Source organism: Cetorhinus maximus, chromosome 17 (assembly GCF_964194155.1).
Source record: "Cetorhinus maximus chromosome 17, sCetMax3.hap1.1, whole genome shotgun sequence".
In the NCBI taxonomy this organism is placed as follows: domain Eukaryota; kingdom Metazoa; phylum Chordata; class Chondrichthyes; order Lamniformes; family Cetorhinidae; genus Cetorhinus; species Cetorhinus maximus.
This window is the reverse complement of record NC_135895.1, coordinates 15,350,672-15,494,850: the sequence shown is the minus strand read 5'-3', so window position 1 is coordinate 15,494,850 and position 144,179 is coordinate 15,350,672. Positions and strand designations below refer to the sequence as shown.

General features: G+C 44.9%; 2 protein-coding genes across 6 annotated transcripts in view; both read left to right on the top strand.

Moving 5' to 3' along the window:
- The first annotated feature begins 35,423 nt into the window (after positions 1–35,423).
- Positions 35,424–99,365, top strand: kyat3.1 (kynurenine aminotransferase 3, tandem duplicate 1). Of its 5 annotated transcripts, XM_078560759.1 has the most exons (13): positions 35,424–35,508; positions 39,001–39,059; positions 43,126–43,276; positions 51,023–51,172; positions 54,914–55,000; positions 64,837–64,968; positions 65,797–65,917; positions 67,782–67,858; positions 68,645–68,734; positions 83,161–83,347; positions 84,322–84,395; positions 98,276–98,362; positions 98,519–99,365. In XM_078560759.1, the coding sequence occupies exons 2-13, from the start codon at positions 39,001–39,003 to the stop codon at positions 98,567–98,569; spliced, it is 1,266 nt and encodes a 421-aa protein (XP_078416885.1). In that variant the 5' UTR covers positions 35,424–35,508; the 3' UTR covers positions 98,570–99,365. The 5 variants fall into 5 exon arrangements, with proteins under 5 accessions (XP_078416885.1, XP_078416887.1, XP_078416884.1 ...); XM_078560758.1 differs by lacking the exons at positions 35,424–35,508; positions 39,001–39,059 and adding an exon at positions 41,028–41,124; XM_078560762.1 differs by lacking the exons at positions 35,424–35,508; positions 39,001–39,059 and adding an exon at positions 43,706–43,842 and having other exon boundaries at positions 43,159–43,276.
- Positions 99,366–135,462: 36,097 nt separating this feature from the next.
- gtf2b (general transcription factor IIB) overlaps positions 135,463–144,179 on the top strand; it is a 25,931-nt gene continuing 17,214 nt past the window's right edge. The window contains exon 1 of the mRNA XM_078560763.1: positions 135,463–135,833. Within this exon, the coding sequence (XP_078416889.1) occupies positions 135,817–135,833 (17 nt within the window). The 5' untranslated portion in view covers positions 135,463–135,816. The remainder of the gene's footprint in view (positions 135,834–144,179) is intronic.

Sequence of the window (144,179 nt, the reverse complement as noted above, 5' to 3'; positions counted from 1 at the left end):
AGGTGATCTACTGGAATTCTTGTACATGCTTTAAACTTGGCATTGAAAGCCCGAGCTTCGCTAATACAAAAAAAAAGTGAATTATACCCAGGGGACAGGAGATCTGTAGATGCTTGTAGAGTCTCCTCAAAGGCAAATTATAATGTGCAGCCTGCAGTATAATTCAAGTCTTGTTGGCTGTGCTATAGCTGCCAATCTCAGACCAGTTGGACAGCGTGATTTCAATCTAGTTTCCAGACAGAGAAAAGAAACCCTTAAACCATAAGTCATGTAGTGGTTATATGGTACTGGATTACAAACCCAGTGTTGTGAGTTGAAAACCCACCAAGGCATCTAATGGGATACTCCATGTCCAATGGGAGCGGTGTGGCAGTCTTCCATCACATCTAGCCAATTCTCCTGGTGGAGAGTTATGAATCATCTTGTAGAAAGGAACTTCGTATTGGAGGCAAACTGTGTAAGTAAGTTTAATAAATCTGATAATTTGTGGGTTGGCACCAGAAAAAGAAATAACCATGAGAAGCCCAAATGGTTCACAAATGCCTTTAAAAGAAGAGAACCTCCCACCCCTGCTGGTCTAGCCTTCATGTGGTTGAATGTCTATGGTTGACCCTTTATGCCCTCTGAAGTGGCCTGACAAACAGTTGCTAGAAGGCTGACTCCCAGAGTCTAAGAATGTGCAATAAATATCGTTGCTGTCCAAATTCTGAGAACAAATTAATTTTAAAAAGCTTACTCAGTTTGTTGATTCTATAGCTACTGACAAATGTCCAACTGGGTTTTAAGCTGTTTCAACTGTAATATTTTGACAGTGGACATGAAATCATTTCAAAGAAAATCAAAGATACTTCTCCCAGTGCCAAGGGGGAAGGTACTTCTACTTCCGCTGTTGAACAGTCCATTTTCATATGGATATTCTGCATTGTTTTTCTGCACTTTGATTATGTCTTTATTTCATTAGACAAGCCTCTATTCCTTTTACAATTAGACATGGAAATCGGCCTTGTCTGTGGCAAAAATAATTACTTTTATTCAACCACAACTTGTATTTATATGGTGCCTTTTAAAAAGTCCCAAGGCACTTCACTGGGGCATTATAAAACAAATATGAGACTGAGCCACATTGGGCAGATGACCAACTAGGTAAGCAAGTGGTGGAGAGGTGTAGGGAGGAAATTCCAGAGCTTGGCCAGGGTCCAAGGATGACCACCGATGGTGAAGCGATTAAAATCAGGGGTGCTCAAGAGGCCAGAATTAGAGGAGTGCAGATATCTCGGAGGATTGTGGGGCTGGAGTTGCTTACAGAGATAGTGAGGGGCCAGCCATGGAGGGATTGGCAAAACAAGGATGAAGTACGGGTTTCAGTGAGGCCAGCGAGAGCAACATTAATGAATAAGCAAACAGTTCCATCAGGTTAAGGGTGGCTTTTTACAGCAAAGACCAAAAATCATAAAACTTTAAAAAATTTATATTAGGTTGCATCTTTACTTCTTACTCATCCGCTTTATTTGTATGTCTGTGCACCAATGCTCAGTTTCAACAAAACAAAGTTCTGCTTGTATTACATACTTAACTTAAAACAGTTTATTGAGAGGCCACCTCCCAAACTTTGAATGAAGCTAAACTAAGAATTTCTGTTCTTTAGGTTAAGCCTTTCATTGCCATTCTTATTTTCTTTTCACTCTTGGATGTTTTCCTTCTTCTTCTCTTCCAGCCCCAGTGGCACAGGAGACAACCCATTTCTTCCACTGCTTTTACATCCAGCAGACAGTGCTTTGTGTTGTCTCCATTATGAGGTTCCTTTTTACATGCACAGGTTGTCAAGATGATTCATAACTCTCCGCCAAGAGAACTGACTAGATGCGTTGGGGGATTGCCACACCGCTCCCATTGGATATGAGTATCCTGTGGGATGTCAATCCGACATTCAGAGACTGAAGTCCTCATCTCTGCTCACCAGGAGACAGATACCATAAATACAAGCAAATAAAAATATAGCCATGCAGACCAGTCAGGACACATGACACAAACAAACGTGAAACAATGCTTTTACATTTGAAGTGTAAACTTTCACTTGTCATGCTGGGGTGCTGCCTACAGAGCAGGTAACCTTTTGAGATCTCATCAAACATCTTTTTTATGTGGAGCTTTCCTCTGGAAATGTGGTAGCATGGAATTGCCGCTATTAACGTGATCATGACCTTTATAATTGGACTTGATTTGTCTTCCATTTTAGGGGAGACGGTGAGGTAGTGGTAATGTCGCTGGACTAGTAATCCAGAGACCCAGGCAAATGTTCTGGTGATCTGGGTTCAAATCCCACCAAGGCAGCTGGTGGAATTTGACTTCAGTTAATGAATCTTCTATATAAAGCTAGTCTCAGTAATGGTGACTATGAAACTATCACTGATTGTCGTAAAAAATTCATCTGGTTCACTAAGGTCCTTTGGAGAAGGAAATTTGCCATCCTTATCCATTCGGTTTGGCCTACATGTGACTCCCGACCCACAGCAATGTGGTTGACTCTTAACTGCTCTAAGAAGTGGCCTAGCAAGCCATTCAGTTCAAGGGCAATTAGGGATGAGTAACAAATACTGGCCTTGCCAGCGACATCCATATCCCATTAAAGAATAAAGAAAAAAAAAGTAGTGATTGAGCTGGGAGAGCTGACTGATTGCTTTCTTTATCCAGGAGTGCTGGGGCTATTTGTATTGCCTTTCACTCCCTCAGTTGAAATAAGATAACCTGGCACAGACAGGGTACACTGGAGACTTCCGTCAACATTGGAACAGATGTTTAGTTACACTTAGGATTACATAGGATATGTGGCACAGAAACAGGCCATTTGGCCCACCCAGTCCATGCCATGCTGGTTTATACTTAACTTTGTTGGCGTCTTTTGCTAAACCATAAAATTTCAACTTGATGGAGCTTTGTTCATCAAGTATCCTCTTGTGAAAGGAGGTTGCTATAAGTGTTCAACCTCACTAATTATCCATCCAAACAAAGTCGTACCACCCCTTAGGGTCCACTCAGGGACTGTTCAGCTTTTAAACACCTTGATCTCATTAGTATTGTGTGTTGATTAGGGTTTGAATTTTTATACAGAGCTACCCATAAAACAATTTCACAGGTTATGCTTTGTTCGTGTAATTTAGAACCAAGCTAAGATTCAGAGTGAAGGGAAGCAGTGATAAATATTTTTTTGAGGAGTTATACTGGGACTATTGTTTATTTTAGTCTCTCTTCAATGTATCATTTGTTGATGTTGCTGTTACCAAGCTGTCGTCATGACTTGGCACAGATCAATCTTTCTGACTGCAGCACTGTCACTGGTGACGCCTGAACATTCAAATTAGAAATCCAGTGATTTATGGGTCTCTTCATCTTGCAAACAAGTTTATGTTCATGGTATGTTAATTATATTCTTAAGATATACAAGTGAAGAAAATGGTTTAATTAAGTACAGAGAGCACTTATAAAGAGAGATTGCTGGGACACTGGATTAGTGGGTAGGAAGCAGACATATGTAATACTGCATTCTGTGAATATACTTATTATCAGGAAAAGTATTAGTCTCTAGCTTCATATTTCACCAACTGGCTTGGGAACAGATTAGTAGTTCAGTGTTAGCAAAAAAAATTCTGTAAAAGTAGTTTTTGTTCTTTTAAGCCTCAGCTGAGTGTGGATTGTCCAGTCAGAAGATCTAATGATACTGCATTTTGCATCAAGCTTATTGACAAAGGGACTCTGTGTGCATGTTGCATGGTATTGGATAAGCTGTCGGTACTTAAAGTTGATAAGGCACCGGAACCAGATGAGGTACATCCAAGAATATTGAAAGAAGTGAGAGTGGAAAATTGCAGAGGCACTGGCAATAATCTTTCAATGTTCCCTGGATTCGGGGGAGGTGCTGGAGGACTGGAGAATTGCAAACATTACGCTCTTGTTCAAAAAAGGTTGTAAAGGTCTGCCCTGCAATTACAGACCAGCCAGTTTAACGTCAGTGGTGGGAAACTTCTAGAAACAATTATTCGGGATAGAATTAAGTCACCTGGAAAAATGTGGGTTGATTTGGAAGCGTCAGCATGGATTTGTTAAAGGAAAGTTGTGTCTAACTAACTTACTGGAGTTTTTTGAAGAGGTAACAGAGATGGTTGATGAGGGCAAGGCCATTGACGTGGTGTATATGGACTTCCAAAATGAAGTTTGATACAGTACCACACAACAGACTTGTGAGGAAAGTTACAGGTCATGGAATAAAAAGGACAGTAGCAACGTGGATACAAAATTGGCTGAGGGATGGGAAACAGAGTAATGGTTAATGGGTATCTTTCAGGCTGTAAGAAGGTTTGTAGTGCAGTTCCCCAGGGGTCGGTATTGGGCGGCTTTTCCTGATATAAATAATCTACATCTTTATGTGCAGGGGACAATTTCAAAGTTTTCGGTTGTCACAAACTTGGGAGAATTGTTAACTGTGAGGAGGACAGTGTAGAATTTCAAAAGGACATTGACACATTGGTGGGGTGGGCAGATAGGCGACAGGTGAAGTTCAATGCATACACTTTGGTACAAAGAATATGGAGAGATAGTATAAAATACAGGATACTATTCTAAAGGGTGTGCAGGAGCAGAGAGACCTAGGTGTATATGTACATAAGTCATTAAAGGTGGCAGGACAGGTAGAGAGGGTAATTGGTATTCTAGGCTTCATTAATAGGGGCATAGAGTACAAGAGCAGGGAGGTTATGATGAACTGATATAAGACATTGGTTAGACATCAGCTGGAGTATTGTGTACAGTTCCGGGTGCTACACTATAGGAAGGATGTGAACACATTGGAGAGAGTGTAGAAGAGGTTTACGAGAATGGTTCCAGGGATGAGACACTTCAGTTATGAGGAAAGATTTGAGAAGTTGGGACTGTTTTCCTTGGAGAGGAGAAGGCTAAGAAGAGACTTGATAGAAGTTTTCAAAATCATGAGGGGTCTTGACAGAGTAGATAGGGAGAAACTGTTCCTGCTCGTAACCGGATTGAGATTGAGATTGAGGGCACAGTTTTAAAGTGTTTTGCAAAAGAAGCAAATGCGAGGTGAGAAAAAACTTTTTCACACAGCGAATAGTTAGGGTTTGGAATGCACTGTCTGGAAGTGTGGTGGAGGCAGCTTCAACTGTGGCATTCAAGAGGACATTGAATGATGATTTAAATAGAAACAACGTGCAGCATTATGGGGAAAAGGCAGGAGATCAGCACTAAATTAAAATGCTCAGAGAGCTGGTGCAGACATGATGGGCCAAATGGCCTCCTTCTACACCGTAACTATTCTGTGATTCTGTGACATGTGTTTTTATACCCCTGAAGGGGCTAATGTTTAACAATGAAGAGAGAGCAAATAAGAATGTCTGGTTTTCTTGATGTTAAGATTGAAAAATAAGTTTATGAAGTTCTCCGAACACTTTCAACATCCAAGCATCATGGACCACCTACAACTTTGCTTACCTTAATGTGCTCAGAAGTCAAAAGTCTGAAAGCCTTTTCCTGCTTCTAAAAATTCTCAGAATATAGTGAAATTCATGTACAGATACTTAAACCATTCATACTATATCTTTGCCAATATTATTAGACATTAATAAAAATTTCTCTTTCGAAGAAAATTGGATATTTACTTCGAAAGGAAAGATTTGCGGGGCTATGGGGAAAAAGTGGGGAATTAGTTACTGCTTTCAAAGAGCATGTGCAGGAACAATGGACTGAATGGCTTCCTTCCATGTTCTATAATTCTATGATTAACCATGCCTAGGTAAAAATGTTATGTCAAATTAACACACGTGGAAATGTAGCACAGTCACATTAATCAACCAAATGTGAGTTTTGCTGAGCAGAGGTCTTTTAGTTGGCAAGTCTTCTATCCTGGGGTTAAAACCAATAAAAAATGATGGGGTAGCTATTTTAACAGCCTGCACATTGGCAACAATTGGCCTTAGAAAAAATAAATTAGCTTCTTGACAAAGCATATACTTTGAACGAGTCCATAAATTATAGAATCTTACAGCACAAAAGGAGACTGTTCATTCAGCCTGTCACACCTGCATCAGCTCTCGAAACAAATCAGCTCTTTTTTCCACTTCCCTTGTAAAAGCTAGTAATGAATTTTATTTTCCCTGCCAGTGCATTCCACATGTTTAACAATTCTCTGTGTAAAAAGAAAATTCTCCTAACCCGAAAAGTTGAAATTTCGTCAGTGAAGAATGTATTACACATAAACGGCTACAAGGTCTAGGATGTAGTGATATGTGGGGGCTGAGGCTTTACTGACAGACATGGAGCTACTGCAGAGAGTGTGTGTTCTCATCAGTAGCAAAATGCAGAATGAATTTTGGGTGTGAGGGGTGAAGCAGTTAATGAAAGCCAATTCATGTTGCTACCATGTCACAACAGTTATAAGTTGCTGTCACAAATATGTAGCTGTGATATTATAGATTTTGTTAAAAAAAGAAGCTTTTCTTCCTTTTTAAGTGGACACAAGGAGCCTTAGAGATGGCTGCCAAAAGTCACCTGACCTTTTCCACTGCAATGTGGAAAGCTCCAAGTGGATTTCAGGTAGACCTATCCAAACGTGTGAAGACATTTGAAATTCAATTCATATTTCCACAAGGGATAAACAGAAATTCAATGTGGCTTCACTGGAGGTGGTGATTAGCTCTCTCCTATCTCCTCAAACCTGGGAGAATGGGAACCATTCAAGTTAATGGCTGATATATTTAAAAGGTTAATTAGCTCGTCTAAAAAGATAGTGGGTGGGACTATGCCCCCCCCCCCACCTCAAACTAACCCAATACCTAATTTGGAAGTATGATTTGCAGTTTGGGAAAACAGCCATTTTAAGTTTTGGAACTGTGTAAGGTCTGGTTGTGAACAGCCACTTTGTGTGCAAAACCACCATGAACATCACGAGAGGGACATCTTGAAACAGAAACTGCTTCTTAACAGGGAGAGACCGAGGAAGGTTTCCAGAAACAGCTATCGGATTGCTGTACAGGCCATCGAGGGCCTGCACCACCTGCAGTACGTAATAATGAAAACAGGAGCCCCAGAGCCTGTTCTTCGAGTCCACCTACAAGGGCAAAGTCCAACTGCAGAAGCCATCGCAGCTACTAGACCGAACCTCAAGTTTCAACCCCTTCACTTCTGAAGGAAGAAACCCAAGCAACAAGACTGCAATGATATTTCAAAGACTGACTTGAAATTTCATCTTTAAGTATCTTTTCATCTTTATCTGTTTTTAATCTTTATATCTATATTTTAGTTAATAATTTTTTATCACTTTTACCTAAAGTAACTTTCAGCAGTACTTTTTATAATAAACTAACCTTTATCTAGTTTAAGAATAAAGCTTGTCTGCTGGATTATTTTTAAACTGAACCACTCAGAAATGAAACACAAACACAAAATCTTAGCTCACGGACTACTCTAAGGAAGTACCTTTTACATGGTCATGACTGTTGCTGTGACTCAATAAACACTAGTTGTGATTAATGTATCACCTTATTTGGGTTTGAAAATGTAATTTTTTTCTGGCATGAGGTCACAGTTCCAGTGCATTATTTGGTTTAAAGGAATGACGTGGATTGAACTTCAGTTGTCTAAGTGTGGTAGCACGTGTTACATTTGTTTAAATCTCACTTTTTGCCCTCTTATGGTTTGTTAGATACTTTACAGATAGATGCTTGTCCCAGTCGTTTTTGGGTTGGCTAGATCATGAATGGAATAATTATGTTCCCATGTTCTATCTGATATCAGCTCGTTGGGGATGCATTAAAACAGAGATTGATGGATCATTAAAAACTATAGAGTTCTGTTAGAAGCCTTTTTTAGACCCCCTAATGATAGACTGGGTTCCAATTCCCTCTTTGCTATTTGGGGATTTGTCTGAATGTGTAGGATTAATAAATTACATTCCACTTGCGAGGTCAAGAATTTATGGGCCAGAAATTTCCCCCCGTTGGGGGAGGGGTTGTGCAGGAGTGGGCCGGGGTGGGCGTGAACCCGACTGGTGCCCCCTTAAGGTTGGACGGGCAGGTCAGTTAATTACTTTAATTATTTTTTAACAGGCCTTAATAGGCCTTTGACAGTTCGGCGTGCACGCAGCCGCCGAACTGAATATCTGAATGACATGAGGTGATGTCAGTGCTCCCGCCCGACGTCAACTGCGCGTCATTTTATGCGTCGGCCAGCGGGCCCCACCCCCCGCTCACCGATGGGAAAATGCTGCCCATGGCTTCAAACTCTGCACCAGTACTAGAATTCATCCACTCTGTGGATCACCACCATGATGGGGTGGAGGGGCTTGTGTGCTCTGACAATACTTTGAGCGTTCCCTTCAGGAGCTCCTTGCGTCTGATCGGGCCACCTATGGCGGCGAGGTCGGGAGGAGGTGCCAGACAAAGTACGGTCCAAAATGCCCTCAGAGGTAGAACGGACGAAGAGAGACTGTGTGTCCCATCACCTGTGAAGGTGGAAGATGGCTGCAACCTGGAAGATGGTCCTGGTTATTGTGATTCAACAAGTCACCAAAACCTGACCACCAACCTGTCAATGTTGTGTGGACAATGAAAGTGCGCCAAGGTCCCCACGTTGAACAAAGTCACGTTCGGGTTAAACAAGGTGTCATTTACCAAGTCCTGTGGCAAATGAGAATTGGCGATGGGGACAGGGCTGTGAACTTGGGAGTTCCTAGTCAAGAATCTGCACACAGGAGACAGACGGGGGAAGGTTGTTGGACACCTGTGTTGGGACAGAGGTTGGGCAGCAGCATCTGTGACTGAGCAATCCTCTTCAGGATACCCTCTACTCACCCCAAATGGGGAACAGGTTAGAAAAGGTGCCCTAAAAATAGGCTGTCCCACTTTCTCCTGGTTGGGAACCCACACTCTGCAGGATCACCACCTTCATGGTCAAAGGAAGAAAACTTTAAATTTTGCAACTTGGAACGTTAGAGCGTTCATGGATAATCTCAGGGTGACCACATGGAAAGAAGAACTGCAGTTGTATCACAGGAACTATTAAGACTCCAAATTGACATCACTGCCCTCAGTGAGATCTGCCTTCCTGGGAAGGGGCAGCTGAAGGTACAAGCAGGAACAAGTACCTTCTACTGGAAAAGAAAGGCTGACAGCGACCTTCTGTTGAAGGGTCATGAGGACTTGAAACGTCAACTCTTTTCTTCTCCGCCGATGCTGCCAGACCTGCTGAGTTTTTCCAGGTAATTCTGTTTTTGTTCAAGTGCATGGAGTTGGTTTTGCAATCTGGAATAGGATCTTAGATGCACTGCCAGAACTCCCCAATTGTATTAATGAAAGGTTCATGACACTTCACCTACAGCTCAGCTGTAATCAATATGCCACCACCATCAATGTTTATGTCCCAATCCTTGACTCCGATAAAGATGTTAAAGAAATGTTCTACTCTGACCCTGATGAAGTCCTCAAAGATCATTCTTCTGGAAGACTTTAATGTTAAATTGATCCAAGCCAGATGGTGAATTACTAAATAGCCAGGGCACTGATCTTTTCCTTGTTGGTAGGTTTATTCACAGGATGCAGCATTAAAGTTCTCTGACCCCCAAATACCAACCCAGTGTCCCAGTACAAAGCCCCTCTTTATACCCTTTTGCTTAAACTAAGATCAAATAAACAAATTAACTAGTTGACAGCCCCTTAAAGAGGCATTATAACAAAAAACAAAACTTTAAAGGAAACTCAGCAAATGAAATAATGTTCCTGGGGCTGATGATACACTCCCAGCCCCTGCGGTTCCCACCAGTTGTGGAAAGCCTCCAGCATAGCAGCGGACACCGCGTGCTCCCTCTCTAAGGACACCCGGGCGTGGATGTAACCACAGACATATCGAGCAACCCTCTCAACCGCCCATTGTCTGGATCTGTTAATGGCCATCTTGGCCAGGCCCAGGAGCAGACTAATGAGGAGGACCTCACATCTGCCCACCCACCTACCACCTCCACACCAATGCCCACCTCCTTTGTATCTTAAAGAACTTAATCAAACCATTAACTGACTCCCCTTTCTATAAACAAAATTGTTTTAACATACTTAAATATCTATAATGCAATTAAAAAAGATTGCTTTTCCATATTTCTTACAACTCATCATATCAAAAGATATCCCTCTTCTAGGACCTCCAACAATTTCTTGGAACACGCATTCCTCTTTGTAAAACAATCTGATAATTGGGACTTGCATCAACCCATTTTATTTTAGAGATCTCCTTTCTCTCCAACATTTACTTTACACTAGTGTCACCCTCAAGCATATTACGAACTTTCAGATAATACTTCTAAAATTTTTGAACACAATGGCACTAAGTGAATTGCTCCTTCTGCACTGTGACAATTCTGTGAATCTGTGAAACAGCCTTTTAAAATGGCGACTGCAAACACTATGTGACCTTTGGCATTCTGAGCCAGACAGTCCAGAATCTCAAGCAAATACCTAATTAAGAATGGACATTCACAGCCAGCCAGGAAACTCACACATCCATTCGTTTAAGGGTGGGACTGTCAACAACATAATTATAGCATTCCAGCAACTCATTTTTCTGTTTCACCATGGGCAAAAGAAACATCAAAATTCAAGTATGTGTTAGACGAATGCAAAAGGGATCCCATCAACCCTCCATTGTATTATAATGGTTTCCCTCATCCAGTCTAGACAGAATGAATTTCAAAGAGTCAAACAACAACACAGGATGTGAATCAATACACCACCTTTCTTTGGACAAAGAAACTTTGAGCTTGTAGAAATCATATGATGAGCACAGCCATGTTTTTTGTCAGCTTCTAAGAAGAAAAGTTGCATGCAGAGACAGAGTTCCATCCGAGTCCATCAGAAAAGCCATCAAACTGGCTACAAGTCAACTACACAGCCAGGCTAATAAACAGCATTACCTTGAAAGTGGGAAAAGGACTTTCTCCAATCTGTCCCACTTCATGTTTGCCTGGGAACCAACCTGTTGGAAATTCAACTATAAGAAGCCTTGCAGCTTGTTGAAACTCCTCTACTTATAAAACATTCACTTCAACTATAAACGTCAACTTGTATAAGAAATTAGAGGCTTGCCACAAAAGAGACAGAATTGATTACATCTTGTAATCAATTTTTTTTTCAAATGTATCTAATCATTGTGTGAGCGATAGTGTGTGTTCAGTGAGTGAGTGAGATGTTGCATTTTAAACACTCTGGGGCAAGTGTGGGATGATAAATATCTTCTTTATTTTAAAACTCACAAAGAAGTTTGCTGCTGGGATTTTTTAATTGAATTGTGACAACCTCTCTAAAGGTAAGAAAATACACACACCGCCTACAAAACACATTGATCATGGTCATTAAAAAAACACAAACCTTGTCTGTGATACTAGCAAGGCCAATCCTCAACCTTTTCTCAGTGACACTCCTTGTCAAATGAACATTATCCCAAAGGGAATGATTATCCACATAGCATTCAATGGACATTTTTTCTCAGAATGTCCCTTGTACAGGATTTCTTTGAGAACGTTACATAAGCATAATGACATATCTATCACTTCTACTAGCACCAGTGTTTCTGCAGCTAGGGTACTTTTAACCACCCTTTTTATTTCCTTCGTTTCCCATGCTAAAGGGGACTTTCCTTTTTCCCAACCAAGAATGTGATAAACCCAGCTATACTCAAATATCTGTTTGGGAGATTGACATGGGAAGCATCACTATAAAGGACTAACTTCACATCTTCTGGATCACTCATGGCTGGAAACTTGAGTGTTCATTTCTCTGAATTTAATTTCTTTAATGTTTTATTTGCCCTCATAACTTCTTCAGCTGTAGTGTGTTTCATCATAGTAGTAAGTTCCGATATGCCACAACTGGCATTGGGTCTTGTCTGAGTGTATGGTCAATTTAACTATCCAATCAAGCATCTTAACTGCTCTGTTTCTTTTTTGGATGCAAGATCATCATTATGTGAGAACCTAGCCCAATTTATTGGGATACAGTTAACACTTTCTAGGTATGATTGTTGATTCAAGGTTATTCCCAACCTATTCTACTTAATGTCTAACCTAAATTTCCCTTTTATCTTACCCATAACAAATTGCTCAAATTTTGCAGAACCTCCCCATAGGAAATCATTGATGTGCATCATAAAATACCTGCGAGTTTCTCTGTGATGCCAGTAAAACGTTGCTAGGCCTGCTTTCAGCTAAATACAGCCTACTTTCACCATGACTGACCTAACCATGAAAGACCATACCCTCAACACATCACTTAACCCATAAACACGTTTGTTTAATTTCCACAGTTCCCCTTCTACATCAATCACTTCTTTAGATGCTTTTAAAAACACTTTGAAATTTTTCACCGTGCATAAGTGTGGCTTTTATATCAATCAATTTACATTCCCAAGAATAAGCTAACATGCTAACAAGGCTGTTATGGCACAGCTGATGGTAAATGCTGAGCTGCCCAAGTCCCAAAGTGAAACTTGAAACAACTGCCAAAATGGTTTTTGCAATTTGTATAGTATGAGGAGAGGTTCTGAAATCAGGAAATAATGTCCATGACTACTTGTGATGATTTTATAGTAGAGTAAATGTTTATTAAAACAATAAAGCAAAAAAAACTAATTACACTTAAACACAAGAATGGCTTCACACAGTAAACAGTACTTTAAAACAGCTCCACAAGAACTTAACTACCCTCAGATCTAACCTTCCCCTTTTCTGTTCAGCGACTATCCTTATAGATTTTCAAAATCTATAAAACCCAGTAATTTTTACCACACAACGCATTTTTTCCTCGGGGTGTCCTCTGAGGCTGACAACAACTGGTTCTCCAGGCCTGGTCTTGTTCACACTGTCTTTTGGGAGCTCTGACCAGCTATCCTACTTTCTTCTGGGAGATCTAAACAGCTACCCCCTCACATAGGCTTCAGTATTTCCTTAAATGCATTCCTTTCCCTTTGATCTGTCCAGTGTCTCAACCAGTCTCTTTAGAAATGCTTTCTTCCCAGACTTGATTAGATTCTCCTTTACTTTAGCTCTTAGGTTTCTAAAAAAAAGTAAACCTACCTATCTTTACCTTATTTACTTACACCTTTTGACAACCCTTTGAACTGAAACAACTCAATTCAAAAACTACTCCTGTTATTGTTTTATGTAAGACTCTGATTGAAGTCCCTCTTGGTTCATAAACACATTAAAACCATTTCTTATGGTTGGCTTTAGACTCTTGCAGTCACTCTGGCTCTTGGTCAAATTACCACATATACACCCCAACAGCCTGTCTTCCATTACATAAGAAATATAACAGGGTTATTTACAGAATAGAAATATTACAATTTCTTGACAAGGCTAAGAGAGGTAAGAAAATCTTCAAGGTCACTTTTCCTGTCATGGAGGAATCCACTCTAATATCTTGATCACCAAGGGGAGAATATTCTCCCTGTCGGGGGGCGGTGGAGGGGGGGGTGGTTCGGCAGGAATGGATGCGGGCATGCAGGAGGTGAGTTACTCATTGCAGGATTCCTAGCCTCTGACCTGCTCTTGTAGCCACAGTATTTATATGGCTAGTCCAGTTCAGTTTCTGGTCAATGGTAACCCTGAGGATGTTGATAGTGGGGGATTCAGTGATGGTAATGCCATTGAACATCAAGAGGCAATGGTTAGATTCTCTCTTGTTGGAGTTGGTCATTGCCTGACACTTGCGTGGTGTGAATGTTACTTGCCACTTGTCAGCCCAAGCCTGGATATTGTCCACGTCTTCTTGCTTTTGGACATAGACTGCTTCAGAACCTGAGGCGTCGCGAATGGTGCCGAACATTGTGCAGTAATCAGCGAACATCCCCTACTTCTGACCTTATGATGGAAGGAAGGTCATTGATGAAGCAGCTGAAGATAGTTGGGCTGAGGACACTACCCTGAGGGACTCCTGCAGTGATATCCTGGAGCTGAGATGACTGACCTCCAACAACCACAACCATCTTCCTTTGTGCTAGGTATGACTCCAACCAGCAGAGAGTTTTCCCCCTGAATCCCATTGACTCCAGTTTTGCTAGGGCTCCTTGATTCCACACTCTGTCAAATGTGGCCTTGATGTCAAGGGCAGTCACTCTCGTCTCACCTCTGGAGTTCGGCTCTTTTGTTCATGTTTGAACCAAGGCTGTAATGAGGCCAGGAACTGAGTGGCCTTGGCGGAACTCAAACTGAGCATCAGTCAGAAGGTAATTGCTAAGCAACTGCCACTTGATTGCACTGTTGATGACCCCTTCCATTACTTTACTGGTGATCGAGAGTAGATTCCCGGGCGGTAATTGGCCGGGTTGGTTCTGCCCTGCCTTTTGTGTACAATTTTCCACATAACTGGGTAAATGCTAGTGTTGTAGCTGTACTGGAACAGCTTGGCTAGGGGTGCAGCAAGTTCTAGAGCACAAGTCTTCAGTACTATTGCTGGAATATTGTCAGGGCCCGTAACCTTGGCACTATCCAGTGCCTTCAGCTGTTTCTTGATATCATGTGGAGTGAATCGGATTGGCTGAAGACTGGCATCTGTGATGGTGGGGATCTCCAGAGGAGGCTGAGATGAATCATCCACTTGGCACTTCTGGCTGAAGATTGTAACAAATGCTTCTTTTTTTGCACTGCTATGCTGGGCTCCTCCATCACTGAGGACGGGGATATTTGTTGAGCTTCCTCCTCCCGTGAGTTGTTTAATTGTGCACCACCATTCACTACTGGATGTGGCAGGACTTCAGAGCTTAGATCTGATCCGTTGGTTGTGGGATCGCTTAGCCCTGTCTATCACTTGCTGCTTATGCTGTTTGGCACGCAAGTAGTCCTGTGTTATAGCTTTACCAGGATGACACCTTATTTTTAGGTATGCCTGGTGCTGCTCCTGGCATGCCCTCCTGCACTCATCATTGAACGAGGGTTGATCCCCTGGCTTGATGATAATTGTAGAGTGGTGGATATGCCGGGCCATGAGGTTACAGATTATGCTCGAGTACAATTCTGCTGCTGCTGATGGCCCACAGCGCCTCATGGATGCCCAGTCTTGAGTTGCTAGATCTATTCGAAATCTATCCCATTTAGCACGGCAGTGGTGCCACACAACACGGTGCACGGTATCCTCCATGTGAAGGCCAGACTTCGTCTCCACAATGACGGTGCAGTGGTCACTGCTACCATCCTGTCATGGACAGATGCATCTGCGGCAGGCAGGTTGGTGAGGATGAGGTCAAGTATGTTTTTCCCTCTTGTTGGTTCCCTCACCACCTGCCACAGACCCAGTCTAGCAGCTAGGTCCTTTAGGACTCAGCCAGCTCGGTCAGTAGTGGTGCTACCGAGCCAATCTTAGTGATAGACATTGAAGATCCATTCTGGGCCCTTGCCACCCTTAATGCTTCCTCCAAGTGGAGTTCAACATGGAGGAGCACTGGTTCATCAGCTGAGGGAGGGCAGTACATGGTAATCAGCCCATGTTTGACCTGATGCCATGAGACTTCATGGGATCCAGAGTCGACATTGAGGACTCCCAGGGCAACTCCCCCCTGACTGTATACCACTGCGCTGCCACCTCTGCTGGGTCTGTCCTGCCAGTGGGCAGCTTATACCCAGGAATGGTGATGGTGGTGTCTGGGACATTATCTGTAAGACATGATTCCATGAGGATGACTATGTCAGGCTGTGAGACAACTCTCCCAATTTTGGCACTAGCCCCCACATGTTAGTAAGGGGGACAGGGATGAGATTGCCATTGTCGTTTCCAGTGCCTAGGTCGATCATCCAGTTTCATTCCTAGTGGTTTGTTACAACTGAGTAGCTTGCTAAGCCATTTCAGAGGGACTCATTGCTGTAGGTCTGGAGTCACGTGTGGGCCAGACCAGGTAAGGATAACAGATTTCCTTCCCTAAAGGACATTAATGAACCAGATGGGTTTTTACAACAATCAACAATGGGTTCGTGGTCATCATTAGACTCTTAATTCCAGATTTGTGGGATTTGAACCCAGGTCCCCAGAGCATTACCCTGGGTCTCTGGATTACTGGTCCAGTGACAATACCACTATGTCATAGCCTCGTTCATGACCTCTACATGACCTCTCCCTCTCATGATCAGAGGCTCTGAACTTCCAGGTGGTGGTGTTCCCATATGTCTCCTACCCTTGATGGTAGTGGTCGTGGGTTTGGAAGGTGCTGTCGAAGGAGCCTTGGTGAATTCCTACAGTGCATCTTGTAGGTGGTACACACTGATGGTACTGTGCATCGGTGGTGGAGGGAGTGAATGTTTGTGAAAGGGGTGCCAATCAAGCGGGCTGCATTGTCCTGGATGGTCTCAAGCTTCTTGAGTGTTGTTGGAGCTGCACTCATCCAGGCAAGTGGAGAGTATTCCATCATATTCCCACCTTGTGCCTTGTAGATGGTGGACAGGCTTTGGAGAGTCAGGAGGTGAGCTACTCGCTGCAGGATTCAATGGTGGGCGGCCTCCAATTCTCCTGCCATGCTGTCACCTTGCCGCTTTCTCACGCCGGGCGCCATGTTTAAAGTGTAGCCACGTGCACACCTCTCAGTGCTTCCAGCTTGGGACTGATGCAAAGAAGACATAGCCCCAAAAGGCAAGAAGACTTCAGCCCCCCCCCCCCCGGTTTAGTTACGCATCCCTCGAACACCCTTTGGATGCCGTGGAGGCCCACCCTGATGTCTTCTACCCCATCTCAGGCCGCAGGAGGGGGTAGCAACATCATCAATCCAGAATGGGAGGTGGTGGAAGCAATGGTCAGTGCCAATGCCTTGCAAAAGAGGACAGCCACCCAGTACCAAAACAGGATGAATGATCTCCTCCGTTCCACTAGGGTAAGTCACTCTTCTCATCACTCTCAACTCACATTCCTGCAAACTCATCACATATCCCCAGGGATCTCACAAACTTCCCAAACAAGGGACATCACCATTCACTCGCTCACACACACGTTCATTGTCCTCATCCCATCCATGGGACCACTCACCACTCATACACGCCAGGCATACTTATCATCTAGCCTGGCAGGCATCCTGCTTACACTCTCTCCATCTCTATTCATGCAGGACAAGCTGGCACACAACAAGAGGGGAGGTCACAGGCTGGTGGAAGAATACCTGAAATCAAGGTCTTCACAGACTTTGAAAATAGAGTCATACAGCTGGCCAGTGAAGACCTGGGCCATTCCTGTGCTGACAGTGAGGTCAGTGGTGCTCTACCAAGTGAGGATCCAGCAGTGCAACATCCACCAGACAACCATGCTGTGAGTGATGTGTCCTCTTTCACAGGCCACTGCCATGCACTAATTATCTCTCCTTGCTTTTGCAGGCACATCTGAGAAACAACCGAGGGAGTCCATGACCCAGGGCCTCCAATCAAGCCCTGAAGACACATCGGAAGAAGAATCTGAAGGCAACCTCACTGAAGACCCATCACAGCGCTCACCCACACCCTTCACCATCACAGTGACACACACCTCAGTGAGACCTAGCTTTAGAATCGCCTCGGGATCACAACCTGGTAAGCACATCTCACTGTATGATCCACAGCAGGGACTTCCCAGGTGTCCGGCACTTGGAGGACTACTGGAGGTCAGAAATCCGCTAAGTCCAAGTCAGATGACGAGCCTCTGGACTCGGTCATGTCACAGTTGCTGGAGCTGCAAAGGCAAGCTCGGGAACATCAGGAAGGGATGTCTGCTGCACTCCTCAGATTACAAAGCACGATGGAGGAGTCCGTCCGCCTTCAGCCTGAGGTGATGGTGCCAGCATGCCAATGCATGGAGGTTGGCACTGCTAGGGTGGCGGTCACCATGGAGACCTTGTCCCAAGATATCGGTCCTGCACTGCTGCGTGGGCTGCACTGCATCGCATTAACACCCAAGCCCAGGCTGTACAACTACATCTTCTTAATCTTCCTAACCCTGCTACTATGTTGATGACGGCGAAGTTGGCCTCCAGCAGTGTCAAAGGCAGAGGGGTGCTGGGCAACTCGATCTCACTGCAGCTTCCCCTTCTCCTCAAGGAGTTAGCCAGAGGCTCTCGGGCACCCATAGGGAGGAGGATCAGCAGGCTCACACCACAGAGCCATCCATCCAGGTGACTCCGGGATGTCCAGCACATCTGAATCCCTCTTCCTGTGGCCCCAGCAGCTCCAGCTCCACAGGCCAAGGAGGGTGCCACTGACGGACAGCAGGACCCCAAAAGCAGGCTGGGGCCCCCCAAGTCTTGGCCCTCCAGTGGATGCCCTCCAAGGGCATCACAGACAGTAGCAGTCAGTAGACTGCCTCCACCTGCATTGTGGATGTCGGAGGAGCACCAAGACACAGCGGCAGGGTTAGGAAGATTAAGAAGATGTAGTTTCACAGCCTGGGCTTGGGTGTTAATCACTTGTACATAATGTTCATTATTGTAAATAAACTCCCAAGAATGTCTCCCTGCCTATGGCTCCTTGTTCTGATGAACAGTGTTCGTGTCACTCAGATGTGAAACTTGGTTCCTGGACAAGATAATGGCAGGTGTCTCAGGCCAGGGCCTCTTCTCTGCGCAGTGTATAACCTTCAGACCAAAGTGATGGTCCGGCCTCACACTCCCTGGGCACATTACTAATGCTTGCACCTCAATAGTGCTTGTCATTCCTGTCAGGATGTTGTGGTCAGGCGTCGCAGAGTTCCACCATTCTCTTTCTGTGCTCTCAGCACCTTTTGAGGTGGGGATGGCCCCCATCTTGTCAGCATCTGTGACCGGAGATGCTGTGCTCCTGAAGGGGTCTGGTGCTGAAGGCGGACAAAGGGTCAGATGCATTTAAAGTTTCATGGCTGAGTCTCGATGATATGACCCTGATCACAGAGCGCAAGCGAGCTTGTTATGCCACAGTGGATGGTAAATGCCGAGCTGCTCAAATCCCAGAGGGAAACTTGAAACAGCTGCCTCAACTGTTTTGCAATTTGTATTTTAGTTAGAGATGCGTGCCTTGAATTCAATAGTAATAAGTCCACCGAGTCTTCGAGGTTTTTCACAAAACTAAATTAAAACAGCACGAGAGTGGCGGAGCAGATAAAACAGCGCAAGATGAGGGAGCAGATAAAATAGCGTGTGAGGAGGGAGCAGATAAAATAGCGTGTGAGGAGGGAGCAGATAAAATAGCGTGTGAGGAGGGAGCAGATAAAATAGCGTGTGAGGAGGGAGCAGATAAAACAGCTGGTGGTCCCCCTGAGTGGGACAGGGAGGCAGTGCGAGAGGAGTGGTGGCCTAGGTAAGATTTAAAAGGAGCAGCAGCTGAGAGTGCGAGCAAGGATTTAAAAAGAGTGGGAGCTGAGAGTGCGAGCAGGGATTTAAAAAGAGTGGGAGCTGAGAGTGCGAGCAGGGACTTAAAAAGAGTGGGAGCTGGATTCGGGGCTGAAAGTGTCGCAAGGACAGAGCAAGAGTTCTGGGGAGACTCAGGGCTGAAAGTGGCGCAAGGACATCATGATTCAAACAGTCACGTGATGCAGGAGAGGCAGCTGGTTGGTAAGTAGGGTCAGGTGAATACTTCTACTTTTTCTACTAATTAAACTGCTGCAGTCCATTAGCTTAAACAAAATAAGGTGAGGACTTTGGACTAAAGTGGGAGTGTTTGGAGTGGAATAAGGCCCCTAGCATAATTAGTATTCTTTAAAGGGAGTAACTAACGAGCTTAATCTTAAGGGAAGCCATGGCAGCAGAGCTTGCACCCGTGATATGCTCCTCCTGCACTATGCGGGAAGTCATGGACACTTCCAATATCCCTGGCGACCATGTGTGCAGGAAGTGCACTTCCTGCACACATGGTTGCCAGGGATACTGTAAGTATCCAGTTGCAGCTACTGGCTAACCGCATTTTGGAGCTAGAGCTGTGAGTGGATTCACTGTGGAACATCCGTGATGCTGAGATTATCGTGGATAGCATGTTCAGTGAGGTGGTCACACCGCAGGTAAAGACTGAACAGGCAGAAAGGGGATAGGTGACCACCATGCAAAGTACAGGAAGGCAGGAAGTACAGGAGTCCCCTGTACCACTTTCTAACAGATATACCGAACAGGTATCACCGTTTTGGATATTGTTGGGGGATACGACCTCTCAAGGGAAAGCAGCAGGAGCCAAGTCCATGACACCACGGGTGGCTCTGCTGCGCAAGAGGGGAGGAAGAAGAGTGGCAGGGCTATATATATAGTGATAGGGGGTTCAATAGTAAAGGGAACAGACAGGTGTTTCTGCGGCCGCAAAAGAGACTCCAGGATGGCATGTTGCCTCCCTGGTGCCAGGGTCAAGGGTGTCTCGGAGAGGTTGCAGGGCATTCTGAAGGGAGAGGGTGAACAGCCAGTGGTCATGGTACATATTGGTACCAACGACATAAGTAAAAAAAGGGATGATGTCCTACAAGCTGAATATGGGGAGTTAGGATGTAAATTAAAAAGTAGGACCTCGAAGGTAGTAATCTCAGGATTACTACCAGTGATACGTGCTGGCGAGAGTAGAAATAACAGGATATATCAGAAGAATATGCGGCTGAAGAAATGGTGTAGGGGGGAGGGAGTCAGATTCCTGGGACATTGGGACCGGTTCTGGGGAAGGTGGGACCAGTACAAACAGGACGGGTTGCATCTGGGCAGGACGGGATCAATGTCCTTGGGGTGGTGTTTGCTAGTGCAGTCAGGGAGGGTTTAAACTAGAATGGCAGGGGGATGGGAACCTGAGCAGGGAGAAAGAGGAGGGGAAACAAGGATAGAAACAAAAGACAGAAAAGTAAGAAGAAAGTGTGGAAGGCAGAAAAAACAAGGGAGAAAGACAAATGGGGTCATAGTGCAAAATAAAGGTACAATGACTAACAAGGTTAAAAAGCCAAGTCTAAATGCATTGTATCTTAATGCTTGGAGCATTCGCAATAAGGTAAATGAATTAACAGCACAAATAGATATAAACGGTTATGATATAGTTGCCACTACGGAGACATGACTGCAGGATGACCAAAGATGGGAACTAAAAATCCAGGGTTATTCAATATTTAGGAAGGACAGATAAATATGGAAAGGAGGTGCGGTACCATTATTAGTAAAGGAGGAAATCAATGCAATAGTGAGGAAGGATATTGGCTTGGAAAATCATGATGTGGAATCTGTTTGGGTGGAGATAGGAAATACCAAGGGGCAGAAAACATTGGTGGAGGTTTTCCAAAGGCCCCCAAACAGTAATGGAGATGTAAGGGAAGGCATTAAGCAGGAAATTAGAGATGCATACAATAATCATGGGTGACTTTAATCTACATATAGATTGGACAAACCAAACTAGCAATAATGCTGTGGAGGAGGATTTCCTGGAGGGTGTACGTGATGGTTTTTTAGACCAATACGTTGAGGAACTAACTAGTGGGCAGGCTATCCTAGACTGGGTATTGTGCAATGAGAAAGGATTAATTAACAATCTTGTTAATTAACAAGAGGTCCCTTGGGGAAGAGTGACCATAAATGATAGAATTGTTCATTAGGATGGAGAGTGAAGAAGTTGAATCCAAAACTAGGGTACTGAATCTAAATAAAGGGAACTACGAGGTATGAGGCACGAGTTGGCAATGAATCGATTGGGGAACCTTACTAAAAGCATTGACAGTGGATAGGCAATGGCTAATATTTAAGGAATGTATGCATGAATTACAACAATTATTCATTCCTGTCTGGTGCAAAAGTAAAACAGGAAAGGTGGCTCAACTTTGGCTTACTAAAGAAATTACAGATAGTATTAGATCCAAAGAGGAGGCATATAAAATTGCCTGAAAAAGCAGCAAACCTGAGGATTGGGAGCAGTTTAGAATTCAGAAAAAGTGGACAAAAAGATTGATCAAGAAGGGGAAAATGGAACATGAGAGTAAACTTGCAAGGAAAATAAAAACTGACTGTAAAAGCTTCTATAAATATGTGAAGAGAAAAAGATTAGCAAAGACAAAGGTAGGTCCCTTACAGTGAGAAACGGGAAATTATAATGGGGAACAAAGAAGTGGCAGAAGAATTGAACACATATTTTGGCTCTGTCTTCACAAAAGAGGACACAAATAGTTTCCCAGGAATGTTAGGGAACCAAGTCTAGTGAGAGGGAGGAATTGAAGAAAATCAGTATTAGTAAAAAAATGGTGTTAGAGAAATTAATGGGGTTAAAGGCTGAAAAATCCCCAGGGCCTGATAATCTACACCCCGGAGTACTAAAGGAAGTGGCCCTGGAAATATTGGATGCATTGGTGGTCATCTTCCAAAATTCTATAGACTCTGGAGTAGTTCCTACAGATTGGAGGGTGGCAAATGTAACCCCACTATTTAAAAAAGGAGAGAAAAACAGAGAATTACAGACCAGTTAGCCTAACATCAGTAGTGTGGAAAATGTTAGAGTCTATTATAAAAGACGTGGCAACAGAACACTTGGAAAGCATTAACAGGATTAGACAAAGTCAGCATGGGTTTATGAAAGGGAAATCATGCTTTAACTAACCTACGAGTTTTTAAGGCTGTGACGAGTAGAATAAATAAGGGAGAACCAGTGGATGTGGTGTATTTGGATTTCAAGAAGGCTTTTGATAAGGTCCCACATAAGAGGCTAGTGGGCAAAATTAAAGAACAGGGTTTGGTGGTAATATACTGGCATGTATTGAGAATTGGTTGACAGACCAGAAACAGAGTGGAAATAAATGGGTCTTTTTCCAGGTGGCAGGCGGTGAGTTGTGGTGTACCGCAGGGATCAGTGCTATTCACAATACATATATATATATATATATATAAATGGCTTGGATGAGGGAACCAAATGCAATATTTCCAAGTTTGCTGGTGACACAAAACTGGGTGGGGTTGTGATTGTCAGGAGGATGCAAGGAGGCTACAGAGCAATTTAGACAAGTTGTGTGTGTGGGAAAACACATGGCAGATGCAGCATAATGTGGATAAATGTGAAGTTATATGCTTTGGTGTGAAAAACAGAAAGGCAGAGTATTATTTAAATGCTGATACATTGGGAAATGTGGATGTACAAAGGGATCTGGGTGTCCTTATACACCAGCCAATGAAAGTAAACAAGCAGATGCAGCATGCAATTAGGAAGGCAAATGGTATGTTGGCCTTCATTGCAAGAGGATTTGAGTTCAGAAGTAAGGATGTCTTACTACAGTTATACAAGGCCTCGGTGAGGCCACACCTTGAGTATTGCGTACAGTTTTGGTCTCCCTACCTAAGAAAGAATGTACTTGCCATAGAGGGAGTGCAGCAAAGGTTCACTAGACTGATACGGGGGATGGCAGGATAGTCATATGAGGAGAGATTGGTTCGACTGGGCCTGTGTTCACTAGAGTTTAGAAGAATGAGAGGGAATCGGATTGAAACATATAAAATTCTAACAGGGCTAGACAGACTGGATGCAGGGAGGATGTTTCTCCTGGTTGGGGAGTCTAGACTCAGGGGCCACAGTCTCAGGATATGGGGCAAGTCATTTAGGACTGAGATGAGGAAAGGTTTCTTCACTCAGAGGGTGGTCAACCTGTGGAATTCTCTACCACAGAAGGCTGTGGAGGGCAGGTCACTGAGTATAATCAAGAAAGAAATTGATAAATTTTTGGATATTAGGGGCATCCTGGGGTAGCGAGAGAAAGCGGGAATATGGCGTTGAGATAGAGGATCAGCCATGTTCATATTGAATGGCGGAGCTGGCTCAAAGGGCTGAATGGCCTGCTCCTGCTCCTAATTTCTATGTTTCTAAACATTTATTAATAGAAGAAGAGATTTTAAGCACATACATAGATCTGCAAATTACTACTATAATAACTCCTAAATCCCCTAATTAATCTGACTCCCAGTTACACCTCCATTAAGGCAACAGTAAAAAGTCAATAGACCCAGGCAAAGCACACAATATCCTGGACAGTGATAAAAACAAAAAACTACTGCGGATGCTGGAAATAGCCCCCCCACCCCCACCCCCCCACCCCACCTTAAACCAGCTTATATTTCACCCCTCTCCTAACTTTACTCAGTTCTGCTGAAGGGTCATGAGGACTCGAAACGTCAACTCTTTTCTTCTCCGCCGATGCTGCCAGACCTGCTGAGTTTTTCCAGGTAATTCTGTTTTTGTTTTGGATTTCCAGCATCCGCAGTAGTTTTTTGTTTTTATCTCTGTATTTAATTGACTGCCACTCCTCTTCATGAAATGCCTACCTTGAAGAAGTATTGCTTTGCTCTCCGACAGGATTTCCGTCTGTCTCTTCTGCCTTGTTCACCTTCATTGCTTTCCATTTCTCTCCTGGTGTTTGACAAGGTGTTTACTAAAACCCGCTTTCACAGCCATATTTCCTTTCTCAGTGACTGTCTCCATCTCCGACTCACCCCACGTGGATTTCAACTGAAATTCCATCCCTCTTGTTTCGAACCCACCCAGGATTACAGGTAAGTCCGGGACATAAAACGTTTCTCGGACTGCTGTTCCCGTCGCATTCTGAGATCCACACTCAGTGCCATGCACTGTCATATGAACACACTCGACCTCCCCCTCCAGCAGCACCGCCGCACCCTTTTTCAAAGCTGCGCATGCCCCCAGTTTCATTTTATTCTTTGTCTCATCCGACGCCTCAACAAGAAATTTTTTCTCTTTCTCTCAAGTGCTAAGGAACGCAAGCTCCAACAACTCATCGACACCAACACCCATCTGGGACCCTCCACCCCTGCTTGTCCCTCCGTCCCCACCCCATCTTCCAATCCCAGCCCCAGCCGCGTATTCACTATACCCCCTGACCTTCCCCTCTCCGATGCTGAACATTCAGTGCTCAGCAAAGGACTGTTTCATACCCTTACGCCCTCATCTCAATGAATTTCGGGCTCGGCACGATGCTGAACTCTTCTTCCGCCGTCTTCGTCTCCATGCTCACTTCTTTGGGCAGGAGTCCTCTCCCCGTTCAACGGATCCTTTTACCCACCTCCAATATTCTCCCTTCACCTGGACCCCTCCTTCTGGATTCTTACCTTCTCTTGATCTTTTCATTAAGAACTGTCGGCGTGACATTAGTCGTCTCAATTTCTCTGCTCCTCTCACCCATTCGAATCTGTCTCTCTCTGAACTTACTGCACTCCGTTCTCTCAGGTCCAACCCCAACATTGTCATCAAACCCACTGACAAGGGTGGTGCTGTTGTTGTCTGGCGCACTGACCTCTACCTCGCGGAGGCTGAGCGTCAACTCGCAGACACTTCCTCCTACCTCTCCCTGGACCATGACCCCACCACTGAACATCAAGCCATTGTTTCCAGGACTGTCACTGACCTCATCTCCTCTGGAGATCTTCCTCCCACAGCTTCCAACCTGATAGTGGCCCAACCTCGGACGGCCCGCTTCTACCTCCTACCCAAAATCGACAACAGAACTGTCCTGGCAGACCGATCGTGTCAGCCTGTTCCTGCCCCACGGAACTCATTTCTCATTATCTTGACTCCCTTCTCTCTCCCCTTGTCCAGTCCCTTCCCACCTACATCCGTGATTCCTCTGACACCTTACGTCACATCAACAATTTCCAGTTCCTTGGCCCCAACCGCTTCCTCTTCACCATGGACGTCCAATTCCTCTACACCTCCATCCCCCACCAGGATGGTCTGAGGGCCCTTAGTTTCTTCCTTGAACAGAGGCCCGAACAATCCCCTTCCACCACTACTCTCCTCCGTCTGGCTGAACTTGTTCTCACATTGAACAATTTCTCATTTAACTCCTCTCACTTCCTCCAAATAAAAGGTGTGGCTATGGGTACCCGCATGGGCCCCAGCTATGCCTGTCTCTTTATGGGATATGTGGAACATTCTTTGTTTCAGTCCTACTCCGGCCCCCTCCCACAACTCTTTCTCCGGTACATCGATGATTACTTCGGTGAGGCTTCACGCTCTCGTCGGGACCTGGAAAAATTTATTAATTTTGCTTCCAATCTCCACCTCTCCATCATTTTCACATGGTCCGTCTCTGACACTTCCCTTCCCTTCCTTGACCTCTCTGTCTCAATTTCTGATGATAGACTGTCCACCAATATCCATTACAAGCCTACCGACTCCCACAGCTACCTCGACTACAGCTCCTCACACCCCGCTTCCTGTAAGGACTCCATCCCATTCTCTCAGTTCCTGCGCCTCCGTCACATCTGTTCTGATGATGCTACCTTCAAAAACAGTTCCTCTGACATATCCTTCTTCTTCCTTAACCGAGGTTTTCCACCCACGGTCGTTGACAGGGCCCTCAACCGTGTCCGGCCCATCTCCCGCGCATCCGCCCTCATGCCTTCTCCTCCCTCCCAAAAACATGATAGGGTCCCCCTTGTCCTCACTTATCACCCCACCAGCCTCCGCATTCAAAGGATCATCCTCCGCCATTTCCGCCAACTCCAGCATGATGCCACCACCAAACACATCTTCCCTTCAGCCCCCCTGGTGGCATTCCGTAGGGATCGTTGCCTCCGGGACACCCTGGTCCACTCCTCCATCACCCCCTACTCCTCAACCCCCACCTATGGCACCTCCCCATGCCCACGCAGAAGATGCACCACCTGCCCCTTCACTTCCTCTCTCCTCACCGTCCAAGGGCCCAAACACTCCTTTCAAGTGAAGCAGCATTTCACTTGCATTTCCCCTAACTTAGTCTACTGCATTCGTTGCTCCCAATGTGGTCTCCTCTACATTGGAGAGACCAAACGCAAACTGGGCGATCGCTTTGTAGAACACCTGCGGTCTGTCCACAAGAAAGACCCAAACCTCCCTGTCGCTTGCCATTTTAACACTCCACCCTGCTCTCTTGCCCACATGTCTGTCCTTGGCTTGCTGCATTGTTCCAGTGAAGCCCAACGCAAACTGGAGGAACAGCACCTCATCTTCCGACTAGGCACTTTACAGCCTTCCGGGCTGAATATTGAATTCAACAACTTTAGATCTTAAACTCCCTCCCCCATCCCCACCCCCTTTTTGTTTCTTCCCCCTCCCTTTTGTTTTTTCCAATAATTTATATAGATTTTTCTTTTCCCACCTACTTCCATTATTTTTAAATCTATAACTGTAATACCCTGTCAGTCTTTCCACCCCACCCCCACTAGAGCTGTACCTTGAGTGTCCTGCCATCCATTCTTAATTATCACATTCTCTTAGATAATATCACCACCGTCAACACCTCTTTGTTCCTTTTGTCTGTGACATCTTTTGATTATCTGCTCCTATCACTGCTTGCTTGTTCCTACAACCACACACGCCCCCCTCAACTTCTATCTCCCCCCGCCCACCTTAAACCAGCTTATATTTCACCCCTCTCCTAACTTTACTCAGTTCTGCTGAAGGGTCATGAGGACTCAAAACATCAACTCTTTTCTTCTCCGCCGATGCTGCCAGACCTGATGAGTTTTTCCAGGTAATTCTGTTTTTATCCTGGACAGTGATCTTCACAGTGAATTTTCTCAGCTTCGGTTCCTGTAGACAGCAACTTGATGCACAGAGGCTGGAGGCTTTTCACACTTGCATTAGATCGTAGGATGCCTCCTCCCTCATAACCTCATCTCCTTTATATATGTTTCTCCCTTTTTGATGTAAATTCCATTGTTTCAATATGTCTTTCCATCTTTACTTTTCTCATAATATAAATCTTTCATAGTATTCATATTATCAATAACTTTTGGGAAAAATAAACACACTGCTGGGCTTAGTTTCTTATGGCTGGGTGTAACACTTTACCATCTTTTGAAATTCAAACAAACTTAATTTATCTAAAAATGCAAATGCTCCTCACACCTTACATTCTAAAACTTCAGCCATGTTTACGTATTTAGCATTTCAAACCTAGCTTCCCTTCTGATAATTCAAAAGCTCCAGACTAGCTCTCTGCAATTCAATTAAATCCCCCCCATACACACACATCCACACAGAGAAACTAATCCAAACCCCACGATTAACCTACCTTTACAATAAATGGAGTGCAAAGGGACTTGGGAGTCCTAGTCCAGGATTCCCTTAAGGTTAACTTGGAGGTTGAGTCGGTAGTTAGGAAGGCAAATGCAATGTTGGCATTTATTTCGAGAGGACTAGAATATAAAAGCAGGGGTGTGCTGCTGAGGCTTTATAAGGCTCTGGTCAGACCACATTTAGAATATTGTGAGCAATTTTGGGCCCCGTATCTCAGGAAGGATCTGCTGGCCCTGGAGAGGGTCCAGAGGAGGTTCACAAGAATGATCCCAGGAATGAAAGGCTTAACATATGAGGAACGTTTGAGGACTCTGGGTCTATACTCCATGGAGTTTAGAAGGATGAGGGGGGGATCTGATTGAAAGTTACAGAATACTGAAAGGCCTGGATAGAGTGGACGTGGGGAAGATGCTTCCATTAGTAGGAGAGAGTAGGACCCGAGGTGGGAGAATGGGGTTAAGAAACTTATCAGATATGATTGAATGGAGGAGCAGACTCGATGGGCCGAATGGCCTAATTTCTGCTCCTATGTCTTATGGTCTAAATCACAACAATATTATGAAAATTATTATACTTTCATGACCATGCTGCCCTCAGCCAGACAGGAGTCAGATATTCACGGAGGTTATGTGAAGACCTATGGAGTGTCTGCACTACATGTCATCATCATCCTCCTGGAATCGAGCGACTATTAAGGCCTCCAGTGTGTCTCCATGACAGGAGCCTTATCACAAAGGGTATGTGTGCTGCCATTAGCCAGACTGGAGTCAAACATTCACAGATGCAATGTGAGGATCTATGCTGTCTCCTCACTGCATGTCGTCATCATCCTCACGAATCTAGCAGCTACGAGGGCTGACTGAGCATGCCTGCCTCATCTGGCCAGTGCAATGGCCTCTTCGCCGTCATTCCCGCCTTCGACGACCTCCTCACCCTCATACCCATCGATGTCCTCCTCATTGGAGAAGGTATCCAGCTCCTCCATCTCCTCCTCAGCCAGCTCCTCGCCCCGTTGCAGCGCCAGGTTGTAAAGGGCGCATCAGGCGATGACAATGCTTGACACACTCTGTGGCCTATATTGCAGGGCTCCACCAGGCTAGTCCAGGCACCAGAATCTTCAGCATCCTGATGGTTATTCCACCAAGGAGCAAGTTGCAGCGTGAGCCTCGTTGTACCTTCGCTCTGCTGCAGTCTGAGGCCGCCACACGGGTGTCATCAGCCATGGCCTTTGAAGGTAATCCACGTCCGTGATGAGCGACCCCTGCAGCCTCTGTGGACCCTCGAAATCATCAGGGATCTGAGACTGACTGAGAATGTAGGAACTCCCTGGGAACCGTGTGCAGACCTGTAGGATGCATTTGTGGTGGTCGCACACCAGCTGAATATTCAGCGAGTGGAAGCCATTTCAGTTGATGTAATTGACCGCTTATTGCCATGGAGATCTGAGTGCCACATGAGTGCAGTCGCTGGCAATCTGCATCTGTGGGAAACCTGAGATCTCGGCAAGTCTCAGCGCTCTTGCATCCTGACTTTCCTGGTCCTGGGCGAAATGCACAAAGTTGTTTGCCTTTGTGAAGATGGCATCTGTCACCTCATGGATGCATTTGTGGGTGAAGGCTTATGATATCCTACATAGGTCACCCCGGAGCCCTGAGAGGAGCCACTGCCATAAAAAATCGAGTGCCTCAGTCACTTTCATGGCCACGAGAAGTGGATGCCCTCCATGTCCATGTGGTGTCAAATCCTGCAGCAGGTGGCAAATGTGACCAACCAGTTCCCTAGACATGCGCTGTCTTCTTCAACACTAGTTCTCGGTCATCTGCAGGAATGAAAGGTGGCGTCTATAGACCCTGGGTCTGGTTAGGCGCTGACCAGCGACAGTTCGCTGGGGCTCTTCATTGGTGTGTGCGGGAGCCCCAGCCTCCGCTTCTTACTGAGGGTGCTGCTCCTCCCTCTGCCCAGCCAGGCGCCTCTTTCGCTCTCTCCTCTCCTTTGTCTCCGCTCTCTGTAAGCCCTGAGGCTTGGATGGCCAGAGATTGGTGCGCTGCATAGCTGCCTGAAACCCCACCCTCCTCTGCCCCACTCCACCTGGCAGCTTTGCCCACTGAACTGCATGCTGTGCTCTCAGCTCAGGTGTGTATCCGTAAGCAGACGTGTTTTTGAATTATTTTTAAAGTAGGTTGTGGCATGTTTCCCCAAACACTGAGTTTGTGTGGTCCAATTCTCACACACACACATGCATGCACGCACACACACACACAGCACACACACACACACATGCATGCACGCACGCACACACAAACACACACAGGCAAACTGCTTAGACCGCTTAGCAGGCGATGATCAGAGAATTTTAAAATCAAACAGACTTTGAGGTTTTGCGAGATGGTGGCCGGGTACTTGGTCAGCCAGAGGGTCTACTGGAACTCTTTCCAGTTGATATTCAATCAGTAGACTGAGCTGTGAGGCTCGAAATATAATATGAAAATGGTCCAAAAGGCTAGAAGCATGGGGTCATGTGACTTGGCGCATTAATGAGCTAATTGCAGCCTCGCAAGCAGTTTCTGTGCTTCTGGGCAAAATCTAATATTTTCCTTTGGAGAAAAATGGTAGCTGTTAACACCTCTTTAGGTATAACGAGTTTCAATGTCGGTGTCTTTGTTATCATCCTGGCTGGGGGGAGTCATCCAGTTTCATAATTATAATGTGGGCTTTCAATGGGTTGTGAGATTTCACAAGGATGAGAGTGGAACTGTTTTATTCTTGTAATCTCTGTTGGAAGCTTTACAACAGATGGCCTATCTTGAGAGTCATGAGACCTATAGCAGCCATCTTGTGGTTCAGCAAAAGTCCATCTTAAAAATAGCAAAAAAGAATAACTTTTGATATACATAGTTTTGATTTCTTTTCATGTCTTATTGACATGACAACACAAAAAAAAATGCATGTAAGGTTTTTGGACAGTACAAAGTAGGTTTTAATGAAAGTATTACATGGAAGATGCAGCAATAGTGAAAAGTCAAGTTTTGGAAGGTTGTGAGATCAAGCTTTATTTCAAGGGCTTGAGCATGTAATCCATGCTGAGACTCCAGTGTAGTACTGAAGGAGTGCAGCCTGTAGGTGGTGCCATCTTTCAGAGGTGATATTAAACCAAGGCCCCTTTGGCTGATGTTAAAAAATTCCATGCCGCTTTCCAACGAACCAGGGAAGTTCTTCCAGGGTCTTGACTGATAATGATCCCTCAACCAACATAACTAAAAAAGATTGCTTTGTTATCTTCTCATTGCTTTTTGTGGGACCTTGCTGTACACACTTAGCTGTCACATCTCCCAACATTACAACAATGAATAAAGATGGAAGAGACAAAAACCTGCATTTATATAGCACCTTTCCTTTTTACTTTCATGGGATGTGGGCATCTCTGACAAGGCCAGCATTCCTAATTACCCTTGAACTGAGTGGCTTGTTAGCCCATTTCAGAGGGCAGTTAAGAGTCAACCACATTGCTCTGGATCTGGACTCGTATGTTGGTTAGGCCAGACAAGATAAGGACAGCAGATTTCCTTCCCTAAATGACATTAGTGAACCAGATGGGTTTTTAAGATCGCTCTTACTGAGGCTAGCTTTCAATTCTAGATTTATCAATTGAATTTAAATTCCACCATCTGCCATGGTGGGACTTGAACCAATGTCCCCAAAGTTTATGCTGGACCTTTGGATTACCGGTCCCGTGACATGCCCACTATGTCATCATCTACACTGCTCCCCCCCCCCACTCCTCCCCCCTCCCCCCCCACCCCCCCATTGGCATCCACATCCTCAGGACCAAAAGGCTTTACAGCCAAGTACTTTTGAAGCATATAGGTGTGGTGTGGAGTCCTCCAACCTGTGCAGTTGAGCCAGACAGGGCTCCTAACCCAAGAACATCCACTAAAAGTTCACCCACATCCATATGGGACATTGTTAAGCTGCAATACCAAGTTTGAGAGGGGACCTGATGGAAGTGTATAAGATTGTGAGGGGCATAGATAGGGTGGATAGGAAGGCACTTGTTCCATTAGTAGAGGGGTCAATAACCAGGGGGCATAGATTTAAGATGAGGTAGAAGGCTAAGAGGGGAGTTGAGGAGAAATTCTTTCACCCAGAGGGTGGTGGGAGCCTGGAACTCACTGCCTGAAAGGGTGGGTTGAGTCAGAAACTCTCATAACATTTAAGAAGTATTTAGATATTCACTTGCGTTGCCATAGCCTCCAGGGCTATGGGCCAAGGGCTGGAAAATGGGATGAGTATAGTCAGATCTCTGTTGACTGGCGTGGACACAATGGGCCGAATGGCCTCCTTCTGTGCTGTAAATGTCTACGAGTCTATAATGCAGCACTGAGCAATCTGGGAGGGGTTATTTACTGTTTCTGCTGCTGCATGATTCTATTGTGTTCAATAAACTTCCTGTTGTTAAAAAAATAATTTTCCTCTAAATAAAACAGAATGAGAGCCACAGTGCTCGGTGCCGGTGTAAGGGAGCCTCTGGGTCTACAGGTGAGCCTCTGGGTCTTCAGGGGAGCCTCTGGGTCTTCAGGTGAGCCTCTGGGTCTTCAGGTGAGCCTCTGGGTCTTCAGGTGAGCCTCTGGGTTTTCAGGGGAGCCTCTGGGTCTTCAGGGGAGCCTCTGGGTCTTCAGGTGAGCCTCTGGGTCTTCAGGTGAGCCTCTGGGTCTTCAGGGGAGCCTCTGGGTCTACAGGTGAGCCTCTGGGTCTACAGGTGAGCCTCTGGGTCTTCAGGGGAGCCTCTGGTTTTCAGGTGAGCCTCTGGGTCGTCAGGTGAGCCTCTGGGTTTTCAGGGGAGCCTCTGGGTCTACAGGTGAGCCTCTGGTTTTCAGGTGAGCCTCTGGGTCGTCAGGTGAGCCTCTGGGTTTTCAGGGGAGCCTCTGGGTCTACAGGTGAGCCTCTGGTTTTCAGGTGAGCCTCTGGGTCGTCAGGTGAGCCTCTGGGTTTTCAGGGGAGCCTCTGGGTCTACAGGTGAGCCTCTGGGTTTTCAGGGGAGCCTCTGGGTCTACAGGTGAGCCTCTGGGTTTTCAGGTGAGCCTGCAGCTGGCTTTCACCTTCCAGATGCCGGTACTTCGCTGCCAATGAGATTTAGGGATCTTGTCTCTGGTGTTCCATAAAAATGAAAGGGGTGGAATCAAGTGGGCGAGAGAGGTCCGGATAGGGAGGGAGAGGGTGAGAAAGTGAAAAGGAGTACTCCTGAGGCCGGGGTTTTCATCCTGGGACCAGGACAGTTAAAGTGCGAATGAGTGCGAAGTGTGAGCAGACACCCAGTGTCGGATTCTTCCGGTCCCATTCTGTTTAAACAGGAAGGCGCTGCTGGAGAGGACAGGTGAGTGGCAGCGATCCCTTGTCCCGGGGCTCAGCCTGAACAGTGTCTAACCACAGGGGGGCCAGTCCCCCGGTGCGAGTGGGTAACGCACGGTAAATAAACCCGGCACAAGCCCAGCAGCTACCGGTCTATATGTTACTGGGACTAATAGCTTGTTTATTACCGCCAGTACTGGCAGCACTAACACTGCTGTGTGTGTGTCAGCTGGTAACAGGATCCACCCACTTCCTGTAGCTATTTCTTCATGTGTTGGGGGTGGTGCCTGTCGCTGTTAACCGACGTGGTTTGACCTCTCGAGTGAATCCGTGTGTCGTCAGCCGTCCAGATAACCCACCCACTGTAATCCTCACAAGGTAAGACATTCTGAACTGTGGGTAGATCAGGTCGAGATTCTGGGGAGCTCTCAAAGTGTCCTGCATGCAGTTCCAATCCTTTGTCTTCTGCTCTGCTCCTTTTAAACGTGTTTCTTTATAATAATCTATTATGAGTTCCTCGGCTACTGTTTTTGGAGGGCATTCTCTGTACTAACGGTCCTCTACACCGAGAAGAATGTTCTAATCTCTCCCTTGGTTCTCCTGCCGATGATCTTTACTGCCTCTGGTTACTGATTTACCAACAGTAGGAATAGTTTCTCCCCTCCCTCTTTAACTTATTCAAGTTAAATTAATAACTTGATCATCGTTCATCGTTCTGGACTCTGCATTTCCCCCAGCCCAGGGCTCGTGTAATTCCCAACTTCCTTTGCCCTATCATTGGCAAGGCGTCCTCAGCTGTCTGAGCCCTAAGCTCTTGAACACCTTCCTCAAAGTCTTACCTCTCCCTCCTTTAATAGCCGCCCCTATAAACCTTCACACTTAAGCAAGCTTTCAGTCATCCAATATCCCCTCCCTTGGGCTAAGTAACAATTTTTTGCCTGATTACATTCCTGAGATGTTTTGCTACATTGGAGGCTCATAGAGTCATAGGGATCTGCAGCACAGGAAAAGGCCCTTCGGCCCATCGAGTCTGCATGGATCCAACAAGCACCTAACTATTCTGTTGAAGGGTCATGTGGACTCGAAACGTCGACTCTTTTCTTCTCCACCGATGCTGCCAGACCTGCTGAGTTTTTTCAGGTAATTCTGTTTTTGTTTTGTATTTCCAGCATCCGCAGTAGTTTTTTGTTTTTAACTATTCTAATCCCATTTTCCAGCACTAGGCCCATTACCTTGTATGCCAAGGCATCATAAGTGCACATTCAAATACTTCTTAAATGTTATGAGGGTTTCTGCTTCTACCACCCTTTCAGGCAGTGAGTTCCAGATTCCCACCACCCTCTGGGTGAAAAAATTCTTCCTCACATCCCCTCTAAACCTCCTGCCCCTTACCTTAACGCTATGCCCCCTGGTTATTGATCCCTCCACCAAGGGGAAAAGTTCCTTCCTGTCTACTCTATCGATGCCCTTCATAATTTTATACACCTCAGTCATGTCCCCCCTCAATCCCCTCTGCTCCAAGGAAAATAACCCCAGTCTATCTAATCTCTCCTCATAACTAAAACTCTCCAGCTCAGGCAACATCCTGGTAAATCTCCCCTGCACTCTCTCTAGTGCAATCACATCCTCCTTATAATGCAGATTCCAGAACTGCACGCAATACTCTAGCTGTGGCCTAACCAGCATTTTATACAGTTCCAGCATAACCTCCCTGCTCTTATATTCTATGCCTCGGCTAATAAAGGCAAGCATCTTAACCACCTGTCCCGCTACCTTAAGGGACCAGTGGACATGCACGCCAAGGTCCCTCTGATCCTCGGTACTTCCCAGGGTCCTACCATTCATCGTGTATTCCTGTGCCTTGTTGTCCTGCCCAAGTGCATCACCTCACACTTATCTGTGTGTGTACCTACACCACATGGACTGCAGTGGTTCAAGAAGGTAGCTCACCACCATCTTCTCAAGGGCAATTAGGGATGGGCAATAAATGCTGGCCTAGTTAGCAACGCTCACATCCCATGAATGAATAAAAAAAAATGTTTCATATTGCAGGCATGCAGCTCGCTTGTCGGCTTAGTTGTATCAAAACCACACAGAATCTTCTTCGTTCTTCAAGCACACAAAAGTTTTCCACCTCAGTGGTAAGCAGTCTTTTGTTTTTGGACAACTGTTGCTCCATGTAATTTTGAAATTCTGCAGGCTGGCTGCAATTTGCTTCTTTAAGGCTCTTCCTGGGGATCTTACACCACTCCAGGAATCACAATGTGGGATAACATCTTTGGCTCTGGCCTTTGATTCAGTAGATGCTATCTCAGCTCAAAAAGCTGAGCAGGGCATCTAGGCCGACACTGAGCAGGGCGTCTAGGCCGACACTGAGCAGGGCGTCTAGGCCGACACTGAGCAAGGAGTCTAGACTGACGCTTCAGGAATGCTGGGATGAGATGGTAAATGGAAGCTCTTTGTACCTAAGATAAAAGCAAAAAACTGCGGATGCTGGAAATTCGAAACAAAAACAAAAATACCTGGAAAAACTCAGCAGGTCTGACAGCATCTGCGGAGAGGAACCCAGTTAACGTTTCGAGTCCGTATGACTCTTCATCAGAACTAAGGAAAAAGAGTTCCTTCTGAGTTTTTAATACTGCTACTTTAGCATAACTGCAAATTGGAAACTGCTTCATACATTGATGCCAAGGTTGCAATCACTTTAGCTATGCCTCATTCTCTGACTCTTTGAACTCCAGATTTCTCTAAACCTCTGTCCTTTCTGCACTGTGATCTTTTTTCATACCAAGGACCTCATCCACTTACCATCTGACCCTACTGATTTTTCACTGGTGATTTTATCCTATATTCATCCATTTCCTATAAATGGAATATTTTTTGTGCTAATTACTTTTGTTCCCTTGCAGTGCAGTGGTCCTGTAAAGGCCTTGATCCTTCACATAGCTTTCTCAATAATAACATGCATATCAGATATTGTTGCAAAAATATAAGACAGCACTGAATGTCATGCCATGAATGAAAGATGAAGCCAATGATACAGAGGCTTTTGCTTCTCCTTGCCTTGGTGGCTAACATTGTGTGCTTTCACAACCTTGATAGAACTATCAGCAGTTACATGTAGTTATACTTTAGATCTTAAACTCCCCCTCCCCCCATCCCCACCCCGTTCCTCCCCCCTCCCTTTTTTTTAAATAATTTATATAGATTCTTCTTTTCCCACCTATTTCCATTATTTTTAAATCTAAAACTAAAACTTTGTTAGTCTTTCCACCCCACCCCCACTAGAGCTGTACCTTGAGTATCCCGTCTTCCATTCTTAATTAGCACTTTTCTTAGACAATATCACCACCTTCAACACCTCTTTGATCCTTTTGTCTGTGACATCTTTTGATTATCTGCTCCTATCACTGCTTGCTTATCTCCACAATCACCACACCCTCAACTTCTCTCCCCCCGCCCCCCCACCTTAGACCAGCTTATATTTCACCTTTCTCCTAACTATACTCAGTTCTGCCGAAGGGTCATGAAGACTCGAAACGTTAACTGATTTCTTCTCCACCGATGCTGCCAGACCTGCTGAGTTTTTCCAGGTAATTCTGTTTCTGTTTTGGATTTCCAGCATCCGCTGTAGCTTTTAGCTTTTTGTTTTTATTTATGTAGTTATACTGGTTTGGCAACTGAAAGTGCATAGGTAAGGAATCTGAAGAGAGGAGGTTAATTGGACTAGCAGCATTTTCTGCACATATTTGTATCTCCAGGCTCATTTATTGCAATGGTCTCCTGACCAGCATTCTATATTCCGCCCACTGTAAACTTCAGATCAAGGAATAACAAGACTGTTAAATAGGGAATTGAGGAGAGAGTGAAAGAATGAGAGTGGGGGATATGAGAAAGAGATTGTGGCAAATGGTGAAGGGAATGAAAGAAAAGGAAATAAGACAGTGGCAAAAAGAGCTGGGCACTAGAATGTACAAGTTAATAGTTGGAAATAAAGCTCACCAAAAGTCACCAATGTGGGCTGCATTTGCAGAATGTGTTTAGTTACTGTGGGAACAGTAGTGAGCTCTTTATCAGTATAGTCTTCTATTTTTATTGTTAAAAGCAATGACTACCTCAACTTCAGAGCATCAAAGTTTAGTCAAGTAGAGTTCAGGGAAGTTACTGTAAAACTGGAGACAAAAAATATGTAGAGTGTTCACTGGGTTTTGATGAGTGAAGGTTACCATAGAGCAAAGAGAAAAATCTATGGGCAATTTGCAAAATATTGATCAGGCCACAGAAAGACTGAACTGCTTCACCAAACTAATAAGGTTCTTTTTGTCAGGTTTGTTGGTAGGACAGCAATGGTATGGATTTGAAAAACGTTTACGTATATGAAGGGGGAGGTGATTATTAAAATTAGTGACCAGTTTTAAAAGCGTTGTTGTAATTTGGCATTCAGAATGCTTGCTTATTTCACCTGGTGCCTTTCGGAACGAGACACTCCGACAAACTTTTAAAATGTTGGAAACAAAAATAAAAATGAAAATACCTGGAAAAACTCAGCAGGTCTGGTAGCATCTGCGTAGAGGAACACAGTTAACGTTTCGACTCCGTATGATTCTTCAACAGAACTAAGTAAGAATAGAAGAGAGGTGAAATATAAGCTGGTTTTGGGTGGGGGGGGGGGAGAGGTGGGACATGTAGAGCTGGATAGAGGGCCAGTGATAGGTGGAGATAGCCAAAAGATGTCACAGACAAGGACAAAGAGGTGTTGAAGGTGGTGATATTACCTAAGGAATGTGCTAATTAAGGGTAGAAAGCAGGACAAGCAAGGTACAGATAGCCCTAGTGGGGGTGGGGTGAAGGAATCGAAATAGGCTAAAAGGTAGAGTTAAAACAATGGATGGAAATACATTTAAAAATAATGGAAATAGGTGGGAAAAGAAAAATCTATATAAATTATTGGAAAAAAAGGGGGGGGATCGGAAAGGGGGTGGAGATGGAGGAGAGAGTTCATGATCTAAAATTGTTGAACTCAATATTCAGTCCAGAAGGCTGTAAAGTGCCTAGTCGGAAGATGAGGTGCTGATCCTCCAGTTTGCATTGAGCTTCACTGGAGCAATGCAGCAGGCCAAGGACAGACATGTGGGCATGAGAGCAGGGTGGAGTGTTGAAATGGCAAGCGACAGGGAGATCTGGGTCATGCTTGCGGACAGACCGAAGGTGTTCTGCAAAGCGGTCACCCAGTCTGTGTTTGGTCTTTCCAATGTAGAGGAAACCGCATTGGGAGCAACGAATGCAGTAGACTAAATTGAGGGAAGTACAAGTGAAACGCCGCTTCACTTGAAAGAAGTTTTTGGGCCCTTGGATGGTGAGGAGAGGGGAAGTAAAGAGGCAGGTATTGCACCTTCTGCGGCTGCATGGGAAGGTGCCGTGGGAGGGGGTTGAGGTGTAGGGGGTGATGGAGGAGTGGACCAGGGTGTCCCGGAGGGAACGATCCCTGCGGAATGCCGCTGGGGGGGTGAAGGGAAGATGTGTTTGGTGGTGGGACATTTTCTTACATTTTAATTGATTGAGCCTAACATTATTTTATAGATCTGTGCATTACCTTAAAATGAATTAAATAATTTGATTGTTTCAACTTGTAGATGACTTTATTCAGACACAAGAATGCAAAAAGGATTGAAGGCCTGGATAGGAATGTATGGTAAGTGGTAACATTAAAACTCTGCAGCTACAAAACTACATTTTATTTTAAAGATGGACAAGGGAGTCAAGGGTTATGAGGGGGCAGACTGGAAGGTGGAGTCGAAACCATGACCAGATCAGCAGTGAGCTTAGAGAATGGCAGAGCAGGCTCGAAGGGCCGAATGACCTACTCCTGCTCCTAAGTCCTATGTTCCAATTTATTTTCACTGTTAACAAGTTATGTCTTCCTCAAGTTTAAAGCTGAGTGAACACAGATTTAACAAATCTTAGGGTTCCTGTAAATGCTGGTTGGGTTGTAGTCTGGTTAGGTGTTTGTCTACACAGCTTTATATGAAGTATACAGTGCAGAAATGGGCTATTCAGCTCAGATGTCCTGCGCTGGTGTCTATGCTCCGCATGAGCCTCCTCCCACTCTATTTCATCTAACCCAATTCTTCTGTTCCTTACTCCCTCACATATTTACCTAGCTTTGCCCTTAAATGCACCCATTCGTTTTAACTACTTTTTCGTCTTTGATGACAAGCAAAGAGAGTCAGTAATGGTCTCTTATCCCTGTCCTCTTCCTCCTGGTAAGAAGAGTATTAAGAATGCTAGACCCCAGCGAGTTATAGAGGAACTTGTAATGGACTGAGTTTACTTAGTGGCAGTACTTTCTAAAGTCACCAGTGGGCCATTCTAACAGCATCTTCATATAGAATCTTGTTTATGTAAAGATCCTGCAGTGATGAATAACCCCTGAAAACACCTTAAGGCTTTGATGTTTACAGTACGAGTCCAATAATTTAACAACTTGTGTTTTATTGTGCTCCTGATCAAATTTAAACCTGACAACTGGATAAGGTGCTTTTGGAACAGTTAAGTGATAGACTTAGCAATCGAACTGAACAAGTGTAATTCTTATAACAGTGACTGCTACTCACTCACTAAACCCAGTCACTGGGTAATAACTGAGTGTCATTTCAAATTGAAATAGTGAGTCAGCAGCAGACATGATTACTAGACTCATGCATTTTAATTCTGTTACTGAATTCAGATCTTAAAACACAGCAATTATTAATTCTTTCCAATCCATTTTTAATATTTTCCACGCCTCTGTTTTTAAGTGTCTGCAAGGGGGAAGAGGGTGGTCTAGTGGTAATGTCATTGGACTAGTAATCCAGAGGCCCAGGCTAATGCTCTGAGGACATGGGTTCACCTTGGCAACTGGCGGAATTTAAATCCAATTAATAAATCTGGAATGTGAAGCTGGTCTCAATAATGGTGACCATGAAACTATCATCGATTGTTGTAAAAACCCTTCTGGTTTACTAATGCCCTTCAGGATATCTGCTAGTCTGGCATACTTGTGGCGCCAGATCCACAGTAACGTGGTTGGCTCTTAATTGCCTTCTGAAATGTAGCCTTAAAGCCAAAAGTGTTGGAAACCCTGAGGTTATTTGCACGAAGGGCATGTTAGTACCGGCTAGCTCAGTCGGTAGAGCATGAGACACTTAATTTCAGGGTCGTGAGTTCGAGTCCCACGCTGGGCGCAATAATATGTTAGTGCAATCAGGGTTTGTGTCCAAGATGCTAACGACGTACCACTTTCATATTGTTTCACAGAAGACAAAACATTTTTGTAAAAAAAATCGGATGTTTAAAATGTCTGAAAGGCAATGACAAATACCACAGCGCACTTCATCTGCAACTGCAGAATATTCCAGCAATTCAACTGCAGCCTCTGTGGCCTCCCAAAGCAACATTCTAAAAAGCAGCTCATTGTAAAAAAAGTGAATGGAGGCAATGCAAATTGGTTGAAAATAAACATTAGCTAATATTGCACAGTACGATTTCAGCCTCAAGTTTTAAAAGATATATATTTAAATGGCAGCAAGGCAACAAAAGACATTGAACTGGTAGTACACAATACAGAGTTAGTGCTGGGGGCACTCTAACTGCTGAATTTACATGTTGGCCAAGCTACTAGATAGACCCACACAGCACAGACTACTTGACATCCCACAGGAACACTGGAGACTATTGCCAGCCACCCTGGCTGCTCTCATTTGCCTCCTAGTGGCCAGGTAAAGAATGGCACCCTTTCTTCTAAACAGGGAACTATGATTTTTATATTATTATTCTTTAATGGGATGTGGGCATCACTGGTAAGACCAGCATTTGTTGCCTATCCTTAATTACCCTTGAGAAGATAATGGTGAGCTGCTTTCTTTGAACGGAGTGGCTTGTTAGGCCATTTCAGTGGGTAGTTAAACATCAACCACATTGCTGTCCGTTTGGAATCAGAAATAGGACAGACCGAGTAAGGACAGCATTTTTCCTTCCTTAAGGAACATTACTGAACTAGGTAGGTTTTATGACAATCTGGTAGTTAAATGTAGTCTCCATTACTGATATTAGGGCCTGAACTTTCATAAAGGTGGAAGGGTTCCACGCCTTAGCCCAAACAGTGCCTGAGCCCCAATTGCAGATGTCCCACCTGTGAACCTGACACCCATCTTTTTTGCTGGCAGGGGCGGGGGAAACGGGGAAGGGTGGTACTTTTCACATTTGTGTTAGCTTCCTTCGAACAGAATCAATTTTCTTTACTGGGGTGTCCAAAATACAACTTGTGGGCTTTAGACATTTGAGGAAAAGTTCTAAAGCTTTGAAGTTATTTGGAGAGATAAAGTAGCCCCTTTGGAGAGATAAGGTATCCTTTTGGGAGAGGCCAGGTATTGCAATGATTAAGTGTAGGCACGAATGTGTATAAAAAGTGGAAAAGCTCTTTGGAGCTGCCAAGTCATTTAAATCCCCAGTCCCTTTAAATTTAAAAAAAAAACATCCGGCATGCATTTGAAAAAAATGGTGCTTGCTAATTCACTGTTCATTGACATAAGCCTGAAGGTTATTATTATAGGATTAGTGCTGCCAGACTGCTTCTACAGCCTATTATTACTGCAGTAGGGCAGCAAGGGGCGGGAGGGTGGGCAGGTGTTCATGGTTTGATTTACGCCTGCAAGTGGTTGTAAACAGATTAAATATCTTTGATGTACTTGAAAGGATTTAAATGTTATCAATGAGGGTGTTTTATAAAATAAAATGAAGTCAGCAGTAGACACTTAGAACTTTATTTTATTTCTTCTCACTATGGCTACTGGGGTCTGCCCTTTAGATACTGGATAAGTTTGCATGGAGGATGTAAGGGAAAAGGGTGGTGGGTGGGGGGGGGGGCATGAGTTGGCACTGTTGGTATTGGGGCTATAAAGGGGCATGAGGATGAATATGGAGCATGGAGGGTATGAGGGCCATGGGGGCAGCTGGGGGGGTATGGGTTGGCATGGAGGGTGTGAGGTGGCATGAGCTGGCATGGATGGGGCATGCAGAGTATGTGGGGTTGAGAAGTGAGGGCTAGTGAGGTGTTTCTTGCTTTTTTTGGTAACTGAGGTGAAGTCAAAAGAGCACCCAGGTGGGCCTTTTACACAGTCTGCCTCGGCACTTGGCAGCCCTTCCAAACTCTTTCCAGGGTCGGTGGATCCAACTCCTGTTAGCACCCACCTCTCTGGAACAAAAATCCAAAGATTTGGGGGGCACTTCCTCCCAAGGTGGGTTTGCAGATTAGGAACTTTACCAACTCTGCGCACCCAGTTCAAAAGCAAAATTTTGGCCCTTTTGGTTTTTAATTTATTAATTTTATTTATCTCATTAACTGAATTTAAAATCACTCAGGTGCGTTGTGGTGGGATTTGAACACGTGTCTCTGGTTCATTAGTCCTGGCCTTTGGATTACTCTTCAAGTAGCATAACTGCCATGCTGCCATACCCCATTTACCTGGCTTTCTAAACTGCCAATCCCCGAGTACAGAGCCAATTTTTTAAGATTTTCTCTTTTTACGATCAATATTAAATGATCTCTGCATTGAGTTCATGGAGGAAAGTCCAACGCCGTCCTTCCAATTATCTGCCCACTCTTTTCATACCCAATGCAGGGTTAGCACCCAGGACGTCTTAGCCTGCCTTTCTCTTCGCAGATCTGATGGGTATTTCCACCGTTTTCTCTATTTGCTAAAGTGCGCCCTGTTTTGTAGGATTGAATTTACCAAGTTGGCTGCTGAGTCGGACGTGGTCAATCTTGGACAGGGATTCCCAGACCTGCCTCCTCCTCCTTATATAAGAGAAGCCTTGGCTGATGCTGCAGTGGGTGAAAATTTCATGCTGAACCAGTATACAAGAGGATTTGTAAGTTCTTCACATGACTCTTTACCTAAGCTATTTTCCAACCTACAGTGCTGAGTACTGGAATAACGCTTTATGGTATATTTGGGAAGTTTTTTTTTATTGCTGCACATTAAAGCAGGGTGAGATTCTGGCAAGGTTAGCATTCATTGTCTCTGAATTCTTAATAGGCCACTTCAGTGGTCGGTCAAGAACTAACCACATTAGTGTGGGACTGGTCACGCATATGCCAGGCCAGGCAAGTACAGCAGTTGAGGTTTTACAACAAGCTTGTTCTCAAACTGCTCTTAAAGATGCTTTCACCAAATAAAGGATTGGCCATTTAAGGATTTTACTTGACGCAGCTATTAATTGAGAGCAAGAGATTCACAATGATAAAATTAAAGGCCACCATGTAATATTTTTGATCTAGATTTATTTGTGTTCCATCAGATCCTCTACAATCACCTGTCTTTTGCAAAAAGAAAGATGTGCAGGTTGATGGAGGACTGCTATCTCTGCCTTGGATCCCACATGGACACTGTCTCCTCCTTTTATGAGGAGTTGCTAATTTAGGAAAAGTACCCCAGGTATGTGTGGGACAATGGGAGAATGGTTCAATTTAAAGGTGCACCATCTTTCATTTTAGATGCTTGTCACCCACTCATCACATTTCTCACCCTCCTGCCAGGTAATCTTTGATCACAATTTGGCGTGGTACTTTGCTCATGTAAGTTTGCAATCTCTATGTTATAATTTCCATGGAGCCTGGCACTGTCAGGCTTCCACTCACAAAGCTGGTTGAGTATGAATTCGCATTGGGGTCAGGGCAGGCAGAGGTTCCATTATCCACTTGGAGGCCTGGCATTAAAGAATGAGATGGCACCTGGGAGTTGTCATCTCTCACTGTTGCCACCACCTCTTTTCTGCTCTCTGGCAGGCACTGACAGGATGCAGGCATCCAGTTCAGTAGAGACGCAGAAGTGCGAGTCACAGAATTTGGGATCGTGGCCTGGAACACTCCAAAAGATTGAAGGCTGCCAAATTTCAACTGGACCTTTGCAATCTCAACAATGCCACCAGCACTTAAAGTAGTTTGAGTTCAGCGCTCAATTGGCTTTTCAGGCTTTTTGTTTTTCTCCGCATCTCAAGCTGGCAACTAAAATACTCCAATATTGGTGCTGACGTGATCCATTACATTTTCTGGCCCTGCCCTTGTTTCGCCTTGGGTTCAGGTCTTGGTTGGGGCTCCTTTAGGATTTGTCTGTTACCCTAAGAATACCACCATAGTTTGTTATTTGTAAAAACCATCCTTATTTATTTACAGATCTATGTGCATCTCAGTACTCTACACAAGTAGAGCTTCCCATCAGATCTCAGTTACTTAATGATGTGCCATTGCATCATAGCTACATTAGGTGCTCCTGATGTTAACCCTTTACTCTATATCTCCCCCAAGTCTCAGACTTCACAGGGTTAGTCTTTCAGGTTGTTTGACCAGTTTCCCTGGTATGGTCCTGATTTCATTTTGAGGTTGAGGATTAACTGTGCTCTCTCATCTCTCGATAGGTGTGTCTTCCATCTGGGTGGTAGTAGAGTTTCTACTTGTTTCTGGTTCATTGTCTCCATCTGGATCCAAATAGTATGTTCAAGGTTCCATTGGTTTCCTTCCCAATGATATCCAGGCCCTTCGGTTCCTTCTGATATTTCCCTGGTCCGTCTCAATTCTATAAGATCTCAGCTATGGAGCTCTTTCTATTACGATGCTTTCTTTCTGTTGATCTCATATCCACACTCTCTCCCTGGGCTGTGGCACTTTCAAGTCTGGTGCCCTGTGACTTGAGTTGAAATTATGAGCTTGACTATCTCTTTGTTGCTCCTCACACTTCCTAACTTTCTCACAGCCATCTGAGGTAATGTTAGGTTGTAGTGTTTGTTGTAGAGCTGGAAGTTGTGTTCACAGCCATCTTTCCATTAATAGATCTGCTGGCGAGAGCCTATTTTCTAGCAGTGAGATTCTGTAGTTAAGAAGGGCTAAGTTAATATCTTTGTTCTTATTCATTAATTCCTTGATTATTTGAACTCCTCTCTCTGCTTCTCCATTCGACTAAGGATATGTAGGCGAACTAGTGACATGCCTGAAACCATATTCCTGCACAAAGTTGCATAATAGTTTATTAGCAAACCGGGGACCATTGTCTGACACCACAATGTCCAGGATGTCGTGTGTTGAGAGTATTCTTTTCAGTGATGTAATGACTGTCTCCATAGTGATGTTGTGTAATCTACTCACTTCAAACCGTCTGGAGTAGTAATCCATGACAATGATGAAAACTTTGCCTTTAAACTCAAATAAATCCATTCCCAGGTGCTGCCAGAAGGAAAAGTGGAGGGTGCCAATGGTTTGCTGCTTTTGGCTATTCACTGTACATGCAAGGCAATTCATGATTAACTCTTCCATGGCGTGACTGATGCCTGGCCACCAGGCTGACTGCTGGGCTTTTGCTCGGCATTTCGCTATTCCCAAGTGACCTTGGTGGATTTTCTGGAGAATGTCTAGTCCAAGTGACTTTTGGATGACTAGTCTGTCATTAAAAGCTAAGCATTTATCAATGATTCTAAGATGTTTTCTTTGCTCAATGTTTTGGCGAAATACTGGGTTGTTAGGGGTGTACTCTGGCCATCCATTCTGGCAATACCCTTTTAAATTAATGCATTCACCATCCCGCTGTTTTGCTAGCTTAATCTCTTGTAGTCTTTTCTCAGTGGCCATTAAGTATTTGGTAACGAGTGAGGTATTTGGTTCCACTTCCTCAGTAAAATTCATATCTTCCAATTTTACTCCTTCCACTGGAATTCTTGACATTGCACCTGCTGCCGTCTGCTCCTTCTCTTGAATGTACTCAGTAACTGAATCATATCTCACGAGTCTCAGTTGAAAACATTGAATTCTTGGTGTCATTTTTGCAATTTCCTTTAGGTTAAGAAGAGTAACCAAAAGTTTGTGGTCAGTTTCAATTTTAAACTTTAAACCCATGACACAATCAGAGAACTTCTTGCAAGCCCAAGTGGTTGTTAATACTTCTTTTCCAATGGTTACATACCTTTCTCTGTGTCTGTGAGAGACCTTGAGGCGTAATACACTGGTCTTCTTTGTCCACCTTTTGAACTTGAAACAGCACTGCGCCCAAGCTTGTGGTTGATGCATCCACTGATACAATTGTTGGCAACTCTGGATTTTAGTGTACCAGAATCTTTGGTGAAATTAGGAGACTTTTGATCTTATCAAAAGCATTTGCTCGTCCACGTTCCAGTACCACTGTTGATTTTGTCTTAACAGCTGTCATTGATTTCCACCAAGTTTGGTAGGAACTTGCCTACTTGATTAACCATGCTGAGGAATCTTTATAAATCTGTTATAGTTCTAGGCTGTGGGAACTCTGTAGTCACTTTGGTCTTCTGCGGGTTGGTAGTAATTCCTGAAGCTTGCACAATGTGCCCAAAGGATTTTATCACAGGCTTTGCAAACTTATATTTGTCATTCAATGTCGAACTTGCTTCTTGTAGAACTTTGAGGACTACTCGCAGTCGACGGTTATGTCCTTCCTTCAATGAACTGTGTATCAGAATGTCACCCATATGGAATATTACCATTTCCCTGATTTCCAGGGTCTGAGACATCATTCTTTGGAATATCTCGGGTGCAGAAGCAATTCCGAATGGTAACCTGTTAAAACGATAATGACCAAATGGGATGGTAAAAGTAGGATTCATTGTCTAGAGGCAACTGTCAAAAGCTACTGTTTGTATCCAATTTTGTGAAAAGCATGCTTTTTGCTAATTTAGCGAGACTTTCATCCACTGATGCTATCGAGTGGATATTGCGCTTTACTGACTTATTTAATTGAGTAAAGTCCAGGCAGATTCTAATTGAACCATTAGCTTTGATACTGTGACCATTCCAGAACATACTTTGTCAGTATAGTTAATGGAGTGATGAATTCTTTTGTAACACATGTCCAATCTCGCTCTTGACTTTGTCCAAGAGTGGGGGAGGGACCTTCCTGTGAAAAGACATACAGGCTTAGCATCCACCCTCAGGGTTTTGTGATATTCTGTCTTTTTTTAAGCCTGGAAATGTAGACGGAAATTCATTTCTGAATACATTACTGGACTGTTCCTCAGCAATTTCATCAACCTTGTAAATCAACCTCAACTGCAAATGTGCTTTATGCTCAATAATGATGAATCCTCGTTCTATATAACATACAGGATTCAATAATTTCTTTATCCTTATATCTTAATCTTGCCAAGTGCTGGCCTGTTACTTTCAAAGTAGTCCCTCCTGGACCTTGCAACTGGATGGTGGATAGCTGTAATGTGATATTTTTAAGCTGCTTTACTTCAGCAGATAACACTGAAACACCTATGCCAGTATCTAGCCCCAATAATTATTTTCTGTTTCGTAACTTCTGCTAGGAAGGTTATTTGTTTTTTCTGTGGTTCTTCCACTTCTTAGACTTGATTTGTCCTTGTTATTTTCTCTTTCTTCCTCTGAGCTATTGTTACTTTAGATTACCAGACAATTTTAAACTGTCCTAACTTCCCACTGTTGTGACACTCTGCTCCCCTAGCTGGACGTTCTTTCCTGCCACACCAAGAGCATTTTGAGGTGGCGTTTGGCATAGTTTTTCACGTGCTATTGCTTCGCTGCACTTTTTCTTTTTATCTGACATATTGAATGGTTGCACTGTTTCTTTTCCACTTTCACCATGAACAACCGCTCTGCTTCGCTCAGTCTTTCGGACCAATTGCACTGCCTTTGAGAGAATTAACTCTTCCTTTGCTTACAAAAGGTCTGATAGCATTTGATCCAATACACCAACCACTATACATTCGCGTATTCATTAATCTCTGAGGATCTCATAGTCGCAATTCTCCACAAGCCTGTACAGGTCATTTATGAATGAATCCATGCATTCATCCAGTTTTTGTTTCCTCTTATTAAATTTTGCTTACTCAATGATCAAATTTTTTTCAGAATCTGATGTACAAATCGAATGCCTGGAGTGCTTCATCTTATGAGCTTGAAGCCTCCTGAACGCCCTGTCTCACAATTATGTTGTCTGCATTAGCCCCTACTGCATGGAGTATAGTGCTGACCTGATCCTTTTTTTTCCTCCTTATGCAAACCTGAAGCTGTTCCATATCTGGAGAATTGCTTCCTCCAATTGTCCCAGTGTTGAGCCTGTTGTGGTCTTCAGCACTTTGGAATGGTTCTGGGAGTGACATTGTAGACTCCATGCTTGCCTTATGCTCTGGATCTGTTGCTGATTCAGAAGTTTGGCTTGTAGACTGTGATCTGTACTCACTACTGTCTGGACTCTGGGTCTGTGTGTCAGCTTGCATCTGTTGCACCCATGATGCTCTGTTCTCAGGTGGGTCTTTGATCTATTTTATTCTTGTTCTTTTTCCAATGATTTGTAGGTCTGTAAGGTCTGCAGTCTTCACTTACAGGTTTTCCTGGGTCTTTTACACTCTGTCCGCTGCTACCATGTTTCATCTTGGGTTTGGGTCTTGGTTGGGGTTTCTTTAGGCTTTGCCTGTTACTCTAAGAATGCTACCATAGACTTTTATTCATAAAAACCATCCTGGTTTATTTACAGATCTATGTACGTCTCAGTACTCTATATAAGGTTTTACTCCTCCTTACCACCAGATCTCAGTTACTTAATCATGTGCCATTGCACCATAGTTATATCAGTAGTTACATCAGTATCAGGTACTCCTGTTGGTAACCCTTTACTCAACAGCCGTGACCCCAGGAACTCAGGTTGGCATATCACAATTCCTTTCCTGTCACAATTCTGTAATGGAATTGGATGCTGGATTTTCAGACCATTGTATTTGGATACCTCCTTGAAACAATTCTGAGCTAATTATCCCATTTTAAAAATTGTTTTAATTCAATGTTTTTTTTAAAGCAAAAGTGTGCAATGAGACAGGATTAATTAATGGCTTCATAGTGAAGCACCCCTAGGTAGCAGTGATCATAATATGATTGAATTTCACATTCAATTTGGGGGTGAGAGGAGTGGATCTAAGACTAGTGTTTTAAACTTAAATAAGGGCTGTTATGAGGATATGAAGAATAAGCTGGCTAAAGTGAACTGGGAAATTAGGTTAAGGTTCAGTAGAGATGCAGTGGCAGACATTTAAGGGGATATTTCAGAATACTCAGAAAAGGTACATTTCAGTGAGAAAGAAAAACTCAAGGGAAGGATGCATCATCCATGGCTAACTAAAGAAGCTAAAGTTAGTATCAACTTGAAAGAAAAAGTGTATAACTCTGTAAAGGCATTTGCCAAGGTGCCACATCAAAGATTATTGCACAAAATAAGAGCTCATGGTGCGGGGGGTAACATATTAGCATGGGTAGAGGATTGGTTCGCTAACAGGAAACAGAGACTTGGCATAAATAGATCATTTAAGGGTCGGCAAGAAGTGACAAGTGGCGTGGCCACAAGAATCACTGCTGGGTCCTCAACTATTTACAATTTATATCAATGACTTGGATGAAGGGACCAAATGCATGGTTGTTAAATTTGCTGATAATACAAAGATAGGTAGGGAAGTAGATTGTGAAGAGGACATGAGGAGTCTGCAAAGGGACATAGATAGGTTAAGTGAGTAGGCAAAAAATTGGCAGGTGGAGTACAATGTGGGAAAATGTGAACTTGTCCACTCTGGCAGGAAGAAGAGAAAACAGCATATTATTTAAATGGAGAGAGATTGCAGAACTCTGAGCTACAGAGGGATCTGGGTGTCCTGGTACATGAATAAGGAAAAGTCAGTATGCAGGTACAGGAAGTGATTAGGAAGGCAAATGAAATGTTGTCCTTTATTGCAAGTGGAATGGAATTTAAAAGTAGGGAAGTTTTGCTACAGTTGTACAGGTTGTTGGTGAAACCACATCTAGAGTACTGTGTGCAGTTTTGGTCTCCTTGTTTAAGAAAGGATATAAATATGTTAGAAGCAGTTCGGAGATGGTTCACTCAACTAATACCTGGGATGGGGGATTTTCTTAGGAGGGAAGGTAGGGCAGGCTTGGCCTGTATTCATTGGAGTTTAGAAGAATAAGATCCTGAGGACTTGACAGGATGGTGCTGAAAAGATGTTTCCCCTTGTGGGAGAGACACCTCCCATTTAAGCTGGAGGTGAGGTGCCATTTTTTCTGAGAGTCATGAATCTTTGGAACTTTCTTCCCCAGAAAGCAATGGAGGCAGGGTCATTGAATATTTTTAAGGCAAATGTAGATAGATTCTTTACAAACAAGGGATTCAAAGGTTATCGGGGTTAGACGGAATGTGGAGGTGAGGCCACAATCAGATCAGCAGAGGAGGTTAGAGCGGCTGAATGGCCTACTCCTGCTCCTAATTTGAATGTTCGTATTCCAAAAATTAACTAGTCAGGTGTTTAAGTCATTGGGCCACTTCTCCAAATGCGTTTTTGTTTTAAAAAGAAAAAGGTTTTTGCTTCTGAGCCTTAGTCCAGTAAAATAATTGCATACAGTTGCAGTTAAAGTAATCAACGTTGGTGGGTCCAGTGCCCAGGAAGTACACATTGCCCTACTCAATGCTGGAATTCAAAACCTAACTAGTCAACAATAACTATCCAAATATAAAGCTGCCTTCACTGAATTTACATAATGCTGAATGAATATACTTTTGTACCGCTCACTTGTTACTATATTTTGTCTTTTTACACAAGGGTCACCCTCCATTAGTGAAGGCACTTGCTGAACTATATGGCGATATATGTGGTCGTTCCATCAATCCAAATAAAGAGATTGTGGTAACAGTTGGAGGGTACGGTTCTCTTTCTAACTCAATCCAAGGACTGATTGACGAGGGAGATGAGGTAAAAAAAAGCAAACAGTTTTTTTTTGTGTGTTTGAATATGTGCTAATCAGCACAAAAAAAGTCGGAGTGATGTGGTTCTCGCAATTATGCCATGAGCTTGTCCAATGTGTGACTGCGACCCATGGCCAGGACAGTCCCAGTTTTGGTCTGTGCTCTGTACTGATCTCCACTTCCTGGAATGGAGGTGGGATGCTCCAACTGGACTCTGTTGCCTCTAGATTAGGTTAAATAAGCATTTCTTCTCTCCCTCCCCAAACCAAACGAGGGCATTTGCAGCACTCGTGTTACTTTTCAGAAGAGATACTGAACTGACATTCCAGCTGTCCCCTCAGGTGGATGTGAAAGAACCAGTGTACTATTTGAAGAGAGCACAGAGTTCTTCTGGTGCCTGGCCAACATTTTCCCTCAACCATTATCACTATCAGTTCATTTAATACTTCCCTTCATAAATATACACATGCCAGCAATATACATCAGCAGCAACAGCAGAATTATGCACAAGCACAATCTGTAACCTCATGGCCCAGCATATCCCCCCGCTCTACTATTGCCATCAAACTGGTGGATCAACCCTGGTTCAATGAAGAGTGCAGGAGGACATGCCAGGAGCAGCACCAGGCATGCCTAAAAATGGGGTGTCAACCTGGTGAAGCTACAGCACACAATTTCTTGCATGCCAAATAGCAAAAGCAGCAAGTGATAGACAGAGCTAAGCAATCCCACAACCAATAGATCAGATCTAAGCTCTGCAGTCCTGAAACATCCTGTTGTGAATGGTGGTGGACAATTAAACAACCAACTGGAAGAGGAAGCTCCACAAATATCCCCATTCTCAATGATGGGGGAGCGCAGCATATCAGTGCGAAAGATAAGTCTGAAGCATTTGCAACAATCTTCAGTAGAAGTGCCAAGTGGATGATCCTTCTTGGCCTCCTCCGAAGGTCAACAGCATCACAGATGCCAGTCTTCAGCCAATTCGATTCACTCCACTTGATATCAAGAAACTCCTGAAGGTACTAGATACTGCAAAGGCTATGGACCCTGACAATATTCCAGAAATTGTACTGAAGACTTGTGCTCCAGCACTAGCTATGCCCTTAGTCAGGTTGTTCCAGTACAGCTACAACACTGGCATCTACCCAGCAATGTGGAAAACTGCCCAGGTATGTTCTGTCCACACAAAGCAGGACAAATCCGACCCGGTCAATTACCGCCCCATCAGTCTACTCTTAATCATCAGTAAAGTGATGGAAGGTGTTGTCGATAGTGCTATCAAGCAGCACTTACTCAGCAATAACCTGCTCACTAACGCTCAGTTTGGGTTCTGCCAGGGCCACTCCGCTCCTGACCTCATTACAGCCTTGGTCCAAACATGGACAAAAGAGCTGAACTCTACAGGTGAGAGTGACTGACCTTGACATTAAGACAGCATTTGACAGAGTGTAGCATCAAGGAGCCCTAGCAAAACTGGAGTCAATTGGAATCAGGGGGAAAGCTCTCCACTGGTTGGAGTTATACCTGGCATGAAGGAAGATGGTTGTGGTTGTTGGAGGTCAATCATCTCAGTCCTAGGACGTCACTACAGGAGTTCCTCAGGGTAGTGTCCTTGGGCCAACCATCTTCAGCTGCTTCATCAATGACCTTCCTTCTATCATAAGGTCAGAAGTGGGGATGTTCACTGATGATTGCACAATGTTCAGCACCATTCGCAGCTGCTCTGATTCTGAAGCAGTCCATGCCCATATGCAGCAAGACGGGACAACATTCAGGCTTGGGCTGATAAGTGCCAAGTAACATTTGCATCGCACAAGTGCCAGGCAATGACCATCCCCAACAAGAGAGAATCCAACCATTTTCCCTTGACATTCAATGGCATTACCATCACTGAAGCCCCCACTATCAACATCCTGGGGGTTACCATTGACCAGAAACTGAACTGAACTGCAGTGGTCCTGTTGCATTCCTACACGTAAGACAACGGGCATTTAACTACACTACCCTCCCCCCCCACCCCACCCCAACCCCTGCCACCAAAATCCTCCAAATGCAATTAGAGTTTCTGACTGAGCAGCTTCTCTCTGGTCCCACTCATGATCACAATTTTTGTTTCAGAACATTCCCTATTAGCTTTGAAACTTCCCTTCATACTACTGGTTCTGGATCATTTCTAAGTCCTTATCATGTCATGGGGCTAACGGTAGCATAGTGGTAATGTCATTGAACTAGTAATCCAGAGGCCCAGGCTAAGGCTCTGGGGGCACAGCTTCAAATCCCACTATGGAAGCTGGTGGATACTGTAACCACAAGAGCAGGTCAGAGGCTGGGAACTCTCCAAAGCCTGTCCACCATTACGAGGCACAAGTCAGGAGTTTGATGGAATACTCTTCACTTGCCTGGATGAGTGCAGCTCCAACAACACTCAAGAAGCTCGACACCATTCAGGACAAAGGAGCCCGCTTGATTGGCACCCTATCCACCACCTTCAACATCTACTCACTCCACCACCGACGCACAGTAGCAGAAGCATCTACAAGATACACTGTAGGAACTCACCAAGGCTCCTTCGACAGCACCTTCCAAACCTGTGACCGCTACCACCTGGAAGGACAAGGGCAGTAGATGCATGGGAATACCACCACCTGCAAGTTCTCCACCAAGCCATATACCATCCTGACTTGGAAATATATCGCCGTTCCTGCACTGTTGCTGGGTCAAAATCCTGGAACTACCCCCCTCCTGCTAACAGCGCCATGGGTGTACCTACACCACATGGACCGCGGTGGTTTCAGAAGGCAGCTCGCCGCCACCTTCTCAAGGGCAGTTGGGGATGAGGAATAAAAATGCTGGCCTATAGTTAGCGAGGCCCACGTCCCGTGAAAGAATAAAAAGAAACTTTTCTTTGCAGTCTAAATTGTTACAACAAAATGCCAAAAAGCCAAGTAAAACTACATTTATGTTACTCCCTACAAATGAGAAATAGCTTTCTTGACCACGTTGCATGGTATCTCACCATGCTCCAGTCCTTTGATTCAAAATTAGAGGATTTGAAAAGGGTAAATGCTGGACCAGCATTTATTGCCCATCCCTAATTGCCCTTGAGAACTGGCTTCCTGGGCTATTTTGGAGGGCATTTAAGAGTCAACCACATTGCCGTGGATCTGGAGTCACATGTAAGCTAGATTTTCCCTCCATAAAGGGACATTAGTGAACTAGATGGGATTTTACGACAATGGTTTCATCATTAGGCTTTTAATTCCAGATTTTTTTATTGAATTCAAATTCACTATCTGCCGTGGTGGGATTCGAACCAGGGTCCCCAGAGGATTATGGGACTCTGGAGCACAAGCCCAGTGACAATGCCGCCGCCTCCCCTGTAAAGTAAACTTGTCACAACAGCAGTGAACTTACATAAAAAAATTAACAGCCAAAGAAAGCGTTTTGCCACTGGCACACACCACTGAAATGAAATAGGGCAGATGAAACTTTTTGAGTACTGAATGTCTTTTGAATCTTGCACGTTCGTTACCTGCTAAAAATGATTTCCCTTGTTTTTGTAGGACTTTGTTGTGTGTAGGTTGGCTGCCATGTTTGCCTACATTACAGCTGTGACACGTCAGTAATAATTCTTTGGCTGGGGAGTGTGTTATATTGTCCTGAGGTCCTGAAATACAAATTTATACAAATATAAGTTTTTTTTTCTAGGTTAGTGAATCCATTTTTAATACACTTTTAATTTCAGGTGATAATCATTGAGCCATTCTTTGACTGTTTTGAACTAATGGTTAAAATGGCTGGAGGCACCCCAGTCTTCATCTCATTACGGCCTGTGAGTATTTGATCCAACAGAGCTATTAAACACAAAATATAACTTACTATTTTCTAAGAAGTTTGGCAGTGGATTTTGCATTTGCATGGACAGAAATTATTGTTTTAAACTTATGATTTGTATTTTAATCATTTCTATTGTCACCAAGTCAGTACATTGAAATCAACGGCTAACGATAATGGTAAAACACATTCATCGTTGTTCCAAGTGAGGCACTGTGACCTCTATTAGAAAGAAACTGAATGCCTGTAATCCTTCTTTTCTCCAAAGGTGGGGCTGCAACCTTTTTAAAAAAGAAACAATTTTTAAAAATGTTTATTTCGCAGAATCATAGAACAGTTACAGAAGGAGGGAATTCAGTCCATGTATCCTTGCCAGCTCTCTGCAAGAGCAGCTCAGCTAGTCCCACTCCCCCACCTTTTTCCTGATCCCTGCAATTTTTTTCCCCCTTCAGACGTTTATCCAATTCCCTTTTGAAAGCCATAACTGAATCTGGCTCCATCACACTCCCCGGGCAGTCCATTCCAGATTCTAACCTCTCGCTGCATAAAAAGTGGTCGATAAATGCTGGCCTTGTCAACGACACCCATACTCCAAGAAACTGATTCAGCATCAATTGGAGTATTGTGATCACTTCGGGGAACCACACTTTAGGAAGGAAGTGAAGGCATTAAAAAGGGTGCAGGAAAATGACATTAAAAAGTGTTTTCCTCATGTCACCATTGCTCTTTTGCCAATCTCCTTAAATCAGTGCCCTCTGGTTCTTTACCCTCCTGTCAACAGGAACAATTTCTTCTTATGTATTCTGTCTAGACCCCTCATGATTTTGAACATCTCTATCTCCTCTCAACCTTCTCTTCTCCAAGGAGAACATCCCCAGCTTCTCCAAATAATCCAGATAACTGAAGCCCCTCATCCCTACAACCATTCTCCTAAATCTTTTCTGTACCCTCTCTTTTCGTACTCTAATGGATGTCTGGGCTCTCAGCCATGAATATATAATGAGTTTTGGCTGCGAACCCAGAAATCCATTAGCCTGTTGAAACATCTGAGCCCTGGAAAACATTACTTGATTGACAGCTTTGGCTCCATGATCCATGCTATCAGTTGCACAATGTTTATTTACACGAGGTTTCAAGTGCTTGCAATTTCGGTTATTGATCCTTTAAAATGTCTGGACCATTGACACTTTTATTGGTCTGTGTTAAAAAGGAGTTTTTTTTAAGAAAATGGTTGTCAATGAATGTTTCTTAAAGCTTTTTTACACATCCTACTGTCACTGCAGCGTTCATTGATTCTATACAATGTGTAATGGGGGCGTGGGCATGGAAATGCCATAGCTTGTTTCCCTCATGCAGACGGTGGTTCACAACACCTCTCGAGGTGCCTTGGGCCACAGCTCTCTGAAAAGCTGGCCTGACTCCATGCAGAGGACAAGGACATGCCTAGCCCTGCAATGGAGCCAGCCAGGAATTCAGAGTGCGTGTCTGTGACCCAAACCAGCACGCATCCTTAAAGGGCCTGGTGAAAATTGGAAATCCCTGGAATGGGGTTGGGAATCACAGAATCGGGTCCTGGCCACTATTTTTACCGCAAAAATCGAGCCCCATATAGCTTCCTGTCACTTTCTATTTCTCTGCTGTCAGTAGCACTGTGCCTGAGAAGACACTGAGAAGTTCTTTGTACATTGCTGAGCACTGTTTATCTAGGGGGGGGGAAAGAAAAGGCACCAGCTGCAACAATACATGATTCTGTGTTGAATGGGCACAGTCACTGCACCTTTGCCTAATTCTGTAAGATTTAGAACAACACTACTGTTCAGCATGCTTTCAATTGCCAACCCAAAAGGAACTAACCAAAGTGCTTCAGTCAGTCAGAGATAAGTGCCTGAATTTCTGCAAGGTTCTTCCAGCTTAATTCTGGCAGATCAGTGAAAATTCCAGAAATTGGCATAGTCGACTGGTTTCCCTATTTCTTAGGTTGGACCGGCAATTGAAGATATGCAGAAATACTACCACAAAACCTGTAATCTGTCCTAGAGTTTAGCCCACTGTGCATCATTAGCTATCCCATGGAGAAACAGATCACTCAATCCTCTGGGAAGTGTGGAGAAGATGCAGCAAAAAGCTTGTCCATCCTGATGATTGCCATGATCTCATTGAAAGGCATAAGATAAAAACATAAGAAATAGGAGCTGGTGTAAGCCATATGGACCCTCGAGTCTGCTTCACCATTCAATCCTGTCCCCATACCCCTCAATCCCCTGAGAGATCAAACAGGCTCAAGGGGATAATTGACCAACTCCTATGTCCTGAATAAAAATATTCCTCAGACACAGTTGCTACGCTGGCTGTACTTTTACTGAAGGTTCTTGAGCTACAAAGTCAAAGAAAGGTAAAGGTAAAAACAGAAAATGCCTGTCAGCCAGTATCCTTAAGAGAAGAGGCAGGCCAGCATTCTCGGTGCATAGCTTTCATCAGAGCTGAAGATACACATCCTGGTAGGGAGGGCAAGGAAAGCTCCGAGGTCAGTCGCATTGAATGGGAGTGTGGAAATGAGGACTTCAGCAATGATGGCAGTGAAAATCAGGTGGAGCTGCAAAGGGTCTGTGGGAAAGGGTCCGGCACACACAGGGTTAATGTGGGACTGAGTACAGCACTATGCACACAGTGATGCAAGAAGGCACGTGACCCAGACCTAGAGTCAGTATGGTGTTGAGCAGAGACGTGTGTAAAGACTGAGGGTGGGTGGAAGCGTCCCAGATTTGCACTCAATGTGATAGCGGGTGGCAAAACGCCGTTTTACCCTCCAGCCGCCATGGCAGATTTTCGTTGTATCGTCCCCTTCCCGGCACGTTCTGCCTCGTTAATAATGCATTGACGGGAAACAGGCCGGATCACTGGTGGGCGGGCTCAGATTTGCTCGTGGCCATGACCTCGGCGCTTCCTCGCTCCGGGTGCCATATTTAAAGCGTGCCAGGGCACAACCTACTTCATGTCTATAGACCAGGACTGCTCCAGCCCACAGATGGCCCCGGCAGGAATGAAGATGGCAGCCTTCAAATTTAGTGACGCCTCTCTGGAACGCAGTGGAATGCCGCCGCGATGCCCCTCATCCCGCTCTGGTTGCAGGAGGTCCACCGGAATCACCAATCCGGCCTGGGAGGCAGTGGTCAATGCCACCGGAGCACAGAGGATGTCAGCCATCCAGTGCAGGAAGAGGATGAATGGTCTCATCTGTTCCGCCAGGGTAAGTCAACCACCTCCTCACTCTCAACTCACACGCACACAAACCCTTCGCACATCCACAGGGATCTCACACCTCAAGGGACAACAGCATTAACTCTCTCACACACACACCTCCATCAAGCTCATATCCTCTGGAGCTCACGTCCTCATCCTGTCCACGGCTTCACTCATCACACAGACATTCCACGCAGTGCCATGCATCCTGCCCACACTCTCTCCATCTGTTTTCGTGCAGGAGAAGCTGGCCCACAACAGCAGGGAGAGGTCCCAGACAGGGGGTAGGGTAGACCACATTAGGCCTCTCACTCACTTTGCAGAGCATCCCATTGCGCTGACTGGTGAGGACGTGGATTGTGCCTGCAGCGAGTGAGGTCGGCAACAAACACCCACGTGAGGATCCTGCACCACATCATCCCTCTCTCAACGCAACTGTGTGTGCTCTCTCTCTCCTGCTTTTGACTCTGTTGCTATGTACTAATTATCTCTACTTTAGTTCACAGGGAGCTCTGCCAAGCGACCAATGTGCTCAGCCAGCCAGTCCCTCAGCTTCATCCAGGTCCTCACCTCCAACAAAAGGACCTCAGCTCAATCTAGGTCCTCACCTCCAGCCAAAGGACGCCACCTTCATTGAAGAACTGGAAATAAACAGCCTGGAAGACCCACCACCAACTCACACCCTCCACCAGCGCAGAGACACACACCTCCATGGGATCTAGATCTAGAGCAGGCTCGGGTTCACAATCTGGTGGTCAAACGAACACATGTCTGCAGCAGGAGGAGGCATGTTCAGCTGAGCTCCCCGGCACTCGAAGGACTGCTGGGGAAGAGGCATCTGTGAGGTCCGAGTCAGCTGACGAGTCCCTGGATTCGGCCTTGGAACTCATTGTGGAGAGTTTACAGAAGGCAGGGAACACCACGTAGAGCTGTTGGAAGTCCTCAACAGAGTAGCACGCGAGTCAGAGGAGTGCGTCCGCCTGCTCTCTGAAGTGGTGTCCACTTGTGCGCATATGGAGGTCTCCATGGGAAGGATGGCGGATGCCATGGAGACCCTGGTCCAGCAGAACTCGGAGATGCGCGCAGACCTGCACTTCATCGCGGGAGCCATAGGTGAGTTCCTGAAAATTGATGCAGGGGCAAGAGTTGTTTGGGGGTGGGGGGCGGGTATGAGTTGTTTGGAGGGGGGAGAGTTTGTGAGGGGGGAAGAGTTGTTTGGGGAGGAGAGTTGTTTGAGGGGGTGGAGCATTCATGAGCAAGGGGCTGGTGGAGAGTTGTTGACCAGGGGAGTTGGAGAGCTGATGAGCAGGAGCCAATGGTTTAGTCCACAACTGTTTAAAAGGGGGGAATTTTCTGTGCCCGCTGGTGTTGAGCGTGTTCGACAGCATGAGTGGACAACATGGTGAGAAAGCCAAAAATCAGCTTCAGGACATCGTCAAACCAGTTTGCGATCGTCCGCTCTGCCCATCAATGGTGGGCTGCGTTTCCCGACATTGGATGTGGGGAACTTCATTGTAATACATCTGCATCTCATTTTAAGCCCAGCCTGCCGGAATCATCCCCCCCACTCCACCCCCCACACCCCAGCTGGATTCTCCAAGCATGTCGGTGTGATTTCATGCTAATGTCTGTCACAACAGACATACACAACAGCATATATAAGACATACACTTGACGGGCTGCACTTTGATGGGCACTCGGAGGTCAGGGCACAGTAAGGTTGCGCAGCGATCGCCAGGGTTGCTTGTTGGACTTCAAGGTGGAAGCGACTTTGGGGGGTCAAGGGCTGCGTTGTGGTTGAGGTGAGTTTGGGGGGTGGGGTGGTAAGGGCTGCCCTGCGGCTGATGATAGTGCACAAGCGTGCGCGGGTTTGAGGGGTGAGTGAAACTGCCACACATCAGGGAAACCTTGCTTAAAATGACCATTCTTCCGCAGCTGAGACAGTTCAGTTCAAATGCAGCTACATTGACGTGCTTGGAGTGGGGCCTCTAGCTTATCTGCCCACTCAAGCAATGCAGAGGCATGAAAGTGCTACCAAATGCTCCAGAGCTTTTCACCCCTCAGGCACAGACTGCAAACAAATGAGCATTTTAGTGGACTGCAGAACAATTGGACGACTGCACACGTTGTACAATCACCTTGCGAAAGCTGGCCATGGAGAAGTCACTGGTGCAGGCGCTTACAGCTTCTTGCAATGTCATCATTCTGGTTTGGGCCAGTCTCCCCCATGGTTAAAGCTAACAGCCTTCCAGTGTGGGTTAGGAGAATGCCTGTGCCTGAGCTGAGAGCACAGCATGCAGTCCAATGGGCAAAGCTGCTGCCAATTGGTCAGGTGGAGTGGGGCAGAGGATGGTGGGGTTTCGGGCAACCATGCAGTGCTCTGGCCATCCAAGTGGTGGCCAGCACTCTCCAGGATGCATTAAGGGGCCTTCAGACTTAGCAGAGAGAGGTTCTTAGAACACCCAAGCTAACCCACGCATCTCTCTGTTTCATCCTGCAGGAGGAGTACATCAGGAACACGGAGCCTGGTGAACTAGCTGTATGCCTTGTGGCTTACAGAGAGTGGAGATGACGGAGGAGAGAGCAACAGAGGTTCATGGCTGGGCAGAGGGAGGAGCAGCACCCTCAGGAAGAAAGGGTGGCTGGGGCTCCTGCACATGCTGCCGAAGAGCCACAGTGAGCCGTCACTGGTCAGCGCTTAGCTAGATCTACCTTTCATTCCTGCAGATAACCGAGCACCAGTGTCGCCGAAGACTGCACATGTGTAGGCAACTGCTCAGTCACATCTGCCAGCTACTGCAGGGTTTGGTGCCACAGGGACATGGAGGGCATCCACTGCCAGTGGCTGTGAAGGTGACCTCGGTGCTCAATTTTTTATGCCAGTGGCTCTTTCCAGGGCTCCACACGTGATCTCTGTGGGATATCACAAGCCTCCACCGAGAAAGGCATCCATGAGGTAACGGATGCCATCTTCGCGAAGGCACACAACTTTGTGCATTTTGCCTGGGACCAGGCAAGCCAGGATGCCAGAGCAATTGGATTTGCCCATATCTCAGTTTTCCCACAGGTGCAGGGTGACATCAACTGCCTTCAGATGGTGCCCAGATCTCTGTCGCTTGTGATCTCCATCGCAACAAGTGGTCAACTATGCCAACCGCAAGGGCTTCCATTCGCTGAATGTGCAGCTGGTGGGCGACCACCATGAACATATCCTGCAGGTCTGCGCTTGGTTTCCAGGGAGTGTCCACGATGCCTATATTTTCAGTCAGCCTCAGATCCCTAAAGTCTTCCAGGGTCCACAGAGGCTGCAGAGATGGCTTCCCGGGGACAAGGGCTACCCGCAAAGATCGTGGCTGATGATGCCCGTGCAGTCGCCTCAGACTGCAGCAGAGTGAAGGAACAATGAGGCTCATGCTGCAACTCACACCTTGATGGAGCAGACCATTGGGTGCTGAAAATGAGATTCCGGTGCCTGGACTGGTCTGGTGGAGCCCTGCAATATAGTCCACACATCGTCGCCGCCTGCTGCGCCCTTTGCAGTGCATGGTTGTAACGAGGAGCAGAGATGGAGGAGCTGGAGGTCTCCTCTGATGAGGAGGATGTAGACGAGGATGAGGGTGAGGAGCCCTCGAAGGGGACAATGAAGGTGATGAGGCCATCGCATTGGCCAGATGAGGCAGGTGCGCTTGGGAAGCCCTCATAGCAGTTAGATTTGTGGAGGATAATGACGGCAGTGAGGACACTCCGTAGATGGTCACATTACCTCTGTAAATGTCTGACTCCTGCCTGGCCGTGGGCAGCTCGCTTACGCCTTGTGATCAGGGTCATATCATAAGATGCAACCGTGAATCTTTAAATGCATCTGATCCTTTGTCAGCCTTCAGTACCTGACCCCTTCAAGAGCACACCGTCACTGGTCACAGATGCTGAAGAAATGGAGGGGCCAGCCCCACCTCAAAGATGTAGAGAGCACACAGAGAGAATGATGGCGGCCCCTGCCTACGACATTCTGGCAGCAATGACAAGCACCATCGAGGTGCAGGCGTCTGTAATGTGTCCAGTGAGTGTGAGGCCAGACAGTCACTTTGGTCTGAAGGTTACACACTGCACAGGAAAGGGGCCCTGGACTGAGACATCTGCCTTTATCTTGCACACGAACATTACTGATCAGAACAAGGAGCCATAGGCAAGGAGACATCCTTGGGAGTTCATTTACAATATTTATTTACAATAGTGAACATTATGTACAAGTGATTAACACCCATGCCCAGGCTATGCAACTACATCTTCCTAACCTTCCTAACTCTGCTCCCCCAACATCCATGCGGGGGTGGAGGCAGCCTGCTGACTGCTATGCCCTGTCTGTGATGACCTTGACAGGCGTCCTCTGGAGGGCCAAGACCTGGAGGGCCCCGGCCTGCTTTCAAGGTCCTGCTGTGCGTCAGTGGCACCCTCCTCGGCCGCTGGAGCTGCATGGGGTCACAGGAAGAGGGGATTCGGATGGGCCAGACACTCCCTGAGTCACCTGGATGGATGGCCCCGGGTGTGCACCTGCTGATCCTCCTCCCTATGGGTGCCTGAGGGCTCCTGGCTGACACCTTGAGGAGAAGGGTTAGCTGGAGTGAGATTGAGCTGCCCCGCACCCCTTTTATGTTGACACTATTGGAGGCCAAGTATGGCGTCAGCAATGGAGTTCATCCTGCACAACAGTGCAGGACCGATGTCCTGGACCAAGGTCTCCATAGTGGCTGCCATCCTATCAGTGTTGACCTCGGTGCAATGGCATGCTGGCACTATCGCCTCAGCCTGAAGGTGGACGGACTCCTCCATCGTGCCTTGCAATCTGAGGAATGTAGCGGACATCCCTTCCTGATATTCCGAGTTTACCTTTGCAGTTCCAGCAACTGACATATGACTGAGTCCAGAGGCCCGTCACCTGGCTCAGACTCAGCAGATTTCTGGCCTCCAGCAGTCCTCTGTGTTCCAGAGATCTAGGAAGTCCCTGCCGCTGCCTGCTGTGGATCAGACAGTGCGATGTGCTCAGTAGATTGTGACCCCCAAGGCCACTCTAGAATTAGATCCCACCGAGGTGTGTGTCTCTGCGCTGGCGGAGGGTGCGGGTGAGCGCTGTGACGGGTCTTCATGAAGGTACCTTCACACTCCTCTTCAGAGGTTTCTTCGGGGCTTGATTGGAGGCCCTGGGTCAAGGACTCTGTGGGCTGTTTGGCAGATGTGCCTGTGAAAGCAAGGGGAGATAATTAGTCCATGGCAGTGGCCTGTGAAAGAGGACACATCACTCACAGCATGGTTGTCTGATGGATGTTGCACTGCTGGATCCTCACTTGGTACAGCAGCGCCGACCTCACCGCCAGCACGAGAAGGGTCCAGGTCCTCGCTGGATGGCTCTATTTTCAAAATCCGTGAGGACCTTTTTTTCAGGCATTCCTCCACCAGTCTGCAACCTCTCCCCCTTGTGTGCCAGCTTGTCCTGCACGAATAGAGGTAGAGAGAGTTAAGCATGATGCCTGCCAGGCCAGATGATAAGTATGCCTGGCACGTATGGATGATTAGTGGTCCCACGACGGGATGAGGACAGTGAAGGTGTGTGAGGGAGTGAATGGCGATGTCCCTTGAACCAGCAATGAGTGAGGGCCCTGTGGATGTGTGATGGGGGTTTTGGTGAGTGTGTGAGTTGAGGGTGATGAGAAGAGTGACTTTCCCTGGTGGAATGGAGGAGATCATTCATCCTTTTTCGCAGGGCATTGGCACTAACCACCGCTGCCACCACTTCCCAAGCTGGATTGGTGATGTTGCTGGCCCTCCTGCGGCCAAGGAGGAGGTAGAGGACCTAATGGCAGGCCCCCATAGCATCCAAAAGGCACTCGAGGGACATGTCACTAAACCTGGGGTGGGGAGCTGCAGCCTTCTTGCCTTTCGGGGCCAGGACTTCTCTGCAGCAGTCCTGGGCTGGAAACACTGAGAGGTGTGCACGTGGATGCACTTTAAATATGGTGCCCGACGTGAGGAAGCAGTGAGGTGATGGCATGGTGGGTGAATGAGACCCTGCCCGCCATGGAAATGGTGTGTTTCCCAGAAATGCATAGTTAATGTGGTGGGATTGGGACGACATGGTGTGAGAAGCCACCATTGCAGCCAGTGGGTAAAACATAGTTTTTCCCACCCGCTACCGCACTTAGTGCAAATCTGGGACAATTCAGCCCAAAGAACCGGATGGGGCCTCGTTGCTAAGAATCATGAACGCGCATTTAATGGAGCCTCGGTGCCAATCCCAGGGCTGTTCCTCCAGAGTCTCCACTCGACACTTGCCGTTGCTGCCTCACAACCCCAAATGATCATTCCGCAGGGGAAATCCTCTCCTAGGAAATTGAGGGATTTGGGGAGCAGCCAGAAAAGTAGAGTTGAGGGAGAAGATCAGCCATGGTCATCTTGAATGGCAGAGTATGCTGGAGGGGCCACATGGTTTACTTCTGCTCCTGTTTCTTACAGTCTTAAATATTTCGCACCATTCCTTTATTGTAAATGCTAGGATATCTGGTGGAAAGGTCAAATGTGCTGTTTGCGTCTTTGTTAAAGGTACAAGAAAACGCTGAGCAAGGCGTGAGCGACAGTGGAGATTGGAAGCTCAACGAAGAAGAACTTGCTAGTAAATTTAATTCCCGGACTAAAGCAATAATCATTAACACGCCCAATAATCCATTGGGCAAGGTAAGGATTCAAAGTCTAACCTTTTGATTTTTTGAAAGGTTAGGCATCAAATTTCAATCTATCAGATCACAGGATTTGCATGGACTGCGCCAAAAGCAAGAGCTTTGAATTTAAAAATAAATCAAACAACACTGATCAGCAGCCAGCAGAACTCCTTTACATTTGTAGAATTGAAGATGCCCTCATGCATTTAAGGGAAATAGTTCAACCAGAAGAAGTCAATTATTATTAAATTGCATATTGAGTTGCACAGAGAATTAATAGATTCCTCAGAGTATTTTATAGGCTATAACACATCTAATGATTCAATTGGCATTGTGGATGAAGGCTGAATGCAAGGCTTTGTGTTTTTTCTCTGATTCTTTAAATCCTGGATGTTTACTATGTTTTTTTTAATCTACATTGCGTGCTTCTTGGTTTCTGAAAATGTCATAACTTCCGTTTAAAGCTGTATTATCAAGTGTTGCTGTACCTCATCAAATCAAAGAAAGGGAAGAGGTTTTGTGTGCGTTACTGCATTTCAAAATAAAAATGATGATGATGCAAGGCCCGAGTGGTTTATTGATAAACAAATTTGCACAGGCTATCCGATTGCAATGCTGTCAGTAACCTGTTTGTTTTAATGGGCTGGGATGAACATTGTGATTAGAACCGAGCAATTTTGTGTGCCACTTGACTGCTTTCTTTTTAAGCCTGTTTTTTGCAGCTTTTTATAAAGAGGGAATTTATTTTTAATTAACCTCACCACCTAAATAAAAAATTGGCCAAATTACCGCTTTGGCTAGGCAACTCTTTTGTATTCTAATGAACTTTGGTTTACGTGTTTAGATATTTAAAATGGAAGAACTGAAGATAATCGCAGACCTGTGCATTAAGCATGATGTTCTCTGCATCAGTGATGAGGTGTATGAGTGGCTCGTGTACAGTGGACATAAGCACATCAAAATAGGTAATACTGAACATGTCAGCTTATTGAAAAGGTCACCAGAGAAGATGGGCCTGTACTGGTATGAGCACACATCCTGAAAGCAATGCTTCAGTCAGCCATGTGGGCCCTTCTCTGTGGAATTCCCTCATTAAACTTTTCTACCTCACTCTCCCCTTTGTAAGGCACTCCTTAAAACCTACATCTTTAAGCAAACACTTAGTCACCTGTCCTAATAGCTCCTCCTTCTGCTCAGTATCAGTTCCTGTCTGATTGCACTCCTGTGTAGAGCTTTGCGACGTTATCCTATGTTAAAGGCTTTGTATAGATGCTAGTGCTTTTCAAGAGGCTCGGAGAGAGAGAGAGAGGACAGGAATTCATACCTTTTGCTAACCGATATAAAGAACGGTTCCTATAAACCCGCTGAGGTTCAGACTGCTCTGTGTAGGTGAAGAAGTGTTCTCATCAATACTGCCTCCGCGCCAAGAAGATTTAGTGGGAATCGTTTTAAAGTTTGCTCAAGACTCACTACAATGGGTCTGCTAGCTGAGGTCTAGATAGATGACAATGTGTTCTGGCTGCCCTTGAGCCGTGTCTTCATCAGAGACCAACAAGGTTGCCAGTCCCCACTTTAATGAATGGTGATTGTGTGGCTATATCATCCAAATGGATCTTTCACTATAGCCATTGACATGAGTTTCTACTCGGTTACATTTTCTCCCCCCCCTCCCGCCCCCATTATGGATATGAAATACTTTCTCTTTTTGCCTTGGTTCTGCCCAGCCTCCTGGATTCAATACTGACTATAAGAGGTAAGTTCCATGACCTGAACCTGCACTTCACAGTTCTGGTCTGATTTGACAGCTCCATTTACAAGAATACCTCGGGGTTATTCTTTGGGAAAGATTGATGCGAATTCTGTGGACGTTTTAACCTTGCAGTCACTGTTAAGCTCCCTTTTTCACCATGAATGACATTGAGCTTGGTACGGTGCCTTAACTAATCTGGAACAATGGCAGTGTAGTAGTCAATGCTGGCTAAGGGAATGGAAAATGAAATAGCTGAACTTTAAATAAAATACATTGGTATTTTTCCACAGAATTCGCATCAATCTTTCCCAAAGAAAAAACATGGACTGTTACTTAATCTGCATCTTTATAACATTTGCAATACTGTAGCCAGAATACGTTAAACTTGCTGCCCTTGTCAAAAATCATTAATAACCTTGTTCCCGCCTGCTAGCCTTTTCCTATTTAACACGCAACAGTTAAATGTTTAAACCTTTTCCTTGAGTGGGTTTGCTCTTTGTATCTTTCCTCCTAGCTTTCTCTCCTGAAGCTGTTGATTCATGGTGGGTTACATTTCAAGGGGTACTAATTGCCCTCTGCCCTCTGGTACCTCATCCAGACAGTCAATTTTCACAACTAGCCCAGACAACAAGGGCTTGATTTCCCTCTTCCTGCCCTTACCTTGTAGAGGAAACACTTCCACTGGCCATCCTGACCAAGGCCTCTTTTCCTGGGTGGGAAGTGGTCGGATATTCAGGGAGGGGTCCTGACAGGATCCCCCTTGCCTGATTTTGGGTGGGATAACAGATGAAAATGTGCCCCAGGCCAGTGGGCCATTTTAATTGGGGGGGCATCATGGCCAAGCTTGATCCTTCACTAACTTTCAAACACAAGACCACTGGATAGTGATCAGGAACAGGCACTACAGCCACATCTCCCTGTGGTTCATCCACACTTTGCCTCGACAAGCTGACCTATTTTGAGTCCCTTGTGTTTTCACTTTGCTGATGTGTACTTATGTTGCTTAGCTCTCTAACATGAGCAGTGTTATGTGACCAATTGTTTTCATCTGATATATTTTCTTCCCTTCACTTCCATAGCCACTTTGCCGGGAATGTGGGAGAGGACCATTACCATAGGAAGTGCTGGCAAAACATTTAGCGTAACTGGCTGGAAGGTGAGAATTTTATGAATTTATCTATTTGTTTGTTTTAAACTAAGAGTGAGCAGCTCATTATGTAACGTGCCATGTAAAATCTCCTTCAGCTGGTATCTGCAGAAATAAAGCCTCTGCTCATTTAGCCGTGGCTCAGCGGGTAGTATTCTTGCCTTTGTGTCAAAAGATTGTGGGTTCGAGACCCCCCCCAAAGGCTTGAACAAAATCGAAACAAATCCAGTGCAGTACTGAGTGGGTGCTGCACTGTCTGAGTTGCTGTCTTTTGATAAAGCAATAAAGCAAGGCTCTCGTGGATGAGAACAATCCCCCAGCACTATTTCGAAGAAGAACAGGGGGATTGGCCATGATGCCCCCCTCCCTTAAAATGGCCCACTGGCTTGGGGCACATTTTCATCTGTTATCCCACCCAAAATCAGGCAAGGGGGATCCTGTCAGGACCCCTCCCTGAATATCCGACCTCTTCCCACCCAGGAAAAGAGGCCTTGGTCAGGATGGCCAGTGTCCTGGCCAATATTTCTCCCTCAATCAGCGTCACTAAAAACAGACTATCTGGTCATTGTCATGCTGCTGCTTGTGGGATCTTGTCATGCACTAAGTTTCCTACATCAAAGAATGACGATACTTCAGAATACGTAATTAGCTGTAAAAGACTTTGGGCCATTCTGAGGCTGTGAAAGGTGCTATCTAAAAGCAAATCTTTTTTTCTTTTCTAAAAATGTAATGCTTAGTTTGTACAGAACGAATAGAATAATTATTTATGCTGTGGCTTTTTATCCCCTCTGGCAGCTTGGTTGGTCTATTGGTCCAGAACACCTGATAAAACATCTGCAGACTGTTCAACAGAACACCATTTATACTTGCTGCACCCCTGTTCAGGTAGGAGGGTGAATCTCTTTTAATTAGCAACTGCTTCAGAAAACAACCAGTACTCAGTGCTTGAACAGGTTAAACATAGGAGACTCCAGCACAGAAGGAGGCCATTCAGCCTACAGTCCCTGTGTTGCCAGCTCTTTGAAAAAGCTATCCAATTAGTCCCATTCGCTTGCTCGCTATGCATAGCCCTACAATTCCCCACTTCCTGATAATTATTTATCCATTCCCCATTTGAAAGTTACTATTGAATCTGTTTGTGAATGCATGAATGTTTAGCTTTTATTAGCCACTGATACTTTTTAGATGTTGTACAGATGGGTTGTTCCAATATCAACCAACCAAGGAAACAGCCACAAGCATTTGGGATCTTTTTACTCTGCAGCCAAATTCTGTCTACAATAAAACGTTCAGCTTCTGGGTGGCACTGCCAAGTTTCTCCCTGTGCTTTTTAAAAAAAGTTGTCGGCTGCCTTGTTGGGTTCCAGACCTTGCCCGCTGCAGCTCTGTAAGTGGCTGCTCAGCACCTCCCTTATGAAGTGAAAAGTGAAAGTCGCCATAGTTCTGGAGGACCATAGGCTGCTCTCTCTCATTAGAGAGAGAGAGAGACGACTGGTGGGGAGTTTAACCTAAGGGTCACCACACCTCAGGGGAGGAGTGAGGTTGAGAAGGCGTGGATGACCTCAGCTGGTACAGGAGTTGAATCCCCGTAACAGTGCAGCTGAGAAACAGGATCCCCGGCCGTGAAGCTAGCTTCCCGCTGCCTGGTACCACTGGGCTGCACAGCTTTTGGTTTTGTTTGATTTGTTTCGGTTGTTTTTGAATGAAGTTTGTACCGATGCCGCAATGTTGGCATGTGACATTTTTAACTGACTCCCCATGCAGCTGACCCCAGTGCTTGGGGTAAGTTTTTGATCGCGTTCTGTCACTGTTAGTTCACTGACACGTGCTTTCGAAATGCACTCATGGGGCCTGAACTTCCTCAGGGTGGCAATCAGTGACGGATTGCCACTCCGTGCTCAATTACTTACATCACATTTTTTTCTTTCCTATCTCGTCTGACCTTCCAGCTCAGGCCGGGCAAGATCCGGGCAGTGTAACACATCCTAGAGGCCCAGGGTCGAAGTCTAGGAAGGTCGAAGAGAAGGAGACCACATCCCTTTTCTTTACACAGCACCAGCTGCCATAAACCGGATAGGTTTAAAGGTCCATTGAAATGTAAAGGTTTTTGACAGGCCAGGGAGAAGGTCAGTGTCTAAGGTAAGTGGATAAGATTTGGTGGGGGGTGGAGGGGGGGGCGGGGGGGGGGGGGGGGGTGGAAATCGGAGATCGGGTGGGGTCGGGGGATCGGAGATCAGGGGGAGGGTCAGAGATTAGCTGGGGAGGGTGTCGGGCCTCGGGTTGGTTGGGGGGGTGGGGGGGGGGTGTAGGGCCTGTTGGGTGGGGAAGGAGTCCCGTGTGGGTGGGGGGAATCCCATGGAGGGGTAGTAGTGGGAGACTCCTGGGGGAGTTAGGAGGGTGAGAGAGTCCTGTGAGTGGGGTAGCTGGGGGGAGACCCCTGGGTGGTTGGGTGGTGGGGGAAGGCCTGGGGGTGTTGGTCTGCATCTGCACAATAGTTACCAGAAGTTAGAAGTGGTTTTGATTCTTCTAACGTTTTCTGGGTAATATTGGTGTAACCCATTTGGAACCATCCAATGTGTTTTAAATCGCATTTTTGGATGATTCCCAGTGCAGGGCAATTGCCCAGGAAAAGCTTGCACTACTGGGCAATTACCATGTAAACCTTACCTGTGAACTTCCAAAGGGGATTCCCCGCTGCATCTTTTGGGTACCCCCCGCCCCCCACCACCCCCACCACAGTCCGACACTGGGGAACTTGGAAGTTACGGTTCATGAATTCGTTTTTAAAATTACATTTTTGATTAATTGTATTCAAGTAGTGGAACAGCAAAAATAGATCCATTGGATTAGAGAACCCTTTTTGTTGGAATATTGATTTTCCTCTGTTCCCCCTGTTTAGCCGTCTTTGTTGTCACTTGTCAGTAAAACTTCCGATTTATGGGCTGCAGCTATTTTCACAGGGACTGGGTCAAGTCTCTACAAAGAATCATTTCACAAATGACACCTGAAAGCTGCCTAGATGAGTGCAGGTCCAACAACACTCAAGAAGCTTTAACACCATCCAGGACAAAGCAGCCCGCTTGATTGGCACCCCATCCACAAACATTCACTCCCTCCCCCACCGACGCATGGTGACAACAATGTGTACCATCTACAAGATGCACTGCAGGAACTCACCAAGCCTCCTTAGACAGCACCTTCCAAATCCACAACTACTACCATCCAGAAGGTTAAGGGCAGCAGACTCATGGGAACATCACCACCTGGAAGTTCCGCTCCAAGCCACTCACCATCCTGATTTGGAAATATATCGCCGTTCCTTCACTGTCGCTGAGTCAAAATCCTGGAACTCCCTCCTTAACAGCACTGTGAGTGTACCTACACCACATGGACTGCAGTGTTTCAAGAAGGCAGCTCACCATCATCTTCTCAAGGGCAATTAGGAATGGGCAATAAATGCTGGCCTAGCCAGCAACATCCACATCCCAAGAATTAATTTTTTTTAAAAGTGAGGTTGAGCATGGGCACGTGTCTCAACTGAGCTCAAGCCTAGGTTGTAACGGTGAACTAACATATGTGTAGGGTTCTCAATTATTCATATTTCTACTTTTTCTTACAGAAGTGATTGCTCTATTTGTACATTTGCAGAAATGAGCAGCAATCTGGTTGCTATCAACTTGGAAATCTTACTGTACAAACTGAACCTTGTCCTTCCCAGATGTGTAATGGGCACAATCAAATGTTCATTTGCATGCACTTTTTTAAAAAAAGTGCTTGTTCTCTGTTCCTTATCAGTGCCACTCCCTCTTCTACCATCTGTTGAACAGAGAAATGAAACAAAGCTTTGGGCTCCTCGACATTCTCTTGAAAAGCTAATCATAAAATTCCCTGCCCGAATCAGCATTTCATCCCTCTGAGAGCATTGTGCAGGGACAGAGGGACCTGGAGTTCATGTGCATAGATCTTTGAAGGTGGCAGGGCATTTTGACAGAGTGGTTAGCAATGCATATGGGACCTTTGGATTCATAAATAGCGGTATTGAGTACAAAAGTAGGAAGTTTATAAAGCTCTGGTTAGGCAACATTTGGAGAAATGTGTCCTGTTCTGGTCACCACAATTTAGGAAGGATGTGAAGGTCCTTGATAGGATGCACAGGAGATTTAGCAGAATGGTTCCAGGGATGAGGGATTTTAGCTACAAGGTCAGGTTGGATAAGCTGGTGTTGTTCTCCTTGGAGCAAAGGAGACTGAGGGGAGATTTGATAGTGATGTACTGATTATAATAGATTTACACGTGGTAGACAAAGGGAAAAACATTAGCTGATGGTACTAGGATTAGGACTTGCAGATTTATGGTCTTGGGCAAGAGATAGATGGGGGTATGAGGAAGAGCTTTTTTACGCAGAGAGTGATAATGACTTGGAACTCGTTGCTGGCGAGGGTGATGATGAATGATTGAATTTGCGTTTGGGATTTAAACTTACAGGGCTACAGGGATAGAGTAGGTGAATGGGACTAACTGATTTAAAAAAAAAATCATTTATGGGATATGCCAGCATTATTACCCATCCCTAATTGCCCTTGAGAAGGTGGTGGTGAGCTGCCTTCTTGAACCACTGCAATTGATGTGGTGTAGGTACACTCACAGTGCTGTTAGGGGGGGAGTTTCGATGCAGCAAGGTCCATCTGGTTTCACTCCTTATTGACTTTCTAGCAGTTTGACACAACTGAGTGGTTTGCTAGTGTTTCAGAGGGCAGTTGAGAGTCAACCACGTTGCTGTGGATCTGGAGTCACATGTAGACCAGAATGGGTAAGGACAACAGATTTTCCCCCCCTAAAGGGCTTTATTGAAGCAGATGGGTTTTTACAACAATTGACAATGATTTCATGGTCATCATTAGACTTTTAATTCCAGAAATTTTGAGTTCAAATTCCACTATTTGCCCTGGTGGGATTCAAACCCCAGTGCCCAGACTATTACCCTGGATTTCTAGCTCAGTGACAATATCACTACACCACCGCCTACTCTACAGAAAACCAGCGCTGACTCAATGAGCTGAATGGTCACCTCCCTATGCTGTAATGATAGTGAAGTTGGAATTGGAGGAGGAGACAGTGCTAAGGGGGTGAATGGGGGCTGAAGGGAGAGTGTATACAGGAACTGCAAAGGGACAAATGTTGCCAGTATGGAACAAAGGGAATAGAAGGTGCCAATATCACCTGAGGAAAGCAGAGGGTGGGGGATGAATCACACCAACAGGAACTATGTAGGTAGGAGGGAGTTACAGACTGAAGGATACCAGCATGCACAGAGGGGGAGAGATGAACAGTATCAATATCAATTCCGGGTGGGGTGTGATGGGTGATGAAGAGTGCTAGCATGAACTGAGCTGGGTGGATAATTAAAAGTAAGAACTTTCTTTTATAACCGCTTTCTCTAACTCACTTCACAAATGAAGTGTCATCACTGTTACCTTTTAGAGAAACTCAGCTGAAAACTAGTTCAGGAGGTCACACTTAAACAGCAATGAGACAAATGATCAGATAATCAGTTTCTTTAATGTTGTTGGTTGAGGGATAAATATTGGCCAGGAAACCAGGAAAACTTCCTGCTCTTCCATTAGTGCCATTGGATCTTTAATACCCACCAGAGACGGCACATGAGAAGTCAGTTTAAAGCCTTAACTGAGATTTTGAACCTCCAATAATGCAGCACTCCCTCAATACTGCACTAGATTGTCAGGCTAGATTTAGGGCTGGTGCCAACTGATGGAGTGAGTTGGGGAGCACCTTCATGTCACAACTGTGTAAAGGATTTTAGATTTGGTAACTAAGAATGATGGTGCATTTTTACAATTTGTTTATAGCAAATGAGAGATAATTGGTACAATCTTCCACTTGTCGTCATTGGCGGTCCCTCGATTTGAGGTTAATGTCTACTCCGACTGAACAGGCATTTAGCAGGACATCGCATGAGGTAGTGGGATCTGGAGTGCAGGTTTTGCTTCCTTTCCTTTTCTTCTCTGCACCACTCTGCCTCATCATTAAGACGTTGTGACCCAAAGTGTGATGCAGCTTGATGGACAAGTTGTCGCCAATCTAAACGATTGGTAACAAGTTCCTCCCATTTATTAAGGTCAATGCTGTCATGCTTCAAGGAGAGTTTCAGAGTGTCTTTGAAGCATTTTCTTTGTCCTCCCCTGGAATGCTGGTCATTTGAGAGTTAAGTCCAGGACCTGGTGAGTGAGATGGTCTTTGGCCATCCGGGCACAGTGTCCAGTCCATCGAAGTTGATTTTGTTGGAGTTTTGCCTGAATGCTTGTGGAGCTGTCTTCAAGGTGGACACTGGTGTTTGTTTGGTCCTCCCATTGAATCCAGAGGATGCAGCGGAGGCAATGCTGATGGAATTTCTCTGGTGCTCTTACGTATCACTGATGCTCAATCCAGTTATTGTTGCAGTACAGGAGCGTGATGACAATTGCCGTGTACACTAGGACTTTAGTTGACTTGCGGAGGTCTTTGTTGTCAACTCTCACTGCTGTCGTTTGTAAAAGTCTGAGCTGGCATAGCTGATCCAGTGTTGGATCTTCTCATCAATGAGGCCTTTTGAGAGAGATAGCTGCCGGGGAAGGGAAGTGCTCAACATATTCCAGAGTCTCTCCTTCAACATATATGGGAGGTGTGGGTTCATGTGAGTTTTGTTTTGGCAAAATTCAAGGATTGGCCAATTAACTTGTGTGCCGAATTGAAGAGATGGAGACTAGCTTACAAATCTGGTGCAGAGTTTGCCACAAAACAGTAGTCATCTCCAAACTGTAGATCATGATTGTCTATTGTGGTCAGTTTAGTTTTGGCACAGAGGTGACTGAGGTTGAAGTTTTCCATCTAGGCAGTATTTAATACTGACACCAGAGGGCAGTCGATCTTTGATGAGGTGAACTGCCACTGTCAGGCAGATTGTAAATAGTATGGGAGCTATCACACAGCTTTGCTTGACCCCAGTCAGGATTTTGAAGGTGTCTGTTTCAGATCTCCCACTCAAGACAGTTGCAGTCATATCATCAACGTCAAGCAATTGCAGGATTGTGATGCAGTTTCTTGGACATCCAAGTCTTTGGAACACAAAGCTTTGTGGTTTACTGGGTCAAACGCTATGGTCAGGTCAATAAATGCAATGAATCTTCCACTCTACTCGCAAAGGTTATGACGATTCTGTATCCCATTGCGCTTGCAGTGTAACTACATGCTACGCCTGTAACCGGAGTTTTTAACCACGTTCAAAATTCTTGGTTGGCTTTTGCTATTTTCCTGGGTTGGCATGTGTGCTGCAGCTCATGTCCTGATGGATCCTCATTCCATTTGGGATTGGGAAATCCTGATCTGCAGATCATTCTGAAAGTTCCATTTGGAAGAAGTAGTACAATTTTAAATTTGCTGTGCATATATGTGCCTCAGATCAGGCCTCCATTTTTGTGTTAACTTATTGGAAGTTTCATTCAGTACAAACCTTTTATCATAATTTAAGGCTGTTTTACAGTACTCAGTGTTTGATAGGAAGCAAAGCAAGTCACAAGGCTGAAGTTCAGAGAAGTGTATGCTGTTGCAAAAAAGCCCTTAGTTTACAGCACTGCTTCAGATGTCTATCTACATGAAAATGTTCAGCGAGGACAAATGCATTGAAAACTTTGTCAGATTCTACCTATGGTAAAATTCATTATTAAACATTTCCTTGCAGTACCTGTTATGGCAATAGGTGCTGTTGTGGATAAAGATCATCACTGCAATGAAATGTTCAGTTTGTCAATTAAGGTCCTGTGACTCCCTAACTCTCTGCATTTCATTTCTAAACCTGAGTACATCTGATAAAATGTCAAAAAAACTCACTGCTTTTAGCCTGGCTGCAATTGCAGGCTCTGGTCACTGTGTGGTGCAACCAATGATTGCATCCTTTGTGCTGGGGCCTTCAGATGGGTTTGTGCTTTGAGGGAAATAAAAGGTAAGTTTTGTTGAATTATTGTTTAAACTATTGTGGTGGATTCAGTCTTATGCCTGCATATACAAATCTCTTTTTCTGTAAAGCAGCCTCCAGATTCCCTCACGCCTCCTGCAACTCCTCTGTTGTATGTTGGTTGTGACTGGCTAAGGGAGGTTGCAGAGACAGAGATACGTCTAAACAATAACTGTTTATTAGATGAACATGACTATTTAAAGACATACAAGACTAGGTATTACTCAGTCTAAACCATGAGCATTCTCCTTCCAGACTTAGTCATATGACTCTCTCTTACATCATTATGTGGGCGGTACTGTTTCTCTGCAGTCCCACACATTAACTCTTTCAGCCCTGAACTCCCTAGTACTACATCTTTCCCCAAGTCTTTGTTTTTTTTTTATATTTACATACTACCTCTTCTCTCCTCCCCAACTCCCCCTTCCCCCCGCCCCCCCCCCCCAAAAAAAAAGTCTCTGACTTCATAAGTTTAAGAGGTCTGGAGGTTTCATGACTCTTCCTGATCATGTCCTTGTGGGGCATGTTAGATCAGTTATCTCCCTTTGGGATTTTTTGCTCTGACTTGTTGGTCTTCGGTAAGAGTTGCAATGTCAGTTTGGCTCTCAACACCTGGTTCTTCCAAATATATAATGGAAGGTTCTCCTTGAGGAATGAGGATAAGATTTCTCCTGTTCCTTCTTATCGTGCTTTCTGGGGTAGGTATCAGGTAAGACTGTTGTTGCTCGTTATCCCTTTGAATGATGACACCTTCTCTGCCTAGGCCTCTGATCCCAATCTTGTCTCCTTTGTTCAGACTGGGTAGTTGTCTGGAGCAGTCCTTCCCCTTATAAATAGAGGCTTGTTGTTTTCAGTAGGACTCTGCTTGATCCTGAACCTTCTGGTAGTGCTGGACTGCTAATCATGGGATTAATTTCTTGGGCAGCATGGGAAGCTGATTATGAAGCTTTATGCCCATCAGCAACTCCTGACAGTGCCAATCAGCAATACAGCAGAGTAGACCTGTATGTCAAAAATGCCAATGGAAAATCCAAGTTCTTCTTCAAGAGGGTTTTAATAGGGGGTTTAATAAGACGGTTTCCGCCTTGCTGTTGGATTAGGGATACCTCAGGGAACTGGTGAGGTGTAGGAATCTGTGGTTCTCATAGAAACACAAAAACTAGGAGCAGGAGTAGGCCATTCGGCCTTTCGAATCTGCTCCGCCATTCAATATGATCATGGCTGATCCTCTATCTCAACGCCATATTCCCGTTTTCTCTCCATACCCCTTGATGCCCCTAATATCCAAAATATTATCAATTTCTTTCTTGAATATACTCACTGACCTGCCCTCCACAGCCTTCTGTGAATTCCACAGGTTGACCACCCTCTGAGTGAAGAAATTTTTCCTCATCTCAGTCCTAAGTGGCTTGTCCCGTATCCTGAGTCTGTGGCCCCTGGTTCTAGGCTCCCCAACCAGGGGAAACATCCTTCCTGCATCTAGTCTGTCTAGCTCTATTAGAATTTTATACATTTCAATGAGATCCCCTCTCATTCTTCTAAACTCTAGTGAATACAGGCCCAGCCGAACCAATATCTTCTTATACGACAGTCTTGCCATCCCCGGTATCAGCCTAGTGAATCTTCACTGCACTCCCTCTATGGCAAGTATATCCCTTCTTAGGTAGGGAGACCAAAACTGCACGCAATACTCCAGGTGTGGTCTCACCAAGGCCTTGTATAAATGCAGTAAGACATCCCTACTTCTGAACTCAAATCCTCTTGCAATGAAGGCCAACATACCATTTGACTTCCTAATTGCTTGCTGCACCTACCTGATTACTTTCATTGACTGGTGTTAAGGACACCCAGATCCCTTTTGTACATCCACATTTTCCAATATATCACCATTTAAATAATACTCTGTCTTTCTGTTTTTCACACCAAAGCATATAACTTTATACTTATCCACGTTATACTGCATCTGCCATGTGTTTGCCCACACACACAACTTGCCTAAATTACCCTGAAGCCTCGTTGCAACTTCCTCCTCAACTCAATGAAATGGGTGAAGTAGTCATTCTCGAATTGTGGGCCATTTTCGGACACCGCCTGGTCACCGCCATGTGTTGTGAAGGCTCCCTTCACCGACATAATGACCAACTCTGTGGTTGTTGCGTAAATGTTTCACCTCAATCCACCTGGAGAATTAGCCGACAACGATGAGGAATAGATCCATTCCCAGACGATTCCCACGGTCTGGTAGGGAACTGCGTGGGGATAAGAGGCTCCCTCAGGACTGGTTCGTGCAGCGCGAGCATCTGGCAGAGTGAAATCATCTCTTTGATATCTCTTGATATTCCTAGCCACCATACTGCAGATTGGGTTTGTGATGTCTGCACTTTGTAATGCCCATGTGGCCTTAGTGGATTTGTTGCAGAATCTCTAGTCGAAGTGAGATGGGATTACCAACCATTCATCATACACAAGCAAATCATCAATTATAGTGAAGTGTTTCCATAGTCCAAAGTATATTTTCATGACTGTCCCACTAGGAGGCTGCTGTGGCCAGCCTTGCATGGAGTATTGATGGATGTGGATGCAGTCTTCATCCTACACTTGCTCTTGTTGTATATGTTGTAGATGTTTGGAACTCGCTGATAATTATGTTGTCATGAACTGGGAATAGTACTCGACCTTAAGGACCAGGTTAACATCCTGTATGGCGGGATGGTCGACTGTGGCCCTGCACAATGTGTCCGCTGTCATTTGTAGCTTGCCCTGGACATACGCGCTTCGCTTGTGAGATAGTGTTAGTCGCAAACAGATTCTGAGGAGGATTCTGGTGAGTTCCTTTTCATCCAGTAATGAGACTAATGGCTTGTGGTCCATCTCGATGACTATTTCCAGCCTGATAATATAAGAGGAGAATTTCTCACAAGCCCACATGAAGCTTCCTTCTCTATAACTGCATACCTAATTTCTGTGTCAGGTAGCGCCTGAGACGCATAATAGACTGGTTGGCGACACCTAACCAGTTGGTCTTGAAACAGGACTGCCCCTAGTCCTGTAGATGAGGCATCTACTGCGATTGTGGTCAGTAGGGATGGGTCGTAGTGAGCCAGGGTATCTGGTGAGAGCAGCATGTCTTTAATCTGTTGGAATGCTTGCTTCTGGTGTGCATCCCAACAACATGCTTGGGCCTTCTTCAGTAGGTGTCTCGAGGGCTTTGTGACTTGCGCTAGGTCCGACAGGAATTTTGCCAATTGATTTATCATACTCAGGAATCGTTGATGGATGACGGGATCAGAAATTCACTGATGGCCTTTGTCTTTTGTGGATCTGCCATAATGCTTTGCTGCTCACAACATGGCTTAAAAATCTAATGGACGTTTTGGAGAATTCACACTTATCGTTAAGTGTTAGTCCTGCTTCCTGCAAGCAGTTCAAGACAGTTTTAAGTTCTTCGACAGTTGCTCCATGGACAAGGATGTCATCCATGTGGCAGATCATGCCTCTCAGCTCTTGCAAGATGGTAGACATTGTTCACTGAAAAATTTCGAGTATTGAGGTTATGCCAAAAGGCAAAAGATTAAAGCAAACTTTGCCAAATGGGCTAATAAAGGTTGTCAATAATTTAGATTTTTCATCAAAAGCTACTGTTGGCATCGAGTTTCAAGAACACTGTACTTTTGGAGAGCTTGGTCAAGCTGTTGTTCACCAAGGACATCGGGTGGATTTCCCTCATCACAGCATTGTTGAGTTGAGATGCGAAGGGACCTGTTTGGTTTAGGAACCAGAACCATTTTGGAGCACCATTCTGTCGGCTGAGCGATGGGACAGATGACTCCCATCTTGGTCATCTTGTCAAGTTGCAGTTGGACCTGTTTCTTGAATGGATGCGGTATCTTCCTTTGTGTGAATAGACACATACGTTTTGCATCTTTTCTCAGTGTTATGCTGTTTTCAGTGTTCAGCCACACCAGCCCAGTGAATAGTTTTGGAAAATTTTGTTTGAAGTCAGACCAAGCTCCTTGCTAGTTGACGTCCTCGATCTTCTGGATGAGGTTGAGGTCGACACGGGCTTTTCGACTCAGACAGGAGAATTCTTGGTAGTGAAGCACATATAATGTTTCCTGTATCTGTTTGTTCTTATATTGGAGCATTGTTCGCAATGTGCCTTTGACCTGGAACTTGATTCCTCTTGGGCCATGCAATTCAGTTGTAGATGGCTTCAGGCATTGTTTTACCAGCCACGGTTCTTTATCGGACATGTCTATGACACTTACACCTGTACCCAATTTAAATTAATGAAGTATCCCTTGACACAAATGTCCACATTCCAGAAAGTATATCTTGGACCTTTGATCTCACCTAGGAAACATTGTGGTTCCTCTTCTTGGTGGGACTCCTCTATTTCATTGATTTCCATGTGTGCGAAGATTCTCTCATGATCCTCTGTGTATCTATAGGTTTTAGTTCTGCACATCTGTCCAAAGTGTCCCAACCTTATACAATGAAAGCATTCTGCAGTGCTTGTAGGACACTGTTTGTGCCTGTGAAGCTTTTTGGTGCCACAGTGCTGGCATGGTTTACTCGCATCTTGAGCTTTTGTTCCATAATGTCTTTTACCCCTGGAGTGTCTTTGGCATTCTTTTGTTTAATAAGCTGTACCATCATTGGAGTTTTCTGAACCATGGATTGTCCTCCCCTCTTAGTATGGCTCTGTTTTGCTGACAGAGCTCTGATTGTCTGACTAACTTCTCCAAAGTTAAGTCTGCTTTAAGTGCAGTAGGTTGGAAAGGATATCATTGGTTACCCTGACTACAATGCGGATTGATATCAGCTCAGATTTAAGATCACTATATTCACAACCTTAAGCCAATCGATACAGGTCATTGATAAAGGTATTCTCGGGTTCACCAGGTTTCTGGAACTTTTTATTAAACTTGGCTCGTTCTAAGATCTTGTTACTCCATAAATTAAAATAGTTATCAAAAACTTTGAAGACCTCTTCGAATTTGTCTAAAGTTTCACTAATGTCTTGTCTTGTTATCATATCATCAGCAATTGCACCAATAGACTACAGCAATGTATTGACTTGTTCAACCTCTAACTTATTACTTAATCTGAATGCAATTCTGAATCTTAAAAAAAATCTCTTCCTCCGTATTGCCCAATTCCAGATCTGATCTGGCCCTTCAGGTGCCCAGATTGTTCTGGCAAGGGGAATTTAGAATCCCTGGCTGTTTAAAGCTCTTTGCTAGTTTGCCTGGACTTCTTTTAAACGTCTGTTGCATTAATGGAGTTTTCTCCTATGCTGATCAGGCTTTTACTGATACCCACTGCGGTCATTGACCCTCTTTGGTAGTCATTCCTAAACTTCACAGAACTTTGAAATTAATTGCTGGAAGTAATTATTAAGCCCAGTTCACCGTTTTCCTCCAGTTGGGGAAACACTTTGAGCAGCCGATTTTTATTCTTCAATTGTTGCCACGCGGTCAGCATGTGTAATGGCACCAACCTTGAACCCAGGCTGCGAGGTCTATCAGAACCTGCACTCATTAAAATAAGCCTTCCCCCCTCCCCATTCCCCTACCACACAACTCCCCAATGAGACATTCTGTAAGGATCAGTGAAAGGACAGGTATGTCTTATCCTCACTCTAGTCCTCTTCCCACTTTCACCTTTTTGTTGCTCGAGCAGAGGCGGGGGCATTGTGGTTGGGGAGTTGGTGGTGGGTGGGGGAGTAATTTCAGCAATATCTCTCATTCTTTCTTGTTTCAAAGATGTTGTAACCCCTCCATCTGTATAAAAGACATCAAGGAGTGATTTTAATCCCTGCTAAAATGTCAGGGTTACTTAGCCAGACTGGAGCTGACAGGATCCTGCCCTCAGTGATTTTAATCTGCTTGGCCAGAATGGGTGGCGTCCTTTTTGGTTCTGTGCCAGGTCCCAGTGTTGCCAGTGGGACCAACTGCAATTTTAACTCAAATCTGGGAAGGTAAGTGGCTAAACTTCACCTGCCTGTCCAATCTGGGACAAAGGGGATCTGTGTGTTCCTCTCCTCTTGTGGGAGACCATGAGCAGCTCCTGACCATGAGATCCGCCTAAGCACCACAAGGAAATCTTGGGCCTCCTCCCTGCCCTGGAACCCCACCCAGCAGCTACCTTGTGCCAGCTGATGAGCTCCAGGGTGAAGGATTCACCACTGGAGTTGGGCAGCAGGCCCAGTCTGATTTCCTGCAACAGTGGGTGAGCTTCCAACACACCACGTGCCCGAAACATGACCGAAGTTAAAAATCAGAGACATCGTATTCTCTGTCTGATCTTCAACTCCACCATGGGAAATTCTTTAAATTAGGATCTTGTTTCGGTTTTGATGCACAACGCAAATGCAGTCTTAAAAGGTAATCTAGGGTGGATTCTATGGACTGTGAATGAACTGACAGCAACAACACAATGAATTGAATAAAAGTTGCTGTTCTTATTTTATTTGTTCGGCCTGCAGCGATCCCTTTCTTCCCTTCTTTCTTGACGGAGGTGGCTTACACTTCGGAGCATATGTTGGCAACCCTCTGTTGCCTGGTCCACCTGACTATTCTTTGTGCGAGGAGTGGATTGTAAGCAGGCCGCTGGACCACAGGAATGTGTCTGGATGGGGAGGGTTGGAGAGCAGTGGGGAAAGGGAGCTATATGGCCCAGGCATCTTGCAGCACCGCAAGGCAGCTGTGCTACTGCTGCCTCCTTGGATGGGATTAACTAACACGGTGCAGGCCATGGTCGAACCTGGGATCTTTCTGCACCGTATGATGCAATGACACATCCATTAGTGGCAGAACCCAGTATGAGCAGACCCATGTGCTTCGCAGCAGCAAAATATTTCAATAATGTTTACCCAATGTATGCTGTGTTTGGATGAGTTTAATAATTTTCAATATAAACTTAAGGTGGTCATTAAAAATGCAATAGAGAATTCAGGAGAAACTTTTTTATTCAGAGGATGGTTAGAATGTGGAACACACTACCACATGGAGTAGTTGAGCTAACTAGTATGGATGTGTTTCAGGAGAAGCTAGATAAGTACGTCAGGGAGAAAGGAATAAAAGATTGTGTTGATGGGGTAAGATGATGAGGGTTGGGAGGAGGCTCCAATGGCCATATACACCCACATGTACATGTGGGCCAAATAGACCATTTCTGCGCTGTAAATCCTGTGTAATGTTTGCACTGAATCTTTATGAGCTATGAATAGCTGTAAACCTGGGTCTATTTGGAAAGTTGCAAAGCACACCGACTGAAGCTGTCTGTCTTCCATCGCGCAGGAAGCTGTTGCCCAAGGGATTCGGAAGGAGCATGTCCGCCTTAAGGAGCAAGAATGCTACTTCCTATCTCTACCTTGTGAACTGGAAGTCAAACGGAATCGCATGGTGAAGTTTCTCTGTGCTGCTGGGATGAGGCCGGTTATCCCTGAAGGCGGATACTTCATGATTGCTGATATTTCAGCTCTAAGTAAGTACTTTTCCTCTTTTACCCCCCTCCTGCAATTAAAGCACCAAAAAGCACTGATTGTTCATTAACTCAACGCCATTGTTGAGCTTTGCTTGTGTACCTAGATCCTGTGCTGGTGCCAGCTGGGACACGTAGCTGTTTCCTTCCATTTCTTGGATGATGTATTAAAGTAATAGAGGAGTTTTGTTATGAATGGAAAATTGGATTAGTCCCACCATATATTCAAGTCTGACTTTAGACTCAACAAATTAGAGACTTGGTGGAGGATAAATGGGTCCACAGTTCTGATTTGAAAGTGATCCAAGGATGCATGCAGACGAGTTTGTCAGTAGGCAGTTGCTTACTACTTTGCTTCGTTATTGGACTAATCAGAAGTGGTCATGAGATTGCCAAAGAAATACTCACAGCATTTACTGGGCCTGTTGCCAAGTGCTGTAAGACATTAAAACAAAAACTGCCAGACTGCGAATGTTCCAGTCAAGAACTAAATATGGTTTATTCACCAATGTAAACCAAGGTTTTTGTCAGATCCCTGGTGTGGGCAGGTTTGGCAGATCTCAGCTGGGGCAGTCATTGAATGATCTTTTGATCTCTAAGCAAGGACAGAGTTCATGGTTCCTGGCCCTGATGCTGGAAAAATGGGAGTGTGAATTTTGGGTGGATCAGGGCAGTATTCTGCACGGTGGTGATGCCCCAAAGTAGTTGAATAGTCTACCACGGTGAGCGTTCAGAGCATGTAGAATTGTGTTGTGATTAAGTGGCCACCTTCAGCAGTGGATAATGAAGGCAAGAAGGAAGACATTTTTGGCACATACTCAACTTTTTTTTCATTTAAAGAGTATTGGAACTCTGGGATTGTTTGGTCAATGAGTGCATTGCTCTGTATGACACTGAGTCACCAAGACCTGAAACATTTCATACCTGATCCTTAAGTTAGCTAACCCTTCTAATCCTTTGCATAACATTCCCTCTAGATGTGGACGTCTCCAAGATGGAAGGAAATGAGCCTTATGATAACTTATTTGTGAAGTGGATGATTAAAAACAAGGTATGGTCAACCTGATTTCAAGGATATAAGTGTTTTCATATTGATTAATGTCAATGCGTACCCTGATTTTAAATCAGAAGGTTGTAGGTTCCAACCCCTCCCAGAGACTAGAGCACAAAACTTAGGCAGGTACTCCATCATGCTTTACTGAGGGAATGCTCAACTGTCGCAGGTGCTGTCTTTTTGTGTAAGACGTTAAACTGCGACCCCGTCAGCCCTCAGGTGGGCATAAAGGAGGCCACAGAACGATTAAGATTAGGGCATTTCTCTTATCCTGGGCAATGCTTAATCCTTAATTGACACTAAAATAGTTTATCTCATCATTTTGTCATTGCTGGTCATGAGACCTTGCTGTCATGTTTGCCTTTACTACCCACAGTGACAACATTTCAATGTATCTCATTTACCGTGAAACACCTTGGAATGTCCTAAGAATGTGAAGATGATAGATAAGTGCAAATTCTTCTTATTGCACCTCAGCTTTGGGAATTCAAGCCATAGGAATGACATGAACTTGATTATTGCTTCCCTTCCACCTTCCACCTGAATCATATGAACAATTGAGCCAAATGTCTGATCTGTCCTTTATTTTACATCCCTTAATAAGTATAGGGAAAAAGTTAAAAGGGAATTTTTTTTTATTCGTTCATGGGATGTGGGTGTCACCAGCCAGGCTAGCATTTATTACCCATCCTAGTTCAGAGGGCATTTAAGAGTCTGGAGTCACATGTAGGCCAGCAAATCTTTTTACATGGTCATCATTAGACTTTTAATTCCAGATTTTTATCGAATTCAAATTCCACCATCTGCCATGGCGGGATTCAAACACAGGTCCCCAGAACATTACCCTGGATTACTAGTCCAGTGACAATACCACTATGCCATCGCCTCCCCCAAAGTATCACAGGGAAAATGTTAAAAGCTGTTATTAAAGAAGTTATAGCAGGGTACTTGAAACAATTCAAGATAATCAGGCAGAGTCAACATGGTTTTATGCAAGGGAAACCATGTTTAACCAATTTATTGGAGTTTTTTGAAGAAGTAACATGCGCTGTGGATAAAGGGGAACCGGTGGATGAACTGTACTTAGATTTCCAGAAGGCATTTGATAAGGTGCCTCATCAAAGGTTATTGTGGAAAATAAAATCTCATGGTGAAGGAAGTTACATATTGGCATGGATAGAAGATTGGCTAGCTAACAGGAAACAGAGTAGGCATAAATGGGTCATTTTCTGGTTGGCAAGATGTAACGAGTGGTGGGCCACAGGGATCAGTGCTGGGGCCTCAACTTTTTACAATTTATGTAAATGACTTGGATGAAGGAACCAAAGGTATAGTTTTTAAATTTGCTGATGACACAAGGATAGGTAGTAAAGTAAGTTATGAAGGGGACGTAAGGAAGCTACAAAGGGATATAGATAGGTTAAGTAGAGGGCAAATATCTGGCAAATGGAGTATAATGTAGGCAAATGTGTAATTGTCCATTTTGGCAGGAAGAATAAAAACAAGCATAATATCTAAATGGTGAGCGATTGCAGAGCTCGGAGATGCAGAGGGATCTGGTGTCTTACTGCATGAATCGTGAAAAGTTGGTATTCAAGTGCAGCAAGCAATTAGGAAAGCTAATAGAATGTTTTGTTTATTGTGAGGGGAGTTGAATGCAAAAGTAGGGAGATTATGCTTCAGTTATACAGGGCATTGGTGAAACCACATCTGGAATACTGTGTACAGTATTGGTCTCGTTACGGACAAGAGGCGGTTAATTTAAGCAGCACTAATTTCTTCTCTCACCACCCATCCTTAAACAGAAAAGTGTTTTTGATTTGCTTCCCTCTTTATAAGTGGTGGCATATTTCTCAACCCCTTAGTTTTGGAGTAATAAAAGTTTCTATTAATAATCCCACAGCAACCTCGAGATGGGATGAACTCAAAGGGTTAGTTTATATACACACACTCAAAATGCAGGAGGAGGGTCACAATGTTGCCTCCTTTACATTAATACAGTAAAAGAAGGATAGAGAAAAGAAAGATTTATAGTGCAGAGGCCAGAAAGAAAATAAATATTGTTTCACATGGGTCCCAAGATCCAGAGTCAAATTCCAATGAGGTATTCCTTCATGGGGGTCCGTGAGCTGAAAACTGATGCTGGATAATTCACTTTTCCAATGGTGTTGACTTCACATGATGAGATAGGCATGCAGAGATGAATCTGTCTTGGTAATGGTACAAAATTTCCAGCAGAAAAAGTCAATGGGGCCAGTTGTTCAACCTAGGCCAGAATTCCTTGGGCTGAATTTTTTGCCTGTCGGGTGGGCGGGCTCGACCCAATCTCCGACGGGTGGGGAGCCGATCCCTGCCGGAAAAGCGGGCCCCGCCACCATTTTAAGTGGGAGGGCCAATTCAGGCCTGCCCAGCGTGATGTCTGCCGGGAAGCGCGATGCACTTCCTGTGTGGGTGGGGTGGGGGGAATCCCCAAATTCGAGAGTGCGCTCTTTCGCGCATGCGCACATCTCCCTGAGGCTAAGTGCTGCCTCAGGGAGATCGCTGAAAGTTTTTCGAACTTTAAAAGTAGAAAAATAAAAAAATCATTAACATGTCCCCCTCATATGACAATGTCACATGAGCTGGGACATGTTAATAAATTTCACAAAAACATTAATAAACTTTTATAAAACCTTCATGAAACCTCGTTCCGCTGGTGGATGAGGTTTCATGTTTTTTCAGAAGCCCGCTGGGGCTCCTGGCCTGTCCGCCAGCCTTAAGATTGGACGGGCAGGTCCTTTAATTGTTTTAATTATCCTGTCAATGGCCTCAATTGGCCAGTGACAGGTCAGCGGGTGGACAGCTGATTTTGCTGTGCCCCCGCCTTCCTGAAGATTTAAATGGGGCGGGATGATGTCGGGGGTTCCCCCCGACGCCATCCCGCATCATTTTCGCATCGGCGAGCGGGCCCCGCCCCCTGCTCGCCGACGGAAAAATTCAGCCCCTTGTCTGTGGGGCTGCTAGTTAGATGATAAAAAGGCAGACTGAAACTTTACAGTTCAGCAAGGCAATATTACTGGTTCCACTAGCCAGAGGCCCATGTACATGACTCCCACCTCTCCACACTGTGTTTGACAAAAGATGTGTATCCCTTGCCTGGGTCTCCAAGATTATTCAATATCTCAATCATTACAAATTGAAAGGAAGATTGCTTGGCCCTTTGCCTTAGCAGACGAGCAGACTCCTGTTGGTTATGAAATGCAGGTGGCCTTTGCATAGCTCTCCTTGAATTTAGTCTGTGCAGCCCACAGGGGGTCATTAGTAGCTCTTCAGGGATAATGATGTGCGAGTTTCCCCGACATTGCCAGGTAGCTTTTTTTGTTCAGGGTCACAGACAAACATAGATTCAGCCATTTCAGGCCTTTGTCCGGTTTGAAATTTTTAGAGACAGCAATCAGCATATCTCTATATATTTTATTTAAAAAATATATACAGGGTGAGGTCTTAGTCCCTCACAGTCTCCTTAATTAAGGAAAGATGTAAGTGCGTTGGAAGCAGTTCAGAAAAGGTTTACTAGACTAATACCTGGAATGAATGGGTTTTCTTATGAGGAAAAGTTGGACAGGCTAGGCTTGTATCCGCTGGAGTTTAGAAGAGTAATAGGTGCTTTGATTGAAACACATAAGATTCTGAGGGGTCTTGACAAGATAGATGTGGAAAGGATGTTTCCTCTTGTGGGAGAATCTAGAACTAGAGGTCACTGTTTAAAAATAAGGGGTCGTCTATTTAAGACAGAGATGAGGAGAAATGTTTTCTGAGGGTCGTGAATCTTTGGAAGTCTCTTTTTCAAAAGGTGTTGGAAGCAGAGCCTTTGAATGTTTTTAAGACAGAGCTAGATAGATTCTGGATAAACAAGGGGGTGAGAGGTTATCAGGGGCAGGCAGGAATGTGGAGTTGAGGTTATGATCAGATCAGCCATGATTTATTGAATGGTGGAGCAGGCTCAAGGGGCCAAGTGGCCTACTCCTGCTCCTAATTCATATGCTCCTATGTTCAATAGCCTAACTTAACAAAAATTTATTTATCTTAGTCTTGAAAATTTGACCCCCAGTATCCACAGCCTTTTTGGGAGAGAGATCTAGATTTCCACTACCCTTGTGAGGAGAAAGTCATTCCTGATTTCACTACTGAATGGCCCAGCACTAAGTTTAAACCTTTTGAGCCCTGGCAGCCTTCTGCTGAAGTTTCAACATATCACCTCCAAAGCCAGTATATCCTTTCAGGAGTGCAATGTCCAAAACTGAACGCAGTACTCCAGATGAGGACTGGCCAATGCTCTGTATAGCTGAAGCACAATTTCCTCCCCTTTTGTGTTGTAGCCTCTTGAGGTAAAGGTTAACATTCCATTGGCCTTTTTAATTTTTATTTATGTGCATGGATACCAAAAGATCTTAGCTCCTCCACAGTTCTTAGCTTCTCACCACTAAGGACATAGCCCAATATATCTTACTTGAATCCAAAGGGGATGACCACTCACTTCCCCACATTGAACTACATTTGCCACATTGTATCATTTTAAATTGGTAAACTAAGGTGAAAGACACACGGCGGAATCATCCATTCCCATTGGTGCCGGGCATGCTGGGCAGTGCGAGCGGGTTACATGGCAAGAAGGCCAAAAATCGGTTTCACGACATCATGAAGCCAGTTTGCAGTCATCTGCTCAGCTTGTCGATGGTGGGCCACGTTTCCCGCCATTGGACGTCGGGAACCTCATTGTAATACATCTGCATATCATTATAAGGCCAGCCCACCAGAATCATTCTCCCCCCGCCCCACCGCTGGATCGCCCGCCCTTCACAACAGCATATTTAAGGTATGCACTTGGCGGGCGGCACTTTGAGGGGAACTCGGAAGTGAGTACACAGTAATGTTGCGCAGCGTTCAAGGTTGAAGCGCAATGGAGGCGTGTGGGCAAGGGCTGCCCTGCAGTTGAGGTGACTCGTGGGTGGGGACAAGGGTTGCCCTGCGGTTGAAGGTAGTGTGGGGTTGGGGGGCATATGTTAGGGAAACTTGAACAAAATGACTATTCCTCTGCAGCTGAGACTGTTCAGACACAGCCACATTGACATGCCTGGAGTCAGCCTCTAGCTTATCTGCCCACTCAAGCAATGCAGAGGCATGCAAATGCCACAGTTATGACATGGCAGATGATGTGTGCCAGGTGTATCAAATCCATGAGGGAAACTTGATCACGCGATCACAAGGGTTTTGCGATTTGTATTTATTTCAAGATGTGTGCACTGAATTCAGAAGTAATAAGTCCATCAAGAGCTCGGAGATTTTTAAAAAAAACTAATTAAACATTTATTAATAAAAGAAAAGATCTCAAGCACATACATACATACATAGGTCTACAAATTACTACTATAATAACTCCAAAAACCCCTAATTAATCTGGCTTCCAGTTACGCCAATGTTAAGGCAACAGTAAAAATAAATAGATTTTAAACAGATCCAGGCAAGTCAACACAATACCCTGGACAGTAGAATTCAAAGTGGGTTTTTCCAGCTTCGGTTTCTATAGACAGCAGGCTTCATGCATAAATACCGCAGGCTTCTCACACTTCTGGTAGATCTTAATGCCTTCCCTAACACACAGCCTCAATCTCCTTTATACATGTTTCTCCCTTTTAATGTAAATTCCATTGTTCCCATATGTCTTTGGAACTTTACCTTTCTCACAATATAAATCTTTTCATGGTGCTAATATGAACCATGGGGAAAAATAAACACACTGCTTAGCCCAGCTTCTCTGGCTAGATGTAAACATCCTACCATTTCTTTGAAATTCTAACTGCCCTGATTTATCTAACAATGTAAATTCTCATTACCTTACATTCTAAGATTTCAGCCATGTTTACGTATTTAGCATTTCAAGCCTAGCTTCTTTTGATGAGTCAAAGACTCCAGACCAGCTGTCTCCAATTCAATTAAATCCCACACACAGAAACTATCCAAACCCCACTATTAACCTACTTTTATAATAAATCTCAATAATATTATGACAACTATTGTACTTTCGTAACAGCCACAAAGTGCTCCAGAGCTTTTCACCCCTTGGGCACAGACTGCAAGCCAAAGAGTGTTTTGATGGACTACAGAACAGTTAGACGACTGGGCATGTTGCACAATCTTCTTGCTAAAGTTGGAACTGGAGCAGTCACTGGTGGAGGCCCTCACAGCCCCTTGCAATATCATCATCCCAGTTTGGACCAGTTTCCCCCATGGTTCAAGCTAACAGTGCAGCCTTGCAGTGTGGGTTAGGAGAATGCCTGCGCCTGAGCTGAGAGTGCAATATGCAATCCAATGGGCAAAGCTGCTGCCAATCGGTCAGGTGGAGTGGGGCGGAGGTGGGTGGGGTTTCGGGCAGCCATGCAGCACACTAAACTCTGGCCATCCAAGTGGTAGCCAGCACTCTCCCAGATGCATTAAGGGGCCTTCAGACTTAACCAAGACAGGCTCTTAGTACACCCAAGCTAACCCATGCGTCTCTCTCTTTCATCGTACAGGAGAAGTACATTAGGAGCATGAAGCCTGGTGAACTAGCCATATGCTTTGTGGCATACAGAGAGTGGAGACGACAGAGAAAAGAGCAACAGAGGCACGTGGCTGTGCAGAGGAAAGAACAGCACTCTCAGGAAGGGGCGCTGGGGCTCCCCCACACACTGCTGAAAAGCCACAGCGAGCCGTCATTGGTCAGCACCTATATAAGCTACCTTTTATTCCTGTAGATGACGGAAGATTGCGCATGTCTGGGGAACTGGTCGGTCACCTCTGCCAGCTTCTGCAAGATTTGGCGCCACGGGGACATGGAGGGCATCCATTTCCAGTGACCGTGAAAGTGACCGTGGCGCTAAATTTTTATGCCAGTGGCTCCTTTCAGGGCTCCACAGGTGATGTCTGTGGAATATCACTCGCCTCCACCCACATCTTTGTGAGGACACACAACTTTGTGTATTTTGCCCGGGACCAAGAGAGCCAGGATGCAAGAGCGATTGGATTTGCCCAGATCTCGGGTTTCCCACAGGTGCAGGGTGTGATCGTCCACTCATGTGGCGCTCAGATCTCCGTCATGACAAGGGGTCAACTATGTCAACCACAGGGGCTTCCATTTGCTGAATGTGCAGCGGGTGTGGGACCACCACAAAGGCATCCTGCAGGTCTGCACACTGTTTCCAATGAGTGTCCACAACATTTACATTCTCAGTCAGTCACAGATCCCTGACATCTTCCAGGGTCCACAGAGGCTGCAGTGTTGGCTCCTTGGGGACAAGGGCTACCTGCAGAGCATGTGGCTGATGACACCTGTATGACATCGGTCTCCGACTGCAGCAGAACGAAGGTACAACGAGTCTCATGCTGCAACTCGCAACTTGATGGAGCAATCATCGGAATGCTGAAAATGAGGTTCCGGTGCCCAGACCGATCTGGTGGAGCCCTGCAACATTGTCTACAGAGGGTGTCACACATCGTCATTGCCTGCTGCAACCTTTGCAGCGCCAGGTTGTAACGAGGAGAGGAGCTGGCTGTGGAGGAGATGCAGGAGCTGGAGGTCTCTTCTGATGAGGAGGACATCAACGGTGATGGGAGTAAGGAGGTCCTCGAAGACGATGATGACGGCAATGAAGCCTTTGCACTGTCCTAACCTGCCACTATGTCTTGGTGCTCCCTGGACATCCACACCAGAGGTGGAGGCAGCCTGCTGACTGCGCCGCCCTCTCTGTGATGAACTTGGCGGGCGTCACCTGGAGGGCCGAGACATGGAGGGCCCCGGCCTGCTTTCGGGGTCCTGCTATGTGGCACTGGCACCCTCCTCGAGCTGTGGAGCTGGAGCTGCTGAGGTCACAGGAAGAGGGGATTCAGATAGGCTAGAGTCCTATCCCCGAGTCACCTGGATGGATGGCCTGGGGGGAACACCTGCTGATCCTCCTCCCTGTGGGTGCCCAAGGGCCCCTGGCTGAATCCTTGAAGAGTAGGGATGGCTGGAATGAGAGTGGCCTTCCCCACACCTGTCTTACGTACACACTGTTAGAGGCCAACTATGGTGTTGATAATGGAGTTCAGTCCACGCAGCAGTGCAGGAACGACGTCCTAGACCAAGGTCTCCATAGTGGCCGCCATCCTACCAGTGTTGACCTCCGTGCGTTGGTGTGCCGGTGCTATCACCTCAACCTGAAGGTGGACGGACTCCTCCATCGTGCCTTGCAATCTGAGGAGTGCAGTGGACATCCCTTCCTAATGTTCCCGAGCTCGCCTTTGCAGCTCCAGCAACTGTGAAGTGACCGAGTCCAGAGGCTCGTCACCTGACATTGACTCAGCAAATTTCTGACCTCCAGCAGTCCTCCGAGTGCCGGAGACATGGGAAGTCCCTGTCACCGCTGTCTGCTGTGGATCAGAAAGTGTGATGTGCTCACCAGATTGTGATCCCAAGGCTACTCTAAAACTAGGTCCCAGTGAGGTGTGTGTCTCTGCACTGGTGGAGGGTGTGGGTGAGCGCTGTGGTGGATCTTCAGGGAAGTTTTCAGTGGATTCCTATTCTGAGCTTTCCTCGGGGCTTGATTGGAGGCCCTGGGTCATGGATTCTCTTGGCTGTTTCCCAGATGTGCCTGCGAAAGGAAGGAGGTAATTAGTGCATGGCAGTGGCCTGTGAAATAGGACACACCACTCACAGCATGGTTGTCTGATGGATCTTTCACTGCTGGATCTTCACTTAGTAGAGCACTGCTGACCTAACCATCAGCACAGGAATGGTCCAGCTCCTCGCCAGCCAGCTGGAAGCTCTGTTTTCAAAGTTGATGTGGGCCTTGATTTCAGGCATTCCTCCACCAGTCTGTGACCTCTCCCTGTTGTGTGCCAGCTTGTCCTGCATGAATAGAGATGGAGAGAGTGTATCAGGATGCCTGCCAGGCCAAATGATAAGTATGCCTGACATGTGTGGGTGGTGAGTGGTCCAGTGGACGGGAGAGGACAATGAAGATATGTGTGAGAAAGTCAATGACAATGTCCCTTGAGCTGGCAGTGAGTGAGGCCCCTGTGGATGTGTGATGGGTTTGTGAGTGTGTGAGTTGAGAGCGATGAAAAGAATGACTTATCCTGGTGGGACGGAGGAGATCACTCATCCTCTTGCGGCACTGAATAGCTGTCCTCTTTTGCAGGGCATTGATGCTGGCCTCTGCTGCCACCACCTCCCATGCTGGATTAGTGATGTTGCTGCCTATCATGTGGCCAGTGCAGAGGTAGAGGATATCATGGCAGGCTTTCACTGCATCCAAATGGCGCTCGAGGGACGCGTCACTGAACTTGGGAACTGCAGTGTTCTTGCCGATCGGGGCCATGTCTTCCGTGCAGCAGTCATGGGCTGGAAGCACTCAGAGGTGTGGGTGTGGGTGCACTTTAAATATGGTGCCCAGTGTGATGAAGCGACGAGGCGATGTCATGGCAGGCGAATGAGAGCCTGCCCGCCATGGAAACAGCATGTTTCCTGAGAATCCACGATTAATGCGGTGGGTTTGGGACGATACGGTGTGAAAAGCCGCCATTACGTCCAGTGGGTAAAAAGTCGTTTACCCACCCACTGCTGCACTTGATGCAAATCTGCGATGAGTCCGCCCACAGACCCATAGGGTTTTAATTTTTTTTAAATCTTGAGGTAATTATTGCCAGATTGATGTTTTAGGAGCAGACAATTGTATGAGGAAGGAAGCCTGTGAAGAAACTGTCTTTGATAAGCTGAAAGAAACAAGATAATTCACCGGTGCACTGAAGGACAGCATGAGGATGAAGATGCAGTGATTGAGCCATTGCAGTGTGGGAGTGATAGAGGATATGCACAATAAGAGCATGTGATCTGAAGAAAGCTGGTGAACCTGGTGTGGAATCATTATCAGAAGAGAGGATAGGGTAAGATGATGAGCTAAAGAGGAACTGATGTAGGAAAAGAACAGAGTGTGGGAGAAGGAAGTAAGTGGGGAATGGTGAATCTTTTGGCGAAGGATTCTTGACAAGTGACATACTAGAAACATAACTAAATGAATGTATAGCATTACTTGCACTTATACCCTTATTGGAGTCCTGCGACATGGGTTTAAGACATACAAGCCTTTTTAAGCTAGCATACAATCTGATTATAGATGTTCATGGAGATGACGAGGCTTTCCATAATGAACTGTGCATAACCATTCAAGCGCCAATAAACCTATGAACTTAACATGGTTGTATTGAAAGATTGTTTACTGATATAGTTCACTTTTGACTGCCTTCAGCTAGCTCAGGTTAGGAGAATGGGCAAAGAAGTGGCAGATGGAATACAACGTGGGGAAGTGTGAGGTCATGCATTTTGGTAGGAAGAATAGAGGCATAGACTATTTTCTGAATGGGGAGAGAATTCAGAAATCTGGAGTGCAAAGGGACTTGGGAGTCCTAGTCCAGGATTCTCTTAAGGTTAACTTGCAGGTTGAGTCGGTAGTTAGGAAGGCAAATGCAATGTTGGCATTTATTTCGAGAGGACTAGAATATAAAAGAAGGGATGTGCTGCTGAGGCTTTATAAGGCTCTGGTCAGACCACATTTAGAATATTGTGAGCAATTTTGGGCCCCGTATCTCAGGAAGGAGGTGCTGGCCCTGGAGAGGGTCCAGAGGAGGTTCACGAGAATGATCCCAGGAATGAAAGGCTTAATATATGAGGAACGTTTGAGGACTCTGGGTCTATACTCGATGGAGTTTAGAAGGATGAGGGGGGATCTGATTGAAACTCACAGAATACTGAAAGGCCTGGATAGAGTGGACGTGGGGAAGATGTTTCCATTAGTAGGAGAGACTAGGACCCGAGGGCACAGCCTCAGAGTAAAGGGAAGACCTTTTAGAACAGAGATGAGGAGAAACTTCTTTAGCCAGAGAGTGGTGAATCTATGGAATTCATTGCCACAGAAGGCTGTGGAGGCCAGGTCATTGAGTATATTTAAGACCAAAATGGATAGGTTTTTGATTGGTAAGGGAATCAAAGGTTACGGGGAGAAGGCGGGAGAATGGGGTTGAGAAACTTATCAGCCATGATTGAATGGCAGAGCAGACTCAATGGGCCGAATGGCCTAATTTCTGCTCCTTTGTCTTATGGTCTTATGGTTGATGACAAAAAGTGCAGACGGGGCCCGAGGTTTCCGAGAGCGATGATTTTCTTTTTTCAGATGACAGTGCAATTTTAAACAGAAAGCTTCTGTTGCAGTTTCTGTATACATGGCTAACCCTTACAGTGCAGGATTTCAGCTTTTTCACATTTTGTACATATTTAAAGAAGTGGAGGAATGTTTTTCAATCAAATTCAAATAAAGAACCTCCATATCAAGAAAGCAGCTGCTGTGCAGTTTTCCAAATATTGGGTTGACTGCAAGTGCTTTTTAATAATATTACTTACCAAGCAAAGATATGAATAAAAAAGTAAAATACTGCGGGTGCTGGAAGTCCTGAAATAAAAACAGAAAATGCTGGAAAACACTCAACAGGTCAGGAAGCATCTCTGGAGAGAAAAACAGAGTTAACAGGCTGGACTTTTGCTTCTGAGGTACAGAGCTCAAGTTGGGAAATTTTCTGGCTCGGTGTGCCTGCCTCAGGAGAAAGTGCCCAAAATGCCGTGATGTTCCCTCGAAGGGGTGGGCGGGTGCAGGGTGGAGTCGGGCCCACCACCCCCTAGTCCGAATGTCACTTGCTACTTATCAGCCTAAATCTGAATGTTGTCCAGGTCTTGCTGCATATGGACATAGATTGCTTCAGTAACTGAGGAATCACAAATGGTGCTGAACACTGTGCAATCATTAGTGAACATCCCCACTTCTGACCTGATGATGGAGGGAAGGTCATCGATGAAGCAACTGAAGAAGGTTGGGCCTAGGACAGTACCCTGAGGAACTCCTGCAGTGATGTCCTGGAACTGAGATGATTGACCTCCAACAACCACAACCACCTTCCTTTGTGCTTGGTATGACTCCAACCAGTAGAGAGCTTTCCCCTTGATTCCCACTGACTCCAGTTTGCTAGGGCTGCTTGTTGCCACACTCGGTCAAATGCTGCCTTAACGCCAAGGGCAGTCACCCTCACCTCACCTCTGGAGTCCAACTCTTTTTTTCCATGTTGGACCAAGGCTATAATGATGTCAGGAGCTGAGTGGAGAAACCTAAACTAAGCATTATTGAGCAGGTTCTTGTTGAGTAAGTGCCGCTTGATAGTATTGTTGATGACCCCTTCCATCATTTTGCTGATGATCAAGTAAACTGATGGGATGCTAATTGACCAAGTTGGATTTGCCCTGCTTTTTGTGGACAGAGCATACCTATACATTGCCAGTAGATGCCAGCTGGTGTTGTGGATGTACTGGAACAGCTTGGCTAGTAGCACAGGATGTATCATCACATGTGTCATCAATAACGTTCCTGGCTTTGGGAAACCAGTTCGATGGTAATGGTAGTTATGTAAAGGTATAAACACTTATGCCTTAAATGATTTCTCTGACTCTCCAGCAGAACTGCATGCACAATGTTATGCTCAGTGGATAACCCATAGCTGTTATTGAGGCTTTGTTCTTTTTTGTATTGATACCACTATGTTAGTCAATGAGTTAAAGACGATGCAGGACTCACAGCGTCTATTTACTCAGCAAACAGAATCTATTTAAACAATTCAGTTCTGTTGAAGGGTCATGAGGACTCGAAATGTCAACTGTGCTCTCCTCCGCCGATGCTGCCAGACCTGCTGAGTTTTTCCAGGTATTTCTGTTTCTGTTTTTGTTTTCTATTTAAACAAAGTCTTTCCAAACCACAGCAAAAATTAACTCATGACCGAAAATGCAGCGTAGTCTCCTGATTAAAAAGCAAGCTTATTTCTCCAGAAAATTACAGTGCTTGGGAACAGTTACATTATACAAATTGTAAAGTCAATCCTTACAGCAGTGCGGTCTCTCAATGTGATTATCATGAGAATTAATCAACCATCTGCATTCTGGCTGTGTCTTGTGGTGTGCCTATATGGAGCCAACACTTATGGAATCGTGGAATGGTTACAGCACAAAAGGAGGCCATTCAGATTGTCTCTGTGTCGGCTCTCTGCAAGAGCAACTCAGTTAGTTCCGTTAATGCCGCCTTTTCACTGTAGTCCCACAAATCTTTTAACTTCATTTAATTTAATTAAAATCTGGATTTTTTTTCCTCACTCTAATTTTTCTGTCCCAGTCTCTTTTCTCCCTGTTTCAATTCCCCTCATTCTTCCTCCCCGCCCCCATATCCGTTTTATTTTTCCTTAATTTTATTTCCCTTTCCCTCTTTTATTTTTACTTTCTCCTCATAAACTAAACATCAAGCATGACTGGGAGGTGCAAAACTGGGAGATTCAAAACATTACAGCACTGCCACTAGTGTAAGGGTGTAATTACAGTATGACAAGTTAACATAGGCACTCATATAAATATGGATACACAAGGGAGAAGGGAATATGGAGATATGGGGGAACAGTGGAAAGATAAATGGGATGGAGTTCATGAAGGGTATAAACAGGTATAGACCGATAAGGTGGAAGGGCCTTTTTCTGTTGTGTAGGTGCCATGTAATATGGATATAGAAATTTACAATGGAATAAAAGTTGATAGGGAATGCACACAGACTTAAGATTTTAAATATATCATAGATTTGTTTTCCTTACCACCATAATAGGTTGCTTTTGAGATTATTAAACTGTTTACCTGTTATCACTATACAGATTCGTGGAGCTGCATCTGAAGCTAAACTTTGACTTGTGCTTATCTGTGTACACTGCACGAGAGTTTACAATTTAGAATCTTCATTTTCTTTCAGCGACTGGCAGCTATCCCTATGTCCTCATTTGTGAGTGACCAGTCCAAGAGCAATTTTGAGAAGTACATTCGCTTCTGCTTTATCAAGGTCAGTGCACTGGTTTTCACATTGAGAGTGGTGGCCTGGTCAATTTACCAACCTCGCTGCTGGGAATTCACGAAACATGTACTAAAAGCAAGTATATGCACATCTCTAGCTAATACATTATGTAAACTGTCTTTCTGTTTCCTTTTTTATAAACAGCAAGACAGCACATTGGATTCGGCAGAGGCCATTCTGAGGGGCTGGAAGTGAAAGCCATTACTTCACTAAAGGAGCAGAACTCTACATATCAACCTGTATTGGCTTTAATACAGAAGTCTTCAACTCTTTTTCTTTCCTCAAAGCACTGAATTGAACAGGTCAAAAATTGCAGGAACCAGCAGCCTGCTAAATACAATTTGAGCTTTGAGGTTTCACCTGGTAGTGATTGAGATTGCTGTGATTCCTCAATATAATAACACTTCAGTGCTGAAATCCATATGGTACATATCTGGCAATCATATTATTCTCTCCATAAATAGAAAGCACTGAAATAAAAGTGGATTTCCCCAGGTCTCGTGCAGGATGAGGTACTTTGCACGTTTCGTCAAGTTGTGTTTTTGCTACTCTTAACTTGATGTTCCAATGTCAGTACCACTCGCTGCAGCGAAGGACTTGGAAAATCCACCCTGGAGTGTTTGTCTTTACCCACATCGAGTCTATTTCTTTAAAATGTAGCAGCAAAGCAGAAGAACTGAAGATAAAATTGTTCACCCCACAAGTTACAGTCATTTTTGGGGAGGTACTGCATTTTCTGGTTACTTCTGAGAATCATTTGGCAATCATTTATACAAGTTAATTTTTAGAGTTTTTCTTTTGAATCAAAGCAAACCCTGTCTTTCAAGGTTTTCATGATAAATCAATTTGAAATGTATGTAGTGTGCGCTCCACAGGGAAAGTGAAGGTGGGTTTTGACAATTATATTTCATAGTCATTGTACCCAGTTATCTGTGTGCATTCTTGAATGTATTAATGTATGTCTAATTTAATTACACTCTGAATTTCTGTTTTTGTTTGGTCACATGATGATTATGTTGTTGACACAATTACTACTATATTCCTCTCCTGGTCAGCCTCCCATCATTCACCCTCGATAGGCTCCATCAGTTAATTCAAAACTCAGTTGCCATATCTTACCTGCCACAATCTCTTTCGTGACCAATAACCTTTAAAAAAAGAAATTTGAACTTCTAGTGAATAGCTGAAAGGATGACACAAGATTTTATGTTTTAAGACTTTTACTATAACTCACTAAAAGCACTATTGACTAAATGCTATTTTTGTAGGCAACTTATACTTTAACCTACAGAACAGAACTTTCCCCTTTTACTTTAAACATAACTTATATATGAAACCCACATACATGAAAAAGCCACTTCACAGGTTGACTTTACACTGCTTAAGTAATTGTTTGATTTTCCTGGACACAGTCCAAAGTGATTCTAAGCTCCTGAGGATTTACTACATTCCCTTCCTTTCCCAACCTGGTTACTATTTTTTTTATTCATTCAAGGGATGTGGGCTTCGCTGGCTGGGCCAACATTTATTGCCCATCCCCGGTTGCCCTTGAGGAGGTGGTGGTGAGCTGCCTTCTTGAACCGTTGCTCCATGTGGTGTAAGTACACTCACAGTGTGAGTGAGGGAGGGAGGGAGCTCCAGGATTTTGACCCAGCGACAGTGAAGGAACAGCGATATATTTCCAAGTCAGGATGGTGAGTGACTTGGAGGGGAACTACTAGGTGGTGGTGTTCCCATCTATCTGCTGCCCTTGTCCTTCTAGATAGTAGCGGTCGTGGGTTTGGAAGGTGCTGTCGAAGGAGCCTTGGTGAATTCCTGCAGTGCATTTTGTAGATGGTACACACTGCTGCTACTGTGCGTCGGTGGTGAAGGGAGCGAATGTTTATGAGTGTGGTGCCAATCAAGTGGGCTGCTTTGTCCTGGACGGTGTCAAGCTTCTTGAGTGTTCTGGGAGCTGCACTCATCTAGGCAATTGGGGAGTATTCCATCACACTCCTGTCTTGTGCCTTGTGGATGCTGGACAGGCTTCGGGGAGTCAGGAGGTGAGTTACTTGTTGCAGGATTCCTAGCCTTTGAGCTGCTCTCGTAGCCACAGTATTTATATGGCTAGTCCAGTTCAGTTCCTAGTCAATGGTAACCCCCAGGATGTTGATAGTGGGGGATTCAGTGATGGTAATGCCGTTGAACATCAAGGGGCGATGATTGGATTCTCTCTTGTTGGAGATGGTCATTGCCTGACACTTGGGTGGCGCAAATGTTACTTGCCCCTTGTCAGCCCAAGCCTGGATATTGTCCAGGTCTTGCTGCATTTGGACATGGACTGCTTCAGTATCTGAGGAGTAGCGAATGGTGCTGAACATTATGCAATCATCAGCAAACATCCCCACTTCTGACTTTATGATGGAAGGAAGGTCATTGATGAAGCAGCTGAAGATGTCTGGGCCACGAACACTCTCTTCTCATCTTACTATTAACTCCAGAATTGTATTTTCCGGGAGACTTTTTCCTGGAGAATCTTCCTCTTGCACAAGCTAGGTGAATCTTCTAGCCTCATTTCAAATTCTCTCGAATTTGGTCTTCCAATCCAAGCACAAGCTCCCACCTGCACTCTTGCACACTGAACTATAGAGACTCTTGGCCTCTAGATGCTCTCTCTCCTGGATCCTGGCAAACTAACCGTGTCTGTGAGTTTCAGGGATATCTTCTCTGCGAAAGCCCATCTCCATGGCAACTTGAAACACATGGGGTTTTCTATCCAAGGTAGAAATGCTGATTAGCTATCCTCGAGATCTCAACTCTCTGTCTTGGAAGTAACTGTTTAAAGCATAACTAATTATAACCTGATGTTCTCAACACATTCCAATGGCAGTGGAAGCAGAGTCTTTAAATATTTTTAAGGCAGAGGAGAGGTAGATAGATTCTTCATAGATTATTGGGGGAGCTGCGGGCTGACAAGTCTCCAGGTCCAGATGGACTTCGCCCCGGGAGCTTAAAAGAGGTGGCTAATAAGGTAGTAGATGCGTTGGTGTTAATTTTCCAAAATTCCCAAGATTCTGGAAAGGTTCCATCAGACTGGAAAGTAGCAAATGTAACCCCTCTATTCAAGAAGGGAGGGAGGAAGGAAACAGGAAACTTTAAGCCAGTTAACTTGACATGTGTTATGGGGAAGGTGTTAGCGTCAGTCATTAAAGAGGTTATAGCTGGGCACTTAAAAAAAACTCAAGGTAATCGGGAAGAGTCAGCATGGATTTATGAAGGGGAAATCATGTTTAATCAACTTATTAGAGTTCTTTGAAGGAGTAACATGTGCTGTGGATAAAGAAGAGTCAGTAGACACACTGCCCTTGGATTTCCAGAAAGCATTTGATAAGATGCCACATCAAAGGTTATTGTGGAAAATAAATGCTCATTGCGTAGGGGATATTAGCCTGGATAGAAAATTGGCTGGCTGTCAGAAAACAAGAGTGTGTGCACAAATGGGTCTTTGTCTGATTGGAAGGATGTGACGAGTGGAGTCTCGCAGGCGTCTGTGTTGGAGCCTCAACTTTTTACAATTTACATCAGTGACTTAGATGAGGGGAACGAAGGCACGGTAGCTAAATTTGCAGATGACAGAAAGATAGGTAGGAAAGTATGTTGTGGAGAAGACATAAAGAGTTTGCAGACTGATATAGATATGTTGAATGAGAGGGCAAAAATCTAGCAGATGGAGTATAATGTGGGAAAATGTGAAGTTGTTCATTTTGGCAGGAAGAATAAAAAAGCAGCGTATTCCTTAAAATGAGAACTACTGCAGAATTCTGAGGTGCAGACGGATCTAGGTGTTCTTGTGCACCAGTCACAAAAAGTTAGTATGCAGGTGCAGCATGTAATCAAGAAGGCTAATGGAATGCAATCCTTTATTATGAGAGGAATTGAATGCAAAAGTAAGGATGTTGTGCTTCAGTTATACAGGGCATTGGTGAGACCGCATCTCGAATACTGTGTGCAGTTTTGGTCTCCTTATTTATGGAAGGATGTAAATGCATTGGAGGCGGTTCAGAAGCGGTTTACTAGATTGATACCTGAAATGAGCAGGTTGTCTCATGAGGAAAGGTTGGACAAGCTGGGCTTGTTTCCACTGGAGTTTAGAAGAGTGAGAGGTGACTTGAATGAAGTATATAAGATCCTGAATGGTCTTGACAAGGTGGATGTGGAAAGAATGTTTCCTCTAGTGGGTGAGTCCACAATTAGGGGGCACTGTTCTTAAATTAGGGGTCACCCTTATAGGATAGAGATGAAGAGAACTTTTTGGTCTGAGGGTGGTGCAACTTTGGCACTCTCTGCCTCAGAAGGTAGTGGAAGCAGGGTCACTGAATATTTTTAAGGTAGAGGTAGATAAATTCTTGTTAGGCAAGGGAGTCAAAGGTTATTGGGGTAGATGGAAATGTGGAACTCGAAACACAAACAGATCAGCCATGATTTTATTGAATGGCGGAGCAGGCTTGAGGGGCCGAATGGCCTACTTCTGCTCCTATTTTGTGTCTTTGTATGATAAGCAAGGGGGTGAAAGGTTATCGGGGATAGGCGGGAATGTGAAGTCGAGGTTACACTCATCACTCATGATCTTATTGAATGGCGAGCCAGGTTCGAGGGGCCGAGTGTCTTCTCCTGTTTCTAGTATGTAGTTTCTATGTACCTTCCTGGGATTTTGGAGACTAGCACTCTAACCACTGTCAACACAGATGCTGCTACCATTGTCTCCAAGTGTGTACAGTTCACACCTTCATTCCAGCAGAGGACCCAGGCTTTACTTTAATCGTTAGTAGCCACATTACCGAGGCCGGTTGTCAGGCAGATGTCAGAACAGGTCACATGATCCCCTTCATTTATCCTAAATTAAAGACACAGTCCCAAGACATAACAATCTTACAAAACTCTTATTTGTAACATGTTCTGGTTGGCCATAAACCCCATTCTTGATGATCTACCTTGGCTCCCTGCATTCCCCCCCCACCAATACCTCATACTTAAAATTCTTATCCTTGTGTTTACATTCCTACATAGCCTCACACGTCTTTATCTTTATAACCACCAATGCTGCAACCGACCACCCTGGATTCACCATTCCTCTGACTCTGCTCTCTTATGCACGTTTGTTCCCCCCCATTCGCCCACCATTGGCAACTGCATCTTGAGCCACATTGTCTCCTTGCTGTGGAATTCTTTCCCGAAAATCCTCTGCCTTTCCTTATACAGCTCATTTAAGATCCTCTTTGTCAAAAAGGTGTTCAGCTGTGCAATACATTGAGACATGTTTAACCATCTTAAAGGCACTATATAAATGCAAGTTATTGTTGTTGTTGTGGTATAAAAGATGGCTATTACAATTTAGTGAATTAAGTAGTTAATTGGGGTTTGGTACATGAATGATGCACTGTTTCTGTCACGTTGTTAAACTCATAACCCATGGCTCAGGTCAAAGTTCTGCAGTCCTCACACATCCACCCAATAATGGCATTGGATAATTAAAAAACTAACAGGAGGAGGAGGCTCCTAAGGAAACGAGAAATAGGAGCAGTGGGACTAGGCCATATGGCCCCTCAAGCCTGCTCCACCATTCATTATGATCATGGCTGATCTTCTGCACAACTCCATTTTCCCACATAAGTGGGGGTGGGGGAGGAAATGACACGCAGACCCACAGGACTTGATCGTTCCACTTGGAGAACAAAAGCAAAACATTGTTGATGCTAGAATCTGAAATGAATCAGAAAATGCTGCAAAATACTCACAGGTCAGGCAATATCTGTGAAAGGAGGAATACTAACCAGTTTGGCATTGCAGTTATATCCGTCATTAACTGGGGCCTGAAGTTCGGTTGAAGGGTCATTTGGACTCGAAACGTTAACTGTGCTCCTCTCCACAGATGCTGCCAGACCTGCTGAGTTTTTCCAGGTGTTTTTGTTTTTGTTTTGGCCTGAATTTCATGCTTGGTGTGTGCATCAAGTCGGCAAGTCCGGAAGCGGACGTGAAATGTGCTTCTGCCCGCAATTGGACTCTGAGCACTGCTGAGGGGGGGGGTGGGAGGTGGGAGGAGGGCGGGCACCAGCAAAAGTGAATGTGTGGGTGGGCATTTCTAGCGAGCTCCCTGAAGGAAGACAGCTGCTGTATAGCTGCCTCAGGGAGCTGCAGACCCAGACAGATGAAATGACATGAAAAGAATGCTCCAAACGGTGTCTGTGCACCACATTCAAGCAGGACTCAAAAAAAACTTCATTCCCCAGATATCTTTTTTTTATTATTATATTTCACCCTGGACACTTCATCCCGCCCCTGAACGAGGTTTCGTTAAAAACTGGCTGCCCGCCTGTCTGTTTTGCCCGTGCGATGAGCGCGAAATCGCACGGGTAACGTAAAATTGTGGACAATAGGGTTTTTAATGGCCTCAATTAGTCCTTTAATTGTCAGTGGCCACAGCTCCAACTCCCGCTGGCGCCCGCCAACCTCGATGTTGCTCAGGTGCACACCGATGTCATATTGCGCAATTTCACGTGCGTTCGGGTTGGGTGCGTGCCCACCTGATCAACGTAAAATTCTGGCCTGGATCTTTCTCTTTGCACCCCCTGTCTGAGACGTTTTAGTATGGTGCAGATTAACAATTAGTTTAGCCCTCTCATGATACTTAGAAAACCCACACAAAACGATCGATTTTTAGTGACTTTATTAACAGGAGTCCGTCCTTCGTTCTTTGCTACAGCTAATACGTGGAAACATCGGGGACATCTGCAGACTTTCCACCTTTGAACTGAAAAGCTCAATGCTACGCCAGATCTCTATGCCTAGCATTGGAAATTTTTAACTCTTTAGTTAAACTTTTATTTTTTTCTTAATCATAGTTTCCACATGTCGCCACACAGAAGCCATAACTCCAAGGCCCTAATATTATCGATTTAGGAACACAGGAACAGGAGTAGGCCTTTTAGCCCTTCAAGTCTGTTCTACCATTTATTGAGATCATGGTTGATCTGCTACCTAACTCCATCTACATGCCATTGGCCCATAATCCCTTAATACCTTTGGCTAACAAAAATTCATTGACCTCAGATTTAAAATGAATAATTAATTTTGCATCAATTTGCCATTGGCGGAAGAGAGTTCCAAGTTTCTACTGACTTTTTGTGTGTATGAGTGTTTCCTAAATTCACTCCAGAAGGAAAGCAAAATGCTGTGAATGCCGGAAATCTGGGGCAGAATTTTTCACTGAGTGGGTGGGCACGCGCCCGACCTGCCCGAGTGTAAAACAGCCACGTGATGACATCGGGCAAGCGTCCGGCGTCGTCGTGCACTTGTGAGGTGTTTTAGTCGGCGGGCGCGTGCAGGAGTCGGAGCCGCGCCCGCCATCAATTATGAGACCAGTTAAGGCCATTAAAAAGGCAATTAAGGTAAGTTTTACGTTGCTTATGCGGTTTCACTCTCGTCGCATGGGCAAAACGGGCAGGTGGGCAGTTGACATTTTGCCCTCATCCAAGGGCAGGATAAAAAGGGTAAGCAGCATTGCCAGTGTGAGTAGTGAGGAGTTTTGGAGATTCGGTGCTTATTGGTACTTGGCAGCTTCATCTCCGTTCAGGGCTTCATTGTTAGCATTTCCAGGCTTCCTTTCAGGACTTATTGGTGTCTCCAAGGTCCCCGGAGGATTCAGACTGTGTGGACTGTTCCAGGTATCAGACAGCCTTCCCTTACCCTGGTAATGGGGATTGTGGTCTCCGCTGGAGGCAACTTCTCTGAGGAGGAAGAGAGGGGCAGAAGGGAGAGGAGGCCGGGTGTCCCAATGCAGCTTCCAGGGGAGAGACCTGTGGGAGGAGAGACGCAAGTACAAGGGACGCAGGGCCAGCAGGTAGCCCAAGGCGGAAGGGGCCGCAGGAGACGTCACTATCCTGCTGTCAGGGTTTACAGGCGGCGATGCAGCTACCTCAGTACGTCCGAGGTGCAATGCCGAAGGAGGCTCCGCCTCTCCAGGGAGACCATGACCTCCATTTGTCAAGATGATTGGGCCGGAGATCAGCTCTGATTGTGTGGGTGGACACCCCATGCCAGTGCCTCTGAAGGTCACAGTGGCCCGCAACGTCTATGCCTCCGGCTCTTTCCAAGGTTCAGTGGGGGATATGTCTGGAGTCTCCCAATCAGCTGTCCACAGTTGCATGAAGCTGGTGACAGAAGCTCTGTTCAGGCAGGTACTGACTTTTATTCTTTACCGTACGGACGATGCCAGCCAGGCTGAGCGAGCCAGAGGCGTTGCAGCGATTGCTGGGATCCCCTGCGCCAAGGGTGCCATCGACTGCACACGTGGCCATCAAGGCACCAGCGGGTCAGCCGGGTGCCTTCGTCAACAGAAATATTCCACTCCATGAACATGCAGATAGTGTGTGACCACGGAATGCAGATTCTGCAAGTCTGTGCAAGGTACCCTGGCAGCTCCCATGACGCTTACATCCTCAGACACTCCCAGGTGCCGAGGCTCTTCAGTGCTCCAGCCCGACTGGATGGATGGCTGCTGGGTGAGAAGATGGGTCATGACGCCTCTCCGCCACACAAGAACAGAGGCAGAGCAGCATTACAGTAGGAGTCATGCATCACAAGGGCAGTGGTAGTGAGGGCTATCAGTCTTCTCAAGATGCGCTTCCAATGCCTGGACCATTCAGGGGGTGCACTACAACACCCCCCAGAGCGGGTGTCACTGATAGTGGTTGCATGCTGGGCTCTCCACAGTCTGGCACTGGCAAGGGGGGGACCCACTGGAGGAAAAGGATCCTGACACAGCTGCACAGGTCACAGAGGATGAATCCAGTAGTGAGTCAGAAGGGGAGCACGGTGAGGAGAACGTTGAGGGCATGGAGGCAGACCTCAGTAACCTCCAGGGAGGCAGGGACACTAGGGACACCTTGATCCAATGCTCCTTCAGCTAGGCTACAAAAGATCTGCTTCCACCTCATGCAGGGCTGCCGCGTTCATCCCAGATGTCTGAAATGACCCTTTCATTTGCACCCAAAGTCCACTCAGTGCCTGTGCAATAAAGTATCCAGCCACTCACGTCCAGCATTACACACTGGCGTACCCTCCACCAGAAAGAAAAAGGGTGAAGTGTACTCAGGCCATCAGAAACGAAGCAAATTTAATGTTATTGTCATATTGAATACATAATGACATTATCATTACAGGTGTTCATATCCACACCAGCAGACATACAAACCAAACATAAATGAACAGAAAAGACCCGTGAACTGTCCCTCTTGTGCTCACGGTGCCTTTAACTTACGTTTCCGAGCGCTACGTCTGGGTGCCCCCTCCTCAATGGCAGCAGCATTGGAGACAGCTGCTGACCCTGCTGTCTTGTTGACCTTGGCGATCGTCCTCTGGCCAGTGGAGCCTGTGTTGGCCCCGCCTGGGAGGGAGTGGCCAGTGCCACGGCTGGCATCTCCCCAGTCATCACAGCCTCATCAGATGCGACGGTCACTGACGGAGGGTGGAGGAGCTGCTGCCGTCATCCAGAGCGCCCTGAGAGGAACCCGCAGAGACAAGCAGCTCATGCGCCAATGTGAGGTCGCTCTGGACCTCCCCGCTCACCATTGATGAACAGGCACCTAGCTGGGATACAGGGTGTCTCATCCAACTCCCACACTGGCACTGACCACCTGTGGTCAGGTCCGTGCGCAACCCCAGGAACCCCTGATTCTGTTCCTGGAGCTGCCTCTCCATGAGAGTCATCACTCTCTCAATGGAGGAGGCAGTGCGCTCAGCCATGAGGGTCAGTGCAGTGCTCATGCTCCACATGGACTCCTCCACAATGGAGACCATGGCACGGAGACCATGGATCTCCACCAGATCCTCCCGCACATCCCGCTGGTCATCCAGCATCTGTCGCCTAATGGACAATTCCAGAGGCTCATCATCTGCCTTCGACTGAGCATCGTCCTAGTCCCCAGCAGGCCTCCAACTGCTGGCGCCCTGGGCACTCTCTACCTCCTCCTGCACCTCACGCGAGTGTGGTGCCCTCACCAATGTGCACTGACATTCTTGATGCCGATCTAATGCCCACTGAGGTGCTGGTATTTGCGCTGATGCTTAGTTCAGAGAGCAGGTGTCGCAGGTGCAATTGAAGCCTGGTGGTCCTCCAGTGTCAGGGGTGGCTCTTCGGGATCCAGAGAGCGAGTGCGTGCTGGCGAATCTAAGGGAGAACAAGGATATGTCATTAGTTGAAGTCACCACACTGTTACTGTGCATGCCAGGCACCCTGGTGAGACAATGGAGATTTGCATCATGGTGCCATCAGCTTTCAATGATCAATGGGGTCTCCAGGTTTGAGGCTCCCACCAATGAAGAGACTACACTAGAATGGTTGCACAATCCGAAACTCTCATCTCCGTGCACTGCGCTCTTACCTTCGTCTGGCACCCCCTCCTCTCCATGCCCGGTTGCATGTGGAGCATTCCAGCTCTCCAGCTCAAGGGTCTCCTGCTCGAATCTGGTCAGCAACAGCAGGTTGGGTGGCCCTCCATCTGTAGTTGACCTCTTTGATTGATTATGGTTCGTCTACTCCTGAAAGGACAGCATTGATTTGTCCACTGTCTACCTGCAGCGCCATTGCAGCCTGGCCAATCCCAGCTGAGGGGCACCTTGCAGGGCACATCCGAGTTGTGGCCCTTGAGCCGCAAGGCACTCAGTCCAAGCAGCCGGGGCTCACCCCCTTAGCCAGCTCTGGCGTCATTGACGGTTGGCAGTCAGACTCTAGCACCCCTGAGGTCCATGAGGGGACAGCCACTTCTTAACGCTTCTGCACACTGACCCAATGCCAACGTGGTGTTCACCCTTCCTGAGTGCAGCAGGTCATTGAACCTCTTCCAGCACTGCACCCATTAGTGCCACAGCACTGCACCCATTAGTGCCACAGCACTGTACCCATTAGTGCCACAGCACTGTACCCATTAGTGCCACAGCACTGCACCCATTAGTGCCACAGCACTGTACCCATTAGTGCCGCACCATGTTATGGCTGCTAACCAGCTGCAACCTTCTCCCACAGGATTGACTGTCTCTTCTGCCCTGCTATATTTCTCCCTTCTTCTAACTATGCTTCAGTTCTGCCGAAGGGCCATGAAGGCTCGAAACGTTAACTGATTTCTTCTCCGCCGATGCTGCCAGACCTGCTGAGTTTTTCCAGGTAATTCTGTTTTTGTTTTGGATTTCCAGCATCCGCAGTAGCTTTTAGCTTTTTGTTTTTATCTTTGTGTTTAATTGACTGCCACCCCTCTTCAAGAAATGCCCTCTTTGAAGAAGTACGGTTCTGTCCTCCGACAGGATTTCCGACTGTCTCTTCTGCCCTGCTATGTTTCTCCCTTCTTCTAACTATGCTTCAGTTCTGCCGAAGGGCCATGAAGGCTCGAAACGTTAACTGATTTCTTCTCCGCCGATGCTGCCAGACCTGCTGAGTTTTTCCAGGTAATTCTGTTTTTGTTTTGGATTTCCAGCATCCGCAGTAGCTTTTAGCTTTTTGTTTTTACCTCCTCCCATGCCCTGTTTGTGAGGTGCGGTGGCCTCCTCCTCTCATCTCTGGGGGCAAGGGTGTCCCTCCCAGCAGCCATTTCCTCCAGGAGGACCACGAGGCACACCTCTGAGTGCCCACCTGACCTGCCCTCCCGCCTGGCGTCTCTAGCTGCACTCGACTCCATCACTTGAGTTTGCTAATGCAGAACAGACGTTCTTCCATGGCAGACTTCCAGGGGCTGCCTGTGACATTTTTAAACTGTTCCCTGGGTCATCATTGGGCCCGGCGGCTGACAGGCCCTTGCCCCCACTCAGCCCCTTCCCGACCCGTGGGGAGCAGCATTTCACGCATGAAATCCCGCTCGGGGGCTGATCGCGGGCAGCAGCCCTTTTCTTGGCCTACCCCTGAAATAAGAAGAGAAAATGCTGGAAATAGTTAGCGTCCGTGGAGAGAAATCTTTCATCAGAACAGGGAAAAACTAGAAAGATAAACAACTAGAGAGCAGGGGCGAGGGTGGAAAAAGAACAAAAGGGGAGGTTTGCATTAGGGTGGAATACAGGAGGGATTAAATAGCAAATGAATTGATGGCTCAGAGCCAAAGAGAGTGATAATGGGACAATGAAGGAAGCAAAAGATGTGTCTAGGGGAAGTGTGAATGCCAGAATGACGAACAGCACCAATCCAAAAGCAAAAGCAAAGGGGAAAACGAGAATGAAACCAAAACCTGCAAACAGAAAGAAAACCAAATGGGGACAGAGGTTACGGTCTGAAATTGTTGAACTCATTGTTGAGTCAGGAAGGCTGTCTAGTAGCTAATTGAAAAATGAGCTGCTGTTCCTCGAGCTTCATTGGAACACTGCAGAGACCAAGGACAGAGAGATCAGCATGACAGCAATGTGGGGAATGAAAATGACAGGTGACTAGAAGCTCTGGATCATACTTGTGGACTGAACGGAGATGTTCCACAAAGCAGTCACCCAGTCTGCCCAAAGTAGAGGAGAATGTACTGTGAGCTGTAAATACAGTATACTAAATTGAAAAAGGTACACATTAATCATTGTTTCACGTGGAAAGACTGTTTGGGACCTTGAGCGGTGAGGAGAAAGGAGGTAAAAGGGCAGGTGTTGTATCTCCTGTGCTTTTATGGAAAGGTGCTATAGGAAGGAGAGCGTTTTGGGGATGATTGAAGAGTGGGGCCAGGGTATCGCGGACTTAATCCTCCCTTCGGAATGCTAAAAGTGGAGGGGAGGGGAAGGTGCGTTTGATGGTGAAATCACACTGGAAATGGCAGAGGATGATCCTTTGAAAATGGAGGCTGGTGGGGTGGAAGCTGAGGACAAGAGGAACCCTACCGTAGTTCTGGGAGGGAGGGGAAGGGGTCAGAACAGAAGTGCAGGAAATGGGACAAACCAGGTTGAGGGTCCTATCAACTACAATGAAAAGGGAATCCTTGGTTGAGAAAAAATTGAAGCAATATCAGGAGCATGAGTATGGAAGGTTAGATCATCAGAACTGATGCAACAGAAAAACTAGGGGAATAATCCCGGTCCCCATTTTGTTTCCTTTTCTTTTACAGGTTTTGGCTACAGTCTTGTTTCTCTCTTTTTGCTTTCAGACCACAGCTGTTCTTCCATTCACACCTCCTCTGAGACATTTTTTGTTTCTTTCCTTGTTCCATTACCACTCCCATTGACCCTGCATCACAACTCTCTTGTCATTTAATCAATCCTGTCTTCCATCCTATCACAGGCCTTCCCTTTTGTTCTTATTCCTCTCTTTTCCCATTTGACCTGCTTAAAACCTATATATTTCTAACTTTTCCCAGTTCCAGTGAAAGGTCACCGACATGAAATGTTAAACGCTGTTTCCCTATCCACAGATGCTGCCTGACCTGCTGAGTATTTTCAGCACTTTTTTTTATTTCACTCCTGCAATGCCTCGCTCTAATTTTTAGACAATGCCCTTAATCCTAGACTCCCCAATCAGCAGACATAATTTTTCTCTACCCCATCTGTTCCCTTTAATAACTTTAAAACTTCAATCAAATCATTCCATAATAAGACCATAAAACCATAAGACATAGGAGCAGAAATTAGTCCATTCGGCCCATCGAGTCTGCTCCACCATTCAATCATGGCTGATAAGTTTCTCAACCCCATTCTCCTGCCTTCTCCCCATACCAATCAAGAACCTATCTATCTTGGTCTTAAATACACTCAATGACCTGGCCTCCACAGCCTTCTGTGGCAATGAATTCCATAGATTCACCACTGTCTGGCTAAAGAAGTTTCTCCTCATCTCTGTTCTAAAAGGTCTTCCCTTTACTCTGAGGCTGTGCCCTCGGGTCCTAGTCTCTCCTACTAATGGAAACATCTTCCCCACGTCCACTCTATCCAGGCCTTTCAGTATTCTGTAAGTTTCAATCAGATCCCCCCTCATCCTTCTAAGCTCCATCGAGTATAGACCCAGAGTTCTCAAACGTTCCTATGTTAAGCCTTTCATTCCTGGGATCATTCTCGTGAACCTCCTCTGGACCCTCTCCAGGGCCAGAACATCCTTCCTGAGATACGGGGCCCAAAATTGCTTGCAATATTCTAAATGTGGTCTGACCAGAGCCTTATAAAGCCTCAGCAGCACATCGCTACTTTTATATTCTAGTCCTCTCGAAATAAATGCCAACATTGCATTTGCCTTCCTAACTACTGACTCAACCTGCAAGTTAACCTTAAGAGAATCCTGGACTAGGACTCCCAAGTCCCTTTGCACTCCAGATTTCTGAATTCTCTCCCCATTCAGAAAATAGTCTGTGCCTCTATTCTTCCTACCAAAGTGCATGACCTCACACTTCCCCACGTTGTATTCCATCTGCCACTTCTTTGCCCATTCTCCTAACCTGTCCAAATCCTTCTGCAGCCTCCCCGCCTCCTCAATACTACCTGTCCCTCCACCTATCTTTGTATCATCTGCAAACTTAGCCAGAATGCCCTCAGTTCCTTCATCTGGATCATTAATGTATAAAGTGAAAAGTTGTGGTTTAAATTTAAATTTAAATTTTAAAATCTTTTAAATTCCAGGGAATAGAACTTTAGTTTGTGTAATTTCTCCTCGTAATTTAATCCTTGGAGTCCAGACATCATTCTGGGAAATATCTTGCTGCACTCCTTCCAAAACCAATATAGTAACGGTGCCCAGAACTGCTCACAGTACTCCAGGTGTGGTGTAGCCAGGGCTTTTATATAATGGAAGTATGACTTCTAACCCCTTGTATTCTAGTCCTCCAGTCCTCTAGTCGCATATCATTTGCCTTTTTGATTATTTTCTGTACCTGTTAACGACAATTTAATGATCTATATACGTGGACCCCCAAGTCTCATTGTATCTTTCACCTTACTCATAAAATTTGGGAACATGTTGGGTTTCTCTATCGCCCAAGATTTCATTGTATAGAAGCAAATGCAACTATTACTCATATCAATGATCACTAATTTTATTCAGCTGGGGAGCTTATTTTCTTTAATACTCTACTTAATTTATCTATTTATTTTTTTCAAAAATTTGTCTTTCATAACATATTCCTGTATGACCTTTGACACTGTCCTCCCAAGCGATCTGGATCTGTAGACTCAAGCAAGGACTTGGTCCTATTGTTCCTGTGCCACTGCCATTTCTTGCCTGACAGTGGCCATTTCACCCCTTCTCTTTAGGCTTGTTATAACCCATTTACCAGGACAGAGTTCCCATGGCTTAATTATTGTACTTGGAGCACAAGGTCAGACCTATGACATTCAGTTATTCTTCCTTATCTTCTTTTTAAACCATCTTAATATCTGTGATGTTTGTGTTTAATGTTTATGCTTTTTTGTAAAAGGAAATTTTAGTTAAAAATAAGTGTTATATAAAAAATCTTACAGTAGAGTGTGCTAAGTCCCAGATGTATTGCCCTGTGGTGTAGAATAAGGAATAAAGGAACCTTCTGTTCTTTTGCACAGGAAGCTGGGGTTCAAAAGCAGATATTTGTGTGTGTGTGTGTGTGTGTGTATTCTTAATTGTTAAGAAGTGACAAAACACTTCAAATGGCGACGAGGATGGGATCATCATTATTAAGGGCTTTAGAGGCTTTTGATCCAGCTACTATGGACTTTGCAGTTTAGGTCAAGCAAATGGAACAGTTTTTCATTGCAAATGAGATTGAAGAGGAAAAGCAGGCCTCAGTGTTTCTCACAGTCATCGGAATGAAAAATTTCACTTTAGTGAGAAATCTCATTGCTCCTCATAAGCCAGCAGATAAAAGTTTTAAAGAGTTTGCGGACATTTTGAAAAAGCACTTCGATCCCAGACCAGCAACTATTGCTGAGAGATTCAAGTTTCACCAAAGAGAACGTCATAAGAGTGAATTAGTTTCCCAGTTCCTGGCTGAGTTGAAAAAATTAGCGGAACATTGTGACTTTAAAGGTTACCTGGGAGAAGTGCTGCATGATCTCTTAGTTTATGGACTGAGAAATGAAAGAATTTAGCATAGATTGTTAGCAGAGCAAGAGTTAACACTGAAGAAAACATTTGAGATTGCGCAAAGCATAGAATTGGCAGAGAAACAAGCTGGAGGTTTGAAAGCACATTCTAACAATGCTGAAGTTAAAATAGTAAAGTCAGGGTATACCCGCTTCCAAACATGTTACTCATATAAAGGAATAGGGCATAATGCAGAAGCCTGTAAGTGGAAAACCGCTGATTGTCGCTACTGTGGGGGAAAAAAGGACACATACAGCATGCATGTAGATCAAGGCTGATCACAGTAAAGCAGTACCACCAAGAAAAGGGCATCACTAGGAGCACACAGACAAGTCATGCTTGAAAATAAACAGGCAGTTTAAAAAGACGCATTACTTGGAAACAAAATACAAAAGTAATGCGAATCGAGATGAGACAAAGTGAAACTAACAATGACAATGCAGAAGAACAATTGTATTGCATTCAGTGTGATCTGAAACTAGATGAAGGACTAAAAGTTGGCATTGCCTTAAATGGTAAAATGGTTGAAATGGAGGTTGGCAGTGGAGCATCTGTTTCTATTGCTTCAGAGAAGACATGGGAGAAAATTTTCACAAAATGTCCATTGGAGAAAACCCTCCTCCAGCTTAGCACCTACACTGGTGAGCCTGTGAATATACTTGGAAAAATGTCTGTTCATGCTAAATATGGAGATCAAATAGCAAAGTTGCCACTTAACATTGTGAAAGGGGATTGTCCATCGCTTATGGGCCGAAACTGGTTTAAAGAAATTTGGTTGGATTGGAATAAAATAAGTAAAGTGCATTGCGACCCCATGTTGCAGTCCTTGTTAGACAAGCACACTGATGTCTTCAAAGAAGGGTCTTGGAGATATTAAAGACATTGAAGCCAAACTTGGTGTGAAGGCCGAAGCTTCTCTAAGGTTCTTCAAACCACGTTCAGTTCCCTACTCAATGCGACAGAAAATAAAATCAGAACGACTTGCAAACTTTCAGATAACTGAGAAAGTTGATTATGCAGAGTAGGCAGCTCCAGTAGTCCTAGTAGTGGAGGATGACAGGTCTATCAGAATATGTGGTGACTATAAAATCACCATTAATCCCTTCCTGGAAGTGCATCAGTACCCGCTACCGAAAATTGAGAACCTGTTCGCTGCTCTGAATGGAGGTGAATTATTCACAAAGCTTGATCTATCACAGGCATTTTTGCAAATGCAACTGAGTGAAGATTCCAGGAAGTATACAGCACACACACAGGTCTATATCAATACAAACAACTACCATTTGGAATCACGTCATCACCAGCCTTATTCCAGCAGGTCATGGACAAAATACTGCAGGGCCTCCCTGGTGTAATCTGCTTCCAAGACAACATGCTTATCACCGGGAAAAACCTCCCAACTCATTTAGAGAACCTAGGCAGGCTCCTGCGTAGACTGGAAAAATACGGCATCCGCTGTAAGAAATCCAAATGCTCATTCCTGAAGTCTTCAGTGGAGTACCTGGGACATGTGATCGACAAAACTGGCCTCTCAACCTCACCCAGAAAGGTGGAGGCAGTGATGAATGCACCAGAGCCCAGAAATGTTAAGCAGCTTTGCTCATTTTTGGGACTTGTGAATTACTACGGCAAGTTCATTTCCAGTTTGGCTACCAAGGCAGCACCACTGAATAATCTGCTGAAGAAGAATGCGAAATGGGATTGGTCACAAGCCTGTCAGGAAAGTTTCAAGGAACTCAAGCAAGAGCTCACTTCTGCTAAAGTCCTGGCATATTTCAAAGAAAAGTTGCCTGTCAGCCTGGCTTGTGATGCAACTGGATATAGTGTTGGAGCTGTCATCTCCCACACATTTCCTGATGGCAGTGAAAGGCCCTCACACACATTGTCCAAGGCAGAGCAAAATTATGCCCAAATTGAGAAGGAAGCTCTTGGACTAATCCATGGAGTCAAGAAGTTCCACCAATCTTTGTATGGGTGTAAATTCACATTAATTACAGACCACAAGCCTTTGACCTGGTTGCTCAGTCTGAAGTCACAAACCCCGACACTTGCCGCTGCATGCTTACAAAGATGAGCACTGATCTTACTTGCTTACTAGTATAAAATTACATTTCGCTCTATTGAGAAGCATGGAAATGCGGACGCACTTTCCAGACTTCCATTATACCACAGTTCCACAACCCGAAGTGAAGTCACTGCTTTCAATGTGAACCAGATAGATATGTTATCTGTTAGAGCAGATTAAATTCAACTTGAAATGCAGAGGGATGCCGTGCTCTCCGAAGTTTACCTGTACACACAGAAGGGTTGATGTGTACCTCAAGAAGTGACTACTGAGCTTAAACCTTACTACATGAGTAGATTTGAGCTGACTCTGCAAGACAGTTGTTTGTTATGGGGAATCAGAATTATTATTCCTCCAAAATTCCAAATACGAGTGTTAGAAGAACTTCACCTCAGTCACATGGGGATCGTCAAAAATGAATGCATTAGCTCGTCTACTTGTATGGTGGCCACACCTGGATAAAGACATCAAAGGCATGGTCAATGGTTGCCTTCCATGCCAAGAAATTAAGTCTTCTCCTGCACCTGCCCCATTACATCTGTGGCTTGGCCTGACCACCCATGACAGAGACTTCATGTGGACTTTGCCGGACCACTTCTTGGACATACGTTCCTGACTGTGTGGATGCCCGCTCAAAGTAGCCTCATGTTATTCGCAAGAAGACGACTATTTCAGCCATGACCATTGATGCTCTCCAGAATGTGTTCACTACTTTTGGATTGCTGGAGCAGATTATGTCTGACAATGGCTCACAATTCACATCATGCGAATTTCAAACATTCCTGAAAAACAATGGGATCAAGCAGCTTCTCATCTCACCTTACCACCCATCCCCAAATGGTGAAGCGGAGCACTTTGTACAGACGTTCAAAATGACCGTATTGAAGGGGAGGACACAAACAGATTGGAAGGTGAAGCTGAAGAACTTTTTGATGATATCTTATAACACTCAACATTCAACAACAGGCATATCTCCTGCTGAGCTGATGTTTGGAAGATGACTGTGTACCAGGATGGATTTGGTGTGTCCGGATTTGAAAGGAAAGATTGGTTCAAGGCAACTTGATCAGAAAAGGTCACATGACACAAGTAAACCAACTTGTGAGTTTAATCTGGATCAGTTTGTTTGTGTCCGAAATTACTGTGGGACACCAAAGTGGCTCCTGGGAAGAATCATCAAGTGTCGAGGACCACTGACCTATGATGTTGAATCTTCCTGTGGAATTTGGAAGAGACACACTGACCAGATTTGAGAAGCCAAATCCAAGGAACCAAATTTCCAGGGATCTCCAGTCACAGTGGAAGATTTCTGGGAAACATCTGCTCCAGTTGGTGAAACCAGGCTTGATTCAACTGACAAACCTGTAGCACCTGTAGCTGCAACTGTTCGACCTGAACAGAAACAAGCGGAACAGCAGAACCTTCCATTTCTAAGCAAACAAATTGAGATACCTAAGCCAACACTCCTCTCTAGACCAAAGTGAATCTGCAAACTGCCTGACCAATTTGTTCCTGGCTAAAGGGGAGGAGATGTGATGTTTGTGTTTAATGTTTATGCTTTTTTGTAAAAGAATATTTTAGTTAAAAAGAAATGTTATATAAAAAACCTGACTCTATGGTGTGCTAAGTCCCGGATGTATTGCCCTCTGGCGTAGAATAAGGAATAAAGGAACCTTCTGTTCTTTCACACAGGAAGCTGGGGTTCAGAAGCAGATTGCTGTGTGTGTGTGTATTCTTAATTGTTAAGAAGTGACAAAACACTTCAAGGTCCCTTGGCTTGTTAACAGTCCTCTGTTATTCTTCGGCAGTTTGCCATATCTGTGCAACATTTGCTGCTGTATACAGATCATATAGGTGACAGTTCACTCACTAAGTTTAAAAATTTGGCCTTTTCTGTCAGATGTGCCCTTGTTATAATCTTATTGGAGCCTGCTACATCAATAGTGTCCTTGATTTGCAGGCATGCAGATTGGAACTGCTATGGGAACCTGACCTTATTCTATATCATTCAATTTTTAATTTTAGTTAGCAGGGAACAATGATCCATAACAGGCATCATCATTGTTTGCAAATCCCTTCATGGCCTCAGGCCTTCCCATCTCTGTAAACTCCCCACCCCTCCAGCTGTTCTACCAGCCAAGATTTCTGCACTGCCCCAGCCCCAATGCTTGTCTTTTGCCCATTCCCATTTTCATCACTCTGCCACTGGCCTTCAGCTGCCTAGGCTGTAAGTTCTGGAATTCCCTTTCTAAACCTCTCTACTTCTCTCTTCTCCTTTAAAATATTCCTTATAACCTACTTTTTTGAGTAATCTTTTGGTCACCTGTGCTAATATCTCCTTATGGATTTAAATTCCACCAGCTGCTATGGTGGGATTTGAACCCATAGTCCCAGAATCACTGGATATTACCACTACACCACTATCTCTCCTTGATAATTCAGTGGTTACATCTTCAGGCTGCAGATGGTGCTATTGTGTAGTGCCTGCTATTTTCATTCACTAACCTGAACATAGGAAGTAACACTTGGTGAGGATCACAACATTCAGAACATTAAGTCATGTATTATTGGAGTAATTATATATAGCTTCTCCCAAACTAACAGAATGTCCAGGCAAACCTCCCACCTGCACTGAAGCTGATATTTCCAGCTTGAAAATACAAATTGCTTCTAATAATTTTTGTAACAGTGAAAAGCTTTTGGACCAAAATGTATTTTTTCAATGGCCCAGGTGTTCCGTTCTCCGGAGCTCAGAGTCGTACCCTGGAGGTACCCTGGAAGATGCACTGGAGGACCCCTCAGACGTCCCCACGCACTGACTACATGTGAATTCCCAGGAAGTTTCAGCTTCCGATGGGCAATTCACCTGAATCTCTGGTTCAACGTCAGAGATTTTGGATGATTCGACTTAGCAGGATAGTTACTCAAGGAAAGTTAGGAGGATTAAAAGCAGTTCAAACTCCATGGGACTGCCCCCCCAAACACCTCCCCCCGCACTGGACTTGACGAACCCCCCCACCCCCGAGTACCCCCTCGACCATCCAACGCCCACACCCCTCGACACCCGACCCCTCACCCACTTACCTTACACACTTACCTTCTCTCCTAGCTTGTCAAAGTGGCTGGGACATTTAAATTTTTAATTTAAACAGAAAACAGCAGCTAGTGCCATAAAAGGGGGAGCGGCTTGGTTTCCCCCAACGTTTCTGCACTTCGACCAGGAGCAGGTACGCTCCACATTTCTCAGAAGGCCCAGGTCAGATGTCCAGGTGAGAAATGTGGAGCCCCAGTATAAAGTAAGAAAATAGGAGCAGTGATTGCCACTCCTCAGAGATTCAGCCCAATGTTTTTAACAACTAAAAGAAAAGCATTCTGCAAAGATTGCTATGATCTGATAGATGCTGTTCTATTTCTGATCCACATGACTAGCCCTAATCAGAGACTTGGGGGAGATGGTGCAGTGATGATGTCACTAGATTAATAATCTAGAGGCCTGGACTAATGGTTGAAGAGCATAGATTCAAATCCCATCTTGCCTAATCCCTAATTGCCCTTGAGAAGGTGGTGGTAAACCACCTTGTTGAACCGCCGCAGTCCATATATTGTAGGAACACCACAATTCTGTTAGGAACGGAGTTCCAGAATTTTGCCCCAGCGACAGTGAGGAATGCCGATATATTTCCAAGTCAGGATGGTGTGTGACTTGGAGGGGAGCTTGCAGGTGGTGGCGTTCCCATGCATCAGATGCACTTCTAGGTGATAGAGGTCGTGAGTTTGGAAGGTGCTGTTGAAGGAGCCTTGGTGATAATGTAAAGTATTGATGACTGGCCAGCCAGAATAACTGATCCATAGTTATACCCAATTTTTTAAGCATTACTATTACCAGATCTCCACTTCACTATGCTGCCTCAGAAGTTGAATTTAGGAAGTAAAGTTACCAGTAGTAATAGGGGATGAAACTTTACCCCAGAATTGAGGAAAGCTTCAGGATGAAGTGGTGCGGGGGTGCAGAATAGTGTTAGCAAGGAGAAGGAAAACAAGTTAAAATTTATTGTAAAACTGTTACTCTCCGCAGATGCTGCCAGACCTGCTGAGTTTTTCCAGGTATTTTTGTTTTTGTTTAAAATTTATTGTACCTCTTTCAATGTAAGTTGCACTTTTTTATTATTCAGTGTGAAGTATTGTTGTGCTGATCTTGAGTCCTTCTCAGCCATCAGGAGTGAATGTTCACAGGTCCTTGAAGATAGCAGGGCAGGTCGATAAGGTGGTTAAGAAGGCATATGGAATCCTTTCACTTAATAGCTGAGGCAAGGAATATAAGATCAGGGAGGTTATGCTGGAACTATATAAAACATTAGTTAGGCCACAACTCGAGTACTCTACAGTTCTGGTCACCTCATTACAGAAAGGATATAGTTGCGCTAGAGGGTACAGAGGAGATTTGCAGGGATGTTAGCAAAACGGACTCAAAACGTTAACTCTGTTTCTCTCTCCACAGATGCTGCCAGACCTGCTGAGTTTTTCCAGCATATTCTGTTTTTATTTTACAAGGATGTTACCAGGGCTGGAAAATTGCAGCTATGAGGAAAGATTGGATAGGTTGGGGTTGTTGTTCTTGGAACAGAGGAGGCTGAGAGGAGAATTGATTGAGATGTACAAAATTGTGAGGGGCCTAGGTAGAGTGGGAAGGGCCTATTTACTTTAGCCAAGAGGTCGGTGACCAAGGGGCATAGAATTAAAGTGGTTGGTAGAAGTATTAGAGGGGAGATGAGGAAACGTTTTTTCACCAAGAGGGTTGTAGGGGTTTGGAACTCACTGCCTTGAAAGGGTAATAGAGGCAGAAACCCTCAACACATTTAAAAGGTGTCTGGATATGCATCTCAAGTTCTGTAACCTGCAGGGCTAAGGACCAAATGCTGGAAAGTGGGGTTAGGTTGGGTGACCCATTTTTCGGCTGGCACAGACACAATGGGCGAAATGGCCTCTTTCTGTGCCATAAACGTTCTAAGAGTCTATGACAGTTGTTGAAATTTAAATTCAATTAATAAATTTTAAAAATTTAGTTAAATAAATCTTGAATTGAAAGCAAGTCTCAGTAATGTGACCATGAAACCATCATCAATTGTCATAAAAACCCATCTGGTTCACTGATGTCCTTTAGAGAAGGAAGAATATCAGTTGTCCCGATCTGGTCTGACCTATTTGTGACTCCAGACCCACAGTCAGTTGACTCTGAATTGCCCTCTGAAAAGGCCTAACGAGCCATTCAGTTGTACCAAACTGCTATTAGAATCTGCCTGTTGTTGCGAATTAACGAAATAGAAAGTTCTAATACAAGAAACAAAAGACTTGCATTTGTATAGTACCTTTCATGATGTCAGGACATTCAATACATTACCTTTGAAGTATAGGGTGGTATTTAATTCTCACTTCCCCCTTTGGAGAAGACCTGTTGAATTAAGTGCCAAACAGGCACTTCACTTAAATGGCCAGCAGCTGGCCTTCCCCGGAATTAAGGAACTTAGGGGTAAAAATCCCACCACCTAACAGCTGCCAGCCAATCAGAGGCTGGTGTCTGTCCATTGTAGGCAGCACCAGTGGGAGGTTGGCAGCTGTCAGTAATGTGCCCAGGATAGGCTTAGGATTGCCGAAAGATTGCAGATTTAAATACAGCGAACGTATTGTCCACATATTGGAAATATGCAACGGACTTGCAGTGTGGTACTTTTGCATGTGCTGGAAGCTACATATATTAATACACAGGGCCCTGTTCTTGGTAGACAGAAAGAACATGTACACACATTGCGCCTGTTTCAGCTAAACAAAATAAGAGACGGCCATTCACTGACTCATTCCTCTGGGCAATGCCTTGACAATCAGGGTCAAGATGCCTGGTTTAAATTTCAAACATTGCTTGGCAGTTAATGGTCAGTCACCATCACTGGTGCGTTCTTCAAGGCAACGTCTCTACCAATCAGAGTCTACTTGCCAAACAGTCAGCACCCTCTTCTCATACAGTATAAATTGTTGTTTTCCCTTTATTGGTATTCTTGCATAGTGTCCTGTTAAGTACAAGACGAAAAGCTTCAACATGTCTCTTTTTTTCAGCAATAATCTGTTTTTGTTGGTGGCGGTGGTAATATATATTGGCCAATCTTGCAAGTGCAGCTTTACTAAGAGGGCATTATAGATGTTTATTCTGAGCAAAGGGCTGGAATTGGGGAGGAGAAATAAATTGGATATAATGGCCCTTAATTTCTGGGCTCCAGAGTGTTGTAACTGGAGGGGGGGTACCCCAAAGTTGCACTGGAGAACCTCCCCTGGAAGTCCCAAGGTAAGGTTGCACGGCAGTTGCTTGGGATGTTCAACCTTCCGTTGGGCAATTGCACTGCAATCGTAACATTTCTAAAGAACAATATAAATTGCAAACTTCGGATGGTTCTGACTGTCTTCCAGTAATAGTTACCCAGGAAAAGTTAGAAGAATTAAAACTGTAGTAGTAGGGTCTGGTGCATACAGGGTTAATGTGGGACTGAGTACAGTATCGCCCATGCAATGATGTAAGAAGGCACATGACCTAGAGCCAGAGTCAGTTTAGAGATGGACAGAGATGTGTAAAGGCCTTGAGTGAAGTTAGCTCCATACCTGTGCCCTCTACTGTATATATGTATATGGTTATAAGTTATTAATAAAGACTTGCTGTTAATATACTCAAGACTACGAAGCCTACTTCATAATGTCCAAAGCAGGATTCTTCAAAAACCACTTCAAACTCATGGGTAACGATAGTACTGACACCCACCCACACTTTCAACGGGACTCCTCCCCCATTCCATGGTACCCCCTCCGACCACCTGAGCCCCCCCACTGACCATCTCCCAATGACTACCCAAACCCCGACTGACCACCCGACCCCCCCACCGACTGACCACCCAACACCACAATTGACCACCCGAGCTCCCCCACCCCGACCAACTGACCACTCCCCCCAACTGAGAAGATTTTTTTTTCAAACTGGAAAGGTCAAGATGTTTAGGGAGGGAGTTCTGGACAATAGGGCATAATGGCTGAGGGGAAGGCTCTGCTACCAATGATAAAACAATGGGAAAAGGAGATGCACAAAAAGCCACAGTTGGAAGGCCAAGGCTGCAAAAAGGGAAGGCAGGACTGAAGAACATTGCAGAGGTAGAGTGGGTGGAGGTCATGGATAGATTTGAAGGTACAAATGGAGCATTTTAAATTTAGCTGTACAGCTCTCAGCTTTTATCATATCCTTTCTTGGGAAAGCTTTTCGCTAGTGAAAAAATGTGGCTTTATTCATATTCAATGAATTATAAATAGCAGAACATGTTCCAGCAGGTTCTCACACTACTGGCTGGGGGATAGTTAATTGTGAAGCATTTATGTGTATTATAAATGCTTCTTCTGTAAGACAAAACAAGCCAATGTTGCTTTAAGCTCTGTAACTGAAAGATGTAAAGTGTCTAAAGCAAGTTCAGATTGAATGTCAAGGTCTCTCCTCCCCTCTAAGGGAAAATACTTACAGCTTCAGTAGGAAACTGTCAATTTGGGAATTGAATCCAGTGGGTCTGATTTTAAACTTGTTTACACCACGTTGAGAGGAATGATTTTCAGGCAGGCAGTAATTTAGGCAGCCAGCATTCCCATGAGAAGCAGAAACAAAAAAAGCTGTATTCCTTAATTTGATAGTGTTGGAAGGCACAACACTCATACTGAATTCAGAGGCACTTTGGATATAACCTACTCAGTAATCTTGCTGTCTGACAGTTTAGTCAAACGGACAAAAGCTGTTTCTTCCCACCCACCTAGCTTTTCCTCAGGTAAAACATTTTACAGCGGTAGATGCAGGACAACATTTCAAGTAACACAGAATTGAAGCGGAGAGAGTTAGCATTCTCCGCTATTATTTAATTGAGATTGTAGAGAGCATTTGCAATGCAACATACTCAAGCATCATAAAGAGGTTTTGCATTTACTGTTGTTATGGTGCAGTTTGCGGCAGAGTGAGGCCGTTATGTTCATCACTTTCTTTATATTGTTCATACCTGCTCCCTTATCCTGATGTCAAAATTTAATGGTGCATTTGCAGAACAAATTTAGTGTTCTAAAGGTGCTATACTAATGTAATTTTTTGAAGTGACTTCCCTCAAGGATTTAAACTTGTGGAGTTGTAAATCAAGTATTAGAATCTTTTCCGTTATTTTTATTTCTGAAGTACCTCTGAGTGCTTTATTTGCATTAAAGGTGTTATTATAAACGCAAGGTATTGTTAAAATTGCATCTTAAATGGAAAGCTGCTACATGGCTGTTCCATAGCTATGGACCAGGGTCTTCCCCTCCTGTGTTCCCCAGCCCATTAGTTTTTATTCATTAACACTGTGGCAAATCACTGGTTGGCGAATGCAGACAAAGTGGGAAAATTTAACCTGTAAGGGGGTGGGGGCGGGTAGATTGTGGGCGTCGGTGTTGTGGGGGTTAAAACATCAAAAGATGCCAGAGTGTCGGAAACCTGACATGATCCCGCTCACAAACGCATTTAACCAATGCACATTTGGAGGTGCAGGGGCAAACCCCCGTGGGGTAGGCGGGTCAATGATTATAAGATGTCAATTTATAATTGAATGAAGGTTTAACCCTGCTTTAACTGTCAGAGTACAGGTTTGCTGGCCTGTCTGAAATTCACCAACATCAATAAAGTGAAAGCACAGCACGGATTAATGGGGCTGTAAAATTGATAGGCTGGGAATACTGAACTATGACAGCTGCTTCTTTGCCTAAGTGAAAGGCTTTTGCTCACAGGACAATTTCTGAGAGTGTGCTTTCACTGCAGGTGATTTTCAACATCTTGGAGGCCATTTCAACTATCTTACACTTCCTTGACTTTGAACTGCATTTTCCTGCTGTCAGTCTTCATTGTAGCATAGAAGCAGCTTATGCAGCTCCATCTTGGACCTCTGATCAGGAACAAGAGGAAAAGCAGCAGGAGCAACAAGAGCTTTCTTGACATGGCTGAGCAACAGTGCCTCAGGAGCCTCAGACTTCCTCGGCAGATTGTTGCTGACATCTGCAGCCTCCTGGATGTCTTCCAGGAGACCTCCTTCCAAGTGGACCAGTTGGGCACACATTGCTGTGAAAATCACCACAACCCTGAATTTCTTCACCCCTGCTTCCTTCCAAGAATTTGGTGGTGACATCTTCAGGATTTTACAATCTGCTGTGGATAAGTGCCTATCCCAGGTGATAGATACCATCTTTCCCAGGGCTATCAGTTATGTCCAGCTTGCTATTAATGAGGTCAGTCAGAACAAGAGGGCTCTCAGGTTTACTGCAATGGCTGGATTCTCACAGGTCCAGAGAGTCATAGACTGCACACATGTGCCATCATGGCACCCTTAGATCACTCAGGAATATTTGTCAATCGAAAGGAATTCCATTTCTCCAATATTCAGCTGGAATGCAACCACTGGAAATTATTCTTTCATATCTGTGCAAGACATCCTGGAAACTGCCACAATGCCTTCATTCGGTACCAGTCACATCCATGGATCTTTACATTTCCAAATACAGTCATCAGCTGGCTCGCTGGAGACAAAGGCTACCTTCTAAGGATCTGGCAGATGACACTCTTGAGAAACCCTACAACTGATAAATAGGAAATTAGCTTGCTTGATTTTGACTTTTACTGGAATAATTTCTCTTGAGCTCTATTGATTGCCCTTTTAAAGATTTCTCACTGATCTTCTTTCTCTTTGTTTTTCAAGCTTTTATCCCAGTTCACATTCTTTAGCTTCACCCTCATTACCTCTTAATTTGTTCTTTTCTGAATCTATTACATTAGTCTTTTCCCTACCTATGCCACTCTTGATCTTCATCTTGAATCTTATTATGTTGTGATCATCACTACTAAGATGCTCTCCTTCTCTTACTTTTCATATCTGTCCTGATTGACTATCCACTACAAAACCCAGCAGTGATTCTTGTATTGTTGGACTTCTTAGGTGCTGAGTAACCTTGCGCATTCTCTCCCCTGCCCCCACCAATTCCACTCTACACCCCTTCCCCTATTCTCTGTGAACTTGCTCTGAATTTCCTGCTTCAGCTGGGCTACTGTGCAAAGGTCTGCAACTGTGAGGTGGCAAACGTAATAGTCTGGATTTTGCAATAATAACGACGGCGAAACTATCAGCATTGGTTGTCATTATTGTTCTGAAACTGACAGTTCCTTCTGGAGCCTGCACATGCACTGTTAAACACAGAAACCCAGAAGCTGCTATCAGTGATTCTACATTTGTTCTACATTTCCCCACAGCATGTGCTATTGAAGTCCCCACCAGTCTGTATTGAATTTGAAGTCATTGAACTAACAAGAGCTTTCACTCTTATGTTATTACTCTTATTGTAAAAACCCTCAGTGAAGTTACACCCTGTTGAATGAGGCGCAGCTGGGTACTAAATGATGTACTAAATTAATATTAGTGTGGGAAATTGTAAATATGCTGCTTAATTCATTTATGAAGAAGTTCTGATTAATATGATGTTTGTATTATTTATGAACTGTAATACTATTTGTACTGTTTGGAACTATGGGGTGCTAAAGGGTTAATGATGGAAAAAAATGAGTGCTTGCTACAGAAAGCTTGCTGTTTTGGTGCCAAACATGGGCTTTGGTGTCATGCGGGCAGTAATGTTGCCAGTGAGCCCAGGGTTAGATGGCCGGGCCACATGTAAGCAAGAGGTCAGGTAGCACGTAGGCAGGGGTCTATGTCCAAAACTTCATGTAGGCACACCTGGGGAGGGTATAAAAGTAGGGATCTCAAGGACCTCGGCACATAGGAGGAGGAGCCAGAGAAGGGACGACATTACCTGTGTCCAGGCAGCTTTGAGAACCAAGCAGCAAAAGCAGCTTGTCTACTATCGCCTGTTATTAAGTATTTTAGTTCAATCATTTGCTTAATAAATTCTGTTAACTTATTGCATCAAAATCATTGTCTGTTGCCTTTTTATCCTGTCCCAAGAACTCAGTTAAGGTCAGGGGACCTTACAAAAAGTTCATAATTACTGCTGAACAACCTCAATGGCCATGAAGTACTACGTTTATATTTAAGTCAAATTTCTCAAATATTATTTTAAAAATCACATTTTAAAATTTCTAGAAGTTTATTCTTCTGATATTTCACCTTCTTTCTTGATTCAATATGTGCGTGCCAATCATTGATTCACACTCTCTAAAATTTAATTTAAAAGTGAAAAGATTCAGCTTATACTTCCTGTTTTTCTGTCTGTGAGAATATTTCAATGTGATTGGCGGCTTGCCCTGTTTGATGACACAACTGTTGTTGGATGCCTGGATATATCCTTGACTTGGTGTCAGATTCAAACTAATGTTGGGAAAGGATAAATTGCATAAACTTTCTTCAAGGTCAGCGGCAAGTAACGTTGCTTCGCTGCTGACTTTGAAATCTCAGCTAATATAAATCAAAGTCATCAGTAATGGTGGCACAAATACACTATTGACTGTTCTGGTTCAAATAGTTAGCACCAGACATTGAATACTACTGATGATTATTATAATCGAAAGTATAAGCTTAACATCAACAAGTGGCATTTGTATCAACCCTTTAATGTAGAAAAACATCCCAAAATGCTTACCGAGGTGTAGAAGAACAACATAAAGGAGAATGAGCCGTGCTGGGAGTTAGCGGGGGTGATTAAACGCTTAACCGAAAAGATGTTTTTGAGAAGTGTTAAAAGGTGGAAAGAAAGGGAAGTGAAGAGGCACAAAGGCTTTTAGGAGAAGGCGTTCCAAAGAGATGGGCTGAAGGATCTGTCACCACGGTGAGGAGAAGGGAGGACAAAATGCTTAATTGAGCACGGTCAGGAGGATGGAAGGGTGCAGGAGAAGACGTTACATAGGTAGGCTGGGTTAAAGCCATGGAGGGATTTTGAGACAAGGATGTATTGGTGATGGATGAATGGAACAGGATGCGAGCTGAGTTTTAGATAAGTTGTAGTTTATGGGCAGTAGAGATCAGCAAGGATGACCTTAGAGAAGTTGAGTCGAGAGGTTGCAAAGCATGGGGAAGGGTTTAAGTGTGGTGGGTCTACGCCTAGATGAATGTAGACTATGTGGAGGCGAAAGAAAGTAGTCTTGGTGAAGGATAGGGTGCCACGTATGAAGTTCAATTCTGGGCGAAGTAGGACAGGAATGTTTGCACAGTCCGATTCAGCCTGAGTGACTGGCCAGAAGGAGAACAAAGTCACTTGCAAGAGTGAAGTTAATGGATAAAAATTCTGGCTTCCATCTTGCACACAAAGAATAGCAGAACTCTGAACTCTCTCCCAAAGTGGCTATGGGTGATGGATCATTGAAATTTTCAAGACTGAGGTTGATAGATTTTTGTTAGGTAAGGGCATCAAGGAGTATGAAGAAGACAGGTAAATGGAGTTGAGATACCAATCAGCCAAAATCTAATGGAGTTGTAGAACAGGATTGAAGGTCTAAATAGAACGTTGGGAGTAGAATTAAGCCATTCAGCCTCAAGACTGTACTATCATTTATTGATTGATGACTGATCTGTATCCTAATTGCATCCGCCTACCTTGACTCCATAATCCCTTAATACCCTTCGCTAGCAAAACTCTATCGATCTCAGATTTAAATTTATTAATTGAACTTGCATCTACTGCTTTTTTCAGGCTAGAGTGGCACACTTTTAGCACCCTTTTTGTGAAGAAATGTTTCCTAGCTTCATTTCTGAATAGCCTGGCTCTGATTTTAAGATTCTGTCCCCTTATCCTAGACTTCATCACCAACAGAAAACACTTCTCTCTATTGAACCTATCAATTACTTTCAAAATTCTCAATCTAATCACCCCTTAGCCTTCTATAGTCTAAATGGCCTAGTCTTGATTCTTTGTGCCAAGTATTCTAGTGAAATACATTTTGACTCACCCAGAGCAATGCTGGACAAGCAATCTGACCAAATGAAAATTATCAGGGAAGTACAAAGAGTAGAAGTGAGTGTCAGCAGCATACATAAAAGCTGGTACTGTGCTTATGCATGTTTTCATTGAATGGCGGCATATAGATGAGGAAGAGGAGGGAGCTGGACATAGAGTCTTGAGGGACCCCTGAAATGATTGTGAGAAGCTATTGCTGGAGATCCCACAGCTGTAATCAGACAGAAAAAAAAGACTTGTATTCAAACAGCCTTTCACAACCTCAAGAGATACCAAATCACTCTACAGCCAATGAAGTACTTTGGAATTATAGTCACTGTTGAGATGCAGCAGCCAATTTTCATACAGCAAGCTCCCACAATGTGATAATGACCAGATATTCTGTTTTTTGTGATGCTGATTGAGGGATAAATATTGGCCAGGACACTAGGGATAACTCCCCAGTTTTTTTCAAAATAGTGCCATAGGATCTCTTACTCCAATTCAGAGGTACAGATGGGGCTTCATTTTAACATCTGATCATAAGATGCCATCTCTCACAGTGCAGCACAGGAGTGTCAGCCTAGATTTTTGTACTCAAACCCTGGCATGGAACTCGAACCCACACCTTCTGACTCAAATGTGAGAGTGCTACCAACTGAGCCATAAGGAACACAGGAGCAGAAGTAGGCCTTTTGGCCCCTCGAACCTGCTCCGTCATTTAACTAGATCATGGCTGATCTTCTACCTCCAATGCTATCTTTCTGCACGAGGAAATGGAACTCCAAGTGGCACAGAACTGGACCACAGAAGGAGAGTGTTATAGTAGAGTGATCATGTGAAATGCTGCAGAGAACAAAGTAGAAGTTGACCTGGAGGGGTGTGAACAAGTAGCTTTGGTAGAGATTGAGATGAAGCATCTTTCTTCCTTGGCACACTAATATTGTGGCCTCTATCTTTGCATCACTTCCTGAATGTCACATTTCTCTCCTTGCTCACCCCAAGGCCCCATTGTTGTGCTAACGTAGTAATTTGGTTCATTTCTGAGAACAGCTAGATGCTCATTTCAGGAAGTACATTAATTTTAATTGTTTTGGCATAAAACAATTAGTGTCAGGCTTGGCTCAGTGTAGTGATTGTAGGTATAACCTTTCCTACTGCCTTTAGGGGTCACATGATTGTACTGACAAATGAGCCCTAAGCGTGCGTAATCATAGGGGCGGAACTTTCAAGTCGTGGACCTGGTTCAAGCATGTAGCTTCTAAACGAGCTATTTCAAGTAAGAAACCTGTCCGGTACATCAAGTTTATTACAATTGGCGACGAGGATAAATAGCTTTGATGCTGCACCTCGCCTTTGTGAATGTGAGTACATCAATTCTTAAGGAAAGAAAGAAAAGTATACTCACCAGTCATGCCACGTTTTGGCAGAATCGACCCTTATGACTCATCCATGGAAGACTGGAGCCAATACATAGAGCACCTAGATTTTTATTTCGTGGCGAATGAAATAACAGCAGAGGGGAAGCAGAAAACAATTCTTTTGAGTGTTGTGGTAGCAAGGTATAACCTCATCCATAGTCTGACGGCCCCGAACGCGCCAATTCTAAATCTTTCAACGGGCTGGTAGACCTCGTGAAGAGGCATTTTCAGCCAAAGTCATCAGTAATTATGCGAAGGTTTAAGTTCAACTCCAGAGTAGGGGCTCCGGGTGAGTCCATTGCAACTTATATCGCGAAGCTGAAACAGTTGACTGAGCACTGCGACTTCGGAGATTCACTCAATGACATGTTGCGGGACCGATTGGTTTGTGGCTTACACAACGATGTCATTCAGCATTGTTTACTTGCAGAAGTTAATATTGATTTGAAGCATGCCATGGAAATAGCGCTAGCAATGGAGAGTGCTGAGAGGGACTCGCAGGCTTTACAGAGTGTGCAGCATGGCGCCGTTCTTCAGCTGCGGAGGGAACCTACTGCCGGGACTCTGCGAAAACCAGAGAGACAGCTGCGAAGCGGGAGACAATCTCTGCTGCCCAAAAAACAAGAAGGCATAGCGGAAGCATCTCACCAGCAATTCAGGAATTAATCTGTTACTGATGTGGGGGTAACCATGTACCGGAACGGTACATGTAGGTTTAAAGAGGCAGAATGCCACTATTGCCACAAAAAGGGGATGTAATAAAGCAGGGTGAAATCGAGACAGCCAATCAGACAGCAGGCCAAGATGATTGCACAATATAACAGAACCAGAAGCTGCTGATGCTGATATCTATTCCCTTTACAATCTCAAAGCAGTAAAAACTGAACCAATCACCGTCACCCTTCAAGCGAATGGGAAGCCTCTGGTCATGAAGGTAGGCACACGAGCCTCACCACAGTGGCGGGAGAACACATATTTAAATACCTAAATGAAGGTACCCAGCCACTGAATCTAGAGCAAATCATGGCTCAGCTGAAGACATACATTGGAGAGTCGGTACAGGTAAAAGGCATCGCCACAGTACCTGTGTCCTATAGGCAACAGACAGACTAGCTTCCTGTGATCATTGTGACAGGTGAAGGACCTAGTCTTCTGGGCCATGATTGGTTACAAAAAATTAAGCTCCACTGGTCAGAAATATTCCAAGTGAGAACAGGAGGGATTCCTGAGTTGTTAAAGAAGTGCAACAGCATATTTCGTGACAAATTGGGAAAGATAAAAATCTTACAAGCAAAAATATAAGTAGATTCGGAGATGACACCCTGGTTCTTTAAGGCCAGACCTGTGCCTTATGCCGTAAAGCAGAGGGTGGATGCCAAATTGTGCCACTTAGAGAAGCTAGGCGTCATCCAGCCAGTCCAATTTTCGGAATGGGCAGTGCCCATAGTCCCTGTGATGAAAACAGATCAAAACATTTGCATTTGCGGAGACTACAAATTAACTGTGAACAAGGCTGCTAAATTAGATAAATATCCTATCCCGAGGATAGAAAATGTGTACACTAAGCTAGCTGGAGGAAAATCCTACACCAAACTGGACATGAGCCATGCATGCCAACAGCTAGAGCTGGACAGCATATCTACTGGGAATGCAATCATCAACATGCACAAGATCCTGTACCAATATATACGCCTACCCTTTGGTGTATCGCCTGCCCGGGCAATCTTCCAAAGGGCCATGGAAAGCCTATTACAAGGACTTCCCCGAGTAATAATGTACCTGGATGATATCCTGATCACAGGATCAATGGAAACAAAATATGCTGCCAACCTAGAAGAGGTTTTAAGAATATTTTTGGAAGCTGGTGTCCAATTGAAGAAAGAGAAGTGTACTTTCCAAGTGGCTGAAGTCACTTACTTGGGTCACCGAGTGGATGCCCAGGGGTTACATCCCGTAGAGGAGAAAGTCAGGAGGTGCCTACCAGTGTCACTGAACTCAAGTCTTTTTTGGGCATGATAAATTATTACGACCGCTTCTTGCCAAACTTGTCAACAGTGTTAGCACTTTTACATTTGCTATTGATAAAGAACCATCATTAGTAAGGAAAGTGCAACAAGAAGCATTCATAAAGGTCAAGAAGCTATTATACTCATCATAGCTACTAGTACATTATGATCCATCATAAGAATTATATTAACCCGTGATGCAAATCCTTACAGTGTGGGAGCAGAGTTATCACACAGGATGGAAGATGGTTCCGATAGGCCAATAGGCTATGTCTCCAGAACCCTCTCTGAAGCCAAGAAGTGTTGTTCACAACTTGAAAAGGAAGATTTATCAGTAATATTTGGAGTGAAGAAATTCCATCAGTATCTGCATGGTCGATATTTCAGCATAGTGTCAGATCATAAGCCACTAATGGGTTTAGTTAATGAAGATAAAGCCATTCCGCCGATAGCCTCAGCCAGAATTCAATGTTGGGCTTTGATTTTATTGGCGTATGAGTACACCTTTATGCATCGTCCTGGTGTGCATATCGCAAATGCAGACGCACTCAGTCGCCTTCCGTTACCAGATAGCATTGTACATGTTCCAGTGCCAGAAGAAGTTGTACTGGTGTTGAATTTCTTGGACCCTTCGCCAGTCTGTGCGAAGCAAATAAGGAATTGGACAGGGATCCAATTTTGTCAAAAGTCCGAGACCAGGTATTGCAAGGATGGTCAAATTCACCAGTGTCTGAAGAGATAAGACCATTCCATGCCTGTAAAACTGAGTTAAGTTGTCAAGATGGAATCTTGTTGTGGGGATCAAGAGTTGTGATCCCTTCGCAAGGAAGAGAACCACTCTTGACAGTGCTTCACAGTGCACATCCAGGCATTTACAAGATGAAGATGTTTGCACAAAACTATGTCTGGTGGCCAGCTATAGACAGTGACATAGAAAGAATAGTCAACACCGTCTCCAGTGTCAGCAACAACAGAAGTTGCCTGTTTCAGCTCCACTGCATCCGTGGGAGTGGCCTGGTTGACCCTAGGTTAGACTACACATAGCCTATATAGGTTCATTTTTAGGTACTATGTTTTTATTGATCATCAATGCGCATTCTAAGTGGATGGCCGTGTATGAAGTTAGATCACTGACATTGTGTGCAACTATTGAAAAGCTACGTCAATGTTTTAGTAAATGTGGCCTACCAGAAGTCATTGTTTCGAATAATGGTACTGCTTTCACTAGTATGGAATTTCAGAGATTCATGAGTTTAAATGGAATTAAACATTAAAACAGCACCATATCATCCCTCATCCAATGGGTTAGCAGAAAGATCAATGCAAACTTTCGAATCAGGAATGAAGAAGTCATCCAAAGGTACATTAGAAACTCGAATTTCACATTTTCTTCTTAATTATGACTCCTCGTGCAACTACTGGTTCAACACCATCTGAATTACTGGTGAAATGCCACCTTCGTACAAGATTAAGTCTGGTATTTCTAAACTTAGAGGGGAAGGTAGAGAAGAACCAGAGTAATCAGAAATTGAATCATGATATTCATAGCAAAGCTCGAAGATTTACTGTGGAAGATACAGTTTTTGTGTGTAATTTTGGAAATGGTCCTGGTATAATTGTCTCTGAACCTGGACCTGTGACATACCAAGTGGAGGTGGAAAACTGGATCTTTCGAAAACATGTGGATCATCTAAGAAGTAGACATTCCAACAACCAGCTATTCCGCCTGTAATTAATGTTGAACCTTTAATCCGTGAGGTGACACATCAACCTAGAATAGACATACTTGATGTCTCTGTTGAATTACCTAATCCTGAACTGCCATTGTCTAAGGATGTCCCTGATGCTGCAGTTCCTGATCATGTCAATCCAGTGGGAGAATCTCAAGTCATAGAGCTACGTCGCTCTAACCAAATTAGAAAACAACCTCAGAGACTTAATCTTTAATCGCATGACTTGTGTGTATATATGTATATGTTGTGGATTAAGATATTCTTTGTAAATAAGAAATGTAAAAAAAAACTAAAGGGGGAGGAAATGTCATGATTGTAGGTATAACCTTTCCTACTGCTTTTGGGGATCACGCGATCGTACTGGCGAATGAGCCCCAGGCGCAGGTAATCTTAGGGGTGGACTTTCTAGTCGTGGACCTGGTTCAAGCATGTAGCTTCTAGACAAACCGTAATAAAATGATCTGTTTCAAGCAAGAAACCTGTCGGGTACATCAAGTTTATTACACTGAGTGAGCAGCACCTACAACCTCTGAAGCAAAAGGTTGTTGGTTCAAGTGTCAACCCAGGACTTGAGCGTTAAGAATCTAGGCAAAGGTTGCACGACCGAGCTGCTGTATTTCAGATGAGACATTAAACGGACACCCCCGCCTGCCCTCTCAGGTGGATATACGAGATTGCCATGACAATATTCTGGAGAGCAGGTGAGTTCTCCCTGACCCACATTCCTCAATGCACAAAAAAAAACAGATCATCTGGTTATTAACACATTGCAGTGTGCGGGGTGGGGGGGGGGGGAGCTTGCTGTGCACAAATTGGTTTCCTTTGTTACAACAGTCATCACACTTCAAGGAAGTACTTCACTGGCTGTAAAGCGCCTTTGAGGCGGGCGACGGTGGTGAAAGGCGCTGTGGGTGTCAATGCGGATCTTTCTATTTCCCCTTAATTGTTGGATTGCACGAAACCGAAACCTGAGTTTCATCCAAAGGAACTTGTGCTCAGATCGCCCGCACGTACGACGACAACTATTTGCAGGGAAGGTGGAGAGAGAGAATAAAAAAACAATGACTGTCCCTCCCCTGCCCCTCCTCCCACGACGCCGACGCCGCCGCGACGACTACGATCCCCGTTCAGTCACTGGGATGCTTCCGGGCTCGCGCGTCACGTGACGTCGCGCGTTTATAAAAGGAGGCCGCAGGCGCGGCGGGACGCTGACTTACCACGGACAAGATGGCGTCTGGTAGTCGGTAAGTGGCGGCGGCGGCGGTTGCTTTAATAATTACGATGAGTTGCGTCGGCTCCTCGTCCTTCTCCCCCTCCTCCTCACCTCGGAGGAGAAGATCACTACAATAATAACGTATCTACCGACTTCGCCTTGATTTAGGGGGATAGCGATCGTCGAGTGAGTGAGTGAGTGAGTGAGGGAGGGAGGGAGGGAGTGTGAGGGAGGAAGGCAGGCAGGCGGTAGTCAGGGAGTTTCCAGAGGAGGCGCGCGGCGGGTTGGGGGGGCTCGGGCCAGCGGCTCCAGTCCGTGGGCCGGCTGGGGGCGCGCGAGCCCCCCCCCCCCCCCCCAAAACCCCCCCAGTACGCATGCGCAGGGAGGCTGCCGGCCCGTTGGGGAGGATGTTGGGGGGTGAGGAGTAATCAGTCGAGGGGAGCGCAGGGTGGAGGGGGGAGCCCGCCGCCGGCATCATCCTCATCCTCCTCCCTCTTTCTCTCACCCCCTACTCTCCACCCGAACCCATGCGCCGCCGCCGCTGCAGCTGCTGCCCCTTCTTGCCTCGATTCCCTCAGCGGCCAATGCCGCTATCCCGGGCGGAGCGGGCAAAGGTTTGGAGACCCCTTTCCACAGGGCTGATCAGTGCCACTCGTGCAAAAGCCCAGCTCGCAAACTTGGCATTGTGAACCTTCTCCAAATTATTCCTTTCTTTCTCTCTCTCCATCCACCCCCCCCCCCCCCCCCCCCCGCCTTTCTGGAATTTATTTCCTCCTTGGCATTGAAGCCAGTTTTATTTGAGCTACTTTGCAGCATTTATTTGCAACCTAATCCTGTATCGTGTTCCCCCCTCCCACACACACACACACACCCCCCCACACACGCCATCCTGACTTGGAAATACATCACCGATCCTTCACTGTCCCTGGGTTAAAACCCTGGAACTCCCTCCCTAACAGCGCTGTTGGTGTTCCTACCACCGCAGGGACTGCAGCCGTTCAAGAAGATGGCTCAATGCCACCTTAAAAGGGGCGATTAGCAATGTGCAGTAAATGCTGGCTTTGCCAGCAATGCTCGCAATCCATTGAACAAATAATGAGGAGACAGTGGCCTAGTGATAATACTCTGGGGGCATAGGTTCACATCCTACCATGGCAGCTGCTGGAACTTAGATGCGATTTTTAAAAAAAAAAATTGGAATAGAAAGCTAGCCTCAATAACCATGAAACCGTTGTTGACTGTTGTAAAAACCCATCTGGTTCACTGATGTCCTTTAGGGAAGGAAATCTGCCATCCTTACCTGGTCTGGCCACATGTGACTCCAGATCCACAAAAATGTGGTTGACTCTTAACTGCCCTGTGAAGCAAGCCACTCAAGTCAAGGGCAATTAGAAATGGGAAACAAATGCTGGCCTTGCCAGTGACACCCACATCCCATGAAAGAATAAAGAAAAAATAAATATCAGTTTATTCTGGTGTTGGGTGCAATGAAAGCAGGTAACAAGGGTGACATGAGAAAGCTGTGGGGAGAGGACTTGCAGTCATGACATTGTGAAGTCATATTGTCACTTTTAATGCAGTTTTTAAGCCGTAATTTTGAGTTTGATGTGCACCTGTTTTGTATGCTGTATCTGTTAGGCAGGAAAATATCACAGAGATAAAAACAAAAAGCTAAAAGCTACTGCGGATGCTGGAAATCCAAAACAAAAACAGAATTACCTGGAAAAACTCAGCAGGTCTGGCAGCATCGGTGGAGAAGAAATCAGTTAACGTTTCGAGCCTTCACGGCCCTTCGGCAGAACTGAAGCATAGTTAGGAGAAAGGAGAAATATAAGCTGGTTTAAGGTGGGGGGGCGGGGGGAGAGAGAAGTTGAGGGTGTGGTGATTGTGGAGATAAGCAAGCAGTGATAGGAGCAGATAATCAAAAGATGTCACGGACAAAAGGATCAAAGAGGTGTTGAAGGTGGTGATATTAGCACTCTTAATTAGCACTTTTCTTAGACAAATATCACCACCTTCAACACCTCTTTGATCCTTTTGTCCGTGACATCTTTTGATTATCTGCTCCTATCACTGCTTGCTTATCTCCACAATCACCACACCCTCAACTTCTCTCTCCCCCCGCCCCCCCCACCTTAAACCAGCTTATATTTCTCCTTTCTCCTAACTATGCTTCAGTTCTGCCGAAGGGCCGTGAAGGCTCGAAACGTTAACTGATTTCTTCTCCACCGATGCTGCCAGACCTGCTGAGTTTTTCCAGGTAATTCTGTTTTTGTTTAGGAAAATATCACAGATGATATACTGATATAGGTGCCTGATTTTTGCATCATGCACTTTTCGCAAAAGTGCATCATGCACTTTCATCTGGCTTTAGCAGGATCTGCTCTCTCTAATCCCTTATGGATTCATATATTAATGTATCACACTGAAGTTTAAAGTCTCAAAACTGCATATCCTTTAATCAGTTAGGAATGGTGATGAAGTGCCAAAAAAAGGCAGGCTTTTATGCTTTTCAAGCTTGGCTGCAACATTTGGTTTTTTTTTTAATGATAGAAACTTTTGGCGCTTGTTTCATGTTTCTACAGATATAGAATCAAAAGTGGAATGCTTGAGGGGATGTGAATGTAGTTGCTCCCAACATTTAGTATGGCACCCAGGATCCCTAGTTACACTGGGGAGGGGGGGTGGTCAGGTGGGGAGACCATATTGTACTGAACCCAAAGGCTGATGGTCATGGTCTGACTCATGGCCCTCAGGCATTGCTGCTGGAGCTCCTGGCTACATGTGTATATTGTGAATATTCGGAAGAGAGATGGGGTAGTTCCTGCAAGCGGAAGACATTGCACATTATAGAAGACAGTTAGCTAGGTTGATAGAGTGGTTGTAGTTTTCTGGAGCGTATTTGGTTGCCTGCAAGGGTTTAGAGAACTTTGAAGTTTTTATTTTTGTTTGGGGATTTGATGTAGATGATATTAGTGATGTGTGTAAGGCTAGATGGACTACTTTTCCTGTCCTTTTTTGTAGCTTGGGCTGGCAAGAAGCAAATAATATTTGTACCACAAGTGCCAGCCAATGGCAATCTCCAACAAGAGCCAAGATCTTCAGTGGGATCACCATTGCTAAGTTCCCAACCATCAACAGCTTGGGAGGTTACCACTGAGTTTAGAGGCCACATCAGCATCATGGCTAGTTTAGAATGAGGCTGGGTACTTTGCAAGGAGTGTTGAGCTTTTTGATCATGGGTGGCTTACTCCCTTATCCTCCAACATTTCTACCATTCGCAGGGCTCGGGTTGTATATTGGGTGCAGCGTTGGACAATCTACAGGATATAAAGCAGCAATTATATCTCTGATTACAGCCATCGGGAACGATTGAACTCATTGGGGCTCTTTTAGAATGGAGAATACATAAATGAGCTGATAGAGGGTAGATATGAAGCGAATGGCACCACTTGTGGCAGAATCTAAAACTTGTGCTGTTCCCTCCAGGAGAAGACCTCAACTCTGCTTAGAATATCCTCATTTGATTAGCAATAATGATTAGTCATAATGTACTAGTGTGTTGCAATGATATTCTCCCGAGGGTTCACTTCAGCCCAACCAATCAGAAATTACCCAGGTTTAACCTCCAGCGTGTGCTGAGCTTGCTTATTTCACTTGGGGAAAACCCTATTCTTAACATCTCTGTATTGTGCTAATATGATTCTTATGGTAGAGACAACAATAATACTCAAAAGCCTGCAATTGGTAAATTGTGTATTTATGCTCAGTTGTGCAGTTTAATGTTTTTTTGTTGTGTCCTCTATCAAATTCTTACAGTCCCATGTCCAATTGAATACAGCTGATGTACTCTTGCTTTGGACACTGGTGTAATGCAAAGCAAGTTTTAAAAATGAACACACTTCCTGTAATATATTTTAGGGCTGATACCTCTACAGCAAATGTGCAGTTTTTAATCTAAGGTCTATAGGAGCATGGTAATGGCATTAACTTTGATTGTCAATGACCATGAAGGCTAGAAAACATTTGAATACTCGAGAGGCACCTGTCAGTGGGGGAAGTACTGAATTGGATCCCTTGGGGCTGGGGCTGGGGCTGGGGCCACTACAGTGTCTAATTCACTTAAATGACTTTGATTCAGGCATGCTGCGAATTTGCGATACCAATCAAGTGGCGTCGGAGGAGTCATCTTAAATTACAGGATGAGTTGGACAAATATATAAGTGGGAAAGACAACAGTGTAAAGTAATCCATATAAGAAAAGAACTGAACAATGCATACTGAATCATAGAAACCTGTAGCACAGAAGGAGACCACCTTGGCCCATCATGCCAGTGATGGCTCTTTGATAGGGCAGTTGTGCTTAGTCCCACATTCCTGCCATTTTTGTCTGTAACCCTGTAAGCTCCTTATCTTCAAGTCCCTGTACAGACCACTTTTAAAGTTATTTATAGAATCAACTTGTGCACTTTTGCAGCTAGTGTTCCAGATCCTGACAAAAGAGTGAAAAAAATTCTCCTCATCTCCCCTCCATGCTCAATGCCAATAATTTTGAATTGGTGACCTCTAGTTATTGACCCACTCACCAGAGGAAATAACCTTTCTCTAGCTGAAGTATCAAAACCTCTTGAAATCTTAACCACCTCTGTTCCAAGGAGAATCATCCTAACTTTTCCAACTTCTTGTAACTGAAGTCCCTCATCCCTAGTAAACCTCCTCTCTTTCTAAAGCCTTAAATGCCTTTCCTGAAGTATAGGGCCCAGAATTGTCCACCCTACTCCAGCTGAGGCCTAGCCAGTAATTTATAAATTGCAAGATGGATCTCTGCTTTTTATATTCTATTCCTTCATTGATAAGCCCAAGTAGCCTTTCAGCCATCTTTTAAGGGATAGTGTACATGGGCACCACGATGTGTCTCATCACTGACGCTTTTCAAGATCTTGCCATTTAGTGTCTCATTATTAGTCCACCTCGGTATGCATCAGTTCACATTCGTTGCATTGAACTCAATCGGCCAAGCTTCTACCCGTTTCGCATCTTGTCTGTTTTCCTGAAATTGGTAACTGTATTCTTCATGATCTACTACTTTGCCAAGTTTTCTATCACCTGCAAATTTTATAATGCTGCTCCCTATGTATGAGTCCACATTGTTTATGGAAATCAGAATGAGTAAAGGACCCAAAACTGACCCTTGATGAATGCCACCTGCAAACCTCCCCATCTGAGAAATGTCCATCCACCACTACCCTTTGCTTTATGCCACTGATTCAATTTTGTATCCATGCTGCCACTTTTCCATTAATTCCGTGAGCTTCCATCTTCTTAGGCCTCCCATGTGGCTCTTTTTCGAATGTCGTCTGAAAGTCTATATGTAAATCTACTGCACTACCTTTGTCAACCTTCCCTGTTAACCTCATCAAACAATTTAAACATGTTAGTTAGACACGATTTGCCTTTAACAAATCTGTGCTGGCTCTGCTTGATTAACCCATACCTCTCCTCATTAAAGTTTATTTTGTCCCATTATAACTGTTTCCAAATAACCACCCATGTTAGGCTGGCTGGTTTGTAGTTTCCTAGTTTAACCTTCTGCTGTTTCTGAATAGTAGTATAATGTTAACAACCTTCCAGTTCTGGCACTTCTGTATCCAATGAGGATTGAGAGATTGTGACCAATGTCTCTGCTAATTCTACCTTCTTTCAGCAATCTAGGACACATTCTACCTGGACCAGGTGGCTTTCCAACTTTTAACAGTAATGCTAATTTTTTAGTATGTTTTCCCTAGTACTGTCTTGCCTATAACCTCTATCTTTTGGTATAACCTTCCTCTGCTTCCTTTGTGAAGACAGATGCAAAGTACTCATTTAATACTTCAGCTATGTCCTCTGTCTCTAGGCCCTAGGAAACTGCTAAAACTTTGTTTGTAAAATGTTTTAGGCCTCAACTTAATGTTGCTTGTTAATCTTTTTGCATAATCTCTCTATTCCACCTGTATTGACTTTTTCAATTCCCTTGTGTGCTTTCTGTAATCTTCCTAGTCATTATGTGAACCATATTCCTGGCAAAAAAAAAATTGCTTTTATTTAGCCCCTTTCACGACAACCCAAAGTGCTTTACAGCCAATTAAGGACTTTTTGAAATGTAGTCAATTATAGTGTAGGAAACATGGCAGCCATTATGTGCATAGCAAGCTCCCACAAGCAGCAATATGATTACCACCAGACAATCTCTTTGTGGTATTGATTGTGGGATAAAGGCCAGGACACCAGGGAGAACTCCTCTACTCTTCCTCAAAATGAAAGACAAACTGCAAACATTTGTGAAATCTCTCAATCCGAAACTATTAAACAACATTGAGAAATGGTGACTGATGGTCCTTGTTTCAATTTACCCAACTCCTCCTTACTCATTTCATGTGTGTGATATTGGGGAAATATCAACATAAGGCTGGAAGCCAGTATATCTGAGTTCTGGAGAACTCTCACTGAAGTTATTGTGGGAGTATAACAGAACAGTGGATTGCTTACAAATTGGGCAGGAAATTTTGTGTCAAATCTTCAGGCGTAGTAAGAAGTAACGTGCAGTTAGGGGCTCCTGTAGAATAAGTCTAGTTCCTTCATCCATCTTAATGTTCCAAATAGAGAAACGTAGAAAATAGAAGTAGGAGTAGGTCATTCGGTCCTTCGAGCCTGCTTTGCCATTCAATATGATCATGGCTGATCCTCTATCTCAATGCTATACTCCCGCTCTCTCCCCATACCCCTTGATGCCTTTAGAATCTAGAAATCTATTTCCTCAAGTGTATTCAGTGACTTGGCCTCCACAGCCATCTGTGGTAGAGAATTCCACAGGTTCACTACTCTCTGAGTGAAGAAGTTTCTCCTCACCTGAGTCCTAAATGGCCTACCTCGTATCCTGAGGTTGTGACCCCTTGTTCAAGACCCCCCCGCCCAGCCAGAGGCAATCCCTGCATCCAGTCTGCCCAACCCTGTCAAAATTTTATACGTTTCAGTGAGATCCCCTCTCACTCTTCTAAACGCCAGTGAATATGGGCCGAGTTGGGCCAATCTCTCCTCTTACGTCAATCTTGCCACCCCAGGAATCGGTTAGGTGAACCTTTGCTGCACTCCCCATGGCAAGTATATCTTTTATATGGACCCCAATCAGGAGCTGATGTGCAAATGTCACATTTTTTGGAGCAAGGTTGAGTCTTTTTCTCTTCTTTTAACTTTCCTTTCCTTCCAAAACCCTTCTGCTTCACTGGTATTATTCAGGGGAGGAAATCTACTGTCCTTAACCAGTCCAACCTACACACGACTCCAAACCCACAGCAATGTGCTTGATTCTTGACTGCCCTCTGAACTGGCCTAGCAAACTACTCTATTGCCTCAAACCAGTCCAGAAAAGTCATACAAGAATCAAACTGGACAGGCTACCACACAGCAACCATGGGACCGGAAACAACGAAGGCACACCCTGTCCACTCGACCCTGCAAACTTCTCACTGATGCCTGGGGAATTGTGCCAAAATTGAGAGAGCTGTCCCACAGACTAGTCAGTCGATAGCCTGACACAGTCGTTGAATTATACCTTATAGCCAGTGAGTGTCCCAGACTCCACCTTCACCGTCTCTGGGTATGTTCTGTCTCACCAGCAGGATGCACCCCCCCAGAGGTGGTGGTGCAATGGTATACAGTTAGGAGGAGTGGCCCTGGGAGTCCTCAACATGGACTCTGGACCCAACGAAGTCTCATTGACATCAGGTTGATCATGGGCAAGGAAGCCCCCTACTGTCCTCCCCCAGCTGATTACTCTGTCGTCCTCCATCTTGACCATCACTTGGGAGAAGCTCTTGAGGGTAGCAAGGGCACAGAATTTATACTGGGTAGGGGTCTTCAGCGCCGCCATTAGTGGCTTGGTAGCACCACTACTGACAGAGCTGGCCAAGTGCTGGAGGACTTAGCTGCCAGACTCTGCCCAAAGCTGGAACACCAACTAGAGGGGAAACCTCCTTGAACTTGCCCTCACATGGGATAGATTCAGAACAAAGCTAGCAGCTCAAAACTGGGCACCCATGAGGCGCTGTAGGACATGAGAAGAATTGTATTCAACCAAACGCTATAACCTCATAGACTGACATATCCCTCTACCATTGCCATCAACTCAGGTTCAATTAGGTTTTTTAGGGAAGCAGGCCTAAAAATGAGAAGCCAAACCTGACTACAACAGGACTTGTTAAAAATAGCTAATGATGAAGTGAGAGAAATTGATGCAGGAACTTTGTTAAACTGTTCAACATGTGCAACCATTGCAGAGCAGGAGTTTTTAAAAAATTAGATTGTTTAAATATTTAGTCAAACAGTAGAATAGAAGGCA

Excerpts from the sequence above, each read along its gene's own strand:
- kyat3.1 (XM_078560759.1), top strand. The coding sequence starts at position 39,001 with ATGACTTTATTCAGACACAAGAATGCAAAAAGGATTGAAGGCCTGGAT. Across the intron at positions 68,735-83,160 it reads CTTGCTGCACCCCTGTTCAG|GAAGCTGTTGCCCAAGGGAT; the intron begins GTAGGAGGGTGA and ends TCCATCGCGCAG. Across the intron at positions 83,348-84,321 it reads TGCTGATATTTCAGCTCTAA|ATGTGGACGTCTCCAAGATG; the intron begins GTAAGTACTTTT and ends CATTCCCTCTAG.